The sequence below is a fragment of the Solea solea genome, chromosome 16 (genome assembly GCF_958295425.1).
Source record: "Solea solea chromosome 16, fSolSol10.1, whole genome shotgun sequence".
In the NCBI taxonomy this organism is placed as follows: domain Eukaryota; kingdom Metazoa; phylum Chordata; class Actinopteri; order Pleuronectiformes; family Soleidae; genus Solea; species Solea solea.
Window position 1 is genome coordinate 8,049,610 of NC_081149.1, and position 135,302 is coordinate 8,184,911.

General features: G+C 38.1%; 7 protein-coding genes and 1 non-coding gene across 13 annotated transcripts; 5 read left to right on the forward strand and 3 right to left on the reverse strand.

Moving 5' to 3' along the window:
• The first annotated feature begins 9,418 nt into the window (after positions 1–9,418).
• Positions 9,419–17,509, forward strand: kdm8 (lysine (K)-specific demethylase 8). Its single transcript, XM_058652492.1, has 8 exons — positions 9,419–9,625; positions 11,997–12,475; positions 13,136–13,308; positions 13,930–14,062; positions 14,149–14,199; positions 15,544–15,693; positions 16,751–16,843; positions 16,927–17,509. The coding sequence occupies exons 2-8, from the start codon at positions 12,002–12,004 to the stop codon at positions 17,089–17,091; spliced, it is 1,239 nt and encodes a 412-aa protein (XP_058508475.1). The 5' UTR covers positions 9,419–9,625; positions 11,997–12,001; the 3' UTR covers positions 17,092–17,509.
• A 5,033-nt stretch (positions 17,510–22,542) lies between these two features.
• On the reverse strand, positions 22,543–35,958 carry LOC131475306 (UNC93-like protein MFSD11). Its single transcript, XM_058653307.1, has 13 exons — positions 35,057–35,958; positions 34,444–34,499; positions 34,252–34,359; positions 34,083–34,162; positions 32,680–32,776; positions 30,159–30,217; positions 29,916–30,060; positions 28,912–28,961; positions 27,379–27,444; positions 26,659–26,784; positions 26,398–26,572; positions 26,152–26,287; positions 22,543–24,247 (listed from the first exon to the last, which is right to left on the reverse strand). The coding sequence occupies exons 1-13, from the start codon at positions 35,144–35,146 to the stop codon at positions 24,095–24,097; spliced, it is 1,341 nt and encodes a 446-aa protein (XP_058509290.1). The 5' UTR covers positions 35,147–35,958; the 3' UTR covers positions 22,543–24,094.
• Positions 35,959–36,125: 167 nt separating this feature from the next.
• Positions 36,126–41,422, forward strand: ubfd1 (ubiquitin family domain containing 1). Of its 2 annotated transcripts, none has more exons than XM_058653311.1 (7): positions 36,126–36,251; positions 38,021–38,293; positions 38,381–38,589; positions 38,675–38,740; positions 39,264–39,369; positions 39,458–39,540; positions 40,985–41,422. In XM_058653311.1, exons 2-7 carry the CDS (start codon positions 38,038–38,040, stop codon positions 41,093–41,095), a joined length of 831 nt encoding a protein of 276 aa, XP_058509294.1. In that variant the 5' UTR covers positions 36,126–36,251; positions 38,021–38,037; the 3' UTR covers positions 41,096–41,422. The 2 variants fall into 2 exon arrangements, with proteins under 2 accessions (XP_058509294.1, XP_058509291.1); XM_058653308.1 differs by lacking the exon at positions 36,126–36,251 and adding an exon at positions 36,378–36,448.
• A 1,113-nt stretch (positions 41,423–42,535) lies between these two features.
• On the forward strand, positions 42,536–44,715 carry rmi2 (RecQ mediated genome instability 2). The gene is made up of 2 exons (XM_058653744.1): positions 42,536–42,914; positions 43,874–44,715. Exons 1-2 carry the CDS (start codon positions 42,626–42,628, stop codon positions 44,023–44,025), a joined length of 441 nt encoding a protein of 146 aa, XP_058509727.1. The 5' UTR covers positions 42,536–42,625; the 3' UTR covers positions 44,026–44,715.
• Positions 44,716–45,478: 763 nt separating this feature from the next.
• Positions 45,479–58,439, reverse strand: zc3h7a (zinc finger CCCH-type containing 7A). Of its 2 annotated transcripts, none has more exons than XM_058653743.1 (23): positions 58,286–58,439; positions 55,883–55,979; positions 54,000–54,039; positions 53,697–53,900; positions 52,434–52,592; positions 52,258–52,338; positions 51,932–51,985; positions 51,799–51,838; positions 51,365–51,705; positions 51,022–51,274; positions 50,893–50,921; positions 50,203–50,347; positions 49,945–50,103; positions 49,643–49,848; positions 49,322–49,422; positions 48,693–48,874; positions 48,261–48,334; positions 47,821–47,954; positions 47,632–47,737; positions 47,431–47,539; positions 47,224–47,357; positions 46,281–46,444; positions 45,479–46,192 (listed from the first exon to the last, which is right to left on the reverse strand). In XM_058653743.1, exons 2-23 carry the CDS (start codon positions 55,948–55,950, stop codon positions 46,003–46,005), a joined length of 2,973 nt encoding a protein of 990 aa, XP_058509726.1. In that variant the 5' UTR covers positions 55,951–55,979; positions 58,286–58,439; the 3' UTR covers positions 45,479–46,002. The 2 variants fall into 2 exon arrangements, with proteins under 2 accessions (XP_058509726.1, XP_058509725.1); XM_058653742.1 differs by having other exon boundaries at positions 47,821–47,957.
• Positions 58,440–61,674: 3,235 nt separating this feature from the next.
• pla2g10 (phospholipase A2 group X) lies at positions 61,675–66,451 on the forward strand. Its single transcript, XM_058652591.1, has 4 exons — positions 61,675–61,787; positions 62,599–62,785; positions 64,114–64,220; positions 65,925–66,451. The coding sequence occupies exons 1-4, from the start codon at positions 61,751–61,753 to the stop codon at positions 66,077–66,079; spliced, it is 486 nt and encodes a 161-aa protein (XP_058508574.1). The 5' UTR covers positions 61,675–61,750; the 3' UTR covers positions 66,080–66,451.
• A 6,033-nt stretch (positions 66,452–72,484) lies between these two features.
• On the reverse strand, positions 72,485–72,556 carry trnat-cgu (transfer RNA threonine (anticodon CGU)). The gene has a single exon. It is a non-coding gene; the product is annotated as a tRNA-Thr (tRNA).
• A 641-nt stretch (positions 72,557–73,197) lies between these two features.
• axin1 (axin 1) lies at positions 73,198–114,845 on the forward strand. 4 transcript variants are annotated; one of them, XM_058653974.1, is made up of 16 exons: positions 73,198–73,246; positions 73,385–73,458; positions 77,783–77,973; positions 78,307–78,497; positions 79,254–79,373; positions 82,555–82,728; positions 91,171–92,136; positions 96,720–96,860; positions 98,162–98,258; positions 100,155–100,292; positions 105,953–106,491; positions 106,593–106,757; positions 107,634–107,855; positions 108,084–108,191; positions 112,330–112,479; positions 113,611–114,845. In XM_058653974.1, the coding sequence occupies exons 7-16, from the start codon at positions 91,262–91,264 to the stop codon at positions 113,735–113,737; spliced, it is 2,562 nt and encodes an 853-aa protein (XP_058509957.1). In that variant the 5' UTR covers positions 73,198–73,246; positions 73,385–73,458; positions 77,783–77,973; positions 78,307–78,497; positions 79,254–79,373; positions 82,555–82,728; positions 91,171–91,261; the 3' UTR covers positions 113,738–114,845. The 4 variants fall into 4 exon arrangements, with proteins under 4 accessions (XP_058509957.1, XP_058509958.1, XP_058509960.1 ...); XM_058653975.1 differs by having other exon boundaries at positions 79,276–79,373; XM_058653977.1 differs by lacking the exon at positions 108,084–108,191 and having other exon boundaries at positions 78,307–79,373.
• Positions 114,846–135,302: the final 20,457 nt, after the last annotated feature.

Below are 135,302 nucleotides of genomic sequence, written 5' to 3' on the forward strand. Positions count from 1 at the left end.
CCTTTTTTTAGGTGTATATTTCATTTCCTAATGTCAAAGAAGTAAGCCAAACCAGGACACATGTTATCTCCTCTCACTGAGACAGAGGAAGCTAATGCATTTATGGAGGACAGCAATCCCTCATCTAAATATTTTATATATTAATTCACCTTATAAATGGAATGGAAGATCTTTGTTAAAGGTGTTTATGCTCTGTCTTTTCTAGCACCAAAGCTGTTGCTTCAGTTCCCAAGGTTAGCAGCATTTTTGTTAGGAAATATATCACAATCACAAATTGGAGAAGAGAAATTTGTCATCGTAAACCTGTGAAACCTGTGAAACCTGTGTGTCTGCTGTGATGGGTGAAATTGACAAGCTATACTTAGTCTACGCCTTGTTAAATTGTACGTGAATAAGCCAACAGGACACTTTACCAAAAAAAGACGTGTTCTTCTTTTTACGCCATCCATCCGTTATCTATACAATTATCGTGTGAGGAAAGTCACGGCAGCAGGGGAAGTTAATCCCCGCTGCCCGGGGATCACCCGCACAGATCACCAGCCTATCACCAGGGCTAACAAACACACTAACAACCATTCATGCTCATGTTCACGGTCAATTTAAAGTCTCCAATTAAACCAAACCCAATTTGCATGTCTTTGCAGTGAAGGAGGAAGCGTCGAGTACCTGGAGAAAATCGACCCAGGTCAAACCAGGACTCCAGCGTTTACCTCCCACGATAGACGTCGCTGCTGTATTTAATTTAGTGGAAGGTTGCATTTGTAGATGCTGTACACAAAAAAGCAGAAAACCTTTCGTACCAAGTGACATTGGTTAACTGAATTTAACTGACTAGTTTTTACTCTAATCCTTTTAAAATAGATGCTTGTATTTGTAATTTATCTTGTGCTTTCATTTTGGGTCCAAAGAAAGCACAAATATTATGTTAACATTAATGACGTTTAGTGTTTAGTTCATGTTGGTCCTTTAGTGTCGTTTAGTTAAAGTCACTTATGCTCGGTCCTGTTTTATTTTGTACCCGTCTTTCGCCTCTGTTTTCAGATCCTGACTTCCTCCCTTTGTGTGATTTTTTTCCCTCCGTTGAGATTGCCAACCCCGCCCCTCATTGGTTTCACCTGTGTTCCCTTCATGTATAAATAGTCGTCGTCTCCAATGTCTTGTGTCAGTTTGTTTTTGTCTGCCTCGCGTCTCAGTCCTGTCGTCCAAGAACCACGTCATCAAGTCTCAGTGAAGAGTATAGATTTTCTCCATGTTCAGCGTTTTTTGTTACCCTACTTTAGAGTTGTGCATTTGAGTCTGCTGTGTTTGAAGTCATTACAATATTCCACCAGGATCATGGTGAGTGTTAACCCTACAATGTTTTGTGTTGGTGTTTTTTTTATGAAAAAGATGCTATAGAGGAAAAACCATGAGCAGGACAAGGAGAATGACCTAACCACAGGTTACTCGCAGAAGGCTTTAATGGGAACAGTATGATTATGATGCAGTTTGATTCTGGAGAATGAGCTGAAGAGACAACCCTTGCAGGAAGTAAAATAGACAAAACAACAGAGAAGAAGAAGAAGAAGAAGCAGCAACAGCCATATAATGGCATATTATGAATCCCAACTGTCATAAAACACTAGGGACGTGTCAAAACAATGCCACCTATACAATGACGATTCCTTACTGTAAATGTCAAGCACGTGAGCTGTGGATGGGCAAGTCATTCTGAGGAGATGAATGATTTATTCAAAGAGGTGAGCGTGTGAAAGTGTGAACATAGAAACTCAGATGACGGATCAGCACCCGTTTGACAGCCGGATGTCGTGAGAGAGCCTTTGGGCATGTTCACGGATGTGTCTGTGTGTATTTGTTCACAGGTGGTTGAGGCTGAACGGAATGCTTTGTTTACGTTTTGTCTTTCCATTTAAATCTCCAGAAAAATTGAGCTGAATGAAGATAGAGACTCACTGCAAAATAAATAATGGGTGTTAAGGGAGTTTAGATTAAAAGTAGGGCTGGAAGAGCTGATACGTAAATAGTGATTAATTAAGTATCTGCCATAACACGTTGGTTTTTTTTAATCCCGACTGCAGAAAAAAGGAAGTCCATTCATTTTCTGTTTTGTTTTTTTCTCCACGAGGGCTGGGGGGGGGTGGACTTGAGCCAATCCCAACTGACATAGTGTGAAAGGGCACTTGGAGTGTGAAATAAATAATAAATGTCCAACACTAGTACATTATCTGTACAAAACGGACAAGGCAACTAAGCTGGATCACCGCTGTTGTTGCATTAACATTTCTGAGGTAGCTATTGTGTGCTACCTCAGACTTGTTACGTATTAAAAAGATAAGATAATCCTTTATTAAATTTTCTTTTCTATCACACATCTTTTATACCTGTTCACACGTCACACGCTGCCAACACAACCGCCAGGAGCAACTTGGGGTTTAGTGGAGCCGGGAATCCAACCCTCAACCTTCCAGTTGAAAGACGACTCGCTCTAGCCCTGAGCTACCGTATAGTCCCACAATGGAGAAATGTACGTTGTTAGAGCGGCAAAGACCGTCAAAGCAAGGTAATAAATAACAAACACGCATTCTATGAATCTTTTATGATAATTGCAGCAGAATTTACAGTATAGACATTACATAATTTAAAATATATCTACTGAGAGCAATAATTGAGTAAATCTAAAAGTCAAGTCTATTAACTTTCTTTGCATTCATTTGATTCCCAATCAAGACTCGCTGTACATTGTTCACGAGGACTTAAACATTTCGGGAATAATAATCACAATTAGCTGTTGAACATAATGCGGTTGATTGCGATTAGGTTTGATAGCCATAATTAAAATGATTAGAGTTCAAAGCCAAGGGCGACACAGAGACTTTACATCGAGCGTCTCGGTTACACATGCGACACTAAGGACAGACTGAAAGTGGAGCTCATTGTTCTGAGAGAGAGCAAAGAGTGGAAATCATCAATTATCTCCTCAGGTTTCTTCAATCAATACCATGCAGTGGCATTTTGACATCCCTCTGCATACATCTGCACAACACTGTTGGGACGGGGGATAGGCCTCCGCCTCCGCCTCTAAATCTGCCTCAGTACATCTCGTCTTCTCCATCCTTATTCACCGAGGCAGTTGTTTTTGCGACAGAAACAGTGGCAGGTCACAGGTGCCGTGGAAATGAACCGTCTTCTTCCTTCCACTGCAACACAAGAGCACACATTTATTTCTCCCATACACTGACATGCAAGTGCATGCATCCACCCAGGGCATTAGTTTAGAACTCACACACAAATGAAAAATAGACTCTTTTTCTCACAAGTAGAGGTGACTGCTGACCCACTTTGATGCCCGTATAACATGCAGCAAGGTCACCCACCCACAGCTTTTATTTATTCATGGTTGATGGTGTTTTTCTGTGTGCGCTTGAGTGTGTGTGGTTTTTATTATTACTTTCATTCTGTTGGCGTCATCCAAGTCTGTGCAATAAAGAGGAAGATTATCACCTTTCGATGAAAATCCTTTTTTATTTTCTTCCATCTGTCCAAAGTGTAACAATCAACAAACGCAGGACAAAGAGAAAATGAAATACAATTTTGATTTGCGTCATGCGTCAATCAGCGTGTGTTTGGCCGAGTTCATTGTGATGCATTTCAGTGAGGAGTTTGACTTTGACGTGTTCTAATTCCAGCCCGAAACACGCCTTTACATTTACAAGCAAAACAAAAGTTGTCACACTACAAATTTAAAACAATTTGTGTTTTTCAGTCTAGCAAATTATTTTCTGACAGCGGTTTTATAGTTTCACTCTCTATCCTTTGCTACAGCGTCTCTTTTTCAAACCATTGGATGCCATTCATGACTCTGACACTGTCAACAAAGACGACAACACGCACATATATACTGTCCCTTGCACATTTCTGTTTCCTGTTTGGCATGATAAACGATTACGGCCGTGAAGAATGAGGCCTTTGCTGCCACAACACTGCTCTCTGCTGGTAAATATAACGTCTCCTTCTGTCCGACTGACCTTTGCACAGTTCCAGGACAACATTTGTGGAGAGAATGAGCCGTCGGGTTCCCAAACAGGCATAAAGAAAGCTCATCACCACAGCAAGAGCAGGAAGGACTGTACACAAACGATTAAAAATACTCTACATGTGTGTTTGTGTGAAGAAAGATCAATCACCTGACTGTACAGAAGGAGAAGTGTTCAGACTTCCCCTCCTTCCAGCAGGATTACAGTGCACATCCTTCATCTTGACTCTGTGTGTGTATCTCGAACATTTGGACTAATATTACTCACTTCACTCAGTCACTTTCACATTCACACCTTGTCAAGGAGTTTAGAACTTCCCGTCGAGCACCCAGAGCTGACCACCTACCTCTACTTAGCCTTAACAACCGAGGAGAAATCCCATTTCAAGATGGATGCCCTCTCTCTTCATCGGCACCGTATGCTTATTAGTGCATGCAAGAAAGATCAAAGCTACCTAAACTACCCTAAGAGCTCGCAGCCCTTCTAAAGATTCGGCACAGTGCAGGAATAACGAGGTATAGACTGCCTCCACTTTTATCTTTGCCTTCCTTACGGAGTGAGTCATATTTGTCAGAAGTGAGTCTTCCTGGCCAGAAGTGCCACATACTCCTCTCACACATGCACTGAGGGAGAACTGCAAACAGGGGATTACTCAGTGTCATCATTCCTTTTTTTGCATTTTTATTATAAACATCAGGCACTCTTGCGGGGAGCTGGAGCACTGGAAATACTTAAAATAGACTGTAATCAAACATGACTACTTAAAAGGCAATAAAACACCAACTGGTTTTGGTTTTTGGTCTTTGTTGGGGTGCAAAGTCTTCTATACTTTATAAACTTGACCCAGTCGGAGGGTGACACCTCCAAGGGTTAAAAATTATTCCATATTCATACAGATTTTTTTAAAGCCACAAGTAAATATGTAATCACAAATGTAGAACCACCACTTATATTAATACACTGTTCCTTTATAGTCAATTTATTAAATTAAATCAAGTTAAAATATCCAGGACATACCCGAATGAGTTCCTAGTTTGAATATAATATAATAACTTTATATTAAGTGGGCCTTAAAGCCTTTATTTTTCTTTAGAAATGTCGGATAATCTTGGACTTTGTGCTCTGAAAGTCGATCCTTCTGCCGTCTTTCTGTACGTGCCGCATGTTACAGCTAATGAAATCCCTCTGACGGATGAAACCAAACATTCCTCCACCTCCACATATTGATTCATGTATCATCATTACCCAAAGCTTGCAGCAATAATCATGTGTGACCAGTGTCAAGCGGTGAGTGGGGCGGCCGCAGTCGAACGTGGGAAAACCCTCTCCCTCTCTCTGTCTGTGCTGAAACAGCTGTTTGAGCTCTAATTAAAGAGAAGTAGCAGGTTTCACCTGAGCCCCCAAATGCAGGGGCACACCTGGTTGCATTAATTTGATCTAAAGTGGCTTTGACGGACTGCCTGCACTCTGGCGTCCCACATTAAGCCACTGGAACTGAGCACCTGCATGGGGGGAGCAGACAACACTGCTCCGTGGAGACTCGCCAAGCTGGCGGGGCCTACGCCTTTTTTTTCACAGTTGACCCAGCAGACGCCACTGTCATCCCCGCCTCTGACTTACCAGCAACATCTGTGAGGGAACAGTGCCACTGCGACACTGGCCCTTGCAGCCACACTGTGAGCTTAGAGCAGCGTGCATGTGCCCTGTAGATAACAGTCTGTGAAAACCTCCCCGAAGCTGTAAAAGCAGCTTGTTTCAGGTCCCCTGATGATTTCACAGGACATTGAACTTTACACCTATCATTTGTTACCTCTTCAGGGCATTTCCAAATATCCATTACCATGTTTCCGAGGAATGTAACAACCTTTAACCTCCACCGGCTTTTATGTATGCATAATTTATCTCGAGAATAAATGTGACACTGCATTTTGTGGGCTGTTGACATGATGTGTGTTTGCGCACGCTTAAGAAAAGCTGGGTGACCTTCCGGGATGCAGATGCAAAAAAAGAAAAATGAAGTTGCAGCACTTAAATGGGCGCAGCGTTGGGTCACGCTGCACACTCTGTTGCAACAGTTTCTTTGTGCCATGACAATACATTAATTTCATGAGTCATCAGGCTACGAGTGGCAGTTTATGTCGCTCTAAACATTGTTTAATTGGATTCTGATCCATGACAACACCACCGGAGGGGTTGTTTCCTTCTATTATTTCTGCGGCACCTGAAGCATAATGGTGGTGATTACATCCCTCCTGTGGTGCCCTGGTGTCTCAGCTGTTGCACGGCCCCTGAGAATACACACACTGACAGTCATGGTTCACGCTGCCCGGCTGCCCTGTTTGGCTACTGGTGAAGCCCGAGCAGCAACACGCTGCTGAGACAAGCCTCGGTTCAGAAGGAATTATTTTTTTAAAAAAAGGGAAAAGACTTTAAAATAACAGAGGAATAAGAAGGAATTATGATAATAAAAAAACAAATTAATTGTTGACTAAACAAACTCAGGCACTGTAAAGATCCTGAAGGTGTTTGAAAAGTGTAGAAAAATACAAACCAAATCACTTTTTTAATTAAAAAACATAATATAATATAGACAAAGCTTTAAAACAAAATGCTGAGTTACTCTAAAACAAACAAAAACATATCACCTGATTTTCACAGGCAACCTTAAAAGTGACTCGACATATCTTGAAAAGCACTCAATTAAATGTAGTATTACTGGTTGTAGTAATTAGTTAGCTAGTTTGCCTGAAGATTAGGGTTGGATTATAGGGATTAGAAAACATCATCCCTTTTAGACTCTCTTGTGATGACATTATAAAGAATATTATCATTATTTTCATTCATATTATCATTATGTCTGGGCTAGCACATTCAATTCTGAATTGGAACCTCTTAGTTAACTCCAAAGCTCATTTCACAAACCTTTCTTTTACAATTATTTGTTGTCATGATAAACATTTAAATGGTGGAACATTAACTATCAGGTTAAAAAGAAACAAGAGACAATCCTGGGTTTAAAAACTGGAAAAATATGATATACAAAAATCCAATTTTCCTGTGAGTGACACTGGCTAACGAGGCCGTGGGAGGAACAGAAAGTACAATCACCTCCTCCTCCCAGGAAACACCGGAGAGGTCACTGACCCCTGCCGAGGTAGATTTCAGAGGACGGCCTGCACATGAAGTCAGCAGTGACAGCACAGCGAGGAATAACATTGCTGGGCCTTTGACCTTCAGTGTAGCCCCACACTGTCTCACAACGAGATGCATCTGAATAATACATAGGCCTCTCCTGCTGGGACCACCAGCAGAGGAGCACAAACTGCATTCACATCATGGTGTGAGGATTTCTCCCACAGCATCCCGTACAATAAAGAACACACTGTGTTTTGACCAGCTGGGGTCGACTTCCTGATTTGTCTGCATTATAATTCTCTTTTTTCTTCTACATTCAAATGTGTAGCTCACAGTTTCTATGTTTCAAAAGCTTGAAAGAGAGCAAGAGAGAGAGAGAGAGGAGAGAAAAAGCAAGATGCTGCAGTTGTGGCCACACATTCATTTCCCCACTCCGTGAAGAATAGATTGAGCCATGAGAATGCTGCCGTTTACACAGTGAGAATGTATGAAACATTTCATTTTTAAATCACATCATTGATTTCTGACAAGGCATGTTCTAGCTCTCTCTCTCTTTCTCTCTCTCTCTCTCTCTCTCCTTTTCTTGTTTGCATCTGCATTTACATACAGGGGCAGATCTGTGGCTCGCACCAGGATTATTTGAATTTCATAGTGTTTGACATTTGATAATGGTGCTATGTGTTTATAGATTCTACACTCCTCTGCCATAGGATTCCTATCATGTTTGTTCAGCGCACGTCGCCCTCCCTTTTCCCTCTGCAAAAGCAATTGAATCCCGGGAAAACTCAAATATCACTATATGCGACATCAAAAAGATAAACCCAATTGTTGTTTTAGCTTTGTGTGAGTAGACACATATCAATCAATCCTGTAGGGATATCTTTATTTACATACGGGCGGCAGAAGCGATGGGAAGCAGAGGAGAAGAAGGTTTGCATAACAATTGTATCATTTATTATGATGGAAGAATCGTATCACTGCCACATAATGATTGTCCTCACCTGTCCACACAGATTTAATAATTTATTGTGTCTCTCTGTGTTTGTAAATCAGGCTGTGTTGTCACAGGAGCATGTGTCTTTTTTTTTTTTTTTGTTTTGTTTTTGTTTTTAACCAAGCCATCTGAGCTGTACAACACAACAGTTACTCGATAATGTGAAGAACAGGAAGAATAAAGTAATCAGATGAAAAGAGAACAGATTTTCTTGCAGCTTCGGGGATCGAGGGGTTGTGGACAGATGTGACTGTCTAGGAGCAGAGAGTGGGAGGGAGTGTGCACAGTGGGAAACTGGCAACATATGATTAACAGGTGTTTGTACAGTGTGTGTGTGTGTGCATGCTTGTATTTCCTACCTTTTTAAGGATTTTCTTCTGGCATAACTGACCTTGTCAGGACCATGGAGAGCAAAGTCCTGGTCCTAATGAGGCAGAACCTAATTTCTGCGGAGCTGGTTAAGTTAAGGGCTGAACTTGAATTGTAGTTAGGTTAAGGTTAGGGTTCGGTAGTAATTGGTTGTAGTCAGGCATAACGCCTTGTTTAGGTTTACCAAATTAATAGAAGTCAATGCAGTGTCCTGAGAAGAATAGCAGTGCAAACTTGTGTGTGCGTGCTTGTATTTATATTTTTGTGGGGTCCAAAGAAATGTACAAACCTATCTTTGTGGAGACATTTTGTCTGGGCCCCACAATTTTAAAGGGCTTTTTAAGGGTTAAGACCTGGTTTTAGGCTTAGGGTTAGAATTGGGGTCTAGTTCAGGGTAAGGGATTAGGGGATGCATTAGTCTATATCAATAATCGAGTGTGTGTGTGTGTGCTTGTATTTATTACCTTTAATGATCTTTTCTGGCATAAACATTGACCTCGTCAGGACCAGTAGTCCAAACCAAAACCTGGAGAAGAATAGCTGCATGTGTCGTCACTAAAATGTAAAAACTCTCTAAAATATTAAAACAAGTGTGAGTGTGTGTGGTGTGTGTGGTCTCTGTCATTCAATCCAGTCTCATGCATGCAGGTTAGAGTGACAGCAGATTACCACCCTCTGCTGGACCAGATAGTGAATACATATCAAAGTTTCTTCTTCACAAATACACTCCACCACAAAAATATCACTGACAGCCCTGCTGTCGCTTCAACTCTATTACTGTTGAATTTTTGTTGTTGTGTTTTTAAAAACATTTGTTACAAAGCTTTTTGTCTTGCTTTCAAGTCCTCGAACGCAACATGGAACTGGAGTCTTCTCGTGTCCTCGTTTCCTCCCGGTCTGTTTTTATTGCGCCACCCGCAGTAGCGTTAGCAGCACCACTGATTCTCAGCGTGTCTTATCATTTTAGTGACATTAATGTTACTAAAATTGTGTTATTGTTACATTAAAATGTTATTATATCATTTAGTTGATTGAATTCAGCTTCAACTCGCTGCTTTTAAACATGTGTCGGCTTCCTGGACTCCGTGTTTGTGTAAGTAGCAGCGAACCAATCAACACTTGTTACTTTGGCTTATATAGCGTGGGTTTTAGTTTTACGGCGTATTTAAATGGTTATTCTTGTTATTTGATATTATAGATGTCATTTGCACGCCAGGGTTGTGTCAGTAACTAATAACAAAGCTTAATATAAAGCCTGTTTCAATTAATATGTACAGACGTTTTCTTTCTTAGTTAATGTATTAAGTTATTGAGAGTTAAATGTTATTTAATGTTTTCATGACTGGAACAAACCTGATTTCAGATTCTTCAGTGTATCTTTTACTTGGTGCCTGTGTTTTGTTTTATGGACAAGTTCCTATGGATTACTTGTGTACTGAGTCTCAATTCTTTCTTCAATCACATGTTTGTGGAATTTTAATTTATGCACACATCCTCAAAGACTCTGTTGTGTGCTTTGCAGTAAAAACAAAAAGAGTGTACTTCATTGCTTCACGCTGCAACTTGCAGACCATACAGTTATACTGAAAATTGTATGAAAATGTTGTGCCCAACCTTCAAAATGAAAACATAATCTAATATATTGTCCAAAAATCTAATATGGCATTATTATTATTACTACAAAAAAACAACATAATTATACTAATTTTATTTTAAAAAGACATTCAAAGTGACTAATAAATTATCAAAATAGTTGGCAGTCGTAATAATTATAAGAAGAAGAAAAATAGTAACGTCTATGGTAAGACTACATTGATATATATGTTTGTATAAGTGTAATCACTTTAAAATCAAAATCTTTTTACCTCAGTCCGTGGAGACAAATCAACTGGATTGTGCGTTTTGCATTTTGAAGCGCAAACTTACCATGCAAACAAAAAAGAACGACATATTTTATAGAATATGAAGGACACCATAGTTCCTTAATGTGCTAGGGAATTTGGATTTTGGTCAGCACAGAATTCCTGTGTTTGTTATATTCTTGCCGTCTCACCACTAGATATCACAAATTCTTAAACATTGGACCCATAATTGCACCGGCCTCAGACTTCACAAGGCTGTGTTCATGTACAAATCAATCGGGGGCTTTAAAGCCAGCCGTACTTTGCCAACATGCAGCTTCACAGAGGATCCAAACATGGGACAGTGTCACAACTGGAGCCAGCAGTTGGCAGCGTCATTGTTGTGCATGTGTCACACTCACACATCTCTGGCTCAGGATGCCCTCACCTGTGTTTTGTAGATGCCAGTTTGGAAATTAGGTGTTTACATCTGTTTCAATGCAGCAAAGAGGCTGTAGGCGATGGGAGGGAAAAACAAGTGTCCTTGTGTTTTTGTATAACTGTGGTGGGCACTTTTATCTTGCTGCATTCCATCATGTGTCACTGAAGATAGAGTGCGACGAATGTCGGTCCACTTTGTTTAGATGGCATCAATATGGAGATGGAGACTTTCAAGCAGAGGTGGCAGGATGTTTCAAGATTGCTTTTTTTCTTTTTCTTTTTTGTTAGAAAAACATTTTACGGTCCAGAGTATGACATTTAGGAGGGTTTGTTAGCAGAAATTGAATAAACTATCCACATGTACAAGTGTATAAGTAGTAATTTGGTTTAACTGGTTTGGTTCAATTTAAAATAAGCCTTTTATGTGCACTGCATGCTACCAATCAGAGTGTGAGTTAGTGTTTTGAAGAGGAAGCTTACTGCACAAATGAAGAATGACATCTTTCCCTGATGCACTTGGGAAATGGAGGATTGAGTAACCTACAGTGCAGCCTCCTTTCACTATTATGGCCCCTGTCTATGGAACAGCCTCATTAAAGACCGGAGGGCAGAAGAGAATATCAGTATTTTTAAAAGCAAATTAAAGACCTGGCTTTTAACTGAACTCCATATAATTTTTGTAACTTTTTACTGTATTTTTTTTTCTTTGAGTTTATTGTCCATTTTACCTCAGTATTCCCTTTTTACAAGCCTTTGTTCACTGTTTTACTGTTTACTGTTTTATTTATTTTTCTTTTGTTTTTGCTGGGTTCTGGTAATTCATGAGTATTTTAGTCGTATTTTCGATATTATGCCCCATTTTATGTGTTGCTGTGATGGTTAATAGGTGGGTTTTTTTGGCCTATTTTCTTGTTTTGTTTTATCCTGTGAATCACTTTGAGTTGCATTGCTTTGAATGAAAGATGCTTGTAAATAAAGCAAAATTGATGATAAAGATGTGGGCAGTTTCACCAAACTGTGACACTGATGATCTCTGAAAGAGCTGAGCACAGAATGAGTGTTTCAGGTTCAAAATTTTACTTTTGAAAAGTCCCACAGTGCACATGGAAGTGTAGCTGAAAATGAGAAACGCTTCATCATCATCTCAAGTGCTCTCCTGACTCACCACTCTCTGCCCCACAGCATAAATGAAGACCTCCTCATCAATGGCTCAGCTGTGGTCGAAAATCTTTGCCGTTCTGCCTCCTAATGAGGACCAGTTTCCCCTGCACTTCAGTGACACAGTGGAGTCAAGTGTGCTGGATGTGCTGAAACGCTCCAGGCAGCAGCTGTACAGCGACACTTCCAGGGCCGCCCGTGTGCTAAGCGCGCAGATCGTTTTGGATTTTTCGTGGGAGAAGCTCAACACGGGAACGTGGCGCCAAGTGGACAAAGAGTGGAGACGTGTCTATTCTTACGGGTGCCTTTTCAAAGTGGCCGCACTGTGTCGTGACGGTCCATCGGAGGACGAGGTGCGGCAGGCCGTCAGGACTTGTGACATGGGTTTACTCATGGGTGCGGCCATCATGGACAATATACTCCAGGTCATTGTTAGGATTCTCCAAAATGAGGTCAGAAAATCTTCTAAGGAAGACGATGAAGCTGAACAAGTGGAGGTGAAGGTTTGTGGCCCTTTTAATTAATAAAACACTGGTAGAAATGCATGCAAGATTTCTGAAAACTGATATTAATCAAAAATGATCTTATCATTGCTCCCACCTCTCTTTCTCCTCTCTTCTACCCCAACCCGTCACAGCAGATAACACTTTGGTTCTGAGATATCCAGAATGTTTTTTCTCTCCACTTTTGCCAAATGCTTCCTCATTGTGTTCCTGTTGGGTCTATAAAGTAACTTGAGATAACGTAACGTTATCAATTGGTGCTATGTAAATAAATACATTTCCTCAACTGAAATGATCTAAATAGTATTCTATCTTGATGTCACTTCCAAGTGAGTCATAGTTAAGAATGAATGTTTTACAGGTTCATTATGTCTATCTAAGCTCTATATAGATAAACATATACAGTATATATATAACCTGTAAGGCTGTAGACATGATTTACAGCTTATTCTGTGTATTAAGGTTGGTGATAAATTGGTTGGTTTTTTCATACATTCTGCATTGATGTAGTGACGGCACATAATCACTTCTATCCACGAGTTAATAGCAGACGCAGCTTGACTTGTTTTTTTAGCGATGGAACATTTCGTCTCTGTATGCTCCGACCATGACCCTCGAAAGGAATAAGAATTGACAAACCCTTTGTCGTCTCATTAACAGAGAATAAAGATCGAGCGCCCACATGTTCCTGTGATCAGAGAGGAGTCGGCGCTTCCCAGGGTAAAGCGTCCATCACTGGAGAGCTTCAACACAAACTATCTGCTGCCTCGCAAACCAGTGGTTTTGGAAGGAATCATTGATCACTGGCCGGCGCTCAACACACACCCATGGAGGTCTGATGATTACACAACATTTATGCTTATTCTTTCAAAAAAACATTGTGTGGTTTGTAGGTTTTTCTTCTGTATTCAATATTTAAGTTAATGTAAATGTGTCAAAATTAGTGCTGACACAATCTGACATTTCAGGTGTTCTGTTGTTTTTGTAGGATTAAAATGAAAGGAAATATCAATCAATCAACATGTCTCTTATTTGCCACGAGGCATGGTCATGTGGTTTTGTGTTTAATTCTGGATTGATAATAACAACAACAGTGGAAATAATCATATCAATCGTCTGTGTGCGTTGCGAGGCGAGGCGTACACCTGTAGTCATCCACTCCACTTGTGCCTCACCATGTAATTAGACTGTTTGATCAAATCCAGCTGAGAGGGAGAAAACCTGCTGGAGTGCTCACTTCCTGCATGCGGCATACATTTAACATCACTTTGACAAAAAGCAGCGACGTGTACGGAGTACGTTTCTGCCTTTAAAATGTCAAAACAGCATAAACAGCTTAGTTGTTTTTTCTTCCCACTATCATCCTTATTCCTCACTCGACAGTCTGATATAACTGCATCTCTGTTTAAGACATGTGCCTTACAGTCTTTTATTCCTCCCCTCCTCCTGCAAAGCATAGAGTATTTGAGGTCCGTGGCCGGTTGTCGAACTGTTCCCGTTGAGGTGGGATCCAGGTACACGGACGAGGAATGGTCACAGGCGCTGCTCACGGTCAATGAATTCATCGATCGATATATCTGCAATAAAGTAAGTGCATCCGCATGAACGCAAAGGTAACAAACAGCACAATTTCAGTTTCTAACAGGGGGTATTTTCGTGTTATGTTTCCCCAGGATGGAGGGAAAGGTTTGGGCTATCTGGCTCAGCACCAGCTTTTCGATCAGGTACGGTTCGATATTTCACTTTTCAACTAATTTAAACATAATGATGAAAATGTTGATGAGTCTGTCGGTCATCTAATTGTTCATTCAGCTAACGTTTCCAGCAGCACAGTGAAATGTGTTGCACCACATTGCTTCGAAACAGTATTGACTCCTCGGAGCTAATTTTACCATGGAAGTCAATAACATTGTCAGGGTTGAACTTTACAAAATGGCCTCCCCGTCGAGCTAAAAGCTGCTTTTTAGGCCACTGATCATTTAGAATGAGGCAAAACGAGGAATCATCACACAACCAGGAATCAGCAGCAACGTCTTATACAGTGTGTAGTGTTCAGCATCTGCCCTCACAGTGCCTTCATGATTTATTACAGTGAGTGAGTGAAATGAGTGAAAGATGACGATATGCAGTGTTGCATGGCTGTGTTTTAAATAAATAACACATGCAAGGGTTAACATTTAAATCATGCTTTTCTAGTACACTGTATTCTTGCTGTGCACCTGTTCACACTTGTTCATACAGCGCGTCTATATAAAGCACATTGTTCTCTCACTTAATTAGGCCTTATCCACGCAGAAACAACAACTTTGCCCAATACCAGCCTTTTCTTTTTCAGCGTTTTCTGAAGTTGTGTAGTGGTTGTGTACAGTACATGAAAAATTTAAGCGTGGTGTTTTGAGATGGCCTTGTTTTCTAAAAATAGTGTTGTGTGGATAAGAAGCTGATACGATACAGATTCTTCTAAACTCATTGTCATGTGTACGAGCACATGACATTCACACACTCCCAGATGCTATTTTCGTGTTTATTGTCTTGCCCAAGGACACTTCGGCACATGGACTGGAGTATAGTCTTCTGAGCCACAGCTGTTCACAACCTTAGCAGACATTAGGGCCGCAATGGTTAATCAATTAGTAAATTAACCGCCAGCTGTGATAGTGTGATAATCAACTTGTTGATTTTAGTGTTTTATTTATAATTAAAAACAAGCTCTTTGTTTTCACAGTTTCTTAAATGTGAATGTGTTCGGTTTGTTTTTGCTCAATGTCACAAATAAATCATTAAAAGTAATTAATCTTAGTTTGTGGACAAAAAAAAGACATTTGAAATATTTTAAGGTTTGGGAATCGAGAAAATAATCAACATTTAAATTGATTATTTAATTAATCATGATAAATCCACCAGTTGAATTATTATACACTGGAACAAAATTGGTGGAAAGACCAAACCAAGAGAAAATCCAGAGTACAAACTTGATTTTACGTCATTATTCAGGGAAGGTAATCTTGATAATCTCAGGAGTTTGTGGGTCTTTTCTAATTGAATCATTCTCTGCAACGTTGCCTTAGATACCAGAGCTGAAGGAAGACATCCGCCTCCCTGATTACTGCTGTCTCGGTGAAGACGACGAAGATAACATCACCATAAACGCGTGGTTTGGACCCGGCGGTACAGTCTCTCCTCTTCACCAGGACCCTCAGCAGAACTTCTTGGCTCAGGTGACGACGACACACCAGCACCACTTAAAGCTCCAGTGCGTGACTTATATACCGACCAAATACCAAAAAGTAGGGATGGGTTAGAAAAACAATCTCCTTCCTATCGGTCTTAATTTAAAAGATCTGATATCGTTTCCCAAAACCTTCATATCGATCTTTTAATGTATTTAATTTCCTGTATCGTGACAGTAACACAGTTCACAAGAAAAACTTCCACATGCAGCTTTTCTGTTTGTCTTTCATTGTTACTACAAAACAACATAACCCTCACAGCATCCTCTGCTGGATAACTGGGTAATTGCAAATAGTCTTCTGTGCTTCTAGGCTGAATATTATTGAATTCGGCCATGTTTCTACAGTTTGAGCTTGAATGATCACAGAGTTGCATTATGTGGTCATATTAACTAAAAAGTGTGTTAGTGTAGCTACTTTGGGGTAAATTTTTTAATGTAACATTAATAATTAGACGTTAGAGAGATCCAAATTGAAAGAAAAATGAAAAAAAACACCAAGCAAAAATAGGTAGGGGAACTGAAATATCTCCAAATGAATCAATATCAAATGAGTGAAATCTAATGAAATTGGGACTGAATCAATTCAGGAAGTGAATAGTGAAACTCTAGTCCTGCTTTTTTTTATTATTACTATTAACAGGATCCACTTTTGAAATGTTTCTTGTTTGCGTCTTGGTGATTTTCAGCCATACGCAACCTTTTGCAGGAATGTTGCTTTACAATTGAGAGGTAGCTGCTCTCTCCTTACGTTAGTCAGTCATGATGTAAAATAAAAAAACTCCTCTGCACAGCACTGGAATGTTGTGGGGTTACACAAGAAAAACAAAACACTGCAGTATTGAAGAACAGAGAGCAAAAGAGTCGTGTGGAGCTATAATTGAACAAATTTGGCAATGGCTTGACTGCAACAGATATTCGTTAAGATTTTAAAAAGCCACGCACTACAGCTTTAACAGATCCAGTGAATGTTAGAGATGACTTACGTGATCGCAGCTTGTTCACAACATGGCGTGTCCCCCCCCCCTCTGTATATGATGTGTTAGGTTGTGGGAAGCAAATACATTCGCCTTTATTCCCCGGAGGACACAGACAAGCTGTACCCTCATCAGTCACAGCTGCTTCACAATACTAGTCAGGTAGGATTGACAGCCCCGTCGAGATAGAACACGTTGAGATTGCAAATATGCAGCGTTTCCCAGTTCTGACTCCCTCCGTGCAGGTGGAGGTGGAGAATCCAGACACGGAGCTTTTCCCGGCGTTTGCCAAAGCTCCGTTTCTCGAGTGTGTCCTGCACCCCGGGGACGTGCTGTTCATCCCCGTCCAGCACTGGCATTACGTCCGATCCTTGGAGCTCAGCTTCTCCGTCAGCTTCTGGTGGTCTTGAATTCAAAATATAATATAAAAAAAAATATATTTTGCTACCAGAATTTAAGTTAAGCTTGTTTTCTCAACCCGGTCGCTGGATAGTTGCCACCGTGTGTTTCTGTAATGCAGAGAGCAGCTTTAAACGCGTGAGCTTGTGTTTTTGCGACCTTCTGTCGACACTTTTTGACGGATCAATCAGAATTTTTTGAGATGGGTAAGTAATCACCCAAGTATGTTCGCATAGCATTTTGGTAAGAATCTATCAAATTCTACTTTGTGGTTCGCAGCGTTGCCTCACAGCATGAAGGTGCTGGGTTCAGTTCCCAGTCTGGAACTGTTCTGTGTGGAGTTTGCATGTTCTCCCTGTGTCTCTGCTGGTTCCTCCCATCATCGAAACATGTGTTAATCACAATAAACATCCTTTTACTTTAACTTGAGTACATTTTTAAGACCAGTACTTCTTCTTGTACTTAAGTAAAATGTTGTCAAGACAGTGGTACTTTTACTTAAGTAGAATATCTCATTACTCTTTCCACCGCCAGACTACATTTCATCCGGATCTAATCCAGATTACATACTTTGGCCATTTAACACGTTCAGACGAGTATAATCTCCCTGACATCTGAACGTATCATGATGAATTTCGTCATGCTTATGTAAGATGGTGATAGCTACAGTATACGCAGGTACAGTTCTGGATCCAGTGGATCTCTCCGTGTGCTCTTGTTTACATAAACGAGTTGTGGCTCTTTGGGCTTAAATGATAAAAACATTTCCCGCTTACAAACAAGGTTTTGGCACGAAAAACATCTGGTTAAGGTTAAAAAAAAGACCATGGAGCTGTCACTTTTTCCAAAAATCTATGAATTTTGCATGATATGCTATTCTTTCATTTCTGATTGTACTTTCTGTTCCTGTTGTACCGTCAGGAACTTCACCAGTGAGACCATGTTAATATGAAAAAGTCTCTGTACTCAGGGAATTGATTAATAATGTACTCATTTGCATCTGTGACCTGCGTGATTGTCAGACTGCCACTTAAACCAGTTTCCACGTTTGTTATTTTTTTCCTCTACCTGTTGCTCAGTCACTCATTAAATCCGAGGACCTGCCTCGTTCGCGTGAATTATGGAAATCGCCCATTTGAAGGTATTTTGTAAAATAAAATAAAAAAAGGTCGAGAACACAATTAAATGAGCCCGTTTTGAAAAGAGAAGCACATCCTATCAAATTAGACGACAGCCCTGTGAAAATAATATGGGAGATGAATCGAGTACAAACGACTTTAACTGCTCATTTGTTTTGGTTTGGGTGTTTTTGTGTGTGTGTGTGCGTGTGTTTGTTTTTCTTTCCTCTGCTGTTAACTTTCTGCACAATGGATGTTGCTGCAGTCATCAGCGGCATAATTAGACTAATCATTCTGCAGTGTGTGTGTGTGAGTGTGTGAGCGTTCACTGTTCATGGATCAAAGGTTTGTGTGATCAGCATTTGTCCTGATATTCAGGGGAATTTAGCCTCACTTTACACTAGACTGATTTGCATCCACAGCACAAGGAAACACAGGGAAATGTTGCTATTTTACTTTTATGAAAACCATTTTCGTTTGTCTAAATGGATCAGTGGTTCCTAATCTTGCTTTTGTCCAAGACAAACCAGGCCTCCTCAACCCGAACCCCTGTCCAGTGTCCATGCACACTCATTAAAAGTGAATAATTACAAACGTTGATATGCAAAAATAAACAGCAGTTGTAAGTTAGTGTTCCTATTCTCACAGTGTATGTGGATAAAAACTGTCCTGTGCTTCCCTGAAGTCTAAACCAAGACTCACAGACTTCTGCGACCACGTCAGACCTGGTGAAAATGTACCTCTGAAAGTGGGAGGGGCTAAAAACGGACCCCAAAAACCTCTATTAGGTCACCTGGGGCCAGGTTTAACGTGCATGACCGAAACTTGGTACGCACGTTCATTAGGTTGGGGCGGTCAAAAAAGTCGGTGGCGACTTTCCCGTGAATCCTACAGGAAGGCCGCCATTTTGGATCGAATGCCAACTCAGAGCCGATTTGGGCAATTTCGCACCAATGGTATTTGAACAAACTTGTTAGTTTTTTATTTTTTTGTAAATGCTTAGTTTTAGTTTAGTTTATATTAGTTTTAGTGTCAAAAAAGGGTCTTAATAAGTATTGTGTGTCATAAAAACCCAGCAAAAGATGGCATTTTACATTTTTTTTATTATTTATTAATGTATTGTAACCATCCCTGAATCAAATACTGTATAACATTCTTCTAAAAATTAGGCTATAATTGAGCGTTTATAGACATAAACATTTTATTCTAAATGAAAATACAACAAAATTGCCTGCAGAGAAAAAATAAATACAAAAGGATTATGTATGAAATTAATTTACAGAGACGAAAACTAAGCACATTTTCTCCACAATTTTAGTTAGAGTTAGTTTTACACAGTTCAGTTCCAGTTAGTTATCATTTTTTCTTTTTCTTTATTTTGTATAATAACTTCCATACTTTTATGTTTCTCACGTGTGATATTTTGTCGCACAGATGCCGACAACAAGAACACGATCAGGTATCGCCACTAACTGACCTGATAAGACTTTGTTTAAAGAAAAGCAATAAAGGTCACAGAAGTTCAGAAGTCACTCAACTTTAAAGGTGGACCAAAAAAAGTGTTTTGATTTGGGTGATACTGAGTTCTGATTTCTAAATTTAAAATGCACAAATGATCGTTTTAATAACCTCAGAGCAGAGAAAGCCCTCTCATGTAATCTCTTGGACCCCAGGTTGGGAACCCTGGCTCTACACCCATTTCATTTCAATTAAGTATGTTAATTACACTACAGACGTACACGATGTGAGGCGATGTGGAGGAAAATCAGGCGGCTCAGCAGTGATGTTCAAATTTGATCTGCTTTTCAACAAAATTCACCATCAAATAAAAGTTGTGTTTGGGGAAATCAAGGCTGCAAAAGAGACTCTCTCCCTCTAAAGAGCAACGTGGGTAGAATTTTAATACAATTTAGAATAAAAACTGCAGAAGATGAAATGCGACATCATACCTTCACAGAGGCAGTAATGATTTTACTGTTTTGTTTGTTCAAAAACTACCCAAATGATTTCCATTACACTCTGTGAAGTGTGGAGGATTTTTTACTCAAAGGAGGTGCCGTCGTCAAATTATAGAAAAAAAATGATATAATTATGGATTCATGGTGAAAATGTGTTTCTTTGGGAGCTGAAGTGTTTATTTCTTTGAATGTGTCTTTTAAAACGACAAAGACACAGTTAAACTTAACACTGATACGTTATAATATTTCCCCAATATTATTTCAGCACAATAAACCGTCATCATGGCAAATGGTTTGTGACAATGAGAAGCCGTCTTCGTCAACTTTTGTGAAATGGAAATGGTAGAATCATGCAGAGAGTGCCATCTGGCTTTAGTCAGCTTTATTGACAGAGAGTGTCTCTGTGTGTGCGATGTTGTAAAATCTCTTTAAAATACACAATAATATCGCAGATGATGAAACGGAGAAGCGGCTGCTCTTTGAAAATCACATGATCTCATGTTTCCAGGTTCATTTGTCGATGGTTTTCTCGATTCATTTCAATAGTTTTTGATACGCAAAATGTCAGAAAATGTTCATCGGTGTTTGCCAAACCTGGAAATAATCATGTTCTCAAACGTCTTTTTTTTTTCACAAAATAAAATTATACAGTTTTAATGATTTCTTTGTTATATGGAAAAAAAAAAACAGAAAATACTCAAAATAGTTGAGGATTCATTTAGTAATTGAAAAATGCTTGCATAATTGTTGCATTATCAACAATTGTTGTTAATTGTTGGTTAATTTACAAATGGAAAAGAGAGTTGAGGGAGAAGGAAACATTACTTCTTCTTTCTGCCTCCTTCAGTTTGTCAACATAACAACATCTGCAACAACTAAGTGATTAATCCATAACTGAATTAATGCAAAATCCATGTATTGTTTAATCAGATCAGATTTTTCCTGCTTTGTTTTTGGTTAGTGGATAAAACAAAGACATTTGAGAACATCATTATTTTCTGGACCAAACAACTAATCGATGAGTCGATTATGAAAATGAAATGTTTTGGTTCTAGTAGCCACCCTAAAAATAAAAGTGTCTTCAAAATGATTCGCTGGATAATGCTTATAAAATAAATAGTAAAAAGAGTGAATAGATTAAAATCTCAGTTGAGCAAATGAAACCAGCAGCTTATGTATTAAACATGGCAAGCGTGCTGGTAATAGACTTCTCCAAACCTGGTTACTTTACTCACAAGGTTATCGCTCGACCGATATGAACACAGTCCGTCTTTAATTCCGCGCGTAAACGCTGTCCGCTCCACTTAGACATCAGTGCATCGCCACTGTCAAGTAAGTGGCACAATTGACTTAAGATCACACAAAACTGCTTACGCTCATTATAATGTAATCAATAGTTAATTACCAGTGGAGTAATGGCGGACGCCCGGGGCCCGGTAACCCTTTCTCTTCAACCCAGGCCCTCGTCTCCTGCTCCTCTTTGTGATTAATGACCTCATGGATTTTGGCAAATAAGGTCCAGTCCATTAGATTTACTGTGTCTTGTCTTGTTATACGACACAGTGAGGGCCTGGGTGTAATCTGGGAATGTTAAGTAAGGGGTGAATAAAGTCGAGAATCCGAGTAAAATCTGGCAACTTTCTGGACAAAATGAGTAGTTAACCCTTTAATACCTAAGCCTCAATATGTCTGCCTGGACTTTTTTTTTTAACTTATTTTAACCATAAAAGGGCGAGAAAATAATTTTTCCAGAATAACTTTCAATATCTGGCAGTTATTTCCAATTTTCAGCATGTTAAAATAGTGTATTAACAATTTAAAATGAAGAACACTGTAGTTGTATATGAGCACCAGGTTTTGTGTGTTACATTTGAAATTTGAACAGTATAAAACACATTCAAGATAAAAGAAAGTTTGAGTTTTCGTGCCAATGGCCAAAAACAGGCAAAAAAATGGAAACTATGTACAGGCGTTTTCCCCCACTTTTCCCCTTCCTTGTGACAAAGACGCTGATTCGCTGGCTTCCTGCAACAGCACAAGTAAAATTACCATAATAACCACACATTGGCTTTGACGTGCAACTTCTCAGCTTTCGGAAACCGTCGGAATCTTTCTGATAGAACAAACTGTCGCGTAATTACGGTAATGCAAAGTGCACTTGTGCGAACGTGTCGTCCGCAATACACTCGGCGTTAAAGGGTCAAGAAACTCAAAATTCACACTTTCCTCTTCTTTTGTTTCCTTTCTTTCTCCAAATATAACCAACCTTATATAATGTAATTAATTCCATCTGAATTTGAGCTGCAAATTAATTAGAAAAGTAAATAATACCTTGATTTTTTTGCTTTTGCTCACTATAGGTTCAGTTAAAGTCGGACCAGAAATGCAAAATGAGAACATAGAACTTTATTCCACAAAACTGAGGCAAAACACTGACATTAATATGCAAAAATGTACAGAAAACATTGAGAAAGAGTGATTGTCAGGCGTTAATTAGTGAGCATTATTTCTGACACGCGATGACAAGGAACAATGTTGTGCTTCATTTTCAAACCTGTCAATCATTCTGATACAATATAAACAACAGAAAAAATATCTTCATCGGCGACACTGACAAACAAACCTGAGCTGGAAGCGATGCAAGTAAAAAGTACTGTAAATCCTTCACGAAGTAAACGAACAAGTAAAAGAGAAAGAAAACAGTCAGCAGTCATATTGTTTAGTGTAATTAAAAGAGTGAAATGCGCAAGGACTGTGCAATACTCGTCACCGCTTCTCTTAAGGCAGCTTAGTTCCGGGCGTGACATCAATTTGAACTTTTCAAGTCGTTATTTTCCAAACGTGTGAAACCTTCTGTCAATTAAAGTAAAAAAGAAGAAGAAGAAAAACAGGTTCCCATGGTGAATAAAAGAACTTATCAGTCCAGCAAATCAATTATACCCAAAGAAAAGTGACACTTTATATTAGTACACATATTAAACTAATTTCTTTTTAACCACATCACAAATACCATAATATTTATCTTTCTCTCTTTAAAAAAACAAGCTTGTTTACATGAGACAACCGATTTTCATATTACGAAAACAACACAAATTATTTGTCTTGCAAATACTATATGATAATAACATTATGGCATCATTATTTTTTTTGTACAGTTTCAAATAAACAAACTGGTCGGAGTAAAATATCCTTTTGTATTATGTGATTATTATACTTGGACACGCATTACTCCTTCATATTTGGTATTTACCTTATTTTGCATGTGCTGTATATGTCATATCGAGCAAAATGTACAGGTTGTGTATTCTAATGGCCGTTTAAAGCAGTTTCAATTGGATTTATCGGGAGCACTAAGGCACTGAGTGGTCATTATTTAAAAAAAATAAAAAACAAAACTGGTTCACAATTTAAAATGTACCAAAAAAAATACACACCTATGGCAAAATCCATGCCATACACATGAACACACACAAAATTATCAAAAACTAAAAAAGCTAGAAAAACTAAAATGTCTTGTCTCTAATTAAATACCCATATTGCTTTTTGTATTATGCAGATAAGTGGACTCCTATTACCCTTCAAATTTAGCATTTATTTACCTTATTTTGCTTGCAGTTATGGCTCATTTATAGAGGAAAATGTATAGGTATTTGTGTTTTTTAATAAAAACTAACATAATATTTTGAAGCTTTGACCTGAGATTAAAATCATAAATGACATAGAATACATGATTGTATGTTCTAATGGCAGTTTACTTCAGTTTAAATGTGTTTAATTGGAAGCACTCAGGCACTGAGTGGTCATAATTTAGAGAAACCTGGTTCACAATTTAAAATGTACCCAAAGAATATGCACCTTTGGCAAAGTCCATGCCATACACATTAACATACATTTATCAAAATTTAAGAAAAGCTAGAAAACCACAAAATGTCTCATCTCTAATATTCCTGCAAATCCCCCGAGACGTTCTGCATCCTCTCCACCACGAAGAAGCACAGCGTCCCAGCGAAGCCCAGGATGACCATCAGCAGGAGCTGCCACATCAATAGGACGTAACCGCTGTAGAAAAACGCCACGGCTGCAAAAACAGACTGTCGAGGGAAAAGTAACTTAGTTTCTGCTCCGTCATTTAATAGACAGGGTTACTCTCGCGAGCCTGAACGAGTTACGGCACCCCGGCTGACAGCGGGAAGTAACACTCGCGCTTCTTTTGTCAAACTAACACATCCCTGTGGTGCATTTACTGTTGGCTGACTGTTCAATAATCCCTGATCCCAAACAGCAATTGCCCAGTCACAGCTTATCAACCGTAACTAAACACGGCAGCTCTCAGGGAAGCAGCGCTCGCTATGTTAAAGAGTTACTTCAGTAGTCTTCACAGCGTACACAAGGTAAACTGTGTTCATCTGCTTATAATCCTTATGTTTATACTGTCCCTCGTCGTTGTATTTATATTTTTAATGATGCTTCAACTGCGCTATCCCCCTTAGCTTATCATATCTTGTTTTATCTTGTCGTACTGAATCATATCTTATCATTTCACATCTTATATTGTATGTATCGCATTTTATGGTATCATTTTTAATGACATCTTAGCGTATCCTAGCTTATCTCATTGTATCATCTCTTATAGTATCACAATTTATCGTGTATATTGTATCTTATCATAACACATCTTATGGTATCGTATCGTTTGTATCGTATCTTATCATATTGCATTTTGTCGTACATGTCATATTGTATCAAATCACGTTTTATCTGTTGTTCGTTTTTGTAACTAATCTTATCATATAGCATCTTATCATATTGTATGTATTATACTGTACCTTATATCGCATTTGATCGTACGTATTGTATCATATTGCATTGTATCGTATGTGTTGCATCATATCGTATTGTATTATATCATATCACGTGTATCATATCTCATCATAATTTATATCATATCTTATCATATCATATCATATTGTATCTTATATCGCATGTATTGTATCATATCGTATCTTATCGTATCATATGTATTGTACCTTATATCGCATTTTATCGCATGTATCGTATTGTGTCTTAAATCGCATTTTATCGCATGTATTGTATCATATCGCATCTTATTGTATCATATGTATTGTACCTTATATCGCATTGTATCGCAAGTATCGTATTGTGTCTTATATCGCATTTTATCGCATGTATCGTATTGTATCATATCGCATCTTATCGTATCATATGTATTGTGTCTTATATCGCATTTTATCGTACGTATCGTATTGTATCATTAGGCATCCTATCGTATCATGTTTTGTATCATATCTTATTGTAACATATCTCATCGTATCTTATATCGCATTTTAACGTAAATATCACATTGTATCATATCTCATCATACGTATCGCATCTTATAATTATGTCATTTTATTTTAACATATTTTATTGTATCATATCTAGGCTGCAAATGTTCCTGCATATCAGACTTGCTAGCTATGAAAAACAATAAACCTGTTTGAGATTAGAAGAAACACCATGTGATTCAGATTATCATCATATTTTACGTACCAACAGTGACTCTGTCCTGCTGTATATTTTGAGAAAAAATATTCTGGGCCAATTACCTTGCACCAGCTATTTACCATAGTTTACTGCAGTTAAGATTGAATCATTTTCATAATTGAACTTTAATTGTTTCGTGCATTTACAATAACATAAGGCAAAAACTGAAAATCCTGTTTATTAGGCCCATGTAGCAGTAAGCTTTTTATTTAACAAGTGTTCATTTTAAATATTTATAAAAAACACTGCAACTTCGAGGGTTTATGTTTGGTTAGACACCAATTTTGCAGGAAGGAAAAAGGGAGGGATTAAGCTCCGCGTGTGGGTCTCCGTCTTTTCCTATTTTAATGAGGCTTCAGGTGAATTTATTTCACACTTGACGGGACAACACTTTAACCCGGCTTTGCTGGGCTCTGCTAACAGTGTCTGAGAACAGGAGACATGGGATTACCTGGATGAATTTGAAGATGGCAAAAGCAGATGTGCTGTGTTCAGCATAAACACAGCCTAATATGCTGTAGAGCTGTGTGTTGAAACAACTGTCCCCGAGTCCAAGCAAGAAGCTGCACAGCAGGGCAATGGAGACGCTGAGGGGGAATATATTGTCTTTTTTTATTAAAGACGAAACAGAAAGGTGACATTGGCATTTCAGATGTCTGCATACTTTTATGGTGAAATCATCACAGAAATGAAATACCTTGGAGTGAGATACGGGTTCTCTTGCGTGGCGGTTTTAAAGACGACAGGAGCGTCGCCAGGGATGCTGAGGAAGATCAAATAGAAGGCAACAAAGTGGACAACCATTGCCAGGAAAACCACGGACGTCCGTCTGAAGCGGTTGTTCTTGAACAGCAAACCAAACAAGCCTCCACCTGAGGAGGAAGAACAAAGTCGACATGAGCCCAGGGATGTTCAGTGACTGTAAACAAGCTCTGATGACAGAGAAATATTAACGTACCCACGATTTCTCCAATGCCTACCACGATCCCAGAGATGCCAATCAAGCCTTTGGCTGCCGGTCCGAAGTGCGCCGTTGCTCCAATGCATGTCCCATATACTCCGCTGTAGAAAGATAGCTCCAGGCCTGGAAAACAAAGGATTTATTTGATTTCGTGCCCACAAATACAAGAAAAATAACTTGAAAATGGACTTGAATTAGTCTTTTTTGGCACTGATTTGTCACTCTGTGGCTACATGAGCACATTTATCTTAAATTTTGATATCTTAGAACGTCTTGCTTTTATTCAGCGCACCGTTGAGAGTGTGTACGTGTGTATGCGCTGTACTTTATTGTGTTTGTTCACCTGCCCGGGGAACTACAGATGGCAATTAGCTAGTTGCTAAATCTGGCACAAAGCGTCTTTCCTCTTAATTAATATATATTTTGTCAACACTGTCCCTGATACGAATAATATAATAAAATATACTGAAATTAAAAAGCACGAGCGAGGGCGTGGTAGAAATCTGGAGGCGCTTATATGAAAACACCCAGACAATATACATTGGATGAGATAAAAATAGACATTAAATGTTGAATTAAATACATAATAGGTTTCCCCAGAGAGTTAATTAATATAAAAACATTTTTTTTTAAAAGCAGGAATATATTCAGTAAGGATACTGCATGTGCTGAAATTAAAAAGCCCATTACATAAAATACATTCTGCTTTACACTTACCACTGTATGCCATGCAGGGACTCAGGAGCAGTATAGTTTTAGTCTTCAGAAGTTGCAGGATAGTTTCTTAACAAGGGGAGACACAAAAATACTGATTTGAATTGCTAAGCACTATATTTGAGCAGTAATGGCCTGCTCATCTTTTATTTTGAGCTCACATAAAAGATGAGCATGTCAAGGCCCCGTTTTCCTTTGACGATTTAAGTTTAGTGCTGGTTCAAAATGAGAAAATATAATGTCTGAATAACCCAAAAAGCCACATTTGGTTAGAGAAACACTCATGAGAGATGTAGAGTGAGGAAAAATCTCATTTTACATGAAGAAATCCCACCAGATGCCCTTTCTCGACTTGCATCGGTGCTGCACTGACAGCAGGTGCAAGTTCCCAGTCAAGTAACAGAGATATAATCTGAAATAAAACTCTCTCACAAGCGGCTTCTGTGTTCTGTGTTGTAACGCTGGAAGATTCATATCAACGTGGAAGCAATTTTCACTCAAGGAAAAACAAAAAGTGCCGGCGACTGCCTGTGAGATGCACTCCAACAGCGGTGGAACAGAGAACTCGAGGTTACCTGCAGTATGGGAGGAGAACAGAACACAACAGAAAGCAAAAACAACACACATATTTACGTCTGCTGAGAAAAATATGAAACTTTTTCTCTGCCAGGATGCAAGGTAAAGAAGTTCTTTGCCTGCATGTTCATTCTGATCCAGGCTAGTGGCTCAGTGGGAGGTGATGATTATCACTCACTCACAGGGTCTAAATTTGATAAATGAATTCAAAGGTTCCCAAACAGTTCAGCCCCTGATCCCAAAATAATAGGGCCAGGAAATCGGAACACCACTTTCCCAAGGGACAGAAAACATGTTGCAGTGTTTCCTGTGTATTATGCTGCTGTTCCATGACCTGTTAGCTGCAACCACAGACTCTGTACAAGAACTGGACTTTGACATTCCAGTTTGAAGCGAAAGTGGACTTAGTGGGTGTGTAAAGCCCAATTTTGACTTGATTTATGATGTCGGTAAACATTTTCCTGAGGAGTTGATGTTTTCATTTGTTAGTTTCATGTCTTTTTTTCAAAAGAACATGATGCAAATTTTGGAAACGATGTTTCTATTTAGGCCCTGTGATGGACTGGCGACCTGTCCTGGGTATATTCCCCTGGCTTTCGCCCTATATGTCATCAACTGGGATTGGCACCAGCGCCCTCCGAGACCTTCGGGTGGAGGATAAAGTGGTAGAAGAGGAGAGCGAGTGATGTTCCCATTTAGAATGAACACATAATAAAACATGTGAGCGTGGACAACCCTGGCTGCAGGTGAATACCCACTTTCAAAAACTGACATGTGTGAACACACTACATACTAAATACCTGCCTCAAGATAGTGTGTTGTCTGAACATGGGACACACTGTAGAGTTTGTTCTATGCATGTGAATAAAAAGACATTGAAGATAATAAATACATGCAGGGATTGGGTGTAAATGAGTAACACATCAGGTGATAAACACTCAGATGTAGAATAGAACTTACTGAATTCCGACTTTGCATCCTGCGCGGCAGTGTTTGCTCGTTGTTTATACCTAACCAAGAGAAAAGGAAACACGTTTTAACTTCCCCAAAGCTGGAACTTAATCATCTCCACACACAAACAACACCATAACGTCCTTTGAGTGTAAACCTGGCAAAGTTATTTACAAATCTAAGAAACTTTAGCTGCAGAGTGAGATCACAAGACTTCTTCAAAATCCCAACAGAGTGCACACAACAGCACTTCCACAGATAACAACTGCTCCCACAAGAATTCCTTGTTATGCTGCGAGAATCATGCACAGACTCCGGCGGAAAGCAAATACCTGCATCTGGCAGATTCTCACAACACTGTCTCAAAAACAATCTGCTGCCATAAGAGACAAACACAGCCTCGGAGAACAAACGGGATTTCTATGTGATCGTCCAATTTCAATTTTAGCATGTTTTTCTTCTTCCCCAAAGTCGATTTCCTGTCCTACACTTCACAGTTTGAGTTTGTCCACATTCAAGTCACAGAAATGTATAGTTGACGTCTAATGTGAAGGGCGGCGTCTGAAGTGGTTTGCGGTGTTTAACTGCTATCAACACGTCCGTCCCTTTGTCAAGTCTCCGTCCCAGTCGTCCTGAATCTGCATGATTGCACCCTGCTTGAAGAGGGCTATGATTAGACTTGTCAAAATTGCAATGATCTAGAGAGAAATGGCTGCTGTCATTTATGTGAAGGACAAGTGTTCCATCAGAGCTGCGGCGGTAAGTCATCCTGAAAAAGAAAAATTATTAAGGTTGCTTGAAAAATGATTTGTTGCGTGGTTTTGTTATGAACACTGGACGAAAGGTAAATTAAAACCCTTTTTTTTGGGCCATGTTTACAGTAATATATCTCATCATGGCACTCACTAATTTACATTCATAGCCGGTGTGTCCTTTTAGAAGTGATTGTCGTACATCCTCGGTCGTTTTGTGAGAGCACGGTGAGGAAAGGTGTAATTATCAGAAGCATTTACATTGTGCGAGTTGAGAGCAGCGCCTGCCCTTCGTCTTCAGAGAGCATCTCCTCTTCGTGATGGCTCTTCTTCAGCACCAGGAAGCTGAGTGTACCGAGTACAGAGGCCACCAACAAGGACATGAAGTTGTTTTTCCTAGTGTTGTCTGAGAGGAAAAATGTAGATATATAACACAAAATGCATACAGAGTTATCTTTGGTAAAGCTATTGATGTCTTCCATTATATTCACGACGGTACCGTACCTGATATCTCTGTTCTCCCATTCCAGTCAAAGTAAATGTAAAGATTTCCAAACAACATGCTGTAAAAAAAAAGAGGCAACAATGATTTTTGAGTCAAAAACATACATGACAAAAAACACATTTAATCACTACTAGTCACAGTTTCTCTTCGCCTCATTCAATGTTTACAAATATGACCTCAATGTTTTTAGTGTTTTTCAGTCATATCACCTCATCTTCATCTTGTAGTGGAGTCACTGATTTGATTCACTCAGAAGCAAATATTAATACACAATAAGAGGCAAAAAAAAGTGTTTTAAATAATAAGTTGGGTTTGGATTCTTGCATTATGGCCATTTTTGCATTTTGATGTGACACTGACTTGTCAAATTGTCAAAATTACTGGGAAAATGGGACAAACAACCAAAACAATAATAATGTCTCCTGCCTTAAAGGTCCAGTGTGTAAATGTAGGTGAAATGAAATGTAGGTGCAATGGGCCGGGTCAGCTCCATGGATGCCATCATTTTGGATCACAGTGTTTTTACAATAGCCAGTAATTAATATCTTTTGTTTTTTTTGTTTTAATGATAAATATTCAGCTGCAACAAATACAACTTCACCGATAAATGTGGCTACATCTTACACACTGTATTATGTAAATACTATGTTGCAGATTTTGTACCCAAAATGTGTAAAAATAAGCAACTAAATTTACAATGAATTAGGTAATTCCTGTCATAGGTTTTTCCTGCAGCCCCCCAAAATAGCTGAACATATCAGTAAGTGGAGGTTTGTAGATGAAAATCATGTGATTTGACTCAACGCCCAAAACCGCAACTACATGAATCCCAACTCGGACGGAGTCTTGGTGTCTTAAAACAATGTGACATTTTGGGGACACATGGTTTTCACCTGATAAGAACACAATCCACCATTGGCTCATCCATCACATTGAAACTAAAGTGTAAAGAAGTGGTTATGACGCTTATCATCCTCCACACTGTACAACACAGTTGCATCCAGTTGCCCATAAATGATACAGATGCCGCTGGAACCAACCAAACAAGGAGGCAATAAATTATCCCTCCAAAGTTCATCATAATCTGATTTTTTTTTTTATTTCAGTACTAAACACTTGAACATTTAATTACAACACCCTCAATACCGTTTCCTGTGGATGGCAAGTTTTACGACAATCAGACCTCTTGGGCGCTTAACATTTTGTGCAATTATTCTTTCCCAAAGCCTCAATGAGGGATAACGGGATATTCATAATAGATAACACTGACTGAGTACGGTGTGTGTGTGTGTGTGTGTGGGCTGTGAGGAATTGATTCATAAGTTTACTGTGGCAGGAATTGCCACTGCAGACTCGGATTAGCGTTGCCCTGTTGTGAGCTCTGGCGCAGGTGACAGCCAAAGTAATTATTATACTAATTCAATTTTTCAATTTGCATATTTTAGCAAATACAAATTAGATGTCCGCGCTTGTGTGCAAGAGCTGTGGACCACATAAAAGACATGAAACGACCCAAACTCTCACCTGCAAATCTCACTGGATTAAAGGGCTTTTGGCTGTTTGTTTTCTGTTGTCGTTTAAATATTATATTTTGCAGCGACTCTAGCGACTTGCAGATGAATATGACAAGAGGTAGCACAATTTATGAAATAACCAACACATGACACCATCACAAATATTGGCTTTATAATTTATACTTGTATGAGATGTTTTTCCATTCTTTTTGCAAATTTTGTAAAACACCTATTAAATTCTTATTAAATTCAATTGCAGCCTTTGCGATTTGACAATTGCGTTGTTTTAAAGTGTAACTAAATGTTATCTGCTGATCCAGGTGCAACTCTTCACAGTTGTGAAGAGTGTAAAGCCATGGTTCTCAAACTGTGGTACGTGTACCAGCAGTGGTACGTGAGTTTCCTCTGGTGGTACGAGCGAGTAGAAAATAAAACAGATAACAAAAAAATAATGATAATAAATTAAATAATAATAATGATGATTACAGTTGGGGCTGCAACTAATGAATCTGTCTATTATTTTCCTCGATGAATCGAGTACTTGTTTGGTGTGTGAAATGTCAAAAGAAAATTTGAAAAATGTGGATCAGTGTTTCTCAAACCTGGAAATTATGTCTTGTTTTAACCACAACCCAAAGTGATTCATTCTTAATGATTTTCTTTGTTATATGGAGCAAAGAACCCAAAAATATTCACATTGAAGAAGCTGAAATATCAGAAAACTTGTTTTAATCAAACCTAATAGTCCATTATCAAAATAGTTGACGTCTCATTTTGCAACTCAATGTCAGATTTCACTACTAGACCACGCCCCCTGCAATGCTCGCCACTCTCCCTCACTCAGCTCTTAGCCCACTTCTTGGCATTTTTCACAATCAGGAATTGGGCAAAGTTAGCTTCAGAAGAGGGGGTTTAGTTTCCCTTTAAATTGCCATTTCAATTTGATAATGATGTATTGTTTAGCCCTAAAAGAGAGAGTCAGTCATTAGTGTAAACAGCAGCATACCTGCACTGTAGAAGAGCCCAAAACATCCCTGTGTTCCTGTTGATAGTCAACGCCTCAGAGTTTTCCACCAGAAAGTGTCCTTGAGCCGTCCACAGCACTGTGGGTCAGTGAGGGTCATTTCAAGAAGAATAGGAAACATTATCTGGTCAGTTAATAACTCACATGAAGGGAAAAGTGATCCATCTGTGTTGGTGGATAATGTGTTTAAGCACAGCCTAGCATGTCAGGCACATGATGAAAATTCATCGCACTGCAGCAGTTTCAGGCTGCAGTTACAAACCGACCCCCACCAAATCATTTCTCTTCATTTTTTCCCCCCCCAGTAAACACTCAGCAAAGAGCCGGTTTCACTTTATTTTCATTAACAGATTTGAGCGAGCTCAAGGTGCTGTGCACTATTTACAGAAACGGCGCCTAACCCATTTAAAGGCTAATTTGGGATATACTGTTTGTATGCATCATCACATTTCCAGTCATGATAATCCCTGCATGCATTATTAAACACCGTTTGGATTTTAACACAAAATTAGTTTGCAAAGGTTGCAAAAAGAAACAACAAAAACAACAGGAGCCATGGTGAAGTATTTAAAGATGTGCCTCTGTGTTTTAACCAATTTTAACAGAAAAAATTGCAGAAAGACTCATATATAGATATAATATGGTAAATGTTCTTCTAAATGGGAACATAATTCACAAATTCAACATCATGTGCTATTGAAGAAGACCTGAAACCCCCGACTGAGTGACACACTCCTTCATGTTTACACCCCCTGGTACAAAACATTCTTATGTCTCCAGGAAGTAACCAGAAGACGATGTAAAAAATGTATATTCAGTCTATAATTATAACTCCTTAACCTCCTTAGTTCATGATATTATCATAACTGCGAGGAGTCAAACTGGTGTGTAATCTGTTATAAACGCTGTATATTTTTATTATATATATGTTGAATGTGATGAACCAACCTTTTGTATTCATATCGTTCCTAGTTGCAGCTTCTTAAACATAATGATTTATGTACTTATCTTTGTTCTGCACAACAATCTTTGGCCACTGGAAGTCATCATAAGTTGTGGAAAATTTCACAAAAAGGCAAAAAAATAACCATTATATGATCCTCACTTAATGAATTAGTGTAAATGCAACTCATACTAATACAAATAAAAGACAGTAATTAACATTATAGTCCATGATTCATCTTCCTTTGTCACAGATAAAGCTCCATGTATTTGAGATAACCGATACCAAATGTTCTTCGTCATTAGTCATATCTGGGGATCTTGGGATGTTTGCCAATATCCAATAATGTGTTTTGAAGCCTAAATTGTGCATCCCTATCAACAAAAAGGTCACTGTGTGCATGCATGCAGTATATGTGAAGGACGTCTGACAGTTTACTCACATGCTGCTCCGACGCCAATGAGCACAGAGGTCAAGTAAAAGGACCATGTTGAAGGGATGATGAACACAGCGATGTAACCACTAGACACAGAACATGGGAAGGGACATTAGAAACGTGTGTCGTTCTTCATCCGTATCAACATCCTGCGAGTAATTATTTCCATGCTTACCTGTAAAGCAGGCCACTTAAAAACATAGAAAACTTTGGTCCAATGACTGTGACGATCATCGGTGCAAGTAAATTTGAGACAGAGAAGACGCCGTAGATGATTCCGAGACTGTGAAGGAGGCGGACGATGTTATGACAAATGACTTTAACAGGTTTATAACACACATCAGCAAGAATGTTCCTGTGAGCTTACCTGTGGTAGCCACTGCCAGTGAAGGTATCATTGTTTAGGCTTTTCACCACAGTTTGCTGGAGGGAAGATTTTAAAAAAAGGACCATGAACAAATGAATAAAAACCAATTTAATTTTCCTGATAAAAATCATTCATGTGCTTCGACCAATTCACTGGCCAGTGAAGAAAATTGGAAACACGAGGTGCACATGACACACAGCTCTGATTGACCAATTTTCTACTGCCCATGATACATCTGCTGCTGCTGTGCTGGCTTTATTTAGATTTTGTCAAAGCAAAAGAATAAAAAAGTTCAAATACTACAAGGCACAGGTACCAAAGCTATAGGATAAAGAAAGGTATTAAATACAGAAACCTGGGAGTGCAGTAACCAATAATATGTAAGAAAATGTGTGAGGTGTAGTATAACTGCAATAATATATGCCAATACATCGTAGTAATAATAATAATAATATTTATGTATATTGGAAATCACATTTCCAGCTTGTGCGTTGTTTAACTGCGTCGTAAAAACGAGTTTTTGAGGGAAAAGGGACATAAACAAAGTTGACTACAGGAGTTTGTGATGCATTCAAAGGCAGGATTAAAGCTGTGTTTTGTTTTTCAAACTTACTTCAACGTTTGCACAGGTGTTGAAGGCGGTGAAAACGAGCAAAAACCCCACACCCAAAATCACAACGTTGAAGGTCCTTGTGTCTGCCATGGTGTGTTTGTGTCTCCGCCGGTTTACGAAGAAGGAACAAAAAGTCGTTAGGCAGATGTATAGTCACTGGTAATGTTGTTCTGTCGACTGGTATGAACTACAAATCTAATAAAGACTCCCGTGCGGACTCGTAAAAAGTCTCCGATAAATCCATTTTAACAAAGCAGCACCACTACAGTTACAGCCTTTACTCTCACTTTATGTTAAAGTTTAATGCGCAGACAGCAGGGATGAGAGGAGCAGAGCCGAGAGAAACACACTCTCCACACTGGAATAAACGCAACTTCCCGCCTCTCATACCAATCAGCGCTCGCATGACAACTTGTGACTTAAATTAAAAAAACACTTTCTTTGCGGTCTTCCCCTTTTTCCCACCTCGACGTCTCCGTCATAACTTTCGTCAACGTCAATATTCATCGCCCACTTTAAGAATCTTCTTCTTCTGATTGTTTGTGCTATTTTCCAGGCGTTTACACTCGTTTATCTTTGCTGCCCTCCAGAGGCGGTCAGGGGAATGACATCGAAAATAAGAGGGTATCAGAGGTCTCCAAACTTTCTTGAGATAGAGAGCTGCCTGAAAGTCATAAAACATCAATATAGAGGGCTCAAATTTAATAGTATTCACCCATAAGGAGACAAAAATATGTGACTAGAATTGTCTCATAAGGTTTCAAAAGTTGGCGATAAAGCGCCCTTGTGACACCACAACGTCAAAACAATGCAAAAGAAGAAGAAAGAGAGTGTCCAATAGCCTTTGAGTGATGTGCCACCTCTCGGTTGTCTTGTGCATGGTCTTGTGCCGCCACAACAACAAAGAATCGCAGTGGAGCAAGAGAAGTATCTCCGTAATACTTCCGGGTTTGCAAACAGTTCCGTCTGTGGCTAAACTGCGCCGTGTATATTTGCTGTTATTCGTTTTAAGTATTTCCGCGTTTATTAGATTTTTTAGACTTTAATTGCTATGCGTTTCGTTAAAAAATCTATTGCTTTTATCGTTACACAACTTTATGTGAGGGGTGTTTTCCGACTGCGCATGCGCGATCTCTTCCTGCCTTTCTGCTTGCCGGCTAGCTGCTGAAACTACAAATGTTTTAACATTGTCCGGGTAAGTAAAGTCATTTTAAAATACAGTCATATTTTTGTCTTTGTGTGTCGTTTCTCGCGTTAAAACACCTAAATGTAACGGGGTTGTAAAACTCCGGTGGACTTTCCCATTCACGACACCGGAGCTCATCCTGCTCGCTGTAATCTCTTTGCCTCAACCTAACAAATTGTACACAATCATCATGGCGACGCAGGATGGTGGGTATTGAGGAGAAATACAGCTGCATTCTCCTCATGTCTTTACTCTGACTTTTATCCCGTTAGTGAAACTCCGCGTGCTTTAAGCTGACACGTTAATACACGACACTATTAAGTCGCTGTGATGTAAAACTACGCGTAACCGCAACGGTATTCCGTAAATGTTTAACGAGTGTTGTAGCTAGCTACCGCTGACGCTTGCTAACATCAGTCAAATTTAACTACATCTGGGTGCTGACTAAGTCTAATGTTAACATTTAGCCAGCCAATAACTTAAATGGGTTAACTTTAGCAGGTCGTGTGCTAAATGACCCGGGCTACGTTATGAATGGTAACGACTGTGTACTAACGAACTACACTAGTAACCAGTTTGGTGCAGTTTGGTCACCAGTAAGGCCATTCGTGTTTTTTTAGGAGCTACTGAGTAGCGAGTCCTTGTTTACAGGAAGAACAAAACAAAATAAGGCAATGTTCACTTATAGTTGGCGCCGTCACACAATATAAAAGTAAAATGATTATCACAGAGGGAAACAAAATAAGAAATACAAGTAAATAGAAAGACAAGAGTGTGTGAATAGAAAAGCGAAACCAGACTTCACTGTTAACTGTGTTTCACTTTAGCTTTAAGTTGTGCTAAAACATCAGTAAATGTACGATTAAATAATTATGAACGTCATGAATTTAACCGCTATTCTACAGTACATTAACCGGATTAAAACATTCAGTGGGTCTGAAGAAGATACGTTAGGTAAACAGTATTTTCAATAACCAGATCAAAACAGGGGTCTGATTACGCCACTGTCATGTAAACATGATTGTCTGATTAACCCGATTGGGGGTAGTGCTGAGCAATGAGTTCCTTTACAATCTAATTCACAATTCGATATGACTGTATACAATTGGCAAACCACACAGGCTGGAATGTAATTGTGTAAGTCTTATTTAGTTTGTCTAATTAAGAGTGTAGTAGTTATTATTTTTGATATTGTTATGGTATTACTATTAGGGCTGCAACTAACGATTATTTTAATAATTGATTGTTTTAATAATTTCTCGATTAATCCTTGTTTGGTCGATACAGTGTCAGAAAATGTTGATCCTTGATTCAGTTTCAGGGATTTTGTTGTTATATGGAGCAAAGAAACTAGAAAATATTCACACTGAAGGAGCTGAAAAACCACAAAGCTTGTTTTACTTATTGAAAAATGTTTATCAAAAGAGTTGACGATTCATTTAATAATCAAATAATCATTGCACACCTAATTTTTATTGTGTGGTACTACTGCGTTACAATTTTAGCCACAATATGCTTATGTTATAATCAGATTATAATGTTTTTAACGTCAGTCTGGGTAGCAAACATGAGTCATAATCAACTATGCTCTGTAATTTGAAAACTTGAATATGAAATTATGAATGGAATATTCTAGTCGCTATATCTTATATATTTCTTATTTAAAAAACAATGCTATAATAATAACTGCTACAGGACACACATGCCAGGTCATCTTTTGTAAATACAATTTATCATGAAGGATCTAAATCCGTGTATATTTTTCTACATTTGTCCAGGAAGTGGAGAAGTCGTAATGGAGACCGAGGCGAAGCCAAACGAAGCTGAACCACTGGGTGAATGTGCTGAAAAAAATGAAGCAGAAACTACATCTAATGCAAGCGCAGGTGATGCCACAACTCAGGACTCTAGTATTAGCAATGGGGACGATGCGGACGGCGAGCAGGAGACGGTGGATTTGAAGATTATCTGGAACAAAAATAAATATGATCTGAAAATTCCTGTCGATAGCACCGGAGCCAAACTAAAAGAGAGGATTCATTCACTCACTGGTAGGAGCACACAGTATTATTTTACCAGAGATTAAATCTTACAATAGGCAGTAAATGTTTAATGAGTCTTCACATTTATCAACGTAGGTCTTCCCCCGGCAATGCAGAAAGTGATGTACAAAGGATTGCTTCCAGAGGACAAGACGCTACGTGACATAAAGGTTACAAATGGTGCAAAAATAATGGTGGTAGGATCTACAATAAATGATGTATTAGCAGTGAATACCCCCAAAGAGGTCATTCAGCAGGAAGTCAAAGCAGAAGAAAACAAGAAAGAGCCTTTATGCAGGCAAAAGGTAAAGACTGGTGAATGACATCTCTGCAGATACACGGTTTTGTTATTATTATTTTTTTTTAACAAAATCTGCTCTGTTATTTCAGCAACATAGGAAGGTTTTGGACAAAGGTAAACCAGAGGATGTGATGACATCTATTAAAGGAACAAAGGTGAGAGGAAATTAAAGCAGATTACACTCAAAAATGGCACTTTTTGTGTGTTGACCCTTTTCATGTATTTTGTATTGAAAAAACTGTATATAATTACACTACAGTACAGAGATAAAATTTAGATTGGGGAGACAGATCATTAGTGTTGCTGAATTAGTGTAGTGTCAACAACTGGTAACTGAAGTTAAGAGTTTTTTTTGTATTATTTGTTATCACTAAACTGTTTTTTCCTGTCAGAAAAAAAAGAAAATTAACTAAATAAATATGGGGGAAAAGGCATCAATTATTTGTCATTAGATGCCCAGACTTCAGGCATCAGCATCAGCCACAGAAAAATCAAATTTGTTTGACCTCTAATTACCACGGTCACTCCTTGTTTTCCCTATTTACAGACACACACGGGATGCACAAACATAGTAACTCAAGTCTGCAGCCAACGTGACCAAACCTGAGCTAAACGAGTTTATAATTGGTTATAATCCTAACCCAGTCACCGCGAGTAACTGCTTTGTCCCGCTAACAGGAACGATTACCAACAGTGCCTTTATCCGGAATGTACAACAAGTCCGGAGGAAAAGTTAGACTCACCTTCAAACTGGAGCAGGATCAGTTGTGGATCGGAACAAAGGGTGAGTTTTTACTCCTATGCAGTTCTTGTATTTTACTACATTTCCATGCAACACAAAGATTCTGATGATAAACCTTTCCCATCTCCAGAGAGAACAGAGAAAGTCCCCATGGGCTCCATTAAAAACGTAGTGTCTGAACCCATCGAAGACCACGACGACTATCACATGATGGTAAGTGTTCTTGCTGTCGAATGCATGTCAGATTCACGTTAACAACATTCGGGAGTCTCGTGTTTATGCAGCTGACTCTGTCGCCTCTTCAGCAAAACTTTTTAAATCACTACGAAACGCTACATTTGTTAGTTGATGTGGAAGCGGTGTCTTGTGTAAGTAAACAGTGCAGGCGGTGGAGCATTTTGCTGAAGTCACTGCAGTATGTGTACATCAGAGTGACAGGGTCATCATTTGCTGTTATGGGCTCTGCAGTGGGGCGGTAAATGTCAGTGCCTTCTCCAGATTAACCTTTATGTCTAAAGGCACTCCTGTTCTTCAATGTCAGAGAAATACAGTGTGTGGTGTAATGTCGGAGGCCGTTGTAGCGGTCGCGAGAGAAGTGGCTTCGGTTTATCACTTAATGTCAAAGCGTTTTTGTTTGTTTTTTTCAAGAGAAGAAGTGTGCTTCATAACAGGGCTTTTATCAAGATTATAAAGTTTTTGGGAAGTGTTTACTCGATACTTCACTCACCTGAGTAACTGATGTCTTTTTTACCTGGAAGGAGGTCGTATAACTGCACTTTATACTGGCATTTTAAGACTCATATAAAATAAATACACCAGAAAATTAACTGTTGCCCAACATGGAATTAAATCTGAAATCTGTCGTTCTAGGCGAGGCAAATGTATTTGTACGGCACGTTACAACCACGAGGCATAAAGTGCTTACATAAAATATAAAAGGCGTTTGACTTGAGTGCAAGAGTGACATAGATTTAAAAATACAATAAAGAAAATATATAGTGCGTGTAAATTGTAGTTTCAGTAACTGAATGATTGTAAAAGTAGACATTTAAGGGAATTTCCACACAATCCTACTTTCTTATTAAAGTTGAGCACCAGCTCCCACTGACTGGCTGTGCCAACTAATAAAAACAGGTGAATGCAATCAGTGTGCTGTTGCACCTGTAGTGTAGATATGTGACATCCCGATGCGTGACCAGTGTAATCACGGGGATACACACGTCTCGGTTTTTTAAATGTTTGTGGCTAAAAATGAAACACGATGTCAGCCACTCGCTCCGAGTCTGCTCCTGCATCTGCAAGGAGCTGAAAATGTATGAGGAGAAGATAAGGATGATTTAAAATGTCACTGCACACAGGAAGCTTTTATTCCAGTCACCGGTATCAGTGATCCACCCTGACTTGAAGCAGAGCATGAGTGAATGTGCAAGTCAGCCATTGTGTTGCTGAATGGTTGCTGGGAGTGTTAAATGGGTTGTTGCGTAAGGCAAACCAAAGGAATTTTTCATTGTACCATCTATTGTTCACAGTATACATAGCAATCACACGTCCTTTTTGCATGATTTGCTATTGTTTACGGACTTGTGTTGCTGTCTTTAGTCGTTCAACAGATGTCAATCCTTCTAATGCACTGACTCAGGTTTTCTCACTTTTGCAGGCTTTTCAGTTGGGTCCAACAGAAGCGTCTCAATATTGGGTCTACTGGGTGCCTGCACAGTTTGTTGATGCAATCAAAGACACAGTCCTTGGAAAATGGCAGTATTTCTAATGTGCCTCTGTTTATTTTTTGACAATGAACTGGGATTTAGAGGTGAAGCCAACGACAAAATGAAACTGGAGTAAATAATGAAGCTTAAGGAATTTTTTCAGAACATATTCGAAGGAGACGGACGGATGCCTGTGGACTAAACATGTTCTTTTTAGGTTAAAAATGCACTATGTGGCAGCAAAACATTTCTCAGCCCTGTTGATCTTTCAAGGTTTGCAGCAAATCCAAGGGAAAACAGTGAAACAATTGTACAGAAATTGCTAACACTTTTCTTCAGTTATTCTTAAAGAAATAAAACTTATTTAATAAAATGGAACCACTGAGAAATGGTTGTTTGTTCCGTCTGTTCTCGCGTGTTAAATCAAGCCAAACCTTGTAGACAGTTGTGATCCATTTTGTGAGGTTTTTGCACACAGACTGTGTAGTTTCACAGCAAAGTAGTTGCTGGTCCTGCCACACATTTTAGTATAAGATTGAAGTCTTTACTTGTTCTTATCCACCCCAGGACTTTGGCTGCTATTATATGGCCATTGTCTTGCTGAAAAACAAATCTCCCAGCTGACTGTTTCTTTGCAGGCCACAGCATTGTTTTTCTGTTATCACATTTCAGTACAGCATGACAGACAAAACAAAGCAGCCCTCTATTTTACCACATGGAAATTATAGCCCCTTCATCACTTCACATATTTATTTCTGTAGCAGTGTTTTTCATTCATCAAAGTGAATTGCGGGTTTGTCCTCCTTATTATTCAGCAATGTAATTTGCAAGGCCTGCAGAGACTGAATAACACTTTTAAATCTTTTTTTTTTTTTTTTTTTTAACAGTCCAAAAACATGCAGATTTGGTGGATTAGGGAAATTGGACACTCTAAATTGACCATAGGTGTGAGTGTGGATGGTTGTTTGTCTCTATGTGGCCCTGTGATGGACTGGTGCCCACCTTTGGTACGCCACCTCGGTGCTCATGAGGAGGATAAAGTGGTAGAAGACGAATCAATGATTCCAGAAACACTTGCCTTAAATTTAAAACCAATATGAATTATGGATTGTTTTGTCATAACTGTCGTTAAGTATTTAAAAACACCTAAGGACAAATTTGACATTAACGTTATAATTATGATATAATATGTTATATTCTCAAATGGGAAATATACCCTGACTGGGCTGGGTTATTGGCTACATATCATGTGGTACTACATAATTTACATAATTAACTTCACATTTGTTAAAAATTCAGGCTCCTATAAAACGCATGATTATGTATAAAACCTGTGCTTATCGCTTAGTTTATATTGACATTAGGAGTCGTAAAATTAAACTCTATGAAATTGCTTTTATTTTGCGCGAGACCACACGGTCAGCGATTAAAAACGTTGCTTTTACTTTGTAAAGGTACTTGAGGAAGTGAAACGTGCCACTTCCGGAGTAATTCTCCCACCTCTTCCGGGTAAACAAACGCCAGGCGGGGACGCGGGTAATGCAAACTTTTCCTGCGCGTGAACCACCGTGTAAACACGGCAAAAGACTGTCATGTATCAACTGGATAAAACGACCGTAGCGAAGAAACGCTCTCCGCCCGTGAAAGTGCTCTCCTCCCAGCTAAGGACGGCACAGAGCCAGGGAGCAGCCGGCAGCGGGGATTGCTGGGTGATCAGACCGGGCAAAGGTCGCTCTCTCCCGGTGTCTCTGGTGTGGATGCAGGGCACCGTAATGGAGGCGCCGCTGGACACGAACACCGTTCTGCTCATGGACGAGACGGGGACGTTTGCTGTCCAGGGCGTTAACAACGTCCCTAAAGGGAAACCATGTTTGTCCCAAGGTGAGAAAAAGACACTGAGAAGTTGGTCTCTGTTTCGCTTATAGTTGAGATGTTTGTTATAGGCAGGGGCGCTGCTAGGAAATGTGGTTTCCCATGATTCCTCTGGGCAGCCTAAATAAAGCACTATCCCTAACCTTAACCAGTTAATACCTAGCCCTAAACCTAACCTAACCACATTTAAAATCTTAACCCTAAACCTTTAAGATGTTGGCCTCCATGAGGCCACTGGTCCTGACAAGGTCAGTGTTTATGACAGAGAAGATCCTAACAAATCCAAGTACTTACACATACACACACACACACACAAACAAGCGAACATACTAGGGCTGCAACTAATGATTATTTTCCCAATTAATTGAGTACTTGTTTGGCCCATAAATTAATGGAAAATGTTGATCACTACTTACCAAATCTGGAAAATTATGACGTTCTTGAATGTCTTGTTTTGTCCAGAAACCAAAAGTAGTCAGTTGAAATTATTTGTTATATGGAGCAAAAACAAAATCTACAAAATAATATAATATATTCACATTTAAGAAGATAAAAAAAAACCAGAAAGCTTGTTTTAATTATTGTTTTTGCTCTTCCAGCTTCTTTAACGTGAATATTTTCATGCATTAGTTACTTTGATCCATGCAACCAAGAAATCATGTAACTGAATAATTTAGGTGAATGTACAAAACATGACATTTGAGAACAATATCATTTTTGAGTTTTGGGAAACTGACCAACATTTGTCATAAGTGGCTTATTGAGATAAAAAAAGAAGATTATGAAAATAATTGTTAGTTGCAGCCCTAGTCAGGTTAAAAAATTAATTAAAATACAATTTGTGGAATTATACATGTTGCTACATATTACAAAATAAAATGGAAACATTTACATTTACGCGCCCCTGGTTTCTGTTACCTAAAGTCCTCTGTCAGCCCTGGCAAATTAAACGCCTCCTTCTGTTTCAGGCAAGTACGTGATGGTGATGGGTGTCATCCAGGCCGTCTCTCCGGAGCCAGTCATCCGAGCCGTGAAGATGGCAGATCTGTCGGCGCTCGCCGCGCTTCACAGGCGGATGTGGAAGCTAGAGGTGGAGGAGCTGCAGCAGGTACTGACCTGACAGCAGGGACACTTTGCACAAGTCGTTGTTGTCACACATAAAGTCCCTCATTGGACTGAGGAGAAGATGCCGGGTTCAACTGGGAGGCTTTAGATTATAGGCTTTTATTTTGAAGGTGAAACATGGGACAGAATTGAGTCTGAATCAGTGCATATCCCGGTTTGCTGTTAAAATGAATCTGATTAAGATGAAAACATCAAAAAACCTCATGTATTAATCTGATTATCGCTTATTCCTCTGTATGACTGTATTCAGGTTGAGGTCTGTTTACATGGTGGAGTTTTATTCAGGCTATTGTTTTAATCTGGTTAATATTGGAATATTAGCGTACATGTGAACAGCTCCAGTAGTTCCTGTAAGGCAGAAAAAAATGGAACCAAAACCTTAAAAAGGACCAATGGGAACACAAGATTTAAAGGTACAGTGTGTAAAAATTGGCAATATTTATTGGTGGAGATGCACATTTTAGCCTCCAGTTTGCACCAAAACTCAAAACCTGTTTAGTTTGTCCAGTGTGGGCTATTGTAATAACAAGGTGTTCCAAAATAGTGGCCTCGGTTGAGCTGACCATGCTTCTAATACAAAACTTAAAGGCTCATTTTGAATGTAAACCTTTAAAAATGTTTTATTTCATTATTCATCTTCAATTTCTGCCAAATTCAAAAGAATAAATTCACCCTGTATTTTTCACTCTGGACCTTTTATAACGGTGTGGCTGGGAGGAGAAAGTCATTGGGAAATCAAAAGAAATTTATGGAAACCTTAACTAATAATGTCTGCTTTATCTTTATGATTTGTTAATTCTGCAGGAAATGTAACATGTGGGGTGCTTCCAAAAGTATTTTTAGATTCAGAAATAAAACTTATTAATGAATTAATGTAAGCTACATTTACATTGACAAATTGGGATTAAAATTGCATCTTGACTGCTGCTGAAAAATGTAAATAAATTATCCAAGTTCATTCACCCTAATACTGTACTTAAGGGGCCAGTGTGTAACATTTAGGATCAAAGGACATCATTTATATCTGCTTCCCATTAATGTTTATATATGTGTAATGGCATTAAAATAAAATGTTTTTTCATAGAATCAGCTTTTATGTATACGTATACTTCATGGATTTGTATTAGAGTAGGATGAAGGAAAGTGTATCAAAAAGGAGAGTATGGGAATAATATCTGGCTGTTTTCATAAATTTTAAGGGTCACTTATATTCAGTCTGTTAAATTCTTGGGTGCATTTCTTGAGCTCCGTGGATTTTAAGTGCAAAGTGAACTCCGCCACGGCTTTTCCTGCCAACATGAACAATATAGCATAACAAAAATAACAAACAAAGTGGGACACACAACTTCTAGGGCAAACACAATAACATTCTTAACCACTTAAAAACTCAAACACCTGCCAAAGTAATAATCGTATACCATTATATAATCAAGACACCGGAGCTTAAATGCAGGTTAAAAAAGTTTTATTTGGTGTGGTTCCCAATACACTGGTAACACTATTTTGATGGATTAAAATAACAGAATGTGAACTGAACTGAGTTTAAGTATTGCATACTTATAACTTGGGGGGGGGGGAAGGAAGGACCATTAACATATAGAAACTGCTTATGGAAAATAAAATGTGTTTTTAGGTCAAACTGTTTTTAAAGTATGTGAACACGTCTCTGATCAAGGTTTACACATGCTATTTTCATCACCGCTTTCAGATATTCTCCAGAAAGGTGCATAGCAAAGCTTCAAGTGTTTTAAACTCAGGCATACTTGCTGTTAACGATAACAATCCTGTAGTTCTGATCAGAGAAAACCAACCACCAACCAGAAGGCCGGGCCTGAACGCCCTCTCTTTAAAAATCATACTGTTGTCAGGCTACTTTCTGTGCACCTCAGAGGCCTTCAGGGGTCACCAGACTCGAGACTTGTTTTGAATACTGCATTATTATCATGTGAGCGTGAATATTGTCGTCATGTCATTATTTAATGTCTTTAAGCAGAAAACTGTATTTCCCAAAGTCATTGTCATTTGGTGCTATAAGATGGTCTTTTTTGGCTTTGGCAAGTTTCATCAAAAGGAATTCCCTGCGCTCCATCCACTCCTTTAGCTCCAGCTCCCCGTGTGCTAGCTTACAGAAGTCATCCTCTGTGCATGTGTCTTTGAGGAACCTGTCAAAAACATCAAATGTTAACCACCAAAACAAAAAAAAAAGACACTGAAAGTGGAGAGGAGGCATTGCGTCAGGCGATCTCTTACCTCTCACAAACTTTGAAAGTGCCTGTGGGAAATCGGTACTGCCAGCAGTTCTGATCGTCTTCAGAGTTGAAAACTCGGTCTTTGTGTTTCTCTGACGTGATGTGCTGCTGCCACTGTTTCTCACTGTTGCAGTTTTTACCACACAGCCAACAGTGATTGCCAGCCTGTGGACAAACAGAACACAGCACAGTCTCATTCACACGAATGACGAAGGACCATCTGTTACTTTAACAGGCAGATATATTGTGGTTTGTTTGCAGCAGGCCTCCCCTCAAAATCACTATGGCAACGTCCACACCAATACATTTTTAGTTTTACAAGTCCAGTGTAGGGTCACAATATCGATTTGATGATATAACGTCATCCGTAACTTTTCACAGACGTTTGGTTTTCTTCAGTTAAGACGGATATCGTGATGCATCGCTAGCAATTGACTGTCAAAGAATCGCTGTGAGGTATCTCCTGTGATTCCCACCGCTAGTTCAGTGTAACATTCAAGATTTGTCCATTTTAAAAAAAAAGCCTTATATGTACTTAAGATAAGATGAAAAAAAAAAAAACCACACACTTAGATTAAGATTATCGGCCAAAGCACTCCCGATGTATCAGATATCGGCAAAAAATCCAATATCGTGCATCTCTTATTCTGTGTAAAAATCCATAATGGCTGATACAGCAATTAAGGCATTTACCACACTTTACAAATCTATCGCCTAATGGTTAAACCATATCCTGTTTAAGGATATCCTGTCCGCTGCTGCTAATGTCTGTTTTCATAAACAGGATAATGTAAAAAGTTTAAGATCCTAAACTCATAAAACCAAAATGGAGCTGCAGCTGGCTCGTAGTTAATAAACTGAAAACCACTGAGTAGTTTACACTCACACATTTTGAATACATTACCGGACAAAGACACTGCAATATCTGGGCCTTTTAAACTCACCACTTCCTCAGCGTAGTCTGTGGGCATGTGGATCTGTTTGCCGTTCTCCCTGATGGAGTTACTGGAGCTCTCCTCGCCCCAGCCTGGCTTCTGAGACTGCAGCCACTGCTCATAAAGCTGATCCAGATCTGGAACTAAATGAGGGGATAAAATCAGATGACCATGCATCACACAATCAATGACATTCCACAGGTGGTCAACACTCACTGTTATTTTCCTTCATATAGGTCCAAAGGTCTCTTTCTTCTACGCTGTGAGCAAATGTGCAATTCCCAATGTACTGACACTTCTTTCCGGCTGTCACGTGCATGCAAATCTGAGGGAGAAAAAATGACACCGGTGACCCTTGCTGCATTTTGTTTTCATAACAAATGAGCCCACGTCAGGGTAGACAAACTTGTGACACACCTCAAACTGAGACGGGATTGGCTTTTTAGTTGGAAGTGGTCTCACGGCTGTCCACTTTTTCCTTTCGTGGGAACTTACAAGCACCACCCTTCTGTCCTTTGCCCACCTGAAACACCCAGAGAACAAATTAATGATGTACTGGAGTGAATTCATCATTTTAAAAACACACTAAGACCCGAGTATACTCACGTGTGTCTTGCCTTGGCCGAGCAATACTTTTTGTTTTTGTCAGATTCACTGAGTTGGCCATTTCTCCAACACTGCCCACACACAAACAGCATCTTCAGATTTGGAGGCCCAAACCTCCTCTTTGCACTGGAATGCTGCTGGTGAGACGTGAAGACAGGGTTTTAAACTTAACACGATATAAACATTACACTAATCAGTGTGGGAATGTTGCCGAGCGACACAAGATCTTTAAACCTTGACAATGAGAAATAGAGGCAGTTGTTTTAGCTGTAAACTCGGATAACAATAGTTCATAAACTAAATATCAACAAATGTCTGGTATATTGAAACTATTGTTCAGTTTTCATTTGAGAAAATCATACCCATAAAATCTAACAGGCGACAATTTCCTTTTTCTTCAAGAAATAATTAGTGTGAAAAACCCAAACTTTTTGGCTTACCTGAGCTCCCTGCAATGAAGCTGTTGCATTCCAAAACTTCTTTGCCTCTTGAACAATACTTTCATGAGTAATACCTTAATGTAGTAAGTAAATGAAACAAAATGAACAGACATAAAATGAAAACATGACATTTAGCAGCAACAAATATGAAAAAGGAGTTTATTTGCTTGTATGTCAGGTTTAAAAATCAACCAGAGATCAATTATCATAGATCAATTGCCTTGAATGTTTGACAAAATGAAAAAAACAGGTTCTCTGCTTCGACATTTTTTTTTTTATTAATTCGTGCAACAAAGAAATTCTTAAAACAAAGTAATTTTGGTTTGTAGACAAAACAAGACATTTTAGATCATTTTGAGGTATTGGGAACAATACTAATAATATTAATCAAGAAATGAAAATAATGTACAACCAGGCATTTCAAAATCTTACCAAGCTCATGCTGCATCATCCAGACCTTCAGCTCAATGAGGCTGTGTGCATAAAAGCAGTCGTCCTCTCTTACGCAGCCGTAGCGGACTTCATGGCGACAGAGATCCAGCTGGCAGTGGGGATTCAGGGGTCGGATTTTGGAATAACGAACTGTATTCTCCTTCAAGATGTGGACCAGGCACCTGGAAGACAGACGGAAGCAAACTTATTAAATCCTGATGTAGAGGCTTGGTTTGGTGGCTCCAAAATCAAACATTTAAAACCCGTTTGAGTTTAAAATATGCAGCCTAGAAGTGCGTCACGCAGTCTGAAGTAATTATCACGAGGTTCAACAGAGGGCAGAGTTAGCGCAGCTAGAACGTTTGACTGTACAAATGGACGACACAAGCAAACCATCAGAAAAGCAGTGTGTCAAAGTCTTTCTGATGCTTCAACCAATTTCGACCAATGCGGATATTTGAAAACCCAGTAATGAATGCCAATTAAACACATCACCACTGGTCAAAAACCCCCATTTAAATCCAGGTTTTAACAGTTTTGTTTTGACGAATCTTTAAGTTTACATTCAATAAATACTATGAAACATTAATATATGACGGGTTAGATTCATGAAGTGTGAAACAACTTACTTATGGTCCTCAAACACGTGCTTTGTTACTGGATGGGAGCAAAGTGAAGATTCGTCTTTGTTGGTTTTGCTGATTATTCTGGGTTTGTGGTCAAAGCACACCTGCGGATCACATTCGATTTAAGCCAATGAGAACTGGTTATGGTAATGATTATGAAAAGATCACGTTCATTGGGCTCTCCCGGCTGTAACCTGAGTCACACGACAGAGGCGTGTTTGTTTAATGTGCATTTACTTCTTACACTGGAATGAACAGTACAGCCAACAGTGTCGAGCTCCAACATCACTAGACTTCTGTAAATACCAGTTTTAATAAACTCACCCCACAAAGAAACATGAATATCCCATGATGCTCCTGTAAAATCTTGGGAACCGTCAGCCTGATGTTAGAGTTATGTCCAAACGGATCAAAGAGTAGTTCTCTAGAAATGAACCCTTTCCGCTCTAGAGTCCAAACGTCAATCTCTTCTTGGCAGTATGCAAACGTGCAGTGGCCGGGGTAAAGGCAGTCTTTTCCAACAGCCACCTCTGAAACGACACGTCATGGTTTTAGTTCCCATCCACACGGTGAAAGCAAATGCAGTGATTTCTAACTAGAACAGATTGCATATATGGAAATGTTACCTTTGCAAATGTAATACGGTCCAACATATTGAGTTTTTGTCGGTCTGGGCCGAATGAGCTTCCACGTTTTGTCTGGCGAGTGTTTGATTCTGCCGAGTAAAGCGTCTTTTTTGCATTTATGCTCTTCAGTATGAAGTGTGTAGTCCAACACACCGGGACCTGTGGACATAAACGATGACAAGACAACAAAAAACACTTAGACCAAAACACCACTTCACCAGGTCTGAGAAGAGAGAATCAAAAGGGACATTTGCTCACCAGTTTTGACGTAGCAGACTGAGCAGGCTTGTTTGAATTCATGTGTTTCTGCTAATGGGTTCTTCGCTAAATCGACAGCAGGAGGAAGACCCTTCACTTCAGGCATTCCCACAGCCATTCCCATTGGGGATTCCGTCGTGTTTATCTGTATTTTTAAAAATGACCAAATAGAACTAATAATATCAGAATGCCGACACTAAAATTGACAAGTAGTTACTTATGGCGCTTTTCCATCATACAGTTCTAGCACACCTTAGCTCAATTTGTTTCTTTTTGCTTTTCCATTAGGGATCATAGTACTGCTCTGGCAAGGTTAATCGAGCCGAGTCTATCATAAAGCGTGACGTCAACAGACTGATGACTGACTGGAAGCGTGACATCCGACACAGGAATTAAACTAAACACAGCCAAACTGCAGATCATTTAAAAACACTTAAAAATCCTGAAAGTGTGTTAATTTCCAACACTAAGCAAGAAAATTTCTAAAAATCTCAACATTTAACAAAGAAATCTGGTGTATTTAGTGACGGCACGAGCCGAGTCACAACCCGTTTAGCCGTATTTCAATTCAGTGTTGCACTCTGAAGTATTGAAATAATCTTTTTAATGAACTGATTCCAATGATTCAGTACACTGTAAGCACTGTATAATGGTAAGGCACAATTGGTAACATATGGAATAATAAATTACCTGTGGAATGAACGGACCAGGAACATAATCTGTAAGTTTGACAAGAAAAAAGAAAATATCAGTTAAACACCACAAAATTCATTGTCATCACTAAAACAGAAAGGTACTCAATAAATATATATAAAATACCTGAATTAAAGTCAGACATAGTGAGACTATCCAGGGAGTCCAGCGGTGGAGGTAGGGAGTCAAAAGTGTCCATGCCAAAATATGTGCTTGACCCTGATTTGTGATACAATGGGGGCAGATTCACAGTGCACTGCTGTGTACTAATGTGGTGATATGGGCTGATATGAGATGGCATTAGGAATGGACTTGACATGGAACTGCCCGAGGCAATACTGGTAGGCAAAGGAAGAGGCCCCTTTACAGTGGGTATGTCCTAACAAAAAGAAACACACAATTAAACATTAGTAAATCACCCTTTTTTTTAACCCGAAACCAATATACTGTCGCGCATCTGTTCACTAACCATGTTGGATTCGGGGCCAGCTTGGTCCAGTAGATCGTCTAGGTCATCCCCGATGATGTCCGCATCAAAATCTTGATTAGTTTCAAGTATCGAGCAAGGCTGCGTGTTCCTGCACCCGTTAACAAATGTAAGTGCAGGGAGAGCAGCTGATGTGGTCACGGGCAGGGGAATAGACTCGAAGCCAGGAGGTTCAGACGGGGTCACAGATGAGTGACTGTTGTTGTGAGGAAATTCGTCCAGCACTGTTTCATTCAGAGGCGCGTGAACGGCGGCCACCGGGGCTTGGATGGGAGCTAGGGTTGGAGCCAGAACACTGCCATCCTGGGCCGACTGAGGCACTTCTAAAAACACGACAGAGAGAGATGAGATGAGTTGCTTTTGGTGCTGCTGTGATTTGATAATCAAATTAAACCTGTATAAAGTTTTAAACTTACCAATTTCTATGTCTTCAACTGAAAGTGAGCTATGGGAAAACTAAAAAAAGAAAAAGAGAGGATTTGACTTAAATCTGAATTAAATATGTGCTTGTGGTGCCCCAACAAAAACATTAGACTAGGTGTTGCTTACCTTATCAAATGATGCATCTTGATAATTTGATCCTCGCATAACATTTAAGGCAGGCTGTAGAAACAATGAAAATGCCCAGTCAGACTCAAAGCTCCAGGAGCTGACGTTTGGGCTAATAGCCAAAACGCCATTTTGGCAGGAAACGGCTCTGTTCACATCTACAAACATGATTGCCCAGCCTTGTTGCAGACTAAAATGCTAATTATTTAGTTTCTTTTACATGCTTTTATTATGGTTTGTATGTTTGTGCTCTGGAGTAGAATGAGGGAGTAACGCACAAAAACTGAACATTGATATACAAGTTTGCCTTAATGAGAGGGACATACCTTGCTTCTCACATAAGCTTTACGGATTTTCAACCCCAAAATTTTGGCAAGGTCCTGAGTCAGCTGTGTGACACTGGGATCCTAGCAAAACAACATATTTAAGACAATTATTCAAACACCATCATGAACATTATTCATTTTTCTGCACAAATACTGACAATAATTAAGCATGTTACCTGGGGCACTACTAGAGAGCATTTGGCAACAGTCTCATAGGCCTCCTGGTGTCTCCCCAGCTCCTTCAAGGATTTTGCTTTCCTATACAGCGCTTTGTAGTTTCCCTCATTTAAGTGAAGAGCCTTTTCACAGTCTTCTAATGCTTGGTCATATAGTCCCTAAAAGGGGAAAGAGAAGACAGACAAAACTGTGAAAAACTGCTGCATTCTGAAATTACTGTACTTAAGATTTATTCATGAATTAACAATGAGCAATCACAACACCTGGGTGGAAAACAATTACAAAACAAAAAAGTGTTACAGCAAATATTTGTAAAACACAAGAATATAAATTGGGACTGACTGTTCCTGTGAAAAAACATTGGGGGACAGAAGGTAATTTAGTTGCATGGGGATAAAACAGATGTCATGGAGTTAAGGAAAGCTACAGTGACGGCACCAGATACTGTTTCTAAACCAAGGACGACTGAAAGGGGGGGAATACTGTACTGTACTTTTTGTAATGCAAAAAGTTTTTTCCACGTTTGTTTTGCTCGGTGTCTGACACTGCAAAACCAAACCAGTTCTTTGCTAATGTGGAAACTGAGCCCTTTTAGGAACATGCCAGGTGGGAAATGGGCCACAGTGCTGCACCACTATGAACTACAGAAACCCAAGGGGAGCTAATTCATTAAATCGATTAATTGCCCAGCCCTAGAGAAATACTAAGGAAGTTAAATCCACAAACAAGGAGGCCACCGCACTGTAAGAACTTAGTTGTTTGAAGCATAAAATAGTTAATATAGTTTTCGGTTATTGACGTTAATGCTGCAGCCGTGCTGTCCCTGTCACTGAAAATGAGCAGACGGTGTAAAATAGTGATATATGTAACTTTATAGCTGGAAAAAAAGATCATTTATTTTGTGTGGCAGGGATGGATGTTACTGTGTAATGACATAAACATCACTGAATGCCTGACAAGCCTGATCTGACAGACAAAGCTCAGTCTAGAATCGTTCTAATCTTGAATATTGAATATATCCCTGCAGCCACGGACAACCAAAAACATGTCCACACACTCAAAGTTGATAAGAGCAGGAAAAAGATTATGCAACGTGACTGAAGATCAACGAGAGAACCCTGGCCGATTAACGTTCAAATTCCTCAACACAATATGTTCTGTTATCAATGAACTACGGCTGAAAACTAAGCTAAACATGTTTAGGTCAAACAAAACTGACTAATGCAGAGGAAGTCAAAGTAAAACTGAACATGCCTACTTACCGGAACAACATTTAGATAAGCCGCAGCTCGATTTGCATATAGCTTTTCCAATAAAGCAATAGGAACACAGATGTCCTCAGAGTCTGCGTACTCTGCTATGCTCAAGGACTCAGTGTACATCTCGATGGATTTTGTCCATTCCCCTTCTTTAAACACGTCGTTTCCTTCTCCAAAAAGATTCCACACAAGTTCCTTAATGAACACCTGGACATTAAAATAGAAATGAATCGATGAAAGAAAAATGGAAAAACTGTGTTTGGTGTTTTTTGCTTCAGAGTTACTATACAAATGTAAATAACTTACCTCATACTTGTCTTGGCTTCCAGGAAATGGAAGCGTTGATCTGAAAGGAAACAAGAGTCAAATGACAACTTTTTAAAGGGTCAGCTGTACAAAAAGTATGAATGTCACAGAGAGATGACTGGAGTTCTGTCAAATTGGATTGGATTTTGACTGTAAATAACTGAAATCATATATATCCTTACTATATATATATATATATATATATATATATATATATATATATATATATATATATATATATATATATATATATATAGCCTTTACACATTTGGTTTGAATTACTAGATTTAACAGTAAATATTGTGTGTATTTTCAGTTTTTATTCGCAACACTGCCTTTTATTTTGTAAATGATACAAAAAGACATGTCGAAACACAGGGAGTCAGAACAGGAAGGTCGTGATATAAGCATTACTCATGTGAGGAACAAAATTTGTAACACATATTGCATTGTGAGGACTCATTTCCTAATGGGGACAATATTAAAAAAAAAGCAGTCAGCATAAGGTAAATACTGAAGGCTAAAGTTGAGGACTAAGTGTAGGCCACTTCATATCCCTGCAGTGGAAAGGTCACTATTCCAGTATTATAAACAAATCCTTTCATTGTAAAGCAACCAAAAAAGGCAACCAGATGGGTTTCAAAAAGTGGGACAATTCCATTTATTTAGTTCATTTGGTACAAATGTTGACAACTGAAATGCAAAATAACTGAATAGTATCACTTGGTGTAAAACATAGGCATCTATTTGTCACCATTCATTTGCTTCATGCATAAATCTTGAGCCAAACGGGCGACTAAAATAGCACAACATTTGGCACCTGCGTGCTGAATTTACAGCCAAGAATAAAATCAGCAATTGTTGTCATTTATTTTATAAATAGCTAATCATGATTTGATAATTTGACTGCGTGTGGAATTAAATGTCATGATGGAAACTTCTGAGACAGTCACAGTGTACCAGCGTTTGTAGGTCAAATTTATAAAGTTGGGTATTTTAAGTCCTCTTTTGCACAAGTTGTAGTTTAGATCATCACCCAAATGGTGCACAAAATCTACTTAAATTATCTTTAAAAAACGCTAAAATGTTGTTCTTAACCCCAGGTAATATTTTTTCTTGTTTTAAATCACTTTTGTTTCTCTTCTAAACAGGTTTCTTAAAATCAGGTACAGATGGCATTTTGTTTTGTGCGCATGTCATAAACCTTATGACATCAGCTAACTTTTCAAGCTGACCGCACAATAGTGAGATACATCGCTGTGTTTTAGTATCACTTTTGTTTTGAGAATAAAAGGTCTGCATCAGATTAGAAGAAATGAAACCCACTGCTCTTTTGCCTCTGTGGAAATACTGCATGTTCACTGCACACATAAAGACAACATCCACTGATTCGCTGACACCCAGCTGATCTGAACAGCAATAAATGATGCCAGCATGACAAATCATTCCTGTGCTGTGAAGTCATTTTTGGTGTTTTTTCTCATAACATAACTCTTATAACTATAAGAACCGGCAGCAGATGAAACTCTTAATCTTAAGGAATAAGTTAATATTTTAGCTAAATTATCCTGTTATGAGCTATGATTATTTGACAATGACATCCCAAAATATTATCTACCACCAGGCTAAAAATAGTACAAGTATGTGCCCATAATGCTACGTAGAAGAAAAATCTAGGCAGAAATGCAACATTAGAAATGCCAACCACCAGTAAAACACTGGAGTAATATCAATCAGTCACACAGATTAATCAAGCCATTTTTAATCAAGCTCTTCAAAAATAATTTTGGAAATAAAATCATTTTATTTCTCTGACCGAAAATGTCAACAAAGACATGGCAGACACAAACTGGATCAGACTGATGACACACTGTCACACTTACTGGATGAACTGCAAGCCTTTCTGGATCTCCTGCCAGCGACGACTTCTGTCCTGACACGCTCCGGACATGTTTCCGTGTTGATATATCCAGTCAGCACCTGAAATGAGGACACACATTGGTGGTTGGTGGGTTGCAGTTTTAAAAGGAAGTTGGCATCCGTCATGTCGCGTTACTGCCTTGTACACATCATTATTAGGGCATACTTTGATTGAAGATCAAAGCAATTAGTGCCTGCTGTGATTACTTCTATTACAGTCCAACATGCGTATTCTGCTTCCATCCATCCATCTTCTACCATTTTATCCTCCACATGAGGGTCGCTGTGCTTCTTCCATCTAATAATTCTCCCACAATTAGAGCTGTGTTGTTATGAAATCTATTTATGCAATATCAATATCACAAGGTTCAATATATATACCTTATTATTTATATTTTTATATTATATTTAAAGAGTAGTAAAGTGGCTGATCCTGTGCTGTTGTAACACATGCATGAAGTGGTATTCCCCCCTCCATTCATTTTGAATAGGGCACAAAAAGGTAAAAAAAAGCTCAATATTTGGAAAACTCTTAAGAATTTCAAAAGGCTGTATAACGGGCTGCAACGATTATTTGAGTATGATTGATTATTAGGTTTGAGTTTTTTAATAATTAAAACAAGCTTCTTGGGACAATACACAATATTATCACTTGTAGTGATACAAAGCACAATGGAGAAAAACATTCATGTTTAACTCAAAATTCTGTCTAACTCACCAGCATACAGTAATTGTGATTTATTGGTTTAACGCGTCAATATAGGGAGCTGCATCTTTCTGCATGACTGCGATCGAATTTATTATTTTTCACACACAAAAATATGTATCCTATCAACATTACTGATGCCTGTTTACGTTTAAAAATCAAAGAAATGATAACATTTCAACATATTTTTCAGTTATTGCAATAATATAGAGAACTATTACTATATTCTTTGGTCAGGATAAGCATGGTGGGGACTTTTAATATCATCCACAAGCAGGAGATGCCTTTGATAAGCCAGACATGTTTATCTGAATGATTTTTTTTTTAAACGTTGGATCTTTTCAGGGATTTTATAATGGGTGTGTTTTGCACAGAAGGCTCTGTGCTAGAATACAAGTCATGCAACTGACAACATATTGCTGTGCATCAAAATGTCAACAGGAATCGTCATTATCACCGTATTTCATCATCATATTCAGTAACCAGAAATGGTCATGAGTTAATTCCCCCAAACAGTAATAACACAATAGCACAACACTTCCTTGTGATTAATCACTATCTGCAGCCTGTCCAACTGGTTCACAGGGAGTTCACTCACTCGATGCTAACAATTCAGCTCCATGACACTGCCCCATCAGCTACATTCTGCTTCCGCGTTTAGCAATAATGTAGATAAAGAGCGCGGATGCGGAAATTTGCATTGAGGAGGTAATGGTGTCAATAACAAGACATGTCTGCTCCGTTTAATTTCAGGAAGTTGGTCTGAAAGACTCTTTATGTGAAGCTGTCTGGGTGTGAAGGGCTGAGCTCTCTGGCCCAAAGCAAACACTTTGAAACAGCATTTAAGAATAAAGAAGGATGTCAATTACTGGCATTTATTACTTCTGAGACGACGAGCGTTTCAACACCTAATACAAAACGTGTATAAAAGTGTATTGCAGTCCATAAAGGTTATTGTTAGCAGTTTGTCCTGTTCGAACGCTGTGGGTTCCAATAACAAACATACAATCCCGCCAAATAGTTCCTGTCCTAACCTACTAGTTGGTTCGCCTCTGAGATTGTGCATCATATTATTTTAGTGTTGTTTAAACCAAACAGCGAATCACGACTGTATATTATTATGCTGTCATAAACTCTGTGAGAGGCAAAAAAGATTTGTCATAACTTCAGGTTAGCATGCAAGTTGTGCTTGCCCGGCTTTGCTCCGCACTTACTAAACTTTTAAACATTTATAAATAAAAACAGGACTGTCAGCAGAAGCAAAACAGTTGTGATTACATTGTTACTACGAGGAAATATGGATTAGGTGGACGTTTACAGGGGTAATACAGATGTGTCCGATAATGGATGCACGGTAGTTAGCGCACGTGTGTTACCGAACGGCTGGGGAGACTTAGCAAAGGTTTAGCTGCCCGTCACGCATAGTTTGAGCAGTAACAAAACAGAACATTAGATAAACACTGTTTTGTTTCGTTGCTAGACACGCGGACTTACGCAGCTACTTAACAGTGAACTCCAGTTTGAAGTAGCCTGAGCCTAACAAAGCGAAGGCATGTCTTAAGTTGAACTAGTTCTCCCCCAACGCAAACAATAGCGATCTGTACATATATCCCGCAATTACCACATACGCTAAGAGACAGCGGCCGCCGCACATACTCACATGAATGAATCTTTATTCCAAGCAACCGTAGGGCGGTTTTCAGACGGGAGGAGAATTGATTTGTCGTTTTAGCTCAAATAACTTAGCTATAGATGGCTGTATTGCTGAAGGCCGCCCTTTGCTTTTTTTTTTTCTTGTTCTTCTGCTGTGAGCGGCGGCAGAGCGTACAGCGCCTACACCGCACTGCTGCCCCCGCAGGCAGTGGGTGCACATGACAGCCTCTCACATACAAAAATGAACAAGCAGATTTTAGATTACAGTGGAGCTCAGATGCACAAATAAAGACGGAGATATCAAACACACACACACACACACACACATATTTGCATGCATTATATTACAGACAATGCATTTATAACAGTTCACTGCACTTTATATGATTTCAGGATATTAATCCCAACAGAAGCAATTCATCTGGAAATGCTTGTTCACTAAAATATAAACAGACAGATACTAGATACATGGGATTCTTTCTTTGTCATCTCCTTCCTCTTATAATATTTAGAATAATAATAATTATAATGATGATGATAATTTCCAACAGGCTGAACACTGAGAGGTGTAATGCTGCCCTCCATAGGACAAAAACGTTTCTGTCACTATATTCTTGTATGGAGAAAATGCTAAAACTGGCTGCTCTGATGGCAAGATGATGACTCTTCTCAATTTTGAAAACTGATTTTAAGGAAAAAGCACGACAGGTCAGCACATGAAAATAAAGCATGTTTTAGTGTCTCTGGATGTCCACACTGGAACAGACCATTTGTTTTGCTGGTTAATCCACAATGACCTAATCTCTAGTCCCTATGGAAGCCCGTTCTCTCATTATTATGACATACTTTCTCATAATAATGAAGTGCTTTCTGACTTGCCATCTCATAATCCTGAGATACTCTTGCATAATTATGACTTATTATCTCATAATCTTTCATAATTATGATGACTTATCACCTCATAATTGTGACTAACTGTCTCATTATTATGACTTATTACCTCAGAATTATGACTTGCAATCTCATAATTATGACTTACTATCCCATAGATATGACTTATTATCTCATAATTATGACTTACTATCCTATAGTTATGACTAACTATCTCATTATTATAACTTATTACCTCATAATTATGACTATCCCATAATTATGACTTACTATCTCATAATTGTCACTTACCATCTCATAAAAATGAGATATCTCATTATTATGACTTACTATCTCATAATTATAATTTAACATCTCATAATAATGTGAAACTTTCTCAGAATCATGACTTACTAATATTATATGTTCTTATTTTTCAAGTGGCAGAAATGGGCTTCCATAAGTCCCAAATGAACAGGAATATATGTATGTATATATATATATATATATATATATATATATATATATATATATATATATATATATATATATATATATATATAAATCAAAGTTAATTAAAAAAAGAAAATCAATATGCAAAGTTGAGGTCATCATCCTTTTTTCCAATATTAAAACGTTCTGAATTACTGTGAATAAAAATGCCTAAGCGGCTCGGTCCATCGCTCATTTGTAGCTCATTCAGGCTTCAAGTTGACGTTACAATTTTCTGTCAGCCCTGTTTCCGCCTTGATAGCATCTGAACGCCGGCCGTTTGCTTTGTGACAGTGGACTGGCTGAGCTGAGAGTAATCAGATGTCAACCCCTCATGCGGCGCGGGCGTCCCGGCAGCTTTAATAACAGCCAGGAGGAGGCGCTTATCTCACACCCCGCAGAAGCATCACTGAGGAACTGAACCACATACAGAATAAAAGAGAAACAGTGACTATATTCCCCTGTTATCACAACTCAAACCCATGTGTCTTCTATGTTTCCGCCGCCCTGACATTACCACAGTATGGAGGACAGTATGAAGGAGCAGCGTGACAGAGCAGAGAAGTAAAAAAAAAAACCCAATACTTTCAGAAACCATAATAAAAAAGACGGAAAGCAAAGATATGGGACGATTTATTCCTCTGCAATTTGAAAAATAAACAACCTCGGCTGTAACGTGTAGATGATTGTAGGGCAGCTCAGTAAATCATGCTGACTGATGATAGCGACAGTCTGTCCTGAGTGTTTGCTTTAAGGGGGACATGCGGCGTTCTGTTCACCGCCCCTGACACGTTTATTTACAAGAGAGGCAGATTAGTGGGAGTCGATTTCTTTGTGATTACCGAGAAATAAACTGTTATTAGTCCGTGATCACCGTCATTATCACGGGTCTGGCTGCGTTTGTTTTGAGGAACTGAAATTAAAGTGTGCATGTGTTGATTAAAGTAACTGGTTCTGTTCTCTGTAAGCAGCAATTACAGCTGACGTTTGTTTAAATTGTCCGCATCTTAACTCATGTGGATCTTTTTATATTATACTACTCCACGGGTGGATCACGGGGCCGTCGCGGGGGATTGAGTGGGGATTCACTGGCCTCTGATGAAGTCTTGTCTCCTTCCTGTTACTGCCTGACACGACTCGTCCATAGTTTGAAGTTCTACCTGCAGTGTCCTCTCTGGTCAGATTCCAACTAGAAAAGTCGAGGCATCCTCATAATTTAACCCCAACATGGGATTACAATGTGGGATTACACTCTTTTACTGAAGAAGTTTTTAATTTGACTATTTTATCTCTGTCTAATTAGGGCCATGCATGAATAAAATGTCGGGGGGGTTACGTTTTGAGATTTAAACCGACTTTAATCTCGACATTTTGTTTTGACATGTCGAGATTTAAGAGATTTAAGACAACATGACAACATGTCGAGATTACACTTGAAATTTCGAGAATAAAGTTGGAATATAAATCGACATGTTGAGATTATATTAGAAATTTTGAGAATAAAATCGGAATGTCATGTTGACATTTAAACCGACATGTCGAGATTACACTTGAAATTTCGATAATAAAGTTGGAATATCATGTCTTCGTCTCGACATGTCAATCAGTGAGAGCGACATGACAGAATTGTGAACATACATTTTTGTATTTCAGACACAAAAGATACAGTAATCCTTCTATAATCCCACAGTCTGTGAATGTAAGAGGACACAACAAACACACAAAATACAATAAACCTTCCATAATCCCACTGTCTACTCTATGACATGAAGAGGACATAACAAAGACAAAAAGAAACAAGTCCTTTTATAATCCCACTGTCAAAGACTTTAAGAAGACAGAGCAAACGCAACAAGATAATAATACAGGTGAGAAATGCTTTCTTACTGAATGAGTTTTTTATTTTTTTTATTTATTTTTGAAACTCTCGGCTGTTTCCTGTAGGGGGCGCTGATTCCCACAAACAGTGGATTAGCCTCTGGCCAATAGTGATGTTCAGGAGATTATTGAGACGGTGTCTAAAAAAGGCTTCTCACTCAACGCCCTTCTCAGTGGAGTGGAAGGGAGCTTACACTTGCCGTGGAGCTGAGCGAGCTGCCTGTTGCATACCATGTCTGCGTTTTACCGGATTGTCCTCCTGCTCTCAGGTAGAGTCTTTTATTTACACACACTTGTGATTTAACACAGAGAGGGAACTCTCTGTGAGAATGAAGCCTTGAGGGGGGGAAACTGCTTATGGTTCACAGCAGTTCAGTGCAAAGTGCTGTGGAAAATGTTGTTTTGTCTATCACTGTCTATTTTCTCATCATTTGAAGGCTGATGGTGTTGTTTTATTTACAATTAAAGTGCACGTATGGGTGTCAGAGAGATGCAAGAAGCAACTTAATGGTAGAGAAATTGTTTGATTGATTTGTTTTAGTGTGTATATAATGTTGCTGGGTTCATTTAATATTGTTGTATTATTTTTTTGTTTGTGCGTTGCATGTTTTCACGCGTTAAAGTTGTTTTTTAACTATTTATACAACTCGCAGTATTAGGTCCTTTGCTATTACATGATTATTATAATAATATGTGAACAAACATTGAATCTCAACATGTTGATTTATATTTCAAGTTTATACTCGAAATGTCAAGTGTAATCTCGACATGAGATCTTAAAGTTGCTTTTTAATGATTTATACAACAAGTAGGTAATTTCCTGTTACATTATTATTATTATTATTATTACAGTAATATGTGAACAAACATTGAATTTTTTACTCTTTTAGGTGTTAAATATGGAGCTTAAAATGCAGCAAATGAAACAGCAAGACACAGAAAAACACTCTTTGTGATACATCTTTTTGACAGCAAGAGAGAGAAGTGTGAGGTTAATGCAAAACGACTGAAACAGAGACTTGTTTCTAAGGAGAGAACTGAGTTTGTTCTTCCTCTTCTGCTGTTTATTGCTCGTTGCAGTGGCCGTGGCCACCGTGGCCGCTGTGGCCTCTGTGGCAGCACACGGGTCCCAGCGGGAGAGGAGAGGCTTGCTGGATCTCGCAGGGGCAATCAAGTGCAACACGGGCAGATTTGCCTTGAGTTATATGATGTACGGATGCTACTGTGGAGTGGGTGGTCAGGGCTGGCCCAAAGACAAGACGGACTGGTGAGGCAGCAGCTTCAGCTCATCTGAATGAGTGTCTATATTACAAGATCGTTGAACACAAATAATGTGGCTTATTTTTGCCTATATCCTGTACAATTCAAGGAAAAAGCAAGAAACTACTATAGTACTTTCACTGTTAGCTGTAATTATTTTACATTTCATTTCAACAGTTTTTGAACCCCAAAAGAGTTTTTACAAAATTAAACATGAACATTCAAGATGAAAGATCCTATATGATAAACTGATTAGTAGATTCCAGATATCCAACTTTATTAGGGCCCGAGCACGAACGCCAAGGGCCGAAACGGCTCCTGGCACGAATTTGTGCGATGTTGTCCATTATGGCGATTTGCACCCTCTTGGAAATGAGCGAACTCGTCCATGCGTGTCGTACCAACATAAAAAACCTGACCATTTCTACTGGACACATCAAACTTGACACAACAGGAACTCAGCTGTCTTGAATTTAGCCACCATTTTGCCACGAAACAGGAAGTGCCCTGTAGAACTTTGCCATACATTGACCGATCACCTCGAAACATCGTACATGGCACAAGAGACTGACCCGCAACACATATACATTTTTATTATCATTATTATTATTCCGTGCTTTGGGCCATTAATGAATACAAGTGAAGACTGTTGTGAGGGAGACAGTGAGGTCAGGGAACTGCTGAACTCCCCGATTTGCGTGGGAGACACTTGCGGTAATTTTTGAGGGGGCTAACATGCCTAAATGTATTATTCTAGTTGCTCTTTTCGGAAGTTTAATTATAGGCTCTAAGTCCGATTTTATCTGAAGAAACTCTGATGATAGCGTATGGTAACCAGAATGTAAACAAGTTGACACTCTATTTATGGTCCACCTTTACATTATGTCGTGCGTAAGGTGCAATTTGGCATGTTTTGGTGGCGTTCAAATCACTTCCTTCCCCTGGATTCCTCTCGGTCTCCCGACGTCTTGGGTTGCACACACATGTTTCCGTTTGGTTAATGAGTCGGAACCAACCACACATGGGATAGAGAGACGGCATCCAGCGGACTCACTTGGTCCAGTGGTTGCTTCAAAATAGTGCCAAAAATTCCACACCCAAGTCCTAATTGCCAGGTCTTTCTTTCCCCCCTTTTTGCCACAAGACCTTGAACCCCCCACACAAACTGCTAACTATCTGTTGAGGAAACTGGTGGCGACCTTGCCTTTAAAATAGCACTGGTGTGACTCAAACCACAGTGCACTCACTGTACCCACCTACTGTTTGTGACTGGCCTTCAAAATGTAACACTGATTGTGCTGCTGCTGACTGTTGTTGTTTTTCTGGATTTTTCAGGTGTTGCTTTAAGCATGACTGTTGTTACGGCGACGCAGAAAAACATGGCTGCGAAACCAAAACGAAAAGTTACCATTGGACTTGTGAGGACAATGCAGCTGAGTGTGGTATTTCATCTTTTTCTTTTTTATGCTTATGCAACATTCAATAAAAATGATAGCTGCAACTAACGATTATTTTCATAATCGATGAACCGAGTAATCGTTTGGTCCATAAAATGTCTGTGTTGGAACCGTTTTTAATGATTTTTTTATTTTATGGAGCAAAGAAACAAAGAAAATGTTCACATTTAAGAAGCTAAAACGATCAGATATCTTGTTTTCGTCATGAAAAAAGCTTCAAAACAATTATCAAAATATTTAGTGATCGATTAATCGAGTAACTGTTTCAGCTCCAATAAAAATTATAGCTATTTTTAGCTATTTAAAAAAACACCTCATAAAGCATTGTTACTTTATTGATTACTTACTAAATTAATTGTGAACTATTTTGGTAATCGATTAATCAGTTTTTGTGGGGTTCTTTTCAATAATTAAAACAAGCATTCAGATTTAGATTTTTCTGCTTCTTAAATGGAAATATTGTCTGGTTTCTTTGCTCCATTTTACGAAATAAATCATTCCAACTGATATTTTTATGGGGACAAGCAAGTGCTCAAGTACTTAACCAATGTACAATTAGGGAGTAAAAATCAACAGGTAGAGTTGTTTGTAGTTCACTGGCCTGAAAAACTTCCTAAAGCTCAACTTGATGACACATATTTGTGACACAGAGGGTTAAATTGTTTTGCTGTTGATAATTTGCAGTTGAAACCTGCTCGTCGAGAAAGTGTATATGCTTACAGGCGGAGTCATCACTGCACAACTGCATGAAACTGCCGTGACTTTGTTTTACCTGTGACACACACACAAACGACTAACTGGTGAATTCAGTGTAACTCAATCATTAGAACCAGTTAATTGAAACTATTCGTTCAGTACTTCCTCCATACACCAGACACTGTTAAATATTGAGATTTTAGACATTTCCCTGGTAATTGTTGGAGATTAACCCACGTTTTTAGGATTGTTAAGTCTTTTTAACTGATCTACAGTTCGGCCGTCTCTTCCTGTGACGGCACTCTGACCAATCAGTGGCTGGCAGTCTGGCGACGTCACGCATTGTATCAACTCAGCTCGCTTGGAACCTCGCCAGAGCAAGTACTAGAAAAAGTACCTGGTACTCTGCTAGGGGAAACGCAATGTAGCCGTGCTGAGGCGAGTAGAGCCGGTGGAATCTCAGCTACATGGGGCGATAGGCGGGGTACACCCTGGACAGTTCGCCAGTCCATCGCAGGGCCACACACAGATAGAGACAAACAACTATTCACTCTCACACTCACTCCTATGGTCAATTTAGAGTGTTCAATTTACCTAATCCCCGCATTGCATGTTTTTGGACTGTGGGAGGAACCCGGAGAACCCGGAGAGAACCCACGCACACACGGCGAGAACATGCAAACTCCATGCAGAAAGGCCCTTGTTAGTGTTGAAAACGTATTTGCCATAAATAAAGGTCTCAGTTTGAGAAAATCCCAAAATGTGTATTTCAAATTAAATCAATACAAACTTTAGTTCTACAGCACCGAATCACAGAGAGAGGAGAAGAGAGACTTGCGACGAAGAAGCACTTCAGACTTCAGTGGCGAGAAAAACAAAATCTCTGGCAGATTCAAGCTCAAGGATGTGCCTCAGCCAGTATTTCCTGAACATCATCGTTCCAGTTTTGTCACTGACACAAGTCTCTGTACTCTGTGTTCTTCTCCTCTGCAGATGATTTGGACGACATATGTGAGGAGCGGGTGTGCGAGTGTGACAGAGACTTTGCCAAATGCCTGAAAAGGGCTAAATACACTTTAAAGTACGCCTTTTGGCCAGATATGTTTTGCAAAGAGCAAAAGCCGACGTGCAATATTTTACAGCGATAACATCTGCATGTGCCTTTTTTTGTCAATACAAGATGAAACGGCGAGAGGAATGAACAAACGCTCTTTAAGACTGATGTAATATTCCACTGAGGAGAACATTGTTTTAATAAAAAGGACATTTAGAGCGGGACACGTGATTTCGGAAAACCCTACACGACACCCCCCTCCCCCGAAAAGTGACGAGGAACTACAGCTGCGGTTGACTCACATAATGAAAAGGTAACTTTAGCGTTTCTCCGCCGAAGTGTGGGAAAGATCAGATAACTGCTCCTCACAACACTCCACTGTTATGTATTGACTCTGACTGTGCTCTGGACATTTTGCCACATTCACCAAAGTCATAAAATGTATATTTGTTAACTGATATTTTTCTACTTTATGTATGTGAGTATGTGATCAATCAGCTTACATTTACAGAGACACATCTACATCTTAGATTCTAAGAGGGTCTCAAACTCATGATGTAAAATGCGCTTGTGCCAATGTTGTTGTTAAAGGGTTAAAGTGTCAGGGCATGGAATCGACCGCGGGGGGGCGGGGGCGCTTGTAGCCCATGAGCCCTGAGTTTGAGACCTCTTGTCTTAGAATGTTACAAATGTACACCAAGTCTTTTAAAACCCATCTACTCAAAGGGGGAATACAAAAGTAATAAAAATAATGTCCTTATTCTAATGGAATGAGCCCTTTTACTGTATTATTATTCTCCTTATTTTGTATTACTAAGAGCAAATGTAATGCACACCATTTTCCTGCGGGGATTAATAAAGTATTATTATTGTTATGTAAGGAATAAAATAACTTGTTTGAATTTACTTTGTGTGTCTGTTGTTTATTCAAGCTATTTGTTCAATTGCAGATGGCCACACGTCCGCTCCTGTTTCTCGGTCTCGGCCCCATTAGTCTTTTAAATCCAAGGTTCTCAAACTGTGGTGCGTGTACCACCAGTGGAACGCGCGCTTCCTCTGTGGCGATCGGAGTGGAGCCGAGGGATTTTGCCGCGAGTGAGTAAAAAATGAAAAACAAATGATAAATGAAATAGTTAATAATTAGAGTCGCCTTGTCCCTCGCTCCACTTCAATCGAATTTCACTGCACCAGTGTGTGAAGTATACGTGAGGAACAGGTCACATTGGTGATAATGGTGTTACTTCGAGAGCTCAATGTTTTCTCAAATGGTTCTTGGTAAAAAAACAAACAAAAAAAAACTGTGTAAATGACATTCAGTCGTGTCCCAGTCTTAAGACTTCTTCAATCCAGTCTTTTAAAGATAGAAACAGGGGAGGAACCCACGCTGCAGACCTGTAATACAAAGTGAGTTGGGTGTATCATATTTCCTCAGGGCATTGTCAAAAGAGATAAGGCTATTGTTTTGAAAAGAGATCTCTTACCTGTCCTAAACCTCAACTGAAAAGCAGAATCCACTAGGGAGGGTGGGAATAGTCCATTACACACAAAAGGTAACAAAAGAGTGTGACCTAAATTGAGACCATACTGTACTTAAATTCATTTTCAAAACAAACTGAGCTGACCGAGTTTGAACGGTTCAGTTTAGTACTGTACATATTAAGAATAGTACCAAAGATGTCAAGCTTTGCTTAAGAATACACTGTGGTGTGTTGAAGAAACACCGGTCACGAGGGAGTGAGACTGTATAGTGGGTCTAACTCAACTCCAAGGGAAGGAAGGGAAACTCCTCTGTACCTCTGTATTTAACCCTTCTTCTTTACACACCAGTAGTGAACACACACGCAAGCCGGACACATGCAGGAGCAGTGGGCAGCACTCTTGGCCTGGGCCTCCTGGCACACTTTAGCAGAGGAAGGGTAAGCAGAGGAGACTCGCATTTGTTAGTCTGCAGTTTCACCATTGGATGTCACTCATTCTCATACACTGGACCTTTCAAGCCTATAATATGACATATTTATGTCTAATTCTATGACCTGAAACTCTTTTATGAGCTCAATTAGCTACTCTTAACTACTGTTAACAGACTTTCCCCAGGCTCTTACAAGACCGGTGGGAATCGGTGTTGTGGATTTTGCACAGTCCTGCTCGCAAACTAACTAACAAATTATTAAAACCCTAACCACATGGGTGGAGGGAAATGTTTTCTTTCTTTCTTTCCTTAGAAAACCAACTGACTGAGTCATGAGAACACGGAACATACATTTTCCATTACACATAAACAGAGGCTGTAAGAATGTGTAATATAGAAAGTCTTATATCCTTTCTTTCAGCCCAACCTATTCTAGACTTTTTTTAAAATTGGATTGAATTTGTGAAATTTGGAATCTTGGCTCGATTCTACGAACAAAAATAAAAGAAAAACTGTCTAAAAACTCCCGTTATTTAGTATTAAATACGCAAAACTTTGACTACACATAACAAGACAAAGAATTAATTTTGGAAAGCCTAAACACACCTCAGGATGTCCCTATAAAGAGTTGTGTGTTATTCCTGTGGCAGTTTACCAAGGGTGTGCCGCCTGCGGCTCAGATCTGCGCCGTGTGAGCATTGAGGGTTAAATGCTGATTTTAAAAATACATATTTTGTTCCTTTTAAGGTTTCCCCCAGTGTTGCACCCTGGTTACACGCCAAAGCCAACTTTCCCCACTGACGTCTACAGAGTAAGTCAGAGGAAAACTATGAAGTGACCTCTAATGTTATTTTCACCAGGGTGTGAGGAAACCTCTCACGTCCGCGTTCGACTTTCTCAACCTTTACACTGTGTGTAAGTGTCATCTTTGTCAGTTCTAAATATTGCCTGTAGATGGCGCCACACTGACACGACACAGTGTCAACAACTGTCTCTGATCATTTTAATTTTTATTTAGATTCCTGAAAAGGAAAAACAGATTTCAGCCAATAACCAGTGGCAAGAAATGAGCCACCGGTTATTGGCTGTGGGCTTTGAAACTTCCACTTGCACTAAATCTCTTCTATTTTCTGTTGACCACAGTGGGGTTTTTGGTTTTGGCTTGGGAACCTCTTTCAGCTTCCTGTTAAGTCAAAAAAAAAAAAAAACAACAACCTTAACTTCCTCCCTCTTAACATCCAGTAAACACTATCTCCATAATCACAGTAAACAAAAGCCCTCACAGATGTGTTTACACTCGTCTGCTGGTTCACACTGCAGGAGTTGATGATGCTGTTTAGTGCTGTGTCCAAAAAATCCAGGACTGGAAATAAGTATCTGGGTCATGACCCACAAACACTTCAGCCTTCGCTGCGTATGAGCTCTGAAGTGATGCAGACATTAAAGTCAAAGTCCAATGTATTCTTTATTTAGTAGGTTTGTCCTTTGCTTTAGACCTCTGCAAAGGAAGTTGTTTATGGAAAAAAAAACATTTGTTTCTTCTATTTTTGAAGTCACATCACCTGTCCTATGGATATTCTCATCTCACCTAACCTTTACTAACTTTATTACCATATTAAGTGCATTTTAGTGCTTGTGTGACTTGTTTTTGCAGACGTTTTTCACATTGTTTGATTTCTAAGTCCCGATGCGTTAACAACCCTTAACCTAAACCTAAAAAATGTCCTCACAAAGAGACTTATATATTTACTGAGGACACTCATACACATAATGTATGTGTATGTATTCCCTAGCCCCTTACCCTTACCTTAAGTAAATGCCTAACCCTGCTAACCAGGTCTCAACTTATTTGGTGCATTTAATAGAATAAAATAAAAATAAAATAGTATGTAGATATAAAAAAAAAAAAATGACAGAGTAACACAAGCAAAGTTAAAGTTAAAAGGAATTAAAATCATTCTTTTGTTATATGGTTTGCGTTAATATGACGCTTAAATCTGCATTTTTTGATGTTAATAATGGAATCTTTTTTGTATTATTATTTATTATTTATTCTACATATCTTTCCATAGCAAAACAAAGATTTACATTTGAAATTCAGTGAAATATTGTCACAATTGTTCACATTGTTTAAAAGCTCATGTTGCTTTCCCCAAAAAGTTGCCAAAACGTCCCGCAGTCCATTTGAGTTTGAGACCCCTGCGCCTAGCCCCTTACCCTTACCTTAACCATCACAACTAAGAGCTTAACCCTAAAACCTTTAAAGTTCTGGGGCCCAGACAAAGTGTCCCCACAAGGTCAAAATGTCAAAAAATATTAATTTGTATGCCACAAAAATAGGTTTTTATGCCACAAAGAAATATATTTTAGCCTTAACCAAACCCTAACCTTAGCCCCACCCTCTCTCTAGTGAGGACAGACATAAACATAAGGCCTTTCTCTGCATCTTACCTCAACCTCAACCAGTATGAATAAATCAGTGTTGCCTTCATGGGTGGCAGCAGAAATACTGGTATTACTGTCAACTGCATGGCTTTCCCTCTTGAAGACGTCCTGCATTTTGAGAAAGTCCTCCGGTTGCCTGTCCTACATATACATGACAGTGTGGTTGTCATGGTGACTGAGCGCAGTCTTTGATCTCTGCCGCTGTTTGGAGCTGACAGAACCTGTTCCACACTGACTGCATTGTTTTATCAACTGTTTTGGAGCCGGGAGACACACAAATTAAGTCTTGGCTTAAAGAACAAAAACAGAACATGAATGATTTAATGTGCTGTATATTTTTTTTAAATTGCAGACTAATTTCTGAATAATAAGCAATAAATTTGGGTCGAGGTTACAATTCCTTCCACATAATGTGTAAAGAATCTTCAGCCCACTGCTGCCCACACAAAAGAAACGGGTGCATGTGCAGCCCACGGCAGACCTGAACCTGCTGCCAATGCACTGCATGTTTCACACTGTTTTTCTTTTTTACAACCTACTTTACTCTGTCCTCATTATGTTCAAAATAAAAGGGCTTGCAGTATAAATACACAATGTTGAAGGTCTGCTGGTAAATACCGTGTGGTTGTAACCTGTTTTTTTTCGCACTGACTAATAACAACGCATCCTTGTTTTTAAAGCTGTAAAACATACAGTGAATGTTACCCTTTTTTTTTTACATTTTTAGTCTTTTGGCTGCAGTTTTTTAAAGATTTATTCTGTTTTTCCTGAGACCAGCATGAAGTATTAAACGGTCCTGGTTCATAATCTGAAGGACAGCTCTTATTTAGATTATTTCAGCCAGTTTGGATTCTGCAGTTTAAAATAGAATATAGTAATATAGTATAGTATAGTAAAACATAGGACCATTAAAACATAAGGAATGCAGACACGTACGCTGTCGCTATGTATAGATTTTAAAAAGCAGGCATGAAAGTGACAACTATTTAGACGACGACTCATAATTACTTTTCCATCTTATGTGACACAGTCATCTCCACTACAGTGACATTATGCTTAAAAGTGTGAACTATGTACATATAGTGTACATAGTTCACAAAAAGAACATATTTATGACACAAGATTATCTGTAAATGACAAAAACATACAGAAATAAAAGCATTATCAATAATAACATGTAGACAATTGTAATTAAAACACCAGACACGCTTATGTATACTTTAATTTTGAATTTAATTGTGTGATAAACATAACCTAGTGTATTATTATCATTGTTATAAAAAAACATGGCTGGTCATTGACCTGGACTTGGGTCCGGCCACAGGTTTGAGAACCCTGATGTAAGCCGTTATTTAGTGCTTGTATCAAACATAATATTAATGTTAATCTGAATGCAAATATTGACATAAACAGCTCACCTTACACCTTCACTAATTATAAATTATAGGCAAATAAATATCAAAAATTTGGACACTTGTACTGTATGACTAATGATTATTGTGCACTGATGTTCTGTGGATGTTGCTGACTAAGGTTTTGCAGCAGCAGCAGCGAATGTTGAATGATTCACGCATTCAGTTTGTATGTAATGACGCTACGCTGCAGCACGAGCCGGATATGAATGACGCTGCAAGTTGCCATGGAAACTGTACGGGCGCTGGATTTGCATAATTATGGTGGGAAAACATTTTCCGGGAAGACTTATGACTCAAAATGACGTGTACAGTACAGACAGACATGATCAAAGATCAGGTCTTTCAAGTTTGAAATGAGACGGTGTGCACGAGCCACAAAGGGGTATGAAAAGTATTAATTCACCCTTGATAGTCCAGTCACTGCCCTGCTGTGCCACTTTACTTACCCTTTTCTACCCCCTTTTCTGGTTTATTTAAAATGACTCCTGATGACATCATCATTTTGTTTTACATTAATGTTACACATAGAAGATTAACAAGTGAGTGCAAACACCAGAGGTGTTGAGTGTGTCACTGCCTAAAATGGTGATAAACACCATTAATCAGATTACTAGACTTTATTCTGTATAAGGCGTTCATTATTGAAGACATGATTTACTTATTTATTTTCTAACAATTGAGTGTTCGATTTATGTGATGTACATACAGAGAACAAGGACCTGTTAACAAAAGGCACGGACGGGGATCGAACCCGCGATCTTCGGTTTACGAGACCGACGCCTTACCACTTGGCCACCGCGCCTGCGCCAACTTCCGAACACTGGCGCTTTTAGTAGGTCTTCCGATGCCACCATTTTCATGTAGTATGTGAACAATAGAACCCTGTTGAGTTCTATTACAATGCCGGTAGATGTGTTGTTATATTTTGGCCACAAGGAGGGGCTGTAATCTACCATTCTGATTGTCAGGTTTGTGTTCACAGATTTGTGACGTACCAATGAGTAACTTATAAAGCTGTATATAAATAATTATTAATAATATGAAGTTTGAGTTGACGTGAAATCCCTAAACTCTCTCGCCTTTATTTATTTCGCTCACGCATGAGCTTTGTAAAGTCATGAACTCATGTATGGTTATTAACATTAATGTTTTCTCCAACTTATACTTGGCTGTATTTGTTTATTTATGTTAGTTTAGTCTATCTACGTTTGCACTGTAAGTGATTTTCTTCCTTTGCCAATGTTTCTGGAGTTTTTGAAATAAAGTAAAAAAAAAAAAAAAAAAAAAAAAAGGCTACAGCCCACCTTTTTTTTACTCTATCGTCAATTACAAGCCCCGCCCGCACAAATAACCACGTTCACACCCCTACCTTTTGATTGGTTGACGACATGCGCGGCAAAATAAACCTTCCTTACTAAAGCCACTACTTCCGTGTTGTCTTGCGTCAGTGAGTGCAGCAGAGGAGAGAGGAGCGCGAGATTTCACCGCGAACGTAAGTTCTACTTTCAATTCTTTGGTATTCTACTTTATGTGTTTCACTACTAACAACAGTTGTTTACTTAGCGCTCACATTTGCTGGTTTTACTGGTTGTTTTCTGCTCTCATTTGTTGTCCTTTGTTTGTGGAACAGGCTTCACTCTCTACAAACCTGTAAATCCCGGACCGGAATCCATGGACAGATTGGACTGGATTTGGTTTTCTGTTGTAAGTACAACAGAAACCCAGTTGTAGGTTTGTTTAAGTGTATAAAAATCACTACAGTCACAAAACACGTCATAAGGTTTAAACACAAGGGGGACATTTTTACACCTTAAGTGGTGTTAAGAGTTTGAGGGTAAACATGACAAATCACATGACTCCTCAAACTGTCGCATGAAAGTTTTTGAGTGAAGGTTCAACAGGCTCAGGGTTCGGGTGGTTGCCTGTGGTACGCTGTGGATTGTGGGAAATATGCTGTTGTATAAACAAGGTTCAAACGGGTTTTACCCTAAACTTCCAAAAGACCCAAAACAAAACAAAACAAAACAACTGCCAAGGTTTGGGGTTTCACTTTGTAACATTTGGGTTGCCTTTAAGCTGGCCCAGATGGGACCAACTGAAGACTCCCACTGTGCAATAAGAACGGTTGGTGACATTTGGGATGTGGTGTTTTTCTGTTGTGTTTAAAAAGGTTAAAAATCTACTTTGGAATCAAGGGCCAACATGACCTTGATCTCCAAGTAGAGCTTTTTAAGAGTCTGTGCTTCCAAAAAAGCAAACCTAGCAGACAACCAGAAGCAGACCTATAAAATCGTTGACTAATCTAAATGGGCTCAGGTTTTGGTCAGGTAACTTTTTATGGTGTGTGTGATCATTTTCATTTTCAATGTTAAAGGTTGCAAAGTTTATTTAAAAACAAAAAGGTTCCAGGTTTTGTGTGTGCTCAAATCAATTGTTGGTACATTTAGAACCAACAATTGGCATTGAGACTCTTACAGATGTGGATGGATGGATGGATGATTTATTTATATTTGTGGGGGGGAAGCAACAAGGTTGTGTGATATGAGCATCCAATTACTTAACAATATTCCATCATGATATTGCAGTAACAATATTTTTGAGAATAGTTTGTTGGATGGATGGAGGTGGATGGATGCAGCGTGTGACATGACCAACGTGTGCATGGAAGTATACCAGGGCCTTTTCCACTTGTAGTTATTTGAGATGATGGAATTATTAAAGAAGAATTTAACAACTTAACTGAAATGTTTTATCTCAATAAGGATCAATATTACCCTTTTAAATCTTTCTTATGTATTTTTCCCCGTATTTCTTTCTCATTTATAACATTATACTGTATCTGTTATTTACGTAACTATGCTGAACTAAAAACATCTGACATTTCCACAAGCAAGTTTTACTTCACGCTGAGAGTAGACCTCTTCAGGGTCGCTCTCACAAAATATCAGCCCATTTTGATGTGGTATTTCAAAATAAAGGCCCTCTGAAATTGCAGAATTGACTACTATTCTACCAAAATTTCAATTAATATTAAAAGAAAACTACCTGTAGTAGTATTATTGTTGTTATTATTATAATATTTTCCACAGCAGTGAGTTCACTGTTAATCACAATCTGATTATGCATTGTAACACATACACTGGAATATGAATAAAATCAATTCTGTAATCAGAATAAAACCACATTCATTGTCCATATAAATGTAGTCACCTGAAATAAGGAATTTTGAAAACATGAATATGTAAACTGAATTTTAATGACAAACTGGTGCTGAGATGTTGTTCCACATCAGAAGCGGACAGACTGAGACTCCTGCCTGTAATTCTTCTTCTCTCTTTATACAATATGCATGAAGCCAGACTCCAGCTTTTCACTGTCTTTCTTTTCAGAACATCAAACAGGACCGACTGCCTGAGGGGCTTTATTTTTTTCCTCCCTCTTTCTTTTCTGGATCAGATATACCAGAGGCTGTCTGAAAAATGAATAAGACTCATTTCCATTGGGAGTGAGTTAGTGGTGGAAATCACAGATGTGGAGAAGTGTTCACCTTGACCTGCACAGACACGCACAACAAACGATGAGCTTCTCTTGAAAAAGGAGAGAGGCAGATTTGATTTAGAGACCCCTTGATATGTGGCAGCGCTCAGAGTCCAGTCTTACTTGAGAAGACCAAAGCAAACCATAAGTTAAAATTATAATATCACAGCCACAGTCATATAGTTTTTTGAGGGGTTAGATGCTGATACTCGTATTAGAGAGTTTTAAAAAATCCACTACCAAAATACCTGTCAATATATATTCAAAAAAATTCATTAAGATAAAGAAACGTCATTGAGAATTACTAATTGCAACAAAATGAATTCACAAAATCAACACTGATTTAATACAAAATGTAAAGATAAATGCCTGAAATGTGAAATATGAGCCTGGGTTAGGGTTATTTAACTGCAAAAATCTGCATTTTAATTGCATTTTGAAAAATGTGGGGGTGTCCATTGTTCAAAATTGCATTCTTTATCTTTTCTTTTAAAAAATGATTCACTACAAACCACACCCAGTCATATTCATGTGTATGTATGTAATCTTTACATTTATTAAACCACTAATACTTAACATTAAATACCATTTACCATACTTTAAATACTATTCCCATTGTATCTCAGTTGCAGTTGTGATATTATCCATATTGCAATATTAAACAAACTAGCCATTGGGGGTGGAAATTGCAATAGATACCACGATACGATATCACAACATTTAAGTCAATATTAAATGTTATACAATATTGCGATATACTGACGTATTTGTGACATCATATGTTGCGATACACTCCCACAAAAGCTCTAGTCAAGCTTTTCTATGACTGCACAATAAAAATCTAAATGATGTAGGAAACATGAGGCAGACGTTCTTGCAAAAAACATTCTTGTATGTAAATCAGTTCATCATCGTCATATGTTCAATTTACTACAGAAAGTCTTGTTTCCTCTATAGAGTGAATGTGTGTTTTCCCCTCAGTTATTTGGCATTATACTTTTCATGCAGCTAAGGTGAAGCTCAAAAGCAAGTTTGATTTTCTACCAAGATGAACACCTGAGAGATAATATGACAGGTGTCAGTCAGTCTGAGATCACATGGCTCTGTGGTGTTTCTGCTCATGTGGAGAACACAAACCTGCTCACTCCCACACAGAAGGACTGGACTCACTGTAGCGTTCTACTTAATTATTTATTGTTTTTTGAAAAACCATCTTGTGTTGCTCGTGTTTGTGCAGGAACACTCCTGCCTTCTTCCTCTTCTGTACTTGTCCTGTACACTTGTTTTTTGTTATGCAAACAGGAGTGAGACTCTGAATTCTAATACTGACCTAGAAAATCTTGCACTGTTGTATTCTAGCAAATAAGGGTGGGAATCACAGGGTACCTCGCGATACGATACATGGTCCATGATACCAATAATTTCACGATACAATGATTTTGTGATATGGCGATACATCACCATATCCGTCTACCGGAAGAAAACAAAACTTTCATGAAAAGGGCAGGATTTCTCTGTTTATTCATCTTATAACCAAGGCTTAATATAAGGACACCACAAGTTTAAACCAATTATATTTAATTTTATTGACTTTATTAATTATTCAAAAACAAAGTAGACAAAAGTAAAAGTGTTGGAGATCCTGGCAAAAAGGAACAAAAAGGTGTGTAGCGTCTGGACCGACCCAGCAATGGGCTCTCGGACCCAGAATGTCCCTAAAGGAATACATACATGAAATAAACAAAACCCGCTAACTGGACTGCCGGTAACCTCCATCAAAAGGTACTAAATTAAGAAAACTGAAAAAAACAGTGCCATCACTAAGCAATAAGAAACTATCAGCAGTTTTCGCTTCCATTATCTCGTTGTAAACTCACTCTTCTTCAGCCAGGTAACCTCTGCCCAAGTTTCCCTCATTCATTTGAGCAGCGCCACTGCGAGGAGACATCAAGTAGTGACACCTGGCAGAGACTGTTCACTTTAGAGCACCTTAGTTTATTAGTTAAAATATCGATGTTTGACCTGGCATATTGAAGACAGCATTGCATGAGGACGGACGACGATATATCACCAAAGCCATATTTTTGACCCACCCCTACATTCCCACACTTCCACACAGGAAGTGAATCTAAAAAGGAAAGATTCAGAAGTGAAATTTGTCACTCAGAAAGCAAAGTTGTTCTGCAGTTTGACGGAACAAACGCCCACCCTTCTGCTGCTGCTGTATACACACCAACACTCCCACAGTCAGGTCTGATGGTGTTGCCTGACACAGCATACAAATAATGTTACATTAAGTCTTTTCAGAAAGACCAAACAGAGACAGAATAATTACATCAACAACAAAATTGTCATTCTGCAGCTTTAACTAAACACTTACTCAAACATTTGAAGAGATAATCTCTTAAGCATCTTGCTAATGATCTTCTTATCTATTCTGCAGCATTTATAATTTCCCAAAAAATTCACCGAAACTTCTTTTATTCCACAGATCAACCATGTAAATGTCTGGGTCTAAAATGTGCCTGAATGAATCACAGTCTGGGCAAATGCAAGTGGCAGCCGACAGAGCCGGACTCTGCTGGTGCAGTGTGAGGAGAGAATTGAGTCATTGTGATCAGGGTGTGCTGGATCTGACCCTGGCCACAACACGGACACGCGAGTGTGAAATCCAGTTGAAAGGTAAGCAGCTGATGAGGCTGCACAACAAAAGCAATATCATCTCTCCCCCTTTACTCTAAAATGTCTTTTCATCCATCTCTCTCCTCCATTCTTTACATTTACTGGGCTGTTTTCACAACTTCATACAATAGGTGGATGTACAAAGTTTAAGTAAATCGTCATTTTGTGATGTAGTTTGTAGAAAAAGAGTATAATTTTCGTTGAACACAACACAGTATGCTCAGCTGCTCTGTGTGTAACACGGGGTGCATATCACTCATGCCTGTTGGGTTTGTTGCCATAGCTACGACACGACTGTGCAGACAATCATCTGGTCCCTGGTTCCTCCAATAGGGTCGCATGGCTGAAGCTGCAATATAAAGTAAAGATGCTCATCATTCAGCGCTCGACTTGCAAGAATCAGAAACAGGTTCATGAGTGTGGAAAAGTATAACAGAGTGGCAGGCAGGGGGGGGACTGACTGCATCCAGGCATGGTGGACCACAGAAGACGAGATCCGAGGAGCCACACAGCAGGAGAGGAAGGTGAGGATCGGAGCATCTGCCATTTTGAAAGGCGACCCGTCTTATTGTTCGCCGACAGAGTTTGGCGGAACAAAACAGTGACAGTAAACAAGAAACGCCCTTTGCATTCGGGGTGTTGAATAGCCAAAAAGGGGACCAGAAGCAACAGAAAAGGAAGTGTCACTTTACATGAAATGCATCAGTTGGATGAAAGCAGAGTCTGCTTGTAGTTTGTAAACGTAGTCTGACGCCGCTCAAGTGGAAATTAGTTTCATTTGGTAAGATCAAAGAACTGCAGCTCATCTTTTTTTTCGAGATACAGCTGGAAATTAAAAACGTCAAAGATGATTCTTCAAAGTTATTAGAATATATTGTGAACAAAATTGAAAGTAGTCAGACAGATGTGGTATAAATAAAGCAGAGACCCATTAATGAATGGAAAAGATTCATAGTGGAGCTTTGAAGCCTTGGCTTGTTGAAATCAAAGGCCTGAGAGCTAAAAATGATTATTAGTTTTTGTTTTTTGTGTGCTCTCCATATCTCTGAGAGAAACAAATTTGGTCAGTTAAGCTCCGGCTTGGAAAAGGACAACAGCCAATGCAGCATGTTCAAGCTGCCCCCCTACTGGGCGGCCCATGAGCCTGTCGATATGGTGCTTTTTTGATGTTGGATGGGAAATAAGAACCCCCCACAACAAACACAGAGAGGGGCTGGAAGAGAAAAAGAGAGGGCAGAAAGGGAAGAACCATCGACAGATGGACTTTGTTGTGATTAAAGATGGCGGCACTCTTGACTGCAGACTGCGAAGGACTACAGACGATCCATAGAAAAGCGGCGGGAGCTGTCTGCGATCCAGCACAACAAAACCGAGAAGAACACAGCGAGGTGAACCAGCAGGTACGTCTGCTTTTGAATCTCCGAGGACGGGAACTGCGATTAGCAGTAGCTTCCATTTTGTGTTGTTTATCGTCCTATTATGTCCCCAATCGTTTTTCATATCAATGCCATATCCCGGCGTTGTGTCCTCCCTGCCGTCAAAACCAAAGCATATCATTTGATCTGACCAGTGAATGCTCATCCCATGACCAGATGACCGAAGACCCCCAATAGACCGAATGCTTAAATTAATCCGAATGTTGTGAAACCGGCAGATGTCTGACAATGTACTTTCGCCATTTGGTACGCGTTTACGGGTGTCTGTCTGTGGTATTGTGTCGCCGTAGGAAATATGGGCCCTAATATGATTTTTCCCTTTCATGCAGAATATGGTGCAAAGGAATAATCCTGCAAAAATAAACTAAAATCTGCAAATTGCTCAATCCTCTGTGCCTAATCCACTCCAAGGCTTGTTAGTCATGATATATTCAGGCAGGACAAAGAACAACAGCAGGACTCCAGAAGACATTCTCCAACAGTCTTTTCAAATTACTCTTTGGATGATTTTTAGAATTCAAAACAAATATTCAGTGGCTTTAATATTCCTGTCACACTTGTATGTAAAATTGTTGTCTTTAAATAACGTGGTTAATCACATCAGTGGTTTCAAATTGTCGCGATTTTTGCCAGTCAGCCCTGTGTATGTTTTCTCTTTCTAGTTTTAGGGCTTTCTAAGATGTCTTGTTTTCTGTCGCTCCGCTGAACTTTTTTTCAGTGAACACTGCCAATTTGAGAAAAGAGAAATCTCTATTGTGTGGTGTCAGAATGGGAGCATTCATTTAAAAGTCTTAATGGGCTTTTGTTCATCACAGAGTCTTCAGCAGAGATAAGCCTATTTCAGTGCAGGCCTACAAGGGGAATTTAAATCCACACTGACAGGTGGAACAAAGGACGACTGAAAGGACCAAACGTTGGAAACATGAAGTTGTCCACTGTTAACACTTAACTACAATGGGGCACTCAAGATTTTGGACAATTTTATAGAAACGTCTGAATGCTTTGAAATCGTCTGTGCTTTTGAATGAATGTTTCCTCAGCCAAAATTTCACTCAAGAACAAACAAAATAGTGAATTCTGTGTCATTCATTTATTTAAAGGAAAAAACAACACAGAAATGAACAACAAAATGTGAAATCTCTCTTTGAAGGTCTTTTAGATTAGCTGCTGTGTTACAGGAAAAAGCATAAATGCATAAACGCACAAAGTATTTCATAAATAACTTCTGGTTCATATGGTTACAGTGCAGAGCTGAGCAGGGAAATGTCTTCCATTGTTCCTCTGTCTACTGAGCAGCTCCACTGGGCCACTTGCTCCAGGGCTTGTTGTTTGTAGTCACTGAGGAAGAGGTGGATATTTTTCATTCGCTTCCCTCACTGGCTGTTCAATAGATTTAACTTTCTAACCTTCTGGTCACAGGTCTCCCTGCTCTTGCATTGCCCATTCTTCAACCTACTGAAACCTAAAAATACATGTAAATGTTGTTATTTATGAAGGAGGATGCCAATGTTAATATACTGTATGTTATCTTGATATTGATATATTGGGTAAAAGGTCCAACAATAGATTTGAATTATAATGTTCAATTTCACAGTGTTAGAGAAAAAAAAGTATTTCAGCTTTTATTGTTTTATACTTTTATATACGATTTGGTAGAGTTAGGTTGGGAATGGTACAGCCCTGGGTCAGGCTTGCGTTTCGACTGAGAACAGTACCTTTACTTGGTAGAGGAGGTGTGGGCAGTGTGATGTCATCCAAGTGCAACGACAAAGGAACGACACACTCGAACGTGACACAGCACGTGTTTTTTTTTAGCCCTAACCCCAGTTATAAGTTGTTTCACCTGAGTTGAGGTGTTGGAATTCAGTTTCCTTGTTCTGTGTGCTTTGTGTGTTGTTGATGTTTTGGAAGAGAGCTCACCACAGCATAGCACTCCTCTGTTGAGTGATGGGTTGTCCAGGTTAACGCAAATGGCTTATTTCACTCCCCTTTAAACCATCTGTCTTCCCAGACAGAGGACTGAAAAAAGCCGTCTATGTTAACCCATCAGGGATGAAACCATGAGAGGTGAAACATCTTCTGCTTTACTCAAGCAAGTCCAGTTGCCTACAGGTTACCATCCTGACTATGCTTCAGTAGAGAACACACAAACCAGGTGTGGGAAGCAAACATCTGTGCCCAGGGAGCAATGGGGGTTTGGTACCTTGCCTTGGCCGCAGTTCTGAAACAGCAACACAATGACCCTAACCCTCCTTGAACCAAAACCTATGTCGGCAGCAGATTTCATCCAAATTTGTCCTTTACTTTTTAAGTTATGCTGCTCAATAACAGACAGACAAACATGGCTGAAAATAACCTCTTTGCTGTTGGTAATAAGTATAACTCAGGCTTGATTTGATCTTGTTTCTTGGTTTATTAAGAAAATATTTTCGTACCTGCAAACATAACTATCATTATTAATATATCTGTGAAAGGCTCATATTGGCCAACCGATTATTCAGTTAGGCTCCAGCATTTATGTTTCATGACTCTACTGGTCTGCTGACATTTCCATAATTTTTTCATAGGAATAATATTTTTTGCTGTTAATCCAATGTCAGTCATCCAGCTCTTTGAACAGCCTCACCATTGTTCATGCTCCTGCTTCATTAAAGTGCTGAGACACCTGCCAGTTAATACATTATTCTGTCAAGGCTGTAAACTGCAAACAATGGAACTTCTTGTGTTATTTGTCATCAGATAAAGAATAAACCATTGGTTTGAAGGAGTCCTTCTCTGCAGTGATAAGTCCTTGTACTTGTCATCAAACTGAACATATTCTCTTATCTTGATCCTGCTCCAGCTTTGATTCCATTTTCGATTTAAGTGCGTCTTGAACAGCGACATCGTCACATGCAGACGCTGAAATAGTGAGAGTAAATTTTCGAGCACTCCATTCAATAATGTACTGAAAGCCACTTAGCCCCTGGTACCACACTTATAATACTTTCACCACATATTATAAATAAAGATTTGACATGTTGCTTTAATTGAACAGTTTAGAGGAAAATATTTGTCACACTGAGCAGAACATAAAACCACACAGCAGTGAAAGCTTTTCCCGCTGTTTTTAAAATCAACATAACAAATGTTTCCCTCTTTCCAGGAACAAATGGAGAGCACTGGTGGTCTATCATGGCGCCACAGGAACTTCCATTTCATGGACATGACAGGGACATTATCTATCCTGCAGACCAATGTTTTTAATGACTGCAAAATGGAAACTACAATAAATGGACTTACAGCAGGAGGGTGCATGAGGAGGACAATCACACTCAAGGTAAAAACATGTTTGTCTTATGTCATTAACAAATAGAGGCTGTGGTTTGAAAAATAGCAATTTCCCTCATCATGATTATATAAACTATTTGTAACAGCACAACAATTACAAATAGGCAGAGGATCATGGACAATGTTCAGCATCTTCCTCCAGAGCTTTCCTAATGAATAATCCACTTTGAATTTCCACCTACTGGATTGGAAAGTGGGCCACACAGTTGGTGTAGTGGTTGCAGCAAGAAGAATCGGGTTTGCGACCCGATCAGAACATTTCCACGGTGCTCTGCAAATGCAAGCACCCACCTCAGTATACACGTCAACCACTTATGCTCCATGCAGCACGTTTCCCAGTCCAATTGCTGGCGTGCTCTTGTTTTGGTTCAAAGGGACAATGAATAAGACACAATGGAAATACCAATGATGGCAAACTCATGGTGAGAAATCCCCTCAACTAAATGAAATGTAAGTTTGAGTATGCATACATGGAACTCAAGACAGACACAGATCCTTAGGTCGTTTTCAGACCTTATAGTCCACTACACTCTGTACGATTCAAGAAGACACATTAGGACATGAGGTGGGAAAGAAATTGCAGTCTCTCTAAAACCTGGTCAGCCCAAACATTAAAAAACACACAATTTAAACTTCAATTCAACAAAAAACAGAATACAACAAACAAAAAAAGATGGCATGACGGTACTGAGGTAGTGTATAAATAAATTAATGCAAAAGATTTACAGTTACAGGGAACCTTTTCAATAACGTATTCCCACCCTCGCCTGCGGCGGGGCTGCATCAAGAATTACTGAAGGAGAAGACGAGACAAACACTGAAAAAGAAAACTCGCTCATCTATTGGTTAATGCTTACGAGCAGTTGTGATATATTTTCATCTGACCTTATTTCTATCAGAGCTTTTACCTCGTTCTTACTTCACGTTCTACACACGTGTATGTTTTGGTTGTGTTTACCCACAATGCCCAGTGTTGTAGAAGCGAACCAAGACCTACGATTTTAGGCGGACCAGAGTTCACTTCTTTGATGTGTATCAGAGTTCATTTGCGAATTCAAACCTCCCCGAATAAACCGGACTTTCTGAACAAACAGTCCTTCTTAATCGAAGTAGGGTTCGATTAAGAAGGACTGGTCCCCCAGCTCTTAAAGGCGACATTGAATGCTTGTATCGCACATATGTTAGTTATGGAGGTCTACTTACATATATTAACTTGTTTTCATGGTTAAAAACCTCCTAATCGCTGCAAACGAGCCGATCAAAATATCTCCTCACTGACGCTCTCGTCAGCCGCGCTGTTTCAGACCAAAACCACACCCCCAGAACGTGGACTGTGTTGTGATTGGCCAGCCAACGAGAGCTTTCCTACTGTCCTGTAATCACAGGTACCAGGTACCTGGAAGTGACGTAATAGATAGGCCAGCTCTCAGATACACAGCTCCCCCTCTGGCACGGTGGATGCTCTGCATCTCAGCAGCTACAACGAGAGTAGTTCTTCTTCTTCTGCGGTTGAATGTACGCAACTGGATGTGCCGGGACTAGTGCCCGCACCAGGAGGCGCTACGGTAGTGAGAGGAGTGGTGAGGATTTCTGATGACGACATCAAATTAAGGAAGTGCCGATCCGCTTCGCAGAGCCCAGAAAAACAATACAACACTATTTTCTCAGCAGTGGCTGAACTTTTGTTCTGAAACTTTAGGGTTTCATAAACGAGGTAATGACACAGATACACACACACAAACGCAGCGTTAATTGGAGCTTATGGTCTATGTGGCCTTTAAAGAGAGATAAAAGCAATAAAACACACATCATAAATCGGTGGAGAGTTTCAGAGATGCAGAGTTCAGGACAGAACTTCCATCACAAACTCTTGGTATTTACTGAGCTGGGAATGAGACTCAATAATTATCGGATTTTATTTTTTAGTGATCCTGCTTACTACACCTTTAATCAATGGATTGTTTTCCTGATCAGTGGTTTCAGTTGATTTTCAGTTAAGTGTCAAGAAGCAGTAGAAACTGTCTGTCACAGCCTGTTTTCACAGCAATGGCTGTCTTCAAGGTGATTTTGTCTGGTCCAATACACCAACAGAATCCTTTGACAATCATAAAAGACAAACCAAAAAAAGTACTTCTGAGAAAATGACAATCAATTTCAGTTTCTTTCAAAGGGATTAAAAAACACTATCAAGAAATGAAATATACAAGGCTTTGATGTGACATGTTGTTTAGTTAGTTTCTGAAACACTTGGAAGAAATTTTAGACCTTTTGACTTTAGCGTTGGAAGTAAAACCAAACTCCTACTGGAAATAGCAACAACAAATAAACAACCACAAAATATGTGGAGAAAATAACTGACACTATGAAAGTGTATTTGAGTATTAGGATGTTTACACTGCTGTGGCACAAAATCAATATTCGCCCCGAGGATGCTGGAACGTGGCTCTGTCTTTTTCATCTTTAATGTTGCTGGCATGAATATTGTAAACACTCTGTATAGTTCACACCTAAACATCTTGATGTGAGAGTGAGAGATTCAGGTGATGTGGTGAGCTGTAGTGTGAAATATGTCTCCATTTTTTCATTCTGAAATGGCTTAGTGTAATTACATAATCATAATATGCATTTTATGCTTTTCATCTTCTCAGACTCAGTCAAATCACATCCCTGCTCAGCAATTGCGTGGTATGAAAGCACAGAAACAGTCATTACTGCTGCCGCATTTGGTCTCATTTTAGTCTTTGTACTGCAAATTCATAAAGTAATGACCCAGTCAAGTGTGTGTAATAGAGCTGGTAAAATGTCCAGCTCGACTGAAACAGTGCTGTAATAAATATCTTCCTTCACAGCCTCAGTGCTGGTTGTGGATTTAATGCTCTTTCTAATTTTGCAAATTGGCATTTTTTTTTATGTTTTATGCCTTGTGGTGTTGATACAGCGAGGGTATTTCTCTAAGTATGGTTTTATTCACAAACGCACCAAAACATAGCTTAGTCTTAGTCTGTTGCCTTGGTATAAATGTGTATGTTAAGCTGAGTTGCAGATGTCCCACTTTCCATTGTGTGTTGTTAGTATAATATAGCAAGTTCTGGGAGAGTTCCCCCTAAGTGTATCACTTGTATTCCATTCTTTTGTGAGCTTTTAGGGTGAGACTTACTGGTGCCACATGTTATGACAAAAGCCTCTTGAATGCACCATCTACCAGGAAAAGAAGAACCTGTGTAATGCTAATCTGATTCATCTGATCAAAGCACTGCCACCATGTGTAAAATCTCCATTGAAGTCATTCACTGTGGTCTGTTTGGAATGAAAACATAACAGCCTTTGTTGTCGAACCTGCTCCATAAACACTTTCTGCCTTCAAGTAATGTTGCGACACTCGAATGGGAAATGTGCACATTCTGTGATTAATGGAAATGTCTCAAAATATGGGGGTAATAAGATCTTAGATGATCTAAAACTGAAAAAAATGGCATTAACAACACATTTAAATGTTGAAATATATCAATAATTCACTGACACATACACCAAAGCAGCTTTTTACTGATGTGGAATTCTGTTTATTTAACAACGCTTATTTAATAAACTGGCCAACATGCCTTCCTTATAAAATACTCATCTGTCAAATAGAAATGGAAATAGTCAGTTTACACAGTGAAAAAAAAGAAGTTTTGCAAGTAGAGCACAATCACATCGCAGTGATCATAGCCCTAATGTCGTAGTTTTATGTACTCATACCTTCTATGATGAAAACTATACATTTATAATCTAATTTTCCTTTGAAAGACATGGAAAATTCTCGAGTCAAGAGAAATCCAATGAAAGATGCTGCTGAACTGAATTATGGGAAATGTGTGATTGGACTTTACCTCTGCTCCACAGGTTTTGTCATATAAATCTACATAGTAGATGGAAAAGTCATAGCCTAAGAACACATTTAAGTGTATTATGTGACATCCAAATATAACACAATATGTTATATGTGTAAAGGGTTAGATAGGACTGAGCAATATGTCTTAAAATGTTACTATTATGAAAGGCTATTTATATCAGTTGCTGAATAATCACAAATAATGTCAGATAATGAAAATATTTTTTTCTCTTCTGAGTTAATTGTGGTTTTGTATGTCTTTAAGGGTGGAAAAACCCATTTACAGTACTTATGTGTTGTGTTTCAAGTAAACATACTGTAAGTAACACCTAGTATATAATGAATATTATTTTGATGATTGTTTTTATTTTGAGATCTAAAAATTGACCATTTCTTGCTCTTATATTTAGTATAGGGTTGCAACTAAGTGTTGTTCTCATAATCGATTAATCTGCAGATTATTTGGTCCATAAAATTTCAAATGTTTTTAAAACTTGGAAAACAATTTAGCTTCGTCCACAACCCCCCCCAAAAAGCAAATAAACCAGAAAATGTTCATTCATTACTTTAATTCTTTATTCATCATTGTTTCAGCTCTAATACTCAGGAGCTCAATGCTACATTATTGATTAAAAGGAGCATATCAAATAGTATGTCAGGACACAGTGACCTCTTTTTCCAGTGTATTAATAATCACTCTGTGGCACTGGCACACATGTACCTGGAGTAAACAGTGGTAATGGTGGGTAGTGAACGGGCGCGGCGCTGTGCATCCTCTCGCCGTGAAGCCTTGGCTTCAGTCCGCACACAGACAGACAGACAGTGAGAGACAGCCATGGAGGGAGAGCCGGAGACCCGGCTGTCTTCTTTGTTGCTTTTAAAGTCCGCCACTTCGCGGCTGTGACACCGCTGGCCGCCGAGTCGCGTCGCCGAAAATGTCCGATGCAATTGATATCAGGAAGAAGATTCTCACCGGTGAAGTATATGTCACTTTTCCCTCTCATCCCCTCTCTCCTCTCCTCTCCTCTCCCTCTCACGGCTCAGCTCCGCTCGGAGATTGCGGTAGTCGGGAGATAGAAAGCAGCAAAAGCGATGGTACATTTAAGTGTCATGGGGATTGTTGTTGGGGTTCCCTGCTGTGTGTCGTCTCTGGCGGTCAGCGGGCTGCGTTTACGGTCGCCGTGGTAGGAAAGTCGGCGAGTTTTTTGCGGCTGCGGCGCGTCATTTAATAGGCGAATCAGTGTGACAAAGTTGTGCACTTGTCGGTCCGCTACGGAGAGGCCAGTGTGTGTGTGTGTGTGTGTGTACAGAGTTTGTTTACCCCTCCCCCACACTCGCCGCTGCTGTTTTCTGGAGGCCAAATACATGAATGTGATGATACTGGCTCACTTCAAAAAGCTACAGTATGAAGGGGGAAGGATAAAAAAAAAAAAGAACAATTAATTGGACATTCTTTGAACGCAACACCGAACCACTTAACCTTGCTTTTCATATCCCTACTCCTCCATTACACACACAAGCACCTGTGACCGCATAACTGTTAATTTAAATATTCATGCGCGAGCAATCCTTGCTAATTGCGAACAATTTCACCTCCTCGTACGCGTCACCGGTGCACTGTCTTTTTTACGCTCAGGTAGCAAAGGGTCTACTTTACGCATTAGCATTCCTCAGCGTTTTAACTCCGCCATTGTTTTTGGCACGGACTGTGTTAAACATTTGTATCGTCACATTCCCCCTCTCTCTCTCTACACTATGCACACGTGCCGCTCACACTTAAGGGTTGTGCGGAAAAATAACACTGTTGGCAATTTCGCTTCTTCGAGCTGCGTTAAAGATTAATGTGCGTTTGAGTGTGTAAATTGGACAAGACAGAGAGTGGGTGTGCCCTAAAGGGAACATGATGGCAACCATTAAAAACAACATTTTTGTGTGTGTGTGTGTGAGAGAGAGAGAGAAATCACACAGCTGTCAGCCTTTCATTTTTTAAATTATGGACCTACTTTTTGGGGAGATCTATTTATTTTTAATCCCTAAACCATTAGATTCATGTGTGTGCAGAGCTGTGAATAAAGAAGGAATTTAGATGTATAATGTGACCGTACATCTATAGTAATAAATGGTTATTAACCATTTATTTAACCTTTTTGTATTGATTTATTAGCAGCTGGACACCTAACAAAGTGTCTGCAGCTTTCGACCATTGTGTATAGATGGTCTTCTCTAGGGCTGAACAAGTGTAGGGAGACAGTAGCTTAGTTGTCGTGGTGGAGTTGTCTTTCAACTTCAAGGTTGTGGGTTTGATTCCTGGCTCCTTGCTACATGCTGATGTGTCCTTGGGCAATACACTTGACCCCATGTCGCTCCTGATGCTGATGTGCCGACAGTAAATGGTTGTGAATGGCAAAACTAGTGTAAAGCAGCTTTGAGTGGTCATCAAGACTAGAAAAGTGGTGTATAAATGCAGACCATTTACAATTAATGTTTCTCATATGGACATTGAAACAATGGCTACGGTGAATTTATTTTCTGATATTTATTTGTGCTATGTATTCGTGCTCCATGATTGTAATCTTTAACACAGTGACTTTTGTAGGGATGCAATATCGGCACAATATCGGTATGGGCCAATATTGGCTTTAAAAATGTATAAATAAGATGTGTCTACTATGTACATTCGCAGTAATATGAGTATGAAAAATGTTAATTTCACCTCTGCAGTTGGGCACAGGGAAAAAGTATATATATCGGTATATAGCACTCCCGATATAACAGATATTGACAAAAGTGCAGTATTGTGTGTCCCTTGAATATTGGACTGGAGATTATGTTTTCCAAATTGTTCTGCCCCAGTTTTCTGCATACTTTTGCTGCAACGAGTGGTTACCTGAGTTACTCCTGTAAGACGTTGCCTAGTTGTCATCATTTTGAGCCCGTCTGGCCACTCTCCTCTGATCTCAAGGCATTTTGGTCCAGAGAACTGCCACTCACTGGATATTTTCTCTGTTAAAGACTGTTCTCTGCTTAAAACCTAGAGATGGTTGTGTGAAAAATCCCAGTAGATCAGCATTTTCTGAAATACTGTGTCTCTGCTCAGAGAGACAGCTCGGGGATGATAGATGTGTCCTTGAAGTAGACATTCACCCCTTAAAACCACTACACACACACATACAGTGCTTATTCCTCAGATGATGTTTCCTTGTGAGGGTGGTGTGGGCCTATGCAGTGAAATATAAGCCGATCATATGATACAAGGATCAGTATCTTTTTGCAGTACTGCCCAGTTAATGTGAGGGTCACTATATGAGGCTGTTTCGTTAATGAGTTCTTACTGTAAACCACAAGTGAGTTAATCACTGGGGACACACTACTACTACTACTACTACTACTAATCTGGATGTAACTGGAGTAGCGCTGTGAAGTAATGATATGCTTATGCATATAAATCAGGGTACAGCATTAACTCTGCACCATATTCATCCTACTGCCTGAGAGACAATCAAACCACAATAAAAGCCTCATGACTGCACTCTCTTATTTCTGCTCAGGTTTGCAGATGTTGTGTGTGTGAATGTGTGAATGTTTTACTCAAGTTAAATCATGTAACCATTGCTTTTTTTGGGTCATTATGAGGATGAAATGACATACATTTTTAGAGCTTTACAGTAGCTAGTGTCATATTTTTCAATCATCTTTATTTGTGCAGTGTTTGCATTATACAGTAAATTGTAGTGGTGATTTGACTTGTGATATAACCTTTAAGCTGGAAATGAGTCTAGGTGAATCTGCCAACGTTTTTTATCCACATGGAAATGGCGTTTTTGAGAGTATTTTTTGTAAATGGGTCCCAGTGTGGGAAAATCCACCCTTCTACTTTATTGTATACAATCTATACAGTATGCTTTAGGAAAACAGTGATGTCAAAGTCTCACCTCTCTCTTGCTCAGGCATTTGCTGTTGCTTTCTTTGTCAATCTTGTTGTCATCCTCCTCTTGTGTTTGTAGATCATTAAGTCTATTTGCTTCATTAGCTGCTCTGGCTTGGTCCATTCTCTCTCACTTTCTGTGATTGTATAAATTGTAATTTACAATTTTTGTTGTTTTATTAAAAACAAATTACATGCTTTATGTGCCTGTTCTCAGTTATACAGCCCCACATGCAGGCCTGGCATATGTACTACAGTGTTTTTAGTCATTTTGGGCGTTTTGTGTCCTGAAACAATGCTGTATTTACAGAACACATTTTCAATTAGTCAAATAAAAAGATTGTTTAAGTTTTGTTCAATTTCCGTGTGGATAGGGCCTTAGTTAAATATGTATTGTGTATAGATTTAAAACACAAGACAGAGCATTAACACATGAGATCTGACCGATGCTAATGCAGGAAAGATAAATTTGAGGTACAAGTTGTTTTTTTTTACAAATTTTATGACATTCGATGAGTGTATTGTTTGAAGTAAATTTGCTATTCATTTTCGGAACCAATGACAAAAATATTTTACATCTGCCTTTCAGTGATTTGATGAAACTGAGTCTCATTGTATATTTGTCCTCCTTGCAGGAGATATTTGGTACTGGTGTACGTAGAGGTCTGGATCTAATCGTTGTGTGGTGTGTGCTCCACGGGGACGTGGTCTGCGGATGCTGGGACTATGAGTGTCAGCGACAAAAAGGGCTACCTATCAGACCTGGCAGGCAGCTTCAATGAGGATGCTCCAAGACCTCCAGTACCAGGGGAGGAAGGTGAGCTGGTGTTTAGTGATGGACGCCAGTGCTGTAACTTCTCCTCAAAGAATGAGAGCCTCAAATGTGAGGCTTCGGTGGCTATGCCAAGGAGACCGGACTTGGACCTGGGTTATGAGCCGGAGGGCAGCGCCTCTCCGACCCCACCCTACTTAAAGTGGGCCGAATCTCTTCACTCCCTCCTGGATGATGAGGATGGTATCCATCTGTTTAGGATGTTCCTCAAGCAGGAGGAGTGCGTGGACATGCTGAACTTCTGGTTTGCGTGCAGTGGCTTCCGCAAACAAGAAGCTAATGAGGGTTACGAGGAGAAGAAGGTGAAGCTGGCGAAGGTCATCTATAAGAAGTTCATCTTGGACAACAATGGGATTGTCTCCAGACAGATCAAACCAGCTACTAAGTCCTTCATCAAAGACTGTGTGATGAAGCTTCACATTGACCCTGCGATGTTTGACCAGGCTCAGACCGAGATACAGACTATCATGGAGGACAACACCTACCCTTTATTCCTCAAGTCTGACATCTATTTGGAATATACACGAACAGGTGGTGAGAGCCCCAAGCTGCACAGCAATCAGAGCTCTGGTTCTGGCAATGGAAAAGGGATGTCGGGGTACTTGTCGACTGTGATTGAAGGTGAGGAGTGGAGATGTGACCACGAGTCAGAGGAGCAGCCCCCGTGTGACCCCACACCGAGCAGCCGGCTTACCCAGGAGCTGCTCATGGAGACGGCACCACAGCGAGTTGCCAGCAGTGCAAGATTCCAGGACAACCACGAGTACAGGTAAATCCCCCCAGCCATCAAAAAAAAAGCTTTTCTTCAGTTCTAACTGCTTCTAACGGCTTTTCTCTGCAAACTGCTGAATTAGAAATAAACCTGAAACCCCACACCACCCTGCACACACCGCCTCAAGTTTGGGAAAGAAAAACAGAGTCAGAGAGTAGCACAAAGAGACAGCTGAGATGAGAGGAGGATGGCGCTTGAAGTGAATCCGAGTTAACTTGCTGTTGGAAGGTTGAAGTTCTTTGTTTTATTCTTTTGCACAGGCATTCTGAAATAGCTTTTCCCCCTGGGTGGCATTTTGTAGTGTAAGAGCTCAACAGCATTTTGTTTGAAGAGGAGCTTTTCTGAAAGCACAGTAATCTTTGCCCTCTTCAACCTCTCTTATCAAAAGATGTAATGTAACATTTCTCCATTTAAATAATCGACAAACAACATGTACTTACAATGGACAAAACATTCCCAACTCTCTATAGAATCTATAGAAATCTATAGTTGTATCCAACAACCTTTTAATTATTAAGCCCCTACAAGTTTGGCAGTGTGTTGTCTCCTTAACCTCGTAATGATAATGTTCTCAAATGTTGTTTATCCAGAAACCCACATTTTTTCAGTTTCAATGATTTCTTTGTCTAATGGAGCAAGGAAACCAGAAAATATTGTCATTCAAATAGCTGAAAAATCTTAATTCCCACTATCCCATGCTGCTCTCTGACATCACCACACTTGGGCTTATTGTTGTGCTTGAGAGCTGCGGCGAGCAGCAGAAATGTCTTTTTGTTCATTTAGAAAAAAACATTCTCCGACCCGCTTTCACTCCTTTTTAATACATCTGTTAAATCGCAGACACTGTAAGTGATACTGATTCAAAATCAATAAGGCAGCAAGCGTTGCTTTTTCTCCATGTATTGATGTTTTCCTGATATTGATTGTGATTGATGTCAGACAGCTGGCAAATGCCTCAAATACTGGTAGTTTTGGACATTTATTGTTGACCGTGTTGGGCTTTAATGTTATGTAATGCAGTCAACTGTATCTGTGGCATCTGTGCTTCCTCATGCTGTTCATTTTCCATTGAAAGCATCAAAGTAGATTCAATAATCCTTTGTTAATCTTGGTTAATTCCCTCTCCTCGACAAAGCTGATATTACAGCAACAGAAAGGCTCCCCCCCCCCAGTTTTTCTTTTGTTACATTACATGAAAAATTCTCCCTCGCTTTACACGTGTTGAATGCCAGCAATCTGCAATTACCAGTGTCGTCATACACTCGCCAAGCCCTGCTGCTGATTAATGTCGAGCAACATTAGCGTTATTCAACGTGCCTGTAGTTTGATACAGTGCCAAGGTTGAGGTTAACTTAATCATTCTTACTCCTCCTGTGACGTGGAGTCATTTGCATTTTGTTGCCGTTCGTAATTCCTACTGATCCAGTTTGTCTTTTTGACCTAATTTCAGTGCTTTGTATAGTAACTTTGACACGACAGAGGAATGTTGTGATAAGTTGTTTGGTCTAAACACACATTCCTTCCTTCTTTTTGATATTTAAAATGTTTGAGTCCATAGCCTTAAGTGTGTAATGCTGCTATCTGTTAGGCACAATACAAATGTTGATTTCCGTTTATCAGTGCATCTACATATAATTATCCACATAAATGAGAAGCCGACTTCGTCACACTGACGTCCTCGCCACCTTTACACCTTGGAGCAGACAGACATTCCTTGAATTCATTGATAGATAAGACATTACTCAGAGGATGGCGATTACACCAGTTGCGAAGGAGAAGTTCCATTGGTAGTCTGTCACGAAAACGCTTCAGGAAATTTTTTTTTTTATTGTATTGGCCTTTTAGCCACATGGAACGAGCATTTCGGGAGCACTGAAATGCTGCTTTTGAAGAACTAGTCCCAGAGTAGGATAACACCACCCTTGAACACAAAAAAACTATGGTTTTGTAGTTCGACCTCTCTGCACTTGAATTCGCTGTTGTTATCTTGGTCTCTGTCGTCTTCTTCTTGTGTTTGGAGTTTGTTTGATCTATTTCGCTTTATGATAACTTTTATTTTCTTTCCTTCGTCGCCCTGGCTTGGTTCATTCTGTCTCGGTTCATTCTGTCTCTCTGTCTTTGTGTTTACGTACTCCATTTATTTTTCGTATTGCTATAGCAGCGTTACAGCACCACATACAGGCCTGGCATATGTGCTACAGAGTCGTTTCGTGAATATGATACCAAATATTGCTGGACATACAAATACCACTACACACTATTTAGTTCAGACCTTGAAATCATGATGAAATCATGAATGCAAAGTGGCGTTGGGGTCACTTATGTAATGTCATTGCTGGTTTTGCACAGCTATTTATACTGTATATAATAGGGTTTGGGTTTCAACAGAGGATCAAGGTCACCTGCAGGAATAAAAATGTTAAATAACAACATGTTAGGTGTCATTTTTCAGAGGTCAAACTGCAGCACCAGAGGACAGACAGGAAGTCATACCAGTCATATAATACCCTCAAAGATAAATCGCTATGCAGCTTAAGTTAAGTGAAGACAGAGCTGTACAGGCAGTGGAATCAGATAAAATACTTATTTGACCAGAATCAGACCAGCTACTGTCTACTGTATCTATCTTTCGTTTGTCTAGTCAAACACATCTTTATACATTGTACATAAGCCTGACAAAAATTCATCCTGATCTGCCAATATAAACGCATGTGAACTTGTTCAATAGGACTTTCCATGTTAAAAGTGAAATTGTCAATTGTCAAATTGCCAACCAAATCTGTAATCTGGATCATATCTGGACGAAATGTGGTCTGAGTAATGTGAATAATTCTGTACAGACTGAGGGCTGGGCAATATGGCCAAAAAACATTATTACAATAAAACCAGTCAAACCAGTGGATATGGATAATTATTGCAATAAAGTGTTGGGAATGTTGGTTTTCAACCTTAACCCTTAATTTGTTATGAAAATATGTTTGCACAAAGCATACATATGATATGGATGTATATTAAATCTTTGATAAAGAAGAAAAATACAGTATATTGCAATGAATAGTGTTATTTGACACATTGCTGAGCCCTAAACAAAGCACATTTATTTAAGCTGTCATGATAATGTTCAAATTGGAATATTTTTGTGCTTTACTCTTCAAATCAGTAAGTCTTTACAAAATATGTTTAATTGGGGACAGGATATTATCTATCCTGCAGTATCGACTTCCCTTTTTGTAATTTATTTGTCTCATCCCATCACCAACCTCCTCTGTTTATTATTATTCACAGTTCTCTGAGTGCAGATGCTAATGAAAGTCAGTTGGTCACAAAGGTCTCGTGGTGAACTCGGCTGCTGAATTCCTAACAAGGGGAAAAGCTCGGGATAAATGCGTCAGGGAATTCCAATTTGAATAATAAAAACACAAGATGATGCCTTACATCTATAATTCATGTATACAAAGCCCTGTAAGAAATGTGTTCAGCAAAGTCAATGACTGAGAATGTAAATGATGTCAACTAACCTCCCTATAATTTTGTTGTGTTTACCGTTTTTTATTTTATTTACTCCGCTACAGCAAGAAATGGAAAACTATGTGGACAAACCAAAGGATTCATTGTCCATATTTTTTTTTTTACAATTTTTAGACACGTTATTGCACAAACTATTAATTGACTTATCGAGAAAATTACTGACAGACTTATTGATAATGTAATGATCGTTAGAAGGCAAATTCAGATTCATTGCATGTTTATTAGAGTGGAGTATACTGACAGCCTACTAAGTGTTACTCTAAATAAATAATTAATGGAAATTATGGTGTTGGGAGACTCAAAAAAAAACCAACCAGTAAACCTAGATACAGACACAACAAGGAGACGACAAACAGTGAGGGGTTTAAATGGAATTAAAGAAATTCTGAGACAGACTGGAGGCTTCATGCGATTGGCACAAAAATAGAAAAATTATACTAAACATCCATTCATTCATTGTCTTCTGCTTTATCCTCCACATGAGGGTCCACATGGGTCACTGGAGCCAATCCCAGCTGACACGGAATGAAAGGCAGGGTCACAGGTCACCAGATCATCGCAGGGCAAACATACAGAGACGCAACAACCATTGTCACACCTACAGGCAATTTAGTGTCCCATTAAACGCATGTTTTTGGACTGTGGGAGGGAAATGGAACCCAGAGGTCATGTACAGTGACCTGTCAGTTCTTGCAATTAACACAACAATCACTTTGTCTATCTTTGTCAATCTGATGCGCTTCTAGGCTGTATATTTTGAACTGAGCTGTGTTTTTAATGTCCTTATTTGATCTAAAAGTGACAGCCCTAGTCCTTATACTGTATGTGCTCTCCTTCTGTCTTGCATTTTCATCTTTCTTCCATATGTTGTGCCACAGGCAAAAGCCTCTTGTGACGTTTTGAGTTTGGGGTTTGTTCTGAGTGCTTGACTGTACTTGATGTACAGTCCAGTCTGTGGATGCGTGGATGTACTGACAAATAATAACTGTGAACATTTCAGGTGCTGTCACATTGTGGTATATTTTCAGTTAATGAGTTTTCTGTGTTTCCAGGCACACATCATGTCGGGAGTCCATCAACCCTTACTTTATCAACACCATTGATACTATGGCTCCTGCCACCAGTGCCAACGACAGCGAGCAGCAGAGTATGTCCAGTGACGCAGACACAATGTCCCTCACCGACAGCAGTGTGTATGTACATTTTTCCCTTTTTTGCATACATATGCACTTTTCTTGCAAGTTTTAATACCAGAAATATTGTTTTATCATCACAGTGAAAGGCAGAAACTATTTTATTCTAACTATTCCCAGTTGTTATTTCAAAGGAAGCCATGCCATAAGTTTACATTGTTAGAGGAAGGAAACAGGAGGTTTAATGAGCTTCAATATCGCTTCTGTTTCCATTTCTCTTGTGTTAAAACCTTACAACAGAAACAGCTAGTAACGTTCCATCTCCTCATTATACAAACTGGTGTAAGAATGTCTTCTACTAATTAGAAATCCGAAAATCACTCTCTTAAATCTTACATAGAATGTATTTGAATGGGGATCCAAACTTCTGACCTTGTCTACAAGCATGAGACAAGATCTTTATTTGTTGTGAACAAAACACATGTTTTTTTCCTTTCCTTTATGAATATTAGGGCCACCAAGATTAGTCGACTACTCATGATTACGTCGACTATGAAATTTGTCAGCAACAAATTTAATAATCAACATAATCGCATTATTTTTCGAAGTTTTTCACTCAAAACTGCTGCTGCACCTTCTGCTGTCTTGTCTGCCTTTCTGTCCTTGACGCACTTGCGCAGTAGTGGTAATTGGGGTTAGCCGTGATGTCACAATGGAGAATTGCTTTTAAAAAGTTTAATCTGATGAAGTTTTATGTACAGTATTTGGATAAACTGTAAAAAAAAACCTGATTTATTCATACTTATTGGCATTGGTTGCACAAAAATCCATATTATCTACCCTACAAGCAGAAGAGCTAAATGCAACTCATTTTCACTACATGGAGTCACTTTAATCATTTTGTTTTTCCTTTAATTGCCTGTACCAGTGAAAGGCAATTTTTTTGGGAGGAAAAAATTATGTTTTCGAGGTGCAGTGATTGCGCTGGGGGAATTAAGTCCAAAGAAAACTTCAAACACAACTGGACACAAAAAAGTGTTTGAAGCTGAATGAATTAGAGGCTGTTATCAGCTAATTGGTCCAGAGCTTTTGCAGCCATACTGGGTTTTGCAGGAGGAGTGCAAACCCCAGTATGGCTGATTCCACAGGGAATTCATGGACTCATGGATGTGTTAACATGTAACTGTAATCATCCAGACATTTTGTGGTGCAGGATTGACACAGGGAATACCTGTCCCGCTGTAGTGATTGATCCATGACTTACTAGGCAGTCAGTTTTAGGCACCATACAGTGAAAAGCCTGCGTGTGTGTGTTTGTTCATTGGAAGGTTTTTTATGACAATCTCTGTTGGTTTTTCCAGAGATGGGGCGCCACCCTACAGATACCGCAAACAGCATCGCCGGGAGATGCACGAAAGTGCCAAAGCAAATGGGCGAGTGCCACTACCTCATATCCCAGTGAGTTATTCATGGATTATTACTTTCCGCCTCTACACCTCTCTCCCTCTCTTTAACTGTCTGTCTCTGCCTCGTTTTCCTCAGCTTGCACCATTGGAGATGTGCATATTTAAGCTGTGCTGTGTCGCAGGGCCTGTGATGGGAGTGTAAGAATAGCTGATGGTGAAAGAGAAGGCTGTCTAAATGCAGCTTGATGCTTTCCTAAGCTGTATGCGCTGAAGCCTGGCAGACATGAATCCTCCCCTGTGACAGCCTGATGCCTCCCTTTGCTGCTGAGGCTGTCTCTTGGTAGGAAAACCCCAGCCCTAATTAGGCCACAGAGTAAAGAGTCAAATTAAAACCCCACGCGCAGCATCCTATTAGAATGCATGGATTGGCTGTACAGTAGAGCACAAATCCCCAAAGCATAACTTTCAAGTTTCTCTGCCCCAACAAATTAATCAGGACTTCACTTCGCTGGCAATAAGAAGATTGACATGGCTTTTAGGTCGTTTTTATAAATGTCAGTTTGTTTTTTTGGAAATCACAAACTGGTTCTAAATCTGGAGTTAAGAGCTTTACGTTGTCATGATTGCAGTGCAGTAATTTGTGCCAGCAGCAGAGGAAATAAATGTCACTCATTTCCGCAGTAATGAGATTACATGTGAGATTTAAAAATCATGCCTCATTTATTATCCTCCCCCTTTTTTTCCTGAAAATGATTTTTTTCAGCACTTTTATCAAATGGGTACAGTTCTGTGTTTATGCTATGGCGATGTCAGTCATTTTTAATGTTGAAGTGTGGCTCTTGCTGCATCCACACTTCTGTCACCGTTCCGCCTGTCGTCCACACTGCTCCTAAAACATAATAGTTTGTAATAGACTAAAAAAACACTTCCCTGGACAGATTTGGCAGCATTTTAGTCTGGATTGTCACTTATCCATGATCAAATCTGTAGAAAAAGAGCCGCACATCGTCGTTAGACCTAGACTACATCCATAAATAATTAAAAAATAATCCGCTCTGTATGCAATCACACCCCCCATGCTTAAAAACACATGAGTATTCACATGTTAATGGTCGAGTTGTGGCTGAAAAGAACCAATCAGGAAGTTTTAAAGGTTTTAAAGGATTTTCTAACTAAAATGGAGCATGAGTAGTATGGATTGATGAAAGAACTCCTACTTTTCAAAAATGTTGTTTGTTGTTAGTTGTTCTTTTTTAACTAAGTAACTAACAACTAATAGTTGCTGAGTAGAAAATCTGCCGTTTACACAGAATAGACCACGCGACCCCACCCCATTAGGATGCAACATATCAAGTTGGGTCCAGAAATGATTTTCAGGCTCGGGTCAGGTTTCATCTTGTAATTTGAAATTCTTTTAGTGAACACATGGTTTATGAAATTGCTTCACTGAAAAACAACAGTGTAAACATTTAATAAATAGTAGTAGAAAAGTGATAATAAGTAGAAACTAGTGAGTGATTGACCTATGTGATGTCATGATAACTTGTCATTTGCCATAACAATAAATAAAGCTTAACAACCACCTACAGAATGCATTTTTGGTTCAGGTTGGGGTCGATCCATACTCTCTGGGGCTTTCTGTCGGGTTCAGACAGAAATAATGGTTTATAGTGTGGAGTATGGTTGCAGGTTACTTCTAATAGCTGGACTGTTATTATTTTATATTATTTTAAAACCAAAATGTAATTACAGTATATGAGTATATGGCCTACAAGGCCTATATACTGTGATATACTATATATTGTGAATTTCTCTGTGAGATGAATAAAGTATCTATCTATCTCCTGTATGTATGGATATAAAGAGTATTGGTGGTAAAACTACCCATGTGCAACTGGCAGTGATGCAGTCACTGATAACACTTACAGTTTGACATTTTGTCCTGCAGCGCACAAACCGGATTCCAAAGGACATTCATGTGGAGCCGGAGAGGTTTGCTGCAGAGCTGATCAACAGACTGGAGGCCGTGCTGCAGGAGAGAGAGGATCAAGCAGAACTGGAGGAGCGACTGAAGAGAGTTCAGTTGGTACGTTTGCTTTTTTTGTTTTCTTTAAAGCACAATCATAGCCGTTGATTCATTCAGTCATTAATTTTGTTTAAAATGTGAAAGAGCAGCATCACTCAGGAGTTTACAGGGACTCTTTTATTCTGTGAAGAAAATAACTGCTGACAGTAAGAAAGATCCGGGTCCTGGCAAGTGAGTGCTGCACATCCAGTTTTGTCAATATAGACATCCTGTACTACATCATTAGCACATGAGGAAGCTCAACAAAACACCCATTTTTAACAATATTCACCTAAACAAAAAACACTGTTCATGCACAGAAACCAGGAGACCACAACCACTTTAGCTTCACACCAAGAGTGGTAACTATGCACTGTATTAAAGCCCCAACTACACAGAGAAGTAGTTTTAAATATATAAATCCATTTTCCGAAAATAGTCTATTCTGTATATGACCAGCAATACAAAAGCTAAAAGATATTTGTTTGACATTAAAATATGACAAACAGCAAGTCTTCATGTTGAGGAGTTTGAAGCAGGAAATACTTGATTTAATATGTTTAGCTTTCTTTCGTCAGACTTGGAAAAACTGAGCTTGGAGCTGATCATTTTTAATCCTCAGTCTTAAATAAAAGTTTAGGCTGATAATCATAATGTTAGTTTTCTTTACTGATAAATCTGGTGCTTTATTTTGTCAATTCATCGGTCTGTTATTTACTACATGAAATGCCAGAAAGGGGTAAAAATGTCACAATGCCAGGGTTCTCAAATGTCCCTTGTGGCCACAAACAAAGATGTTCAGTTTACTGTTAAAGAGGAACAAAGAAACCAGAAAATATTCATAATTTAGAAGCTACTTGATTAATTGCTGTGGCCTTGTTAACAGAGTGTGACCAGAGATGAATGAAATCAGGCTGTTGGTTCAGGGGTATCAGTAGGCAAAACCAAAGCCTATTCCTAAGCCAGAAAGAGAGATATGTTGCTGGCTGCTGGGCTTAAAGTTTTCACGGACTTAAATCTAACTGGCCTTCATGAAAGTAAATGAGGCCAGCCATTTGAATAGGAATAAAAAACCCAATATCAGTCATTTGGAGAATTCTGTCTTTGGCCTGTCAGCACTTGGGCTTTGTTGATCAGTCAGATGAAGCACCTGCGCCCACTTGTAAGCCGGGAACAGTATGACGCCCCGTTTGATGTCACTTGAACGGTGATGAAATAGTCCCTGCGAGCACAAATGAAATCTCGGTCAGTGCACAAAGCCAAGTATTAAGTTTCAAGGCAGACAGTTTATGTGGGCTTGTTCCTGAAAGGAGAGAAGCTGCCGGCTCACAGACTGAGGTTTGCTTTATTAAACCTCGAGGCAAGAGAGAACTCACAGCCTTTGTCATGTGATACGCTCTGCATCTGGAAAAAAAACATGTGGTTGGGGTTCAGCTCTGTAACCATAACATTGGAGGTATTGAAAAACAACAAAACAAAAAAACAGACGCATCAATCAGGTTATCATTTCACTACTGTGAGGGGGAAAAAAACATCACGAGGATGTAGCTCACTGTTCTGTCACCTATGCAACAAAGGGCGCTGTAGTCCAGATACACACTGGTCACAATTCATATACAATAGCAGCAGAGTGCCATTCGCATTAGTGAACCAATGACTGAAAGACCCTGTGAGCTGAAGTACTCTGTATGTCTTTGTCTGCTGACAGCCAGAGGCCTGTCTGTATTGTGCTGTATCTTCCCAATACAGCACAATATCTCAAGAATACCTCAAAGCCAAACATGTGGTACTTGAAGGAAAATCAGAGATACTGTTCGACTATATATACTGGGGTATGTGGTCTAGAGCTGCAACTAACGATTATTTCCATAATCGATTAATCTTTCGATTATTTTCTCGATTAATCGATGAATCGTTTGGTCCATAAAAAATCAGAAAACCATATAAAATGTTGATCGGTGTTTCGTCAAACCTGGAAATGATGATGTTCTCAAATGTCTTGTTATGTCCACAAACCAAAATGATTGACTTTTAATGATAGATTTGTTATCCAGATATTTAAGAAGCTTAAACAATCAGAAATCTTGTTTTAATCATGAAAAAAGCTTCAAACTGATTAATCGATTATCAAAATAGTTGTCGATTAATTTAGTAATCGATTAATAATTTATTAATCGATTAATCGTTTCAGCTCTAATGTGGTCGGAGGGGAGCTGATTAATTTTGACCAGAGTGTATTGAAAATGATCTAATCTAATGTCCCTATACCGGTGTCTGAAGTATATATGAGGAAGAGGAGGATGATGAGAGAGCAAATGATCTTATTGGGTATATCTCTGCCTCCTGTGAAAGGTCTGTAGCTGACTTTGCTTGGACTATTTACACCACTGTGTGTTTTAATGTTGTAATATAATGGTGTAACTTTGAGAGCTCAATATTTTATCAGGTGGTACTGGTTTGAGAACCACTGTCTTAAAGGATTTATTTCAGATTTGGAACAAATGTCCATGTGGAAGATGATCTGTTTAGATTTTGGTGGTCGAAAGTCAAGGCTTACAACACATTTCTTAAAAATCGGGTACACATGTTCACTTGGATTCTCAGATCATCTGATGAGATTTTCATGGTCGAAGGTCAAGGTCACTCAGATCTTACAAAATGTGTTGCGACACGTTGAGGGAATTCCTTCCGATTCAATACAAGCATTCACATGAAATCAAGGATCGAACTGAATACGTTTTGGTGGTTGAAGTCGAAATCAACATCACAGTGACCTCATGCTTTTATGAATGGGATATATTAAAGAAAACCTTCATTGCATCTGGCACAAACATTGACTTTAGGCACTTATATTGTATATATAACCCTATTGTATATGCACATATACAATACATATGCAAAGACATGCATATATGCTAATTTCACATTATTTATGCAGAGGTGGAGTGAATCCGGCAAAATCCCATGATAGAAATCCTTCGAAGATGCAATATTAGCTTTGTTCGCTTCCCTCGAACTCGTTAGGAGTATTCGGATTCAAATGAAAACATTTGCATGACACAGTGTCACGGAAGAAGTCAGCACAGAGACACATCCAAAGATATTGTGTGAAATAGAAATGGAGGGTTTAGCAGAAAGTGAGTGCATGCATTCGAATCAAGCTGTTGATTTTCATCATCGATTAATCTGTCGATTATTTTCTCGAATAATGGAGTAATCGTTTGGTCTATAAAATGTCAGAAAACGTTGAAAAATGTTGACCAGTGTTAAACCTGGAAATGATGAGGTTCTCAAATGTCTTGTTTTGTCCACAAACCAAAATGATTCAGTTTAATGGTTTCTTTGTTATATGGAGCAAAGAAACCAGAAAATATTCACGTTTAAGAAGCTGAAACAATCAGAAATCTTCCATGAATCGATTAATTGAGTAATTGTTTCAGGTCTGTACTCAAGGATGACCTGATTTCAGTGGTCCAACAAAATAACATGCATGCATTTTCACTGTCACTCCCCCAGATTAGAGGTATATTATTGTATAAAAGAAAAGCAACTGAAAAACACTGTAGAGTGTCAAACACTGCATCTTCTATTGATTATCAAGGGTTTTCATTTTCAAGATGGGAGCCAGTGGAAAAATATGCTTCAAATGACAAGATCAGGGTTTCATAGAAAGAGAGGGAAAAATAAAATGGATATCTCTGTCTGAAGCATCAGTTATTAAAAAACATGCCAAGAAATATTTGGCTGGAGATGGCATCTTTTTAGAGGACGGCTGAAACTGGGAAAGAAAAAAAAAAAGAAAAGCAGTGGGCAGAGGAACAGGCTGAGAATCTCTTTGTGCTGTGTCTTTTGATGGTTTTGTAGCAAAGCGATGCAGAGCACAGGGTAATAACAAACTCGGGTGCTTTGGCACGCTCACAGACGGGCAGGGTTTATTTAATTATTAACACAACTGACACGAAAAGTGTGGGAACGGACCGGCTGAAAAATGAAAGTGAAACCTCCACCTACTGTGGTTTTTTTATTCTCCTCTCTTTCCTCTCTCCTTCCTCTCACTTCCGAAGTGTTTCTAACTTTACAGATGAAGAAGCTTGGCTGTACACTGCTCATCTGCGGTAGTGCTGCACACTGTAATGCAGAAAACAGGTGTTTTTTGTTTTTGCAGATTTTTGGCTCTCAGGTGTTCTATGACTAATATTCAGCTTAGCATAAGAAAATAAGAGTCAACAGCTCATTAATCAGCCAGTGCTCCCCCCCCATCCCCCATTCTTCAATAATAACAATATTTATTTTAATATTAAATAGCTCAACATGGTGTGGACTTCACACTCTACCTAGCTAACTAACTATGTGCAGATCCAGCAGTGGTCTGCGTCATTTCATTTGGAGTCTGCGTAGACTTTCTCAACCACTTTTTTTTAATTTTTTTTATGAAACACTGGGAGAAAATCACATTTGGGAGAAACAGGCATGCTACCACCCCCTAGTAACAACAACAGTAAAATGTCAAATCATTGGTTGACTTTAACTTTAAATGGCTGTCATCACTGCATTGCCAGTCCTTGTGGTTAATACTGGTGCCTCACAGAAAGAAGGTCCCTGGTTCAAATCTCTGTTTTTTTTTGTGGAATTCTTCTTGGAGGTGTCTTGTGTTTTCTGCGGGGGATAATCCAGTTTATTCCCACCGTCCAAAACCATACAGATTGCGGGTTAATATGGTTGAAAGGATGGTCACAGGGGTGTGCATCTCTGCCTCTGGAGCAATATCCAAATAAAAAAAACAAACTCACTGCATTTATTTGATATAGATAAAAATCTGTGTCAAAACAGTATTATGATGAAATGCTGCAGTGCTGGAATTCAACCGCCCATAAATCTTTCTCTTCTCATGACATAATGTGTTGTTTGTTTGTTGACAAATTGTCTCATTTAATTGTTTTTGTGAAAATGATTGTTAGGATGCAAAAATAAAAATGATGTGTCGCACGGATAATGAATGACATCACAGTTGCGCTGTCTGTCAAAAATAATACCGATTCACTGCAGTTTGTATAGTGTAGACATTTGTTTTCAATACCAAGAGGATAAAGTGGTTGAAGATGAATGAAATGAGTATCACTGCTTACCTTCTAAAATAATAATACAAAGGATTCACTCATCTTTTTTAAAAACCTTCAAGTAGATATTTAGTAAAAGATGAGAAAATCTTTGTATTTTTTTTTATTTACATGAATCATTACAGAACTATCTTTGTGTCATATTTAAGCACTAAAAATACTTTTGGATCTGTGCTGATCCATGGACGAGTTTGAAGTGTTTTTAGAGCGATACAGAGGTCCAGGTATTGATGTATTTGTGATATTTACCTCATAACCCATTCTATCAATTAATCTAATGGACATCACTTCACAAACATGCTGTGTGTTTTGTGTGTGTATCATAATAATCTTCCACTGTCCTCTTCTAAACCTCTGCAGTAACAGTGTGAGGTCTCATATTTGCACATGGTGAAACGCTGCCACCTGCAGGTTGATTTGTGTACAGTATGCACCTGTTAAATAAATGAAATGCATGTACAGTCGATACATTATATTTTATTTACATGTTCAGTGGAACTCATGAATGTTTTTATTCTCTCAGGCTTAACATTTGTCCTTTTGCTGCTTTTGTCTTTTATCCAGGAAGAGGACGGTGATGAGCTTGTCATGTCCACAGCCACAGCATTCGCCGGTCACAGGTTTCCCCCTGGTGTTTATCCTCAGAATTACAACGCTCGCTATGCAGACATCACCTACAGTGGTGCTTTACCGAGGGACGCTCACGAGGAGAACCCCGAGAGCATCCTGGATGACCACGTGCAGCGGGTCATGAAGACTCCCGGCTGCCAGTCGCCCAGAGCAGGTCGCTATTCGCCCAAGTCGCGCTCACCCGACAGTTTCCCGGGAGGGAAAGCAACGGCACTTGGAATGTCTCTGTCATCAAGCCAGGGCAAACATCCGTCCAGGCACGGGCCGAAGGGAGAATCCAGTCACCTGTACCACCACAAACACATGCATCATACCCACCATGCGGGCACTGGGAAGCCCAGAGAGCAGGTGGAGGCTGACGCAGCCGTGCGTGTGCACGGCAGCTTTTCCTGGGGCGCGGAGACGAGTCATTATGCATCAAAGTCTCGCAGCTATGCAGATGGCATGGGATCTAACCCCATTGAGCATACAGGGTTAGTTACTGTTCCTGTTCATTACAGGCATGAATGCACCCACATGTTGTTGTTTTTTTTATTCATTCCCCTCTTATTTGTTGTTTTCTTCTGTTCTACAGTAGCAAAGGTGGCTTGCACTGTAAAAGAGTGTACAAGAAAGGTGAGGACATGCGGCCTTATGACATGCTGGGCTCTGGAGAGGACGTGGAGAAAAACCACAAGATCCTTTTGTGGCTGATGGAGGGACAGAAAGAGATGGTTCAACATAAGAGGAGCGCGTACGGGTCAGTGACAACCGTTGCTGCGCTCGTTCTGAATTGTTACTCATTGAGCTCCTCTCCTTTGTGATAGCGAGGCTAATTATTAGGGCGGAACATTCAATCATTCTGAAGTAGGAATCACTACACAATGAGTAAATCACAAAGGCTGCAATTGCATCATTCTATCTATTCTCTAATATCCCACTCTTTCTCTAATTCTAAGTACATCAATTCTATTTTAACTGGTCCATGTTCTATTCAATTCAAGTTGCAATGGTGCATTAAAACATTTTCTTTTAGAGTTTAGTCATTCATATTCTGATGGTATCTCATGTGATAATGCTCCCTTTTGTTTTTAAATTCTGTAACACAGTGAGCTTTGTTCTGAAGCATAACTTACACACACACACTTTGTGATTTTGGGTTAGTCTGACTATAACCACGCAATCATGATGGTCTGACTGAAATTGTACTAAGGTGAATTTTGTTAAGTCGGACTAAAGGACCCAGATAATGTGTTTGGAAGTCAAATTATTATTGCATGTACCCGGATTATTGAATCTGACTCAAACTATTCTGGACGCTTTGTACTTTGCGCCACAGTTCCTGCCTTTGACCCTGAAATAACATCAGGAGCTGGTACACAGAGGAAAAAGGCCCCAGCAAGAAAAACATTTAACAGCAAAAATATAGAACCTGTGTATTTTTGGGAGTAATGAGGAGCCCAAGTGTATGCGTTAATGAATATTATAATGAAGTTGTTGTTAGTCTGCAACTTAATAGGTCAACTGAAAAACACCTAATAAACTGAAAGTCATTGGACAGACTTCATTCAGTAGATTCTCCACTATAATGCTTCGATACGGGTTCATTGAAACTGAGTGTTTCTCTGTATTTCAGGAGTACCACTGGGTCCAAGAGGACCACAGGCCACGAGGGCTCGTTGTACCCGTGCGTCAGCAGCACGCAGCTGCGGAACAACGTGCAGCCATCGCACCCTTTCATCCAGGATCCCACCATGCCACCCAATCCAGCCCCCAGCCCCCTCACCCAGCTGGAGGAGGTTTGCCGGCGTCTTGAGGAGGAGAAGATAAAGTCTGCTGTTTTACAGCCCAAACAAAGGTAAAAAAAACAAAAAAAACACAACAGACTTTTCCCATCACTACAGTTAAAACTGTCCAGTTAAACAGTGCAGCTCATTTAATCAGAATCTTTCAACTTGATGCATAAGGGAAGAAGTCTAAGTTTTTTTTCTTTTTTCTAAAATTCAATAGTTTCCCCTATTGTTCTGTAGCCTGTGTCCCTTAAGGCCAGTCTGTCTCTAACTGCTGGGGTTGTTCGGTCCCTCAGGTATGTGATGGAGGTGATCCAGAGGGGTCGCACCGCAGTCAGGCCGACACTGTTCCCTCCGCTCAGCGTGGTGCCCGCCGTTTCTGACGGCGAGCTCTCCGAGCCCGAGTATGTCCACTGTCTTACCAGTAAACCCCACCCCCCACCCCCCGCCCCCACAGCAACTTCACTTTACTTCCCATGCTCATTACTGCTAAGTTAGTTCCCCAGAAGTGTGTCTGCTCTTTGAACTACTAACAGATATTTAGATCTTGGGGAAATGATGTCCTTAAATAGTGCTTTTTTGTTTCATACAGTCAGTCTGAATGTGGTGGGTGTTTCTTTTTTTCTACTTTTCCTGCCTTCATTAAGGTGAAAATGACAGCCAGTATCCTCAATCTGCTTATTAGGCTACAATCAACACAAACAGCCTCCGTCCTCAAACTGCTTATTAGTCCACAATCAATACAAATAGCTTTTAGTGGCGAGCCCTGAAATGGAAAACGTAGAAACACCACTTGACATGTATTACTTTGAAAACTCCAGGGTGTCATTTCAGTCTTGACCTGAAACATTTATAGACAGTGAAAAAACATGTCTACAGTCTAATTATTAATTACTGCGTCCCTGGCTTGAACTGTTTTCCGGTCAGAGATACAACAGTTTTTTTTGGAGCAGTAATTAGTGTGTGGACACTTATGTGGTTTTTCCATTATACAGTTGTAGCACAGCTCATTTCGACTCTAGAATCTCTGACACTTTTTTTTTTTAAACGGCAAAAACCAACGGCCAAGTTGATCATTTATTTGATCCTGTCCTGTACTGAGAGTTTGTAAACTATGACATAATGATCCACATTCATGTCCTGACTGGGTTTCACAATTTGCAGTACAGAAACGGAGACCTTTCCACCTCATCGTCAGAATCTGCTTTTCCACCATTGCTGTTTCTTATTCGTGGTATTTCATATCTAATTTCATACACTAATCATCCAACTGCAAATTGACAGTCTGCATCTTGCTTACGTTCTATAGACTATAATGTATAATATTTTAATAATGTAAAAATGGATGTAGTCTTCCAGTTTAGAAATGTGAAGCTCATAAGCACCAGGGGGAGTCAGTCAATGTTTTCCTAAGGAGTCTATGGTCTCATTTGTTAGTTCCAGGTCTTCTACAATAGAACATTATGTCAATTTTGTAATAGAGCCCAGAGAATAGACCCCAGTGTGATTGACAGCTGACACAGTCCAGTAGGTGCCTGGTTGCAGGAGATGTCTTGTTCCAAAAAATGTCATGGCACCAGTCAAATCTCAAAATGAAGGCTTCAAACTGGCTTCAGTTAATGTTACATTTGCTTTTCATATTAGGACTGCAACTAACGATTATTTTCTCGATTTATTGAGTACTTGTTTGGTCAGAAAATATTGAAATTTCTTTTAGCGGTTTTAATGATTATTTTATTTTATTTGGAGCAAAGAAACCAAAAAATATTCACCTTTTAGAGCTTTAGAAGCTGGACAATCACAAAGCTTGTTTTAATTATTGAAAAAAAAAAATCCAATTGATTCATCTGTTATCCAAATAGTTGACGATTTGTTAAATAATAATAATAATAATAAGTTCTGCCCTCCACAGTTCAAAGTTCCTTATTACAGTTCTTCGTTCTGCTGAAGACGGAAGGTTAATGTTGCTTGTAAGGCCAGTGTAGAGTATGCAGTGAGCAGGAATGGACAATTTGATGTCGAGGTAAAAGAAAATAATGTGTACAGTGTTGGAAAAGGAAAAGCAACACTGCGATTTGTAATGACACATCTGTAATTTTCTAAATTGTAGCACTTATGAATAAGTGTAAATTAGCTGATTTACATTTACTCCACGCAGAATCCAAATCTCACACACACAATACAGAAACATACATTATGATATGATCCAAACTATTTTTTTTTTAAATATTCATTTGAATTTAACACACATTTGACAACAAAGGAGAAAAAAGACTGAATTTTAATGGATGCAGTGTCACGGTAAAAATCACCTCAGACGAAGTATGAGAGTGTCTTTTTCTGTGCTCATGTAGAAGCAGAAGGGCCAGAGTACACTTTTATGATGTTTTGTCTGAAGCATGTTTTTCCTTGTTTGGCTGCCATCTCACAAGGGTACTTACCAGATGGAGGGGAACAGGGGGGAAGTACGAGGTAAGAGGCAGATGAAAGGAAGGTTACGTAGCAATGCCACTGGGTAAAACCTCCGGTCAGAACTGTGAAGACGGGCTGAGTCCTTTTGGTACATGATTCATACGGGATCAAAAACACTGACTGAACTTTTTATGTTCTCAACTTGAAAGATGCTTGAGGCTTGAATAAGAAAGGGGAATGATTTTTTTTACTTACTAAAAAACGTGGTCGTAATGTTTTATTCATAACGGTATTGAGAGTAGAACCGATACATTATATATTGGCCTATACATAAGTTTAAAAGGTATAAAACACTGATTTCTAACATATGATCAAATGTGCAACCAAAAACACACAAATAAAAACAAACAGATGGAACATGAATTAGGGATTATTGTATATATCTAATAAATCTAATTTGGTGCTTAAAATGTCAGAAAATGTAGAATAATGTCTACCAAACCTGGAAATAATGATGTTCTCAAATGTCATGTTTTGTCCGCAAACCAAAATTATTCAATTTTAATGATTTCTCTCTTATATGGACGCAAAGACACTGGAAACTATTCACGTTTAAGAAGCTGGGAAATCAGAAAACACTCAAACTGATTAATAAATTATCAAAATAAACACCATTTATTCACGTTTATTCCCTTAAATACATTTTTTAAAAATTAATGTAAATACCAATATTTATTCATATCACCTGATATTTATGAGTTAACAGTTTGTATTTAAATATTATTAAATATTGTTTTTATTCTTTAATGTCAGGGAACATTAGGGAATACAATTTACCAAATTGACGACAGTTATTATTCTCACTATGGACATACAACTATCAATGATTTACTTTGATATTGTGTAAAAAAGAAAAATTAAAAAAGAAAGATTGTCCTGGAGTGGCCTCTCCTGTTTTCAAAGCAGCCTTCATGGATATTTACTCTATGATGGAGTAAGATAATGATGTCCTCAGGAAGTGCAAGTCGTACCGAATCAAAAGAGCACGCGTGTATGTCATGCGAGTGTGTGAGTTATCACTCGGCTACTTTTTTTTACGGAAATTGCTGCAATTAGGGAGTAAGGGAAGCTGTAATTGCTCTTGTGAGCTGCTCGTCAGAGACGCTGTGGTTTGGAAAGTGCACCATTAGAAATTCAGCACAAGAAAAAGAACGTTTACACAATTTACAAGAGGTGTATTTTATATAATATTCTATACTTTACAATTTGAATCCACATGTCATGTTTTGAACTGTGTTGACTACTATATATTTGTGGACATCAATGGCCTTTCTGCCTGAGTACCACTGGAGTTAGACCAGTTTTATCATTTTAGCTGATGAATTGACTCTGACAGGACATTTTGTTTATTTGTATTGAGACTTAAGCTACATGACAGACTTTGCATTATGTTTCTTCATCAGAGGTTATTTTGTCAGAGGGCAACTCAAGAAAAACAAACAAAAGCAAAGTCAAGCGCATGAGAGCTAGTGAGAGTGATGCAGGGTCCACAGTCGAGCTTATTATTTTCATAATTGATGAATCTGTCAAGTATTTTCTCGATTAATTATTGAGTACTTGTTTGGTCTTGTATTTGGACAAAATGGAGTAAAGAAATTAGAAAATATTCACATTTAATAAGCTGAAAATCAGAGTTTGTTTAAATTATGGAAAAAACACTCAAACGTATTAATTGATTATGAATATAGTTGACAATTAATCGAGTAATCATTGCAGCTCTAGTCCGCAGCATGTTGAGTTTGGTTGTTTGGCTACGAGGTGCATTCAATGACTCTTATAAATGCTAATATAACATATGTAATACTACAAACACGTGTGGAGTACACGGAACAAATGCTTGCCACTGCTGCCACCTTGTGGTAATAGATGACTACTAATTAGATCACTGGAGAAATGTTTTTCTTTTTTTTTTTAATATTAATATTTTTCCCCTAGATTTTCCCCACTTTATGGGATTTTTCATGCGTCAAACTGTGGTTGTTCTGTCCACCTTCAAATTCTACAATCAGTCGACATTTAAAAAGTTTAAGATTTTCTAAATAGTTTTGTATGTGTTTTTTCCCTCCGCAGACATAAAACCACTAAAAAGACGACATGTGAAAACACCGTTGTGGCGTATTACTTCTGTGAAGAGCAGATACCTTACAGGACGTCCGTCAAAGGCAGAGTCGTCACCCTGGGCCAGTTTAAAGAACTGCTAACAAAGAAAGGAAACTACAGGTGAGAGTTACTGTATGTTTCTGTTTGATTTCCACCTGGAAATTAGCTTGTAGCTCAATCTGGTTCAAATCATATTTTAGTTAAATGAATGTATTCTGTCCGCTGTCCTTCAATCAAACAATTATATAAAGTAATTTATTAAAGGATAAGGTGTATCCTGTTCATATAGATTGTAATATTAGTATGATGCATGAACATAAAAAAAATACAACTTTTTCAGTAGTTTCAGTGTCACGTGACGTCATTGACGTCTATAGCAGTCAATGGAAGCCAATTAAAAGCACCAAAATTAGAAGTAGAGATTAGTTATACATTACTTTTTAACTTAATTAGAATAAATTTATAGGAGAAGCAATAAAAAACCAGAAAATGTATGCAACATGATTTCCTGTTTATCTAAAGCAGATAAATGGGAGAGAGCTGGCACCTTGATTGACACTACAACTATCATTTATTGCATTGTATTCTGGGATTTGTAGTACCAGTGCTGGGTGTACTATACTGTATACCAGTGAGCCAGTGAGTTATTATCTCAAATTGCCCCCTAGTGCGCTGTGATACTACTTCCAGTTGGGCTGTGTAAATACTTTTTTTCACTTTTGTAATAAAGTTTTAAATTGATGTTAAATATGTATGATAGATTATTAAAACAAAGCCATGGAATTTAAAATATGTGTTGTTTTTCAGTAATCTGACCAACTTTAGCAGATAATAATTTAGCAGATCTCTTTTTTTGTGTAAGTATCCAGTGTCAGCTGGTCAGCATACAGGATACCTAACATTTCAACTCTTTGCACTCAATGTTTATTTGTTCATTTTAATTCATAAACAGTTATTTATGATGATGGATAATTACACACTTTGTTGTGAAGTTAAACCTGTTAACTCTTAAATTTGGGAATTGCTGGTGTAGGGAATTTATCCAGTTAAAACAACACTGGGAGCATGAGACTGCTCTGCAAATGTGCACTGCTGGCACATAGTAATGAGTTATTACACGACTGCTCTCCTGCAAAATTAAGGTTTTTAAATAGGTGGAGATTTTAAAAAGCAGATACCAGTATCTCTGTGAAAGACCGAATATTTCAGGCTCCACAGCCTTTAACTGGCTTCGTTTCCTCCCTCCTTTAGGTATTATTTCAAGAAGGTGAGTGACGAGTTTGACTGCGGCGTGGTGTTTGAAGAAGTACGTGAGGACGACGCTGTCTTGCCCATCTTTGAGGAGAAGATCATTGGCAAAGTTGAAAAGATTGATTGAAGTGCGTGTTTGAGAAGAAGGAGTGGAAACTCTGCGATGGAGCGAGGAGCGAGTGGACGAGGAAGAGGAAGAGGAAGTGTTTTTAGGTAAAAGAAACGCCAGAGGGAAAGTAATGCAGTAAAGGAGAGGAAGAGCAAAGTGACGTCGGGCCACAGATGTTTAAAAAGATGAATGACGAACAAAAAGTGCTACTAAAAAGCTACATATTTTTGATATTGCGTATCAGAGGTCAGAGGTTGTCCTTTCTAAATTGTTCACACTTGTAATTTTTTATATGTATTGGTACCAGATTGTGTACAGTGTGTTAAAAGATAACAAAATTTTATATCTATTTAAGTATTTAAAAATGCTCATTTTGAAGACGATCGAAAATAATCTATAGGGCTGATTATTATTTTATTTTATTTTGTTTTATTATTTGTTTTTCTTTCTTTGTTCATAGTCAGGACGTGATTATTTTAATACTTTATTCAACCGAACTTTATTTTGTAGCATTGAGCCAGGCTGTACTCGCGTCGCGTTACATAACCACTGACTGCAACATTTCTCCTGCAGAGTCATAAAACAGTACATTTGTGAAGCTTAAGGTCACTTTTTGGTGAGAAATAATAACATATTCATAATAATGATCTAATAATGTTTATACATTGAAGTTGGTGTCATACCTTAGGCTTGCAATAATGTACACGACACAGGTTATGCTTATATTTCTGGTTTAGTTGTAGGCGATTCTGTTCATTTACGCACATTTAAGTTCTTCACGGCATATTTGACCCAGCGCAACACACGATGCAGTGTTAATAATAATTCGAATGATTATTATAATAATCAGGGTTCCCACACCTTTTCTGGACATCAAATTTAAGGACTTTCCAGGATTAAATTCCCTCAGATTCAAGGGCCGTATGTGCTGACACATTTAAAGATGTAAGAACCACTTCGTCCATGGCGTCCACTTTTGATTTTGAAGCACGCTCTGCATATGGACAAGTGATTGTCTTTGGGGTTTTGGACGAGTCGGTCATTGTAATTTGTCTTTGGGGAGACAGAGATCTTTTAATGGCATCATTGTTTTCTGTCTTGCTTTACGTTACTCTCTCATTGTTCTGCACGCTGGTCACTAGTAATTATGATTTGTCCTGCGTTGTCTACGTACATCAATCGATGAAACAGTAGGTGGCGTCGTAAACAAAGAAGGGGGGCGCTTTCAACAACCCATGTCTATTTAAGGGCCTTAAAAATTAGATTTTTCATTTTTCAAATTCAAAAACTTGAAGGGATTTCAAGGACACGTGGGAAACCCTGTATAATATACTGAGAATGTCCCGAATGAGCGAATATTTTGATGTATGCATTGTTGAAAAATGCACATTTGAGAATGAACGTTTTCTTCCCTGTCGACAAAAACAACTCATCAATATTGAAAACACAATATTTAATGTACTTTTTTTGTTTATTTATTAGGATTTCTTCACCGAGCAGAACAACACTGACAAAGAAAGTGGTTAATTCAGTCTAAAGCTTGTTTGAATTCACTTGTTTTTTTACTTTGGTGTTGCATTAAAGTGGTGATTTAAAGTGTGTCTGCACTCTAAGGATGCAGAACTCTAAACCTGTGACTGAACCGTGTGGAGGTTGAACTCCTGTTACAGTAAAGGTCACATGTTAATGTAAATGCGGTGTTTGATGAGTCAACACTCCGCTTCATTAAGCCCGGATTTCATTTAGACTCGGGTCTGCGGGGGGGCGTCCTCGGCGGAGTTTGCACAATGTGACGGAAAAATAATCTTTGACCTTTTGAAACAGTTAGTGCCAGACGGTGTCAAGTGTGGAAGTAAATTAATTCGGAACATGGCCGGTATTAAAAATAGCTTTTAATTATGATACTTGGCGACTAAATGCTTGGTTTTTGAAGTCGAGCACCGCGCGCGTGTGTGTGTGTGTTAAGATGTTTATTACGGAGGTCGCGAAACAGAAGAGCGTCTTTTATAGTCTCGACACACTGAAGGTCGGGTTTGAAGAGACCGAGACGGAGTTATTATCATGAAAATTATTATTATTTGTCACTTTATAGATAGTTTCCACTATCCCCAACAAGCAATTTGTCTCCTTCTGTAATGCTACTATACTCTTTTTCATTCTTTCATCATGAGATTACGGGAATAATTATCACGTTTCTTGTGATGACAGGATGACAAACTACTGAAAAATAATTAGATTGCTCGTTGGTGCTGACACCTGCCTGTAGCTGAGAGTGTCACAATTTATGTTATTATCATCACGGTGGGAAATTAGATTTGTTTTGTTATCCTGAGGGAAAGCATTAATTCATGTTGTTGTCACAAGAAAACAATGCTACCCGAGATTAAGGCATGAATTTATCTGGTTATGGTGAGAAAAAGGAGTCTTGTTATCCCCAAGATAAAACATGAATATGAGAAAATGGGCCTTGTTATCATAAGATAAACACATAGATTTGTAATGTATCACAGTAACACACGAAAACAAGCCTTATCTTGAGTTAATACATTAATGTATCTGTTTATTGTGACAAAAGGACTCTTTTTATGGGGAAAATGAGCCTTGTATGACGAGATAATGCATTAATGTATAACACGATTACAAGAAAACAACACCTATTTTGTGCCGCGATTAACACACCGTTATTGCAAGAAAACAAACCAGTTTATCTTGCGATAACATGATCTTGTATTATCCCCAGATAAAGCCTTAACTTGTGCTTGTTGTCTTGCAATAATGCATTATTTGTGGTGTTCTCAAGAGAAAATGAGCCTTGTTATTTTGGGATAATGCATTTATTTATCGTATCACAAGAAAACAAGCCTTGTTATCTTGTGATAACTAACTATTAACTAGATAATGCATTAATATATATGTGTTATCGTCTCGTTATCCCAAGCTGAAAGAGAAAATGAGCCTTGTTATCGCGAGATAAAGCTTGGATTGTCCTGTTATCATGAGAAAATTAGCTTGTTATCTCTTGTAATCGCAAGAAAACAAGTCTTTTTATCCTGAGGTAAAGCTGTAATTTGTCTCATTATCACGATAAAACAAGCCTTGTTATCTTGCAATAACTAACTATCTATCTTGTTATCACAAGAAAACAAACCAGGAATAAAATGTTCAGTGCAAATGATCTAATTTTATTAGTTCACTTTTACACCAAAGACATTTAAAAAGAAAAATACCCCGTCACACAAACCTTTGTTTTGTGGTCGCACTTACTGTATCGTAAAGGTATCATCAGACGATTAAGGCCTTTTTTTAAGGTGTTTTCTGCAAAACATTTCCAATGCATCTGGAAATAAACTTAGATTAATCTCACAGGACAGGACGCTTATTGAAATAAAAATCATCCTTTTTTTATATATATATATATATATAATTTAGTTCCATTTCTCCCGTGTTTGGAAATGTGAATGACAATTTTTGCACTAGATGAGCACAAATGAACGAGTGAACGCAGCGGCACAGAGCCGCGTGACATTAAGATTCAAGGCCACCGTCGTTCTTTCTTTTCTTTTTTTCCCGCCCCATTCTCATTGTGAGGAATGTGAGGTAATAAAACCCTTTTGTTGTTGCTGTTGTTGTTGTTATTATTATGGGATAGTAGGCAGAGAGATGAATGGGATGGACCTTCAATCCTGAGAGCTGTTTGTAAATGTCACAGCATAAAAACCCAATTATGGGGATATTTTTGTTTGTTTGTTTGAGCTGTTGTGTTTGAAAATTCCTAATTACACCACTTTTATTTATTTAGTGCAATTGTCTTTGGTGAATTTTTTTTTCTCTCGTTTGTTTTTTTACACATAGTCTCATATATGTTATGATTTGTACTGTGAAACCTTATTTAAAGTCATGTATATAAACATCAGAGTGCCTTTATTGATATGCTAATGACATCGACAGATGTGGGGACATAAATAAAAGCAAAGGACTAGCTTTATACTTTTTTGTTCATTCGTTTGTTTTAGACTTAATATTCAGTTGGTTTTTTTCCAGATGTTGATTCTGTCCTATATGATTGTCACTTTTCTGTGTAAATATGTACAAGTTTAAAAATATCATTAGCCACCAGCACAGGCAGCAGCAGCACATCCATGATCCGTGGACCTGTGTCCACTCACTAACTAGCATGGTCACCGTTTTCGAAGATACCCCCGGACAATAAGACAATAAATACATGCAATAAACCAGCACTTGAGTTCTGTGTCTTCATTCCAGCACGGACAAGTGACGTCACGGTGTGCGAACGTGGTGTGCCGCGTGAAGCCTCTCATTGACCTTAAGTGGCCGTGAACATGGTGGACGATCTATAATGAGAATGTATGAAGCAATAACCAGCAGTGCAACAGTTGCAACAGTGTTGGTAACTGTGTTGGCGGATCAGACACGTCGATTTTTGCAGATTGGCCAGTGCCATTTTGGGTTTTTTGAAACCAGAAGATACAATATTTGAATGCGAGGGTGGAAAAGAGAATGTAAGATGTAGTCTGTCAGTTTCTTTCACTAACATTTTTTTTTTTGGCTTTTCTATTAGTGACAGTAAGGTGGCCCTGAAGTGCCAAACACAACATGAAGAAAATGCATCAACATTAAGAAAACTCAAAAACGCTAAGAAAACTCAAAAATGTGAAGGAAACTAAAAAATGTTAAGGAAACTTAAAAAGGTGAAGCAAACCAAATTTTTTTAAGAAAACTCAAAAACATGAAGAATGCTCAATATGTTAAGAAAACTCAAAAAACATTAAGAACGCCTTTAGTCTATTAACAAAACAACTTTTTTTTCTTTTATTTTTTTGATGATGGGATGTTGACTCTCCAGCACAAACATGATTTTATTTACCACCTCTTGAAACTCGGGGCCACACGGTGGTGTAGTGGTTAGCACTCTCGCCTTGCAGCGAGAAGACCCGGGTTCGAGCCCCGGTTGGAACAAGGGCCTTTCTGCATGGAGTTTGCATGTTCTCCCCGTGTGTGCGTGGCTTCTCTCCGGGTTCTCCGGCTTCCTCCCACAGTCCAAAAACATGCAATGTGGGGATAGGTAAATTGGACACTCCAAATTGACCATAGGAGTGAGTGTGAGAGTGAATGGTTGTTTGTCTCTATCTGTGTGTGGCCCTGCGATGAACTGGCGAACTGTCCAGGGTGTACCCCGCCTATCGCCTGATGTAGCTGAGATTGGCACAGCACCCCCCGCGACCCTCTGGCAACATAGATGATGTAGATGATGACTGACCTCTTGAAGTGCAAAGGGTAATGGGGTGAAAAATGAGAAATGGGACTCAACCTTTGTCTTCAGGCTATAAATAATTACTGTAATAAATTTCGAACACCACTGTGGTGTTCCCACATTAATTACACACTTTCTAGACATTAAAACAACTCAATTAATTTCAGTCATCTGTTCATCTGTTAAAAGGGTCAGGGTTATAAATGAATATTCATTCATTTATATAGAATGAATGAATGAAAAGTAAAGTGGTTTAAAAACTAGAGCCATATGAGAATATCTTCAGACACTGGATCATCTGCACTAAAACTAACTGAGAAATCTTATCAATGGTGACACAGAAAACAACAGGGGCAGTTTGAAATCACGCGGTGTCTCTGAGAGATGAAAAACAACCGGGCCAACATCTTTGCTGCAGTTCAGCTGCCACAGTGTGCAAAGAAAATAATGATTTGACCTAAAAAAAACCTTTATATAAGTCTTTGTGTTCGAGTTTGGTTCACATTTTTGGGAAGTCATAATTTTAGTAAGACGTCCAAAATGTGACAAAAAAGTCATAGGTTAGTATGTCGTCCAAAATGTGACAAAAAAGTCATACTATATTATGTTGTCCGAAATGTGACAAAAAAGTCATAGGTTAGTATGTCGTCCAAAATGTGGCAAAAAAGTCATACTATATTATGTTGTCCGAAATGTGACAGAAAGTCATAGGTTAGTATGTCGTCCAAAATGTGACAGAAAGTCATAGGTTAGTATGTCGTCCAAAATGTGACAAAAAAGTCATACTATATTATCTCGTCAAAATGTGACAAAAAAGTCATAGTACAGTATGTTGTCCAAAATTTGACAAAAAGTCATACTATAGTATGTCGTCCAAAATGTGACAAAAAGTCATAGTACAGTATGTTGTCCAAAATGTGACAAAAAAGTCATAATACAGTATGTCGTCCAAAATGTGACAAAAAAGTCATAGATTAGTATGTCGTCCAAAATGTGACAAAAAAGTCATACTATATTATCTCGTCAAAATGTGACAAAAAAGTCATAGTACAGTATGTTGTCCAAAATTTGACAAAAAGTCATACTATAGTATGTCGTCCAAAATGTGACAAAAAGTCATAGTACAGTATGTTGTCCAAAATGTGACAAAAAAGTCATAATACAGTATGTCGTCCAAAATGTGACAAAAAAGTCATAGATTAGTATGTCGTCCAAAATGTGACAAAAAAAGTGATAGATTAGTATTTCGTCCAAAATGTGACAAAAAAGTCATAGGTTAGTATGTCGTCCAAAATGTGACAAGAAAGTCATAGATTAGTATGTCGTCCAATATGTGACAAAAAGTCATAGTACAGTATGTTGTCCAAAATGTGACAAAAAAGTCATAATACAGTATGTCGTCCAAAATGTGACAAAAAAGTCAAAGGGTAGTATGTCGTCCAAAATGTGACAAAAAAAGTCATAGGTTAGTATGTCGTCCAAAATGTGACAAAAAAAGTCATAGGTTAGTATGTCGTCCAAAATGTGACAAGAAAGTCATAGACATACTAACCTGACAAAAAAGTCATAGATTAGTATGTCGTCCAAAATGTGACAAAAAAGTCATAGATTAGTATGTCGTCCAAAATGTGACAAAAAAGTCATACTATATTATCTCGTCAAAATGTGACAAAAAAGTCATAGTACAGTATGTTGTCCAAAATTTGACAAAAAGTCATAGATTAGTATGTCGTCCAAAATGTGACAAAAAAGTCATACTATATTATCTTGTCAAAATGTGACAAAAAAGTCATACTATATTATCTTGTCAAAATGTGACAAAAAAGTCATAGTACAGTATGTCGTCCAAAATGTGACAAAAAGTCATAATACAGTATGTCGTCCAAAATGTGACAAAAAAGTCATAGAACAGTATGTTGTCCAAAATGTGACAAAAAAGTCATAATACAGTATGTCGTCCAAAATGTGACAAAAAAGTCATACTATAGTATGTCGTCCAAAATGTGACAAAAAAGTCATAGATTAGTATGCTGTCCAAAATGTGACAAAAAAGTCATACTATGGTATGTTGTCCAAAATTTGACAAAAAAGTCGTAGATTAGTATGTCGTCCTAATTGTGATAAAAATGTCATACTTTAGTATGTTGTCCAAAATTTGACAAAAAGTCATACTAAAGTATGTTGTCTAAAATGTGACAAAAAGTCATAGTACAGTATGTTGTCCAAAATGTGACAAAAAATCATAATACAGTATGTCGTCCAAAATGTGACAAAAAAGTCATAGGTTAGTATGTCGTCCAAAATGTGACAAAAAAGTCATAGATTAGTATGTCGTCCAAAATGTGACAAAAAGTCATAGGTTAGAATGTCGTCCAAAATGTGACAAAAAAGTCATAGGTTAGTATGTCGTCCAAAACATGACAAAAAAGTCATACTATAATATCACGTCCAAAACGTGACAAAAAAGTCATACTATAGTATGTCGTCCAAAATGTGAAAAAATTCATACTATAATATGTCATCAAAATGTGACAATAAAGTCATAGGTTAGTATGCCGTCCAAAATGTGACAAAAAAGTCATTGTAAATAATGTCTTCCAATATGTGCCAAAAATGTCAAACTTTATTATGTTGTCCAAAATGTGACAAAAAAGTCATAGGTTAGTATGTCGTCCAAAATGTGACAAAAAAGTCATAGATTAGTATGTCGTCCAAAATGTGACAAAAAAGTCATACTATGGTATGTTGTCCAAAATTTGACCAAAAGTCATACTATAGTATGTCGTCCAAAATGTGGCAAAAAGTCAAAGTACAGTATGTTGTCCAAAATTTGACAAAAAGTCATACTATAGTATGTCGTCCAAAATGTGACAAAAAGTCATAGTACAGTATGTTGTCCAAAATGTGACAAAAAAGTCATACTACAGTATGTCGTCCAAAATGTGACAGAAAGTCATAGGTAAGTATGTCGTCCAATATGTGACTAAAAAGTCATACTATCGTATGTTGTACAAAATGTGACAAAAAAGTCATAGGTTAGTATGTCGTCCAAAATGTGACAAAAAAGTCATAGGGTAGTATGTCGTCCAAAATGTGACAAAAAAGTCATACTATATCACGTCCAAAATGTGACAAAAAAGTCATACTATAGTATGTCGTCCAAAATTTGACAAAAAGTCATAGTACAGTATGTTGTCCAAAATGTGACAAAAAAGTCATACTATAGTATCTCGTCCAAAATGTGACAGAAAGTCATAGGTTAGTATGTCGTCCAATATGTGACTAAAAAGTCATACTATCGTATGTTGTACAAAATGTGACAAAAAAGTCATAGGTTAGTATGTCGTCCAAAATGTGACAAAAAAGTCATAGTATGTTGTCCTAAATGTGACAAAAAAGTCATAGGTTAGTATGTCGTCCAAAATGGGACAAAAAAGTCATACTATATCACGTCCAAAATGTGACAAAAAAGTCATACTATAGTATGTCGTCCAAAATGTGACAAAAAAGTCATACTATAATATGTCGTCCAAAATGTGAAAAAGTCATACTATAATATGTCGTCAAAATGTGACAATAAAGTCATAGGTTAGTATGCCGTCCAAAATGTGACAAAAAAGTCATTGTATATAATGTCTTCCAATATGTGCCAAAATGTCAAACTTTATTATGTTGTCCAAAATGTGACAAAAAAGTCATAGTACAGTATGTTGTCCGAAATGTGACAAAAAGTCATAATACAGTATGTCGTCCAAAATGTGACAAAAAAGTCATAGAACAGTATGTTGTCCAAAATGTGACAAAAAAGTCATAATACAGTATGTCGTCCAAAATGTGACAAAAAAGTCATACTATAGTATGTCGTCCAAAATGTGACAAAAAATGTCATAGATTAGTATGCTGTCCAAAATGTGACAAAAAAGTCATACTATGGTATGTTGTCCAAAATTTGACAAAAAAGTCGTAGATTAGTATGTCGTCCTAAATGTGATAAAAATGTCATACTTTAGTATGTTGTCCAAAATTTGACAAAAAGTCATACTAAAGTATGTTGTCTAAAATGTGACAAAAAGTCATAGTACAGTATGTTGTCCAAAATGTGACAAAAAAGTCATAATACAGTATGTCGTCCAAAATGTGACAAAAAAGTCATACTATAGTATGTCGTCCAAAATGTGACAAAAAAGTCATAGATTAGTATGTCGTCCAAAATGTGACAAAAAAGTCATACTATGGTATGTTGTCCAAAGTGTGACAAAAAAGTCGTAGATTAGTATGTCGTCCTAAATGTGATAAAAATGTCATACTTTAGTATGTTGTCCAAAATTTGACAAAAAGTCATACTAAAGTATGTTGTCTAAAATGTGACAAAAAGTCATAGTACAGTATGTTGTCCAAAATGTGACAAAAAAGTCATAATACAGTATGTCGTCCAAAATGTGACAAAAAAGTCATAGGTTAGTATGCCGTCCAAAATGTGACAAAAAAGTCATTGTATATAATGTCTTCCAATATGTGCCAAAAATGTCAAACTTTATTATGTTGTCCAAAATGTGACAAAAAAGTCATAGGTTAGTATGTCGTCCAAAATGTGACAAAAAAGTCATAGATTAGTATGTCGTCCAAAATGTGACAAAAAAGTCATACTATGGTATGTTGTCCAAAATTTGACCAAAAGTCATACTATAGTATGTCGTCCAAAATGTGACAAAAAAGTCATAGGTTAGTATGTCGTCCAAGATGTGACAAGAAAGTCATAGGTTAGTATGTCGTCCAAAATGTGACAAAAAAGTCATAGGTTAGTATGTCGTCCAAAATGTGACAAAAAAGTCATAATACAGTATGTCGTCCAAAATGTGACAAAAAAGTCATAGGTTAGTATGTCGTCCAAAATGTGACAAAAAAGTCAAAGGGTAGTATGTCGTCCAAAATGTGACAAAAAAAGTCATAGGTTAGTATGTCGTCCAAAATGTGACAAAAAAAGTCATAGGTTAGTATGTCGTCCAAAATGTGACAAGAAAGTCATAGACATACTAACCTGACAAAAAAGTCATAGATTAGTATGTCGTCCAAAATGTGACAAAAAAGTCATAGATTAGTATGTCGTCCAAAATGTGACAAAAAAGTCATACTATATTATCTCGTCAAAATGTGACAAAAAAGTCATAGTACAGTATGTTGTCCAAAATTTGACAAAAAGTCATAGATTAGTATGTCGTCCAAAATGTGACAAAAAAGTCATACTATATTATCTTGTCAAAATGTGACAAAAAAGTCATACTATATTATCTTGTCAAAATGTGACAAAAAAGTCATAGTACAGTATGTCGTCCAAAATGTGACAAAAAGTCATAATACAGTATGTCGTCCAAAATGTGACAAAAAAGTCATAGAACAGTATGTTGTCCAAAATGTGACAAAAAAGTCATAATACAGTATGTCGTCCAAAATGTGACAAAAAAGTCATACTATAGTATGTCGTCCAAAATGTGACAAAAAAGTCATAGATTAGTATGCTGTCCAAAATGTGACAAAAAAGTCATACTATATTATCTCGTCAAAATGTGACAAAAAAGTCATAGGTTAGTATTTCGTCCAAAATGTGACAAAAAAGTCATAGGTTAGTATGTCGTCCAAAATGTGACAAGAAAGTCATAGATTAGTATGTCGTCCAATATGTGACAAAAAGTCATAGTACAGTATGTTGTCCAAAATGTGACAAAAAAGTCATAGGGTAGTATGTCGTCCAAAATGTGACAAAAAAGTCATAGGTTAGTATGTCGTCCAAGATGTGACAAAAAAGTCATAGGTTAGTATGTCGTCCAAGATGTGACAAGAAAGTCATAGGTTAGTATGTCGTCCAAAATGTGACAAAAAAGTCATAGGTTAGTATGTCGTCCAAAATGTGACAAAAAAGTCATAATACAGTATGTCGTCCAAAATGTGACAAAAAAGTCATAGGTTAGTATGTCGTCCAAAATGTGACAAAAAAGTCAAAGGGTAGTATGTCGTCCAAAATGTGACAAAAAAGTCATAGATTAGTATGTCGTCCAAAATGTGACAAAAAAAGTCATAGGTTAGTATGTCGTCCAAAATGTGACAAAAAAAGTCATAGGTTAGTATGTCGTCCAAAATGTGACAAGAAAGTCATAGATTAGTATGTCGTCCAAAATGTGACAAAAAAGTCATAGATTAGTATGTCGTCCAAAATGTGACAAAAAAGTCATAGATTAGTATGTCGTCCAAAATGTGACAAAAAAGTCATACTATATTATCTCGTCAAAATGTGACAAAAAAGTCATAGTACAGTATGTTGTCCAAAATTTGACAAAAAGTCATAGATTAGTATGTCGTCCAAAATGTGACAAAAAAGTCATACTATATTATCTTGTCAAAATGTGACAAAAAAGTCATAGTACAGTATGTCGTCCAAAATGTGACAAAAAGTCATAATACAGTATGTCGTCCAAAATGTGACAAAAAAGTCATAGAACAGTATGTTGTCCAAAATGTGACAAAAAAGTCATAATACAGTATGTCGTCCAAAATGTGACAAAAAAGTCATACTATAGTATGTCGTCCAAAATGTGACAAAAAAGTCATACTATAGTATGTCGTCCAAAATGTGACAAAAAAGTCATAGATTAGTATGCTGTCCAAAATGTGACAAAAAAGTCATACTATGGTATGTTGTCCAAAATTTGACAAAAAAGTCGTAGATTAGTATGTTGTCCAAAATTTGACAAAAAGTCATACTAAAGTATGTTGTCTAAAATGTGACAAAAAGTCATAGTACAGTATGTTGTCCAAAATGTGACAAAAAATCATAATACAGTATGTCGTCCAAAATGTGACAAAAAAGTCATAGGTTAGTATGTCGTCCAAAATGTGACAAAAAAGTCATAGATTAGTATGTCGTCCAAAATGTGACAAAAAGTCATAGGTTAGAATGTCGTCCAAAATGTGACAAAAAAGTCATAGGTTAGTATGTCGTCCAAAACATGACAAAAAAGTCATACTATAATATCACGTCCAAAACGTGACAAAAAAGTCATACTATAGTATGTCGTCCAAAATGTGAAAAAATTCATACTATAATATGTCATCAAAATGTGACAATAAAGTCATAGGTTAGTATGCCGTCCAAAATGTGACAAAAAAGTCATTGTAAATAATGTCTTCCAATATGTGCCAAAAATGTCAAACTTTATTATGTTGTCCAAAATGTGACAAAAAAGTCATAGGTTAGTATGTCGTCCAAAATGTGACAAAAAAGTCATAGATTAGTATGTCGTCCAAAATGTGACAAAAAAGTCATACTATGGTATGTTGTCCAAAATTTGACCAAAAGTCATACTATAGTATGTCGTCCAAAATGTGGCAAAAAGTCAAAGTACAGTATGTTGTCCAAAATTTGACAAAAAGTCATACTATAGTATGTCGTCCAAAATGTGACAAAAAGTCATAGTACAGTATGTTGTCCAAAATGTGACAAAAAAGTCATACTACAGTATGTCGTCCAAAATGTGACAGAAAGTCATAGGTAAGTATGTCGTCCAATATGTGACTAAAAAGTCATACTATCGTATGTTGTACAAAATGTGACAAAAAAGTCATAGGTTAGTATGTCGTCCAAAATGTGACAAAAAAGTCATAGGGTAGTATGTCGTCCAAAATGTGACAAAAAAGTCATACTATATCACGTCCAAAATGTGACAAAAAAGTCATACTATAGTATGTCGTCCAAAATTTGACAAAAAGTCATAGTACAGTATGTTGTCCAAAATGTGACAAAAAAGTCATACTATAGTATCTCGTCCAAAATGTGACAGAAAGTCATAGGTTAGTATGTCGTCCAATATGTGACTAAAAAGTCATACTATCGTATGTTGTACAAAATGTGACAAAAAAGTCATAGGTTAGTATGTCGTCCAAAATGTGACAAAAAAGTCATAGTATGTTGTCCTAAATGTGACAAAAAAGTCATAGGTTAGTATGTCGTCCAAAATGGGACAAAAAAGTCATACTATATCACGTCCAAAATGTGACAAAAAAGTCATACTATAGTATGTCGTCCAAAATGTGACAAAAAAGTCATACTATAATATGTCGTCCAAAATGTGAAAAAGTCATACTATAATATGTCGTCAAAATGTGACAATAAAGTCATAGGTTAGTATGCCGTCCAAAATGTGACAAAAAAGTCATTGTATATAATGTCTTCCAATATGTGCCAAAATGTCAAACTTTATTATGTTGTCCAAAATGTGACAAAAAAGTCATAGTACAGTATGTTGTCCGAAATGTGACAAAAAGTCATAATACAGTATGTCGTCCAAAATGTGACAAAAAAGTCATAGAACAGTATGTTGTCCAAAATGTGACAAAAAAGTCATAATACAGTATGTCGTCCAAAATGTGACAAAAAAGTCATACTATAGTATGTCGTCCAAAATGTGACAAAAAATGTCATAGATTAGTATGCTGTCCAAAATGTGACAAAAAAGTCATACTATGGTATGTTGTCCAAAATTTGACCAAAAAGTCGTAGATTAGTATGTCGTCCTAAATGTGATAAAAATGTCATACTTTAGTATGTTGTCCAAAATTTGACAAAAAGTCATACTAAAGTATGTTGTCTAAAATGTGACAAAAAGTCATAGTACAGTATGTTGTCCAAAATGTGACAAAAAAGTCATAATACAGTATGTCGTCCAAAATGTGACAAAAAAGTCATACTATAGTATGTCGTCCAAAATGTGACAAAAAAGTCATAGATTAGTATGTCGTCCAAAATGTGACAAAAAAGTCATACTATGGTATGTTGTCCAAAATTTGACAAAAAAGTCGTAGATTAGTATGTCGTCCTAAATGTGATAAAAATGTCATACTTTAGTATGTTGTCCAAAATTTGACAAAAAGTCATACTAAAGTATGTTGTCTAAAATGTGACAAAAAGTCATAGTACAGTATGTTGTCCAAAATGTGACAAAAAAGTCATAATACAGTATGTCGTCCAAAATGTGACAAAAAAGTCATAGGTTAGTATGCCGTCCAAAATGTGACAAAAAAGTCATTGTATATAATGTCTTCCAATATGTGCCAAAAATGTCAAACTTTATTATGTTGTCCAAAATGTGACAAAAAAGTCATAGGTTAGTATGTCGTCCAAAATGTGACAAAAAAGTCATAGATTAGTATGTCGTCCAAAATGTGACAAAAAAGTCATACTATGGTATGTTGTCCAAAATTTGACCAAAAGTCATACTATAGTATGTCGTCCAAAATGTGACAAAAAGTCAAAGTACAGTATGTTGTCCAAAATTTGACAAAAAGTCATACTATAGTATGTCGTCCAAAATGTGACAAAAAGTCATAGTACAGTATGTTGTCCAAAATGTGACAAAAAAGTCATACTACAGTATGTCGTCCAAAATGTGACAAAAAGTCAAAGTACAGTATGTTGTCCAAAATTTGACAAAAAGTCATACTATAGTATGTCGTCCAAAATGTGACAAAAAGTCATAGTACAGTATGTTGTACAAAATGTGACAAAAAAGTCATAGGTTAGTATGTCGTCCAAAATGTGACAAAAAAGTCATAGGGTAGTATGTCGTCCAAAATGTGACAAAAAAGTCATACTATATCACGTCCAAAATGTGACAAAAAAGTCATACTATAGTATGTCGTCCAAAATTTGACAAAAAGTCATAGTACAGTATGTTGTCCAAAATGTGACAAAAAAGTCATACTATAGTATCTCGTCCAAAATGTGACAGAAAGTCATAGGTAAGTATGTCGTCCAATATGTGACTAAAAAGTCATACAATCGTATGTTGTACAAAATGTGACAAAAAAGTCATAGGTTAGTATGTCGTCCAAAATGTGACAAAAAAGTCATACTATATCACGTCCAAAATGTGACAAAAAAGTCATACTATAGTATGTCGTCCAAAATTTGACAAAAAGTCATAGTACAGTATGTTGTCCAAAATGTGACAAAAAAGTCATACTATAGTATCTCGTCCAAAATGTGACAGAAAGTCATAGGTTAGTATGTCGTCCAATATGTGACTAAAAAGTCATACTATCGTATGTTGTACAAAATGTGACAAAAAAGTCATAGGTTAGTATGTCGTCCAAAATGTGACAAAAAAGTCATAGTATGTTGTCCTAAATGTGACAAAAAAGTCATAGGTTAGTATGTCGTCCAAAATGGGACAAAAAAGTCATACTATATCACGTCCAAAATGTGACAAAAAAGTCATACTATAGTATGTCGTCCAAAATGTGACAAAAAAGTCATACTATAATATGTCGTCCAAAATGTGAAAAAGTCATACTATAATATGTCGTCAAAATGTGACAATAAAGTCATAGGTTAGTATGCCGTCCAAAATGTGACAAAAAAGTCATTGTATATAATGTCTTCCAATATGTGCCAAAATGTCAAACTTTATTATGTTGTCCAAAATGTGACAAAAAAGTCATAGTACAGTATGTTGTCCGAAATGTGACAAAAAGTCATAATACAGTATGTCGTCCAAAATGTGACAAAAAAGTCATAGAACAGTATGTTGTCCAAAATGTGACAAAAAAGTCATAATACAGTATGTCGTCCAAAATGTGACAAAAAAGTCATACTATAGTATGTAGTCCAAAATGTGACAAAAAATGTCATAGATTAGTATGCTGTCCAAAATGTGACAAAAAAGTCATACTATGGTATGTTGTCCAAAATTTGACAAAAAAGTCGTAGATTAGTATGTCGTCCTAAATGTGATAAAAATGTCATACTTTAGTATGTTGTCCAAAATTTGACAAAAAGTCATACTAAAGTATGTTGTCTAAAATGTGACAAAAAGTCATAGTACAGTATGTTGTCCAAAATGTGACAAAAAAGTCATAATACAGTATGTCGTCCAAAATGTGACAAAAAAGTCATACTATAGTATGTCGTCCAAAATGTGACAAAAAAGTCATAGATTAGTATGTCGTCCAAAATGTGACAAAAAAGTCATACTATGGTATGTTGTCCAAAATGTGACAAAAAAGTCGTAGATTAGTATGTCGTCCTAAATGTGATAAAAATGTCATACTTTAGTATGTTGTCCAAAATTTGACATAAAGTCATACTAAAGTATGTTGTCTAAAATGTGACAAAAAGTCATAGTACAGTATGTTGTCCAAAATGTGACAAAAAAGTCATAATACAGTATGTCGTCCAAAATGTGACAAAAAAGTCATAGGTTAGTATGCCGTCCAAAATGTGACAAAAAAGTCATTGTATATAATGTCTTCCAATATGTGCCAAAAATGTCAAACTTTATTATGTTGTCCAAAATGTGACAAAAAAGTCATAGGTTAGTATGTCGTCCAAAATGTGACAAAAAAGTCATAGATTAGTATGTCGTCCAAAATGTGACAAAAAAGTCATACTATGGTATGTTGTCCAAAATTTGACCAAAAGTCATACTATAGTATGTCGTCCAAAATGTGACAAAAAGTCAAAGTACAGTATGTTGTCCAAAATTTGACAAAAAGTCATACTATAGTATGTCGTCCAAAATGTGACAAAAAGTCATAGTACAGTATGTTGTCCAAAATGTGACAAAAAAGTCATACTACAGTATGTCGTCCAAAATGTGACAAAAAGTCAAAGTACAGTATGTTGTCCAAAATTTGACAAAAAGTCATACTATAGTATGTCGTCCAAAATGTGACAAAAAGTCATAGTATAGTATGTTGTACAAAATGTGACAAAAAAGTCATAGGTTAGTATGTCGTCCAAAATGTGACAAAAAAGTCATAGGGTAGTATGTCGTCCAAAATGTGACAAAAAAGTCATACTATATCACGTCCAAAATGTGACAAAAAAGTCATACTATAGTATGTCGTCCAAAATTTGACAAAAAGTCATAGTACAGTATGTTGTCCAAAATGTGACAAAAAAGTCATACTATAGTATCTCGTCCAAAATGTGACAGAAAGTCATAGGTAAGTATGTCGTCCAATATGTGACTAAAAAGTCATACTATCGTATGTTGTACAAAATGTGACAAAAAAGTCATAGGTTAGTATGTCGTCCAAAATGTGACAAAAAAGTCATAGTATGTTGTCCTAAATGTGACAAAAAAGTCACAGGTTAGAATGTCGTCCAAAATGTGACAAAAAAGTCATAGGTTAGTATGTCGTCCAAAATGTGACAAAAAAGTCATACTATATCACGTCCAAAATGTGACAAAAAAGTCATACTATAGTATGTCGTCCAAAATGTGACAAAAAAGTCATACTATAATATGTCGTCCAAAATGTGAAAAAGTCATACTATAATATGTCGTCAAAATGTGACAATAAAGTCATAGGTTAGTATGCCGTCCAAAATGTGACAAAAAAGTCATTGTATATAATGTCTTCCAATATGTGCCAAAATGTCAAACTTTATTATGTTGTCCAAAATGTGACAAAAAAGTCATAGTACAGTATGTTGTCCGAAATGTGACAAAAAGTCATAATACAGTATTTCGTCCAAAATGTGACAAAAAAGTCATAGAACAGTATGTTGTCCAAAATGTGACAAAAAAGTCATAATACAGTATGTCGTCCAAAATGTGACAAAAAAGTCATACTATAGTATGTCGTCCAAAATGTGACAAAAAAGTCATAGATTAGTATGCTGTCCAAAATGTGACAAAAAAGTCATACTATGGTATGTTGTCCAAAATTTGACAAAAAAGTCGTAGATTAGTATGTCGTCCTAAATGTGATAAAAATGTCATACTTTAGTATGTTGTCCAAAATTTGACAAAAAGTCATACTAAAGTATGTTGTCTAAAATGTGACAAAAAGTCATAGTACAGTATGTTGTCCAAAATGTGACAAAAAAGTCATAATACAGTATGTCGTCCAAAATGTGACAAAAAAGTCATACTATAGTATGTCGTCCAAAATGTGACAAAAAAGTCATAGATTAGTATGTCGTCCAAAATGTGACAAAAAGTCATAGGTTAGAATGTCGTCCAAAATGTGACAAAAAAGTCATAGGTTAGTATGTCGTCCAAAACATGACAAAAAAGTCATACTATAATATCACGTCCAAAACGTGACAAAAAAGTCATACTATAGTATGTCGTCCAAAATGTGACAAAAAAGTCATAGGTTAGTATGCCGTCCAAAATGTGACAAAAAAGTCATTGTATATAATGTCTTCCAATATGTGCCAAAAATGTCAAACTTTATTATGTTGTCCAAAATGTGACAAAAAAGTCATAGGTTAGTATGTCGTCCAAAATGTGACAAAAAAGTCGTCCAAAATGTGACAAAAAAGTCATACTATGGTATGTTGTCCAAAATTTGACCAAAAGTCATACTATAGTATGTCGTCCAAAATGTGACAAAAAGTCAAAGTACAGTATGTTGTCCAAAATTTGACAAAAAGTCATACTATAGTATGTCGTCCAAAATGTGACAAAAAGTCATAGTACAGTATGTTGTCCAAAATGTGACAAAAAAGTCATACTACAGTATGTCGTCCAAAATGTGACAGAAAGTCATAGGTAAGTATGTCGTCCAATATGTGACTAAAAAGTCATACTATCGTATGTTGTACAAAATGTGACAAAAAAGTCATAGGTTAGTATGTCGTCCAAAATGTGACAAAAAAGTCATACTATATCACGTCCAAAATGTGACAAAAAAGTCATACTATAGTATGTCGTCCAAAATTTGACAAAAAGTCATAGTACAGTATGTTGTCCAAAATGTGACAAAAAAGTCACACTATAGTATCTCGTCCAAAATGTGACAGAAAGTCATAGGTAAGTATGTCGTCCAATATGTGACTAAAAAGTCATACTATCGTATGTCGTACAAAATGTGACAAAAAAGTCATAGTATGTTGTCCTAAATGTGACAAAAAAGTCACAGGTTAGAATGTCGTCCAAAATGTGACAAAAAAGTCATAGGTTAGTATGTCGTCCAAAATGTGACAAAAAAGTCATACTATATCACGTCCAAAATGTGACAAAAAAGTCATACTATAGTATGTCGTCCAAAATGTGACAAAAAAGTCATACTATAATATGTCGTCCAAAATGTGAAAAAGTCATACTATAATATGTCGTCAAAATGTGACAATAAAGTCATAGGTTAGTATGCCGTCCAAAATGTGACAAAAAAGTCATTGTATATAATGTCTTCCAATATGTGCCAAAATGTCAAACTTTATTATGTTGTCCAAAATGTGACAAAAAAGTCATACTATAGTATGTCGTCCAAAATGTGACAAAAAAGTCATAGTATGTTGTCCAAAATGTGACAAAAAAGTCATAGTATGTCGTCCAAAATGTGACAAAAAAGTCATACTATATCACGTCCAAAATGTAACAAAAAAGTCATACTATCGTATGTCGTCCAATGTGACAAAAAAGTCATAGATTAGTATGTTGTCCAAAATGTGACAAAAATGTCATCGTACAGTATGTCGTCCAAAATGTGACAAAAATGTCATCGTACAGTATGTTGTCCAAAATGTGACAAAAAAGTCATAGGTTAGTATGTCGTCCAAAATGTGACAAGAAAGTCATGGATTAGTATGTCCTCCAAAATGTGACAAAAATGTCATACTATAGTATGTCGTCCAAAATGTGACAAAAAAGTCATAGGTTAGTATGTCGTCCAAAATGTGACAAGAAAGTCATGGATTAGTATGTCCTCCAAAATGTGACAAAAATGTCATACTATAGTATGTCGTCCAAAATGTGACAAAAAAGTCATAGTACCGTATGTTGTCCAAAATGTGACAAAAAAGTCATACTACAGTATGTCGTCCAAAATGTGACAAAAAAAGTCATAGGTTAGTATGTCGTCCAAAATGTGACAAAAAAGTCATACTATATATAGTATGTCGTCCAAAATTCGACAAAAAAGTCCTACTTTAGTATGTCGTCCAAAATGTGATAAAAATGTCATACTTTAGTATGTCGTCCAAAATTTGACAAAAGTCCTAGTTTAGTAGTTTTCTTAACGTTTTTGTGTTTTCTTCTCATTTTTGAATTTTCTTCACATTATTGTGTTTTCTTCATGTTTTAGTTTTCTTCACATTTTAGTGTTTACTTCAGGTTTTTGAGGCATCTTCACGTTTTAGTTTTTATGTCACATTTTTTAGTTTTCTTCACATATTTAAGTTTTCCTAATGTTTGTATTTAATCTCTGACTCATGTTGTAAATGTTAAGATTTTTGATGTTATTAGTAATTAATAAACTCATGCTGCATATAATCTGGTTACTCAGTGTCTATACTGCATTAACTACTCTACTTTTTATCTTAATATTTGATATTTTTCCTAATATTTCACATTTTAAAATGCATGCTTATTAATTGTTGCCTTTACTTTTCACTGTGTCTATCTTGGGAAAATCTTGATCCTTTATTAAATCTAATCAGGTGCTTTTTTCACTTTACCTTACCACATTTATTATGAGGAAAAAAATATGGATATAAAGAGTGTGTGCAGGTTTGTTCTTTTACCACAGTATGTTCAAAAACAACATTTTGAAAATGGGTTTAAATTTGGATTTTTATTTGATTTTAGAAGGAAGTGAGAAATGACGGCGATGCGAGGGACAGGAAATAAGATTTCTTTCTTTTGTCCTAAAACAAAAGAAAAAACCTGAACCAGTATTACATTACCTTATTTTCCCCACACACTACAAAAAGAAAAGAAAACAAAGAAATCTTATTTTCTGCCCCTAATCACACAGCTCCCTGTTTTTCAATCACACCCTGTATTAAAAAAACTTGCACATACACTCACCTTATTTGTAACTCTTTATATTCATATTTTCTGATGCTGTTGTCTAAGTATTCCTAATATATTTTCATCATATGTATTGAACTACAATCCTTTATTTGCAGAGTCTGTTTCTAGTGGATTTATGTGTATTTATTTTTCATATTCCAACTTTTAAATGTAATTTGAAGAGTATTTTTTGTTTCCATTCAGTATTGAGAATGTGTTTTGCTTTCCATTTAGAAATCGTTTCACTGTTTTACATCCTGGACGTCAAACTGGTAGGAAAGCTGAATAACAGAAGTTATAAAAATAAATCTTCTTTTCTTCACTGCAAAACTTCTTCTCTCACAAAATACAAGTTGGGTTCTTTCACTGATCAGTTTCAGCAAAAAAACAAAACAAAACATGCAGCTGATGTTAAACCCTTCTCAGGTAGGTAAATGAAGCAGCACGGTTACCGGAGCAACCACAACAGCAGCACAGACCCTGTCAAGGTTATCAGTGACGTACCAGTATT

Coding starts and splice junctions, on each gene's coding strand:
- kdm8 (XM_058652492.1), top strand. CDS start 12,002: ATGAAGACCTCCTCATCAATGGCTCAGCTGTGGTCGAAAATCTTTGCC. Junction 12,476..13,135: donor CTGAACAAGTGGAGGTGAAG/GTTTGTGGCCCT, acceptor TCTCATTAACAG/AGAATAAAGATCGAGCGCCC. Junction 15,694..16,750: donor AGCAGAACTTCTTGGCTCAG/GTGACGACGACA, acceptor ATGATGTGTTAG/GTTGTGGGAAGCAAATACAT.
- LOC131475306 (XM_058653307.1), bottom strand. CDS start 35,146: ATGGCAGACACAAGGACCTTCAACGTTGTGATTTTGGGTGTGGGGTTT. Junction 26,785..27,378: donor TCCCTGCATGGCATACAGTG/GTAAGTGTAAAG, acceptor TTTGTTTTCCAG/GCCTGGAGCTATCTTTCTAC. Junction 26,573..26,658: donor AGGCATTGGAGAAATCGTGG/GTACGTTAATAT, acceptor CTTCCTCCTCAG/GTGGAGGCTTGTTTGGTTTG.
- ubfd1 (XM_058653308.1), top strand. Junction 38,294..38,380: donor GAGGATTCATTCACTCACTG/GTAGGAGCACAC, acceptor TTATCAACGTAG/GTCTTCCCCCGGCAATGCAG. Junction 38,590..38,674: donor AGCCTTTATGCAGGCAAAAG/GTAAAGACTGGT, acceptor CTGTTATTTCAG/CAACATAGGAAGGTTTTGGA.
- rmi2 (XM_058653744.1), top strand. CDS start 42,626: ATGTATCAACTGGATAAAACGACCGTAGCGAAGAAACGCTCTCCGCCC. Junction 42,915..43,873: donor GAAACCATGTTTGTCCCAAG/GTGAGAAAAAGA, acceptor CTTCTGTTTCAG/GCAAGTACGTGATGGTGATG.
- zc3h7a (XM_058653742.1), bottom strand. CDS start 55,950: ATGTCCGGAGCGTGTCAGGACAGAAGTCGTCGCTGGCAGGAGATCCAG. Junction 47,738..47,820: donor TCGGCCAAGGCAAGACACAC/GTGAGTATACTC, acceptor TGGGTGTTTCAG/GTGGGCAAAGGACAGAAGGG. Junction 46,445..47,223: donor CAGACTACGCTGAGGAAGTG/GTGAGTTTAAAA, acceptor GTTTGTCCACAG/GCTGGCAATCACTGTTGGCT.
- pla2g10 (XM_058652591.1), top strand. CDS start 61,751: ATGTCTGCGTTTTACCGGATTGTCCTCCTGCTCTCAG. Junction 62,786..64,113: donor CCCAAAGACAAGACGGACTG/GTGAGGCAGCAG, acceptor TGGATTTTTCAG/GTGTTGCTTTAAGCATGACT. Junction 64,221..65,924: donor GGACAATGCAGCTGAGTGTG/GTATTTCATCTT, acceptor TCTCCTCTGCAG/ATGATTTGGACGACATATGT.
- axin1 (XM_058653974.1), top strand. CDS start 91,262: ATGAGTGTCAGCGACAAAAAGGGCTACCTATCAGACCTGGCAGGCAGC. Junction 106,492..106,592: donor AACCCCATTGAGCATACAGG/GTTAGTTACTGT, acceptor TCTGTTCTACAG/TAGCAAAGGTGGCTTGCACT. Junction 107,856..108,083: donor GTTTTACAGCCCAAACAAAG/GTAAAAAAAACA, acceptor TCGGTCCCTCAG/GTATGTGATGGAGGTGATCC.